Here is a 144,179-nt window from a genome sequence, read left to right as displayed (position 1 = left end):
TGGAGGATAAACTAGAACTCATGATAAATTGGGCCCCCAACCCCCCAGATCCTCTAAAAAATCATAAGCTAATAATTTCCCTGGAAGATTGGGATGGAGATATTTGGGAGGACCCCAACCAAAAACTTAGTGATGACATTGAATTAGATTAATCCGAATTTGAGGTAGCCCCTATTATTAAAACTGAGGTATCTGCCAGACCTCAAGGGGGCAACCAGATAAATACCATAAAGACGATTCCATGGGGCCCTCTTCAACCGGCCAATCTGCATGAAAAATATGGGTGGAAGCCTGGTGAAAACAAGACTGAATATCTGTGGCGTGTCTCCTTAACTGGAGGAGATCGTATTATGTTAGATCAAGGTGAAGCAGATGGCTTTTGGGGACCAGGAGTGTTCTTGAATGAGGGACCAGCCCCTAACACTGAACCACGCTCTATTACGTGCCGAGTAGCATATTGGGCAGGGGGCATAGACCCTCGGGATAGAGGGGAGCCTACTGCTATACCAATAAGATCATTAAGCGTACTTTCTACTGATGTTACAAAACCAGCCTGCCTTCAGGCTATGAACGACAGGGGTGCACATGGTGATCGCCTTATCTCTGCCCCTGTCATGAGACCACTGATAAGGGGAGCCCCTGCTGTTTTAAAATCATACCTCATTGCAAAAAGGGATGAAATAAGACAGAACATAGAACATAATGCTCAGGAGGGTCAGAATGGCCAATCCCGCCTCCAACCCATCCCAACCTGGGCAGACTTGATGCATAACATCGTAAATCATAGTCGAGAAATGGGGTGGGACAAACTGACACCAGCAGGGTGATCCCGAGCTGATGCAGACAGCAGACAGATCTGTCAAGTAAGACAGACTCCCCAGAAGCCCTTGACACTTTTCCCGATCTCATAAACCCCCTGATGGAAGCTTATCAATGGGATAACCCAGACAGCCCTCACATTTATGTTCCAATCGGCCCCCAAAGAAAACTAATAAATTTTTTAATTGACAAAGGAGCTCAAATTTCAATAATTTAAAATTTGGATGCCTAAAGAATTAATGTTAAACTCGGCTGACAAAGGGTTAAAAGAACTGGATTTACCGGCAAAAGTGAAATATGCCCCATAGCTAAAGTAAACTTGTTATTGCCAGGGGAGACGAGGATATCAAGGCACCAATTGACAGTAGTTTCGGTGAAGGAAAATGTTTTGGGCTTTGATGTATTACAAGGACGAGTTTAGAAATTGCTGGACAGTAACGTTTGGTCTTTTGGCCACCCTTGGTTAGCTGAGAGAAAATTAGCAGCTACCCCTGGGCATCAGTTAACTGGTGTAGTTCGCTTGCTGTGAGCTGCACCCACACCGCCTGACTCAAAAATAACTAATGTCCCTCAGTATCCTATCTCTGTCACTGACCAGGTGGGTATTGTGGAAGTTATAGCTGGATGACTTAGAAAAAAGACACATTATCTCCCGAACACACTCCCCTTACAACTCTCCGGTGTGGCTAGTTAAAAACCCAGACGGGAGATGGCGCCTAATCATAGACTATAGAATGTTAAATGCAAACACCGCTCCTCTTACTGCTGTCGTCCCCTTCAAGCTGCCACTCACCCCTGGATGGCGGTACTGGATGTAAAAGATATATTCTTTATGGTGCCGCTGCAGGAGGAGGATAAAAGAAAATTTGCTTTTGCCTGGGATGGGATGCAATTTACTTTTAACAGATTTCCTCAAGGCTATAAGCATTCACTCGCTATAGCTCAGTGGAGCTAAACATCACATTAGTGCTAGATGGATATATCCTAGCTATTAACTAAAAGAGGTAACCAGTCCGGAGTCACCCTGTCGAGACTTGTGTTGTTTTCTCTCTTTCCAGGAATGGTACGGGGAATGATATTGGAATGCCTCCCTTGGAGATTGGATTGATCATCGGAAGAATATTCATCCTTCTTGCAGGAGCAACCATTGCCAACATAAACCAGATCTGGTTTATACCTTGACGAGCCCAATGAACAGGGTGGAGGCCCTCACTTCTTTTATTTGTGTTAATCAATATGCTAACTGTAGTACATTCTGCACCTGTGGTGGGTTGACCTTGGCTGGATGCCAGGTGCCCACCAAGCTCTTCTATCACTCCCCTCCTCAGCAGGACGGGGAGCAAGAAAATAAGATGGAAAAAAAAACTTGTGGGTCAAGATAAAGGCAGTTTAATAAAGCAAAAGCAAAGGCCACGTATGGAAGCAAAGGAAAACAAAAGATCTATTTTCTACTTTGCATCAGCAGGCCTGCATCAGAAATAGTGTGGCCAGCAGGAGAAGGGAAGTGATCGTGCCCCTGTGCTTGGCACTGGTGAGGCCGCACCTCGAATCCTGTGTTCAGTTTTGGGCCCCTCACTACAAGAAGGACGTTGAGGTGCTGCAGTGTGTCCAGAGAAGGGCAACGAAGCTGGTGAGGGGCCTGGAGCACAAGTCTTATGAGGAGCGGCTGAGGGAACTGGGGTTGTTCAGCCTGGAGAAGAGGCTGAGGGGAGACTGTCACTCTCTACAACTACCTGAAAGGGGGTTGTGGTGAGGTGGGTGATGGTCTCTTCCCCCAAGTAACTAGCAACAGAACGAGTGGAAATGGCCTCAGGCTGCACCAGGGGAGTTTTAGACTAGATATTAGGAAAAACTTCTTTACTGAGAGAGTGGTCAAGCATTGGAACAGGCTGCCCAGGGAGGTGGTGGAGTCACCATCAGTGGAAGTATTCAAAAAACATGTAGACGTGGCACTTTAGGACATGGTTTAGTGGGCATGGTGGTGTTGGGTTGATGGTTGGACTTGATGATCTTGAAGGTCCTTTCCAACCTTCTGTGATTCTGTGATTCTGTGATGTCCGTCCACTTCCCAGGAAGTAGGGCTTCAGTACGCGTAGCGGTTGCCACAGTATTGACTTGTAACAATATGATTGGTGCTGCTGCAAGTGTATATAAGGAATCGGCTGGTGTCACATCTTTGCAGACTCCTTGTAGAACCACTTATGGCATTAGGGCTCTATCCAATGCATTGTTCATTAAATTGCTTTATACTTAAGTACAAACTTGTGTTTCATTTGCCTCAAGGGATACAATAAATATTCCCCAGCACATGGGTTCCTCCACCAGCTACAATCCCTTCAGAGTTATACCTCCTCCTCTCTGTTCCTGCCTGGGCAGCTCTTTTCCTTTGCTGTTTTTCCTGCTATACTGCCCTACCTGCCCTGGCACCTCACTTGTGTCTCCTGTCTAGCAGCTACCACCCTTTCTTAGATATGTTTTTGCAGAGGCGCCATAAACTCATCTGATTGGTTCTGTTTCGGCGAACAGTGGGCCTGTTTTGTCCATTGCCAAGCCATCTGGAACTGGCTGTGACTGACACAGGACAGTCCATGATCTCCTCCTACATAGATCACCCCTGCAGCCACACAAACACCCCCAAAACTGCCTGCCAATTATGCCCAATACACATATGAAAGGCCCTTTTGTCTGTTTTCCCCTGTTTAAAAAATTATTCAAGTGTATTTAAGTGGGTTGTTTGGAGGTACAAGGAGAAAGTGTCTAAAGGAATTTTGCAAAATACTTTACTGCAAGCCAGGCACACCTGAAGTCTCTGAAGTAAACATGGCAAAAGAAACCCAACATACCATTCTAGTATAGTAAAGGCTCTCATTTCTTCCATTAAGCTCTCATCACCTTCATGAATTCATTAAAAATATTTCTAACTTTTAAAGAATAATCCAAATACTTAAAATATGGAGAGCTCATATTTTGACTATGATGCAACTATTTCCATTTACCTCAACCCTTCCATGTAACACAGTGGTCAGAGGCAGGAATGGGAACCATCCATTTCAACATTCAGCTCTTAATTTTGCGTTGTATCTCATCTGCACTGTAAGTCTCTGAGTCCCTGCAGCCTTCCGACCAGAATTATTTTCCACTGACCAAGAGGAACTACTTCTCATTCACTTCTGAGTATTCATTCCAAATGGTTCAAAGCCCTTTGTGAATTTTAGGCCAAATCTTGTGAGTTCCTACCCCAGCAGTACCAGTGAAATATCAGTAGGTTCTCAACCAAGCATAGACAAGAGGGTGAGATAAACACATTAACAGTATCTTCCACACAGGCAGCAAATAAATTATACTTTAACAAAATTTTAATTACATCACAGGTTGTATTGGGTTTGCGTGGACAGGTTTAGGTAGCAGGGGGGCTACAGGGGTGGCTTCTGTGAGAAGCTGCTAGAAGCTTCCCCTATGTCCGATAGAGCCAGTGCCAGCTGGCTCCAAGATGGAACCACCGCTGGCCAAGGCCAAGCCAATCAGCAACAGTGGTAGCGCTTCTGGGATAACATATTTAAGAAGGGGAAAAGGAAAAACTGCGCAATTGCAGCTGGAGAGAGGAGTGAGAATATGTGAGTGCAACAACTCTGCAGACACTATGGTCAGTGAAGAAGGAGGGGAGGACGTGCTCCAAGCACCGGAGCAGAGATTCCCCTGCAGCCCGTGGTAAAGACCATGGTGAGGCAGGCTGTCCCCCTGCAGCCCATGGAGGTTAACGGTGGAGCAGATATCCACCTGCAGCCTGTGGAGGAACCCATGCCAGAGCAGGTGGATGTGACCAAAGGAGGCTGTGACCCCGTGGGAAGCCCGCACTGGAGCAGATTTCTGGCAGGACCTGTGGACCCATGGAGAGAGGAGCCCACGCTGGAGCAGGTTTGCTGGCAGGACTTGTGACCCCATGGGGGACCCATGCTGGAGCAGTCTGTTCCTGAAGGACTGCACCCCACAGGAGGGAACCACGCTGGAGCAGTTCGTGAAGAATTGCAGTCCGTGAGAAGGACTCATGTCGGAGAAGTTTACGGAGAACTGTCTCCTGTGGGAGGCACCCCACGCTGGAGCAGGGGAGGAGTGTGAGTCCTTCCCTTGAGGAAGAAGGAGCGTCAGAAAGCAACGTGTGATGAACTGACCGCAACCCCCATTCCCTGTCCCCCTGCACCACTCGGGGGGAGGAGGGAGAGAAATCAGAAGCAAAGTTGAGCCCGGGAAGAAAAGAGGGGTGGGGGGAAGGTGTTTTTTAAGATTTGGTCTTATTTCTCATTATCCTACTCTGATTTTGATTGTCAATAAATTAAACTAACTTCCCCAAATTGAGTCTGTATTGCCCGTGATGATAACCACTGACTGATCTCTCCCTGTCCTTATCTCAACCCATAAGCTTCTCACTATATTTTCTCTCCCCTTGTCCAGCTGCGGAAGGCAGTCATAGAGGGGCTTTAGTGGGCACCTGGCGTCCAACCAGGGTCAACCCGCCACAGAGGTCAAGGGTACCTATGTGGTTGTCCTGGTTTCAGGACAGTGGTTTAAACCCAGCCAGCAACTAAGCACCATGCAGCCGCTCGCTCACTCCCCCCACGGTGGGACGGGGGAGAGAATTGGAAGGGTAAAACTGAGAAAACGCATGGGTTGAGATAAAGACAGTTTAATAGGGAAAGCAAAAGCCACGCACGCAAGCAGGGCAAAACAAGGAATTCATTCACTACTTCCCATCGGCAGGCAGGTGTTCATCCATCTCCAGGAAAGCAGGGCTCCATCACACATGACGGTTACTTGGTGTCCTGGTTTCAGCCAGGATAGAGCTGGTTTTCTTCACAGAAGCTAGTGTGAGACTGTGTTTTGGATTTGGGATGAGGAACTGTTGATAACGTGCTGATGTTTTGGGTTGTTGCTAAGCAGTCAAGGACAGCCCAGCTTCTTGTGCTGGCCTGCTAGCAAGGAGGCTGGGGATGCACGGGAAGCTGGGAGGGGACACAGCCGGGACAGCTGACCCAGACTGGCCAAAGAGATATTCCCTACCATACGACGTCATGCCCAGTACATAAACTGGAGTTAGCCGGGGGGCGGGCTATCGATCGCCGGGTGGTGAGCAATTGCTGTATTGGGCATCACTTGTTCTTGTACATTCCTTTGTTGGCATTATCATTGTTGTTTCCTTCTCTCTTTCTGTCCTATTAAACCGTGTTTATCTCAACCCACGAGGTTTTTTCCTAATTCTCTCCCCCGTCCCACTGTGGGAGGGGAGTGAGTGAGCGGCTGTGTGGTGCCTAGTTGCTGACTGGGGCTAAACCACGACAGTCCCTTTTTGGCGCCCAACGTGGGGCTTGAGGCTTAAGATAATAACGGTTGCAGGTCACAATATAAGTTTATTTGATTTGCATCATGCTCTCATCTTTGCCGTACATGTTAAGGTTCAGTGTTGGTTTCTGCGGGCTGCTGTACTCTGCAATGATTAGGAATGTCTCGCCTGCGAGATTTGTTTTTAGGACACTGACCTTGAGCTTAATGTGGTATCATCTGAGCTCTATACTGAAGCCGTTACTGTATTTTGGCTACTATCTTGTGGAGACGATTAGCAATTATACTTCTGCCTCTGAAAGGTTTTTTATGGAGGTAATGCAGAATGGTACCTTTGCTACCCTCTATCATAACGTTTCCTCCTTCATCACAATAATTTTTCAGTATTTTGAACACCCTTGGGTAGTTAAAATACCTCTATTGCTACTTCTGGGGAACACTGTTTTGGTTTTGTCTAAGGTTGGCAAGCAATTTAAGAATATAACCTAGAGATCTGCCCCAAGGCTGGATAGTTATGAATGGCAGGGCATGTGGAACAGCATGGGCAAATGCCTAGGGAAGTGGGCACCTCCAGAGTTTTGGAACTTCACTCCCGAACAAGTGCAGAATCCTGATAAACTAGCAGACTTTTTGGAAGAAGTATGCTGTCGGCCTGGCAGTTCCAAGGAGACACAAATCATTGCAATGTGCTGGGGCCTGGCCCATGCCTACCGAGCTCTATTTAACACTATGCAAAGGGGAGAGAGGCTCTCTGGATCTGATGGCAATGTGACAGGCACTGTGACTACTCCAACCCCTGCGGCGGGCACTGTGACTACTCCAACCCCCACGGCGGGCACTGTAGCTACTCAGACTGTTGCAGCTGAACCAGAGAACCAGCCCATCCCTGTATCAGTTGCCCCTATACAAAAGAAGAAATCTTGGAAGCGGAAGTCAGCTCGTTTAGTAAGGGATGAGGAAGATTCTGCTAAGAAGGAGGCAGAGGAAGAGAGTGAGGAGGCAGAGTGCTCTGATGCAGGGCCATCACAAGGACGGAAGAGGGAAGAGAGCGAGTCATCGCTTGAAGAGGAGGAAGAGGAAGAACTCATAAAAGAGACGGTAACTACCCGATCACTATCTCTGAGAGAATTGCGAGATATGCGAAAGGATTTCAGCCGTTGTCCAGGTGAGCAAATCGTCACCCGGCTGCTCCGATGCTGGGATAATGGGGCCAGTAGCCTGGAATTAGAGGGTAGGGAAGCCAAGCAGCTGGGATACCTTTCTAGAGAAGGCGGCATTGACAAAGCAATTGGAAAAGGTGCACGAGTCCTCAGCCTCTGGAGAAGACTCCTGTCGGGTGTGAAGGAAAGGTACCCCTTCAAGGAAGATGTTCTATGTCGCCCAGGCAAGTGGACCACCATGGAGAAAGGTATCCAGTACCTGAGGGAGCTAACTGTGCTGGAAGTGGTTTATGGTGACTTGGACAATGGACAATCATCCAAAGATCCAGATGAAGTCAATTGCACGCGACCTATGTGGCGGAAGTTTGTACGGAGTGCACCATCATCATATGCCAACTCATTAGCAGTAATGGCCTGGAAGGACGGAGAGAGACCAACGGTGGATGAATTGGCTGGCCAACTCCGGCAATACGAAGAAAGTCTCTCTTCCTCCCTACGGGCCTGCGTCTCTGCTGTAGAGAAAATGTCCCTGGAGTTCCGGCAATTCAAAGAGGATATGCCCTACCCTCCACCCGTACGGACCAGTGTCTCATCCATTAGGAGTAAGCGCTCTTCTGTTCAAGAGAGAGGATATAGAGGATACACACCGCGAGCCACCCTGTGGTTTCAATTGCGTGACTACGGAGAGGACATGAGGAGGTGGGATGGAAAACCTACCTCGACCCTAGAGGCACGAGTATGCGAGCTGCAAGGAAAAACAATTACAAAAGGGGGTTCAGGTTCCTCCAGAAAAATCGTCGCTCCACTTTCCAGTGGGCAGTTCCCCAGAAAGAATAGAAGAGCTGATCTCCCCTCTGATCCTCTTGAAGGGACTTCTGATTCCTATTTACAAGAAGTGGGTAACGAGTACTATGACCAGGTCTAGAGGGGCCCTGCCTCCAGCCAGGCGGAGGAGAGGGACAACTGAGTTTATTGGACTGTGCGGATTCGATGGCCTGGCACATCAGACCCACAGGTATATAAGGCTTTAGTGGACACCAGTGCACAATGTACTCTAATGCCATCAAGGCATATAGGGGCAGAACCCATCTGTATTTCTGGAGTGACAGGGGGATCCCAACAGCTGAGTGTGCTGGAGGCTGAAGTGAGCCTAACTGGGAAGGAGTGGCAGAAGCACCCCATTGTGACTGGCCCAGAGGCTCCGTGCATCCTGGGCATAGACTACCTCAGCAGAGGGTATTTCAAGGACCCAAAATGGTACTGGTGGGCTTTTGGTATAGCTGCCTTGGGGATGGAAGAAATTAAACAGCTGTCCCCCTTGCCTGGTCTCTCAGAGGACCCTTCTGTGGTGGGGTTGCTCAGGGTCGAAGAACAACAGGTGCCGATCGCTACCACAACAGTGCACCGGCGGCAATATCGCACCAACAGAGACTCCCTGATCCCCATCCATGAGCTGATTCGTCGGCTGGAGAGCCAAGGAGTGATCAGCAAGACTCACTCACCCTTTAACAGTCCCATATGGCCAGTGGCATTGAGTGGGTGTATCACATCCCCTATCATGCACCAGCTTCCGGAAAAATTGAACGATACAACGGACTGTTAAAGACTACACTGAAAGCAATGGGTGATGGGATATTCAAACATTGGGATAAACATTTAGCCAAAGCCACCTGGTTAGTCAACACTAGGGGATCTACTAATAGAGCCGGCCCTGCCCAATCACAACTTTTACGTACTGTAGAAGGGGATAAAGTCCCTGTGGTGCGTGTGAGAAATATGCTGGGGAAGACAGTCTGGGTTACTCCTACCTCAGGCAAAGGCAAACTCTTTCGTGGGGTTGCCTTTGCCCAGGGTCCTGGGTGCACTTGGTGGGTAATGCGGAAGGATGGGGAAGTCCGATGTGTACCTCAGGGAGACTTGATTTTGGGTGAAAATAGTCAATGATTTGAATTGTATTATGCTAATTGTTACACAATACAGTATGACATTACTACTATGGCTGCTATCTACCATATCAATGGCATTATAGTAAGAATCACTCAGACTGATGAAGAATGAGCTTCACTGAAACCAAGCAACGTGCAGCAGTGATGGAACCAGAACTGGCTTCAGCAGCTTGCGCCCAACAATTCCCTCGAGACCGACATCTTCGACCTGCAGATCATGGACATGGACCGTGCCAGATGACAAACCATCACCACATACCATCTCCCCTGCCCTGAGAGACTGCTATGATGGATGAAGCCCAGAGTCATGGACGGAATGAACTCCACAGACATTTTAAAGTAATGGCCCATGGACTAAGAAAGTGATATCTTTGTGTATATATTAAAAGACAGGAAGAGTAATAATGAATAATTGGAATGTATTGAAAAGTACAGGACCCGGGCATGACGTAAATGGTATGGAATAAGGGGTGGATACTGTCCTGGTTTCAGCCAGGATAGAGCTGGTTTTCTTCACAGAAGCTAGTGTGAGACTGTGTTTTGGATTTGGGATGAGGAACTGTTGATAATGTGCTGATGTTTTGGGTTGTTGCTAAGCAGTCAAGGACAGTCCAGCTGCTTGTGCTGGCCTGCTAGCAAGGAGGCTGGGGGTGCACGGGGAGCTGGGAGGGGACACAGCCGGGACAGCTGACCCGGACTGGCCAAAGAGATATTCCCTACCATATGACGTCATGCCCAGTACATGAAATGGAGTTGGCCGGGGGGCGGAAATCGCTGCTCGGGGACAGGCTGTCGATCGCCAGGTGGTGAGCAATTGCTGTATTGGGCATCACTTGTTCTTGTACATTCCTTTGTTGGTATTTGTTGGGATCACTCTGCACGGCTCGACCTTAAGGAAAAGGAGCTGCAGCATTGAGAAGCTGGTAAACAGCTAGATATCTGCACGGCTCGGCCTTGAGAAGAGGGAGCTGTGGCACTGAGAAGCTGGTAAACAGCTGGATATCTGCACGGCTCGGCCTTGAGGAGAAGGAGCTGTGATAAACAACTAAGAAGCAGCGAGGAAAACAGGAACACCTGCAAGCAACAATCCTGACTGTGTGAGGGGCGCGTGGACAGCGCGTGATATTTTGTATATAGCCAATTGCAATAGTGTGTGTAACAAGTTGTAACCAATCATGAGTGTGTGCGCAGTGACTAAGCGAAAATTATGATATATATTGGAGTCAGACAAGACAATAAACGGCTTCGGAATATAACTCTCATAGAGTTGTGAAGTCCATCCTTCTCCCGCAGGTATTATCATTGTTGTTTCCTTCTCTCTTTCTGTCCTATTAAACCGTGTTTATCTCAACCCACGAGGTTTTTTTCCTAATTCTCTCCCCCGTCCCACTGTGGGAGGGGGAGTGAGTGAGCGGCTGCGTGGTGCTTTGTTGCTGGCTGGGGCTAAACCATGACACTTGGGAAGACAAACATTCATCACTCTGAACATCCCCCCTGTTGGGATCACCCTGCAAGGGCTCAACCTTAAGGAGAAGGAGCTGTGGCATTGAGAAGCTGGGAAACAGCTGGATATCTGCACGGCTCGGCCTTGAGGAGAAGGAGCTGTGGTAAACAACTAAGAAGAAGCAAAGGAGTACAGGAACATCTGCAAGCAGCGAATCCTGACTGTGTGAGAGGCGCGTGGACAGCGCGTGATATTTTGTATATAGCCAATTGCAATAATGTGTGTAACAAACTGTAACCAATCATGAGTGTGTGTGCAGTGACTAAGCGAAAATTATGATATATATTGGAGTCAGGCAAGACAATAAACGGCTTCGCAATATAACTCTCATAGAGTTGTGAAGTCCATCCTTCTCCCGCACCCTCCACCCCTTCCTTCTTCTTCCCCCTGTTGAAGGCATGCAAGGAATTAAGATGGGGGTATTGTTTAGTCTCTGTGAGCAGTTAACAAGGTGCAACCTTGAGGGAAGGGACAAGATAATCACAAAAGAAACACAGCTACTCAACCTTGAGTGAACTAACCATATTCACATCTAATTAACATATAATATGCATAATAGAAACCTGCCCCTGGGCAGGGAAAGTCCCCTCCTCACAAAAGCCCCCTCCTCACAAAAGCCCCTTCCTCACTGAGCATGCCTAGGAAAAAAGAAGGATGCTGTGACTTTAAGTGGAGACGAGGCTTGCAAGAACCAATGGGAACAAGGGTAACGGAGCCAACTTTTAAAAAATACTGATAACTGTTGCTCGAAGCATATAAATTTTTTCTGTGTGTTAACTGAGACGTGCTAGCTTTGTGGGCCTACCACCTAGCACCCAATTCTGCGCAGATTTGGAATAAAAGCAAATACCTCGGCTCTGTGTGTTTTTTGGCTCTCTGCACACCGGGTGGAAGAACCCATATTTGGGACAACAGAAGTAGTTTTGAAATTTTCTTTTTCTAGACTCCAAATTTTGATTGAATAGCTATATACTAAGCTATATTTAGGGAGTTTGCACACTCGCAAGTTCAGCAGCTACAGATTTAAACGTCCAAGTCATCCAGGAAACATTTGACAAATAAATGTTTTGCAAGATCTTTATATAGACATTTGCCTGAACAATTTAACTAATATCACATACATACTTCAGAGCATTAGATCGTGTGCTGTTGCTACCTCTTGCATGACAAAAATCTTACTCCCCTGAAAAACATGTAGACTCTAATTTATAAATAAGAACCACCTCCTAAGAACTGTTCTTCATTCCTTAAATCTATTTTTCTTTAAGCATGTGGTCAAAAGAAAAGCTAGCTCTAACTGTTGGAATTCTATCTTTTGTAGAAAGTACTGTTTTGCATGTGGAAGTCTCTGAAGCACAATATAGACTAGTTTTGTGTAACCAAGACAGCTATCGCATCTACTGTATAGATACTTATTAAAACAAGACTACAATGGCATTTTCAATTAGTTTAATACATATAAATATATAAAAAAATCTCTAGGAAAAAACCTAACTCATTTCCCTTAGCTTAAACCTGAATTTGAACAAGAAACAAGAGTCCAAGAACAAGGCCAGTCCCTGCCTTATTAGGGATTTTTAAATTCGGAGTACACCTGTGACTGATTTAAATTACTATACTACTACACTGCATACTGGGATTTCTTCTAAACTGACCAAATCAGTGTGCAGCCTGTAGACAGGAAGGGTACTGGAAAAACAAATGTCCAGACTGAAAGGGGCCAGAGGAACAAGATCACGCAGGAAACGCTAATCTTATTATGGTAGAAGGTTCAGACAATGAATGAAGAGGATCAGGGAAAACATTAAAGTCTCCCCAGCCAATGCCCTGATTTCTGGTTTCAGATAAGCTGGGAAACGAGACCATGGATTTTTAAATAGATAGTTGAGCCACTCATTTGGTAGTCACTAGTTGTAAAGGGCCCCTAAGCAAAACTACTATACAGATTGTTGGGACAACAGGAAAGAGAACATTAAGGTCACTTTTACCACCTGTGGAATGTACAATTGGAAATACTAAACTAACCCATGAGTTTCTGTATATGCCAGAATGCCCTCTTCCACTGCTAGGATGGGACTTGTTATGTAAATTGAATGCACAAGTAACCTTTCCTGAAAACTCTGCACAGCTTCACATCCCACCTGAAATGGCATGGAAGGCACAAATCTGCCTACTGACAGATAAAAACCTGGAAAAGACTGGAAACAAAAACCTGGACACGATATTGGATGCGGTAATTCCTTCACCATGGGCCTCAAAGAGACCAGGTAAAGCGACAAATGTAACTCAGATTAAAATAGAACTAAAGCTGGGGGCAAAGCTGGTAAGGGTAAATCAGTACCCTATAAGATTTGAAGCACGCAAGGGTCTGAAGCCCTTGACAAATACTTTTCTGCAATACGGACTGCTTAGAGAATGCCAATCTGAATTTAATACTCCTATTTTACCAGTAGAGAAGCCTCGTGCTGAAGAATACAGACTCGTACAAGACTGGACATACACCGCACCGTATTGAAACCTTACACCGTACAACTTTGGTACCTGAAACAAATGCCTATTTTACTGTTTTGAACTTAAAAGATGCTTTCTGTATCCCAGTGGACGAACAAAGCCAAACAGTCTTTACCTTCGAATGGGAAAACCCCACGATGGGAAGAAAGGTGCAGTTGTGTTGGACTTTGCTCCCGCAAGGATTTAAAAAAAAACAAAACAAAAAACCCAAACAAACAAACAGCCCTACCCCGTCTGGTAGCGTATTGACAAAAGACTTAGAACAATGGTGGGGTGAGAATGATGATGCAACTCCGTTACAATACATAGCAGGAAAGGGAGAATCAATTGGTGGAGATACCGAAATGTTCAAGAGAGACAGAAGGATGGTGGGTAACCCCAGATCAGCAAGTTCTTACTACAGCCAAAATGATGGAAGCTCTCCTCAAGAAACTACATGAAGAAACTCAGCTGGGAGCTGATCAGCAGTGTTAAGAGATACACTATCAGTTAACGCTATATGCTATACGTTATGATCAGCAGTGTTAAGAGATACGCTATAAGGCCAAAAATGCAATCAAGTGCGGACCTAATAGTAAGAAGATGTCAGACCTGCTGCGCAAACAACCCTAAGATTCAAAGAAAGCTACCAAGGGGTGAAGCAAAAAGGGGAACAGCCCCCGGGGAGCACTGGCAAATAGATTCCTCTGAGTTACCAAAGTGTGAGCAGTATAAATATCTACTTGTTTTAGTAGACACATTCTCTGGGTGGTCCGAAGCTTTCCCTTGCCATAACAATCAAGATAGGGAAGTCATTAAAATTTTATAAGAAGAAATAATTCCCCAATTTGGAATCCCTGAGTGCTTATTCTCTGATAATGGACCTCATTTTATTTTAGAAATAATCCAAGGGGTGTCGAGATTCCTCCAATTGAAATAGGATCTACATACCCCTTGGAGACCACAGTCTAGTGGGAAGGTAGAAAGAATCAATCAGACCCTTAAAACACAAATTTCCAAAGTATGTCAAGAAACCCAGCTTAAATGGGTAGATATCCTATCAGTTGCCCTGATGAGGATTAGGATCACTCCATGAGTGAGAGAAGGGATAAGCCCCTTTGAAATATTATATGGAAAAATATAACCCCTCAATGAGGTGGGTAGCTGGAGTGATCAGGTACACATTAAAGGTGAAGGAATTTTGAAAGATTATTTGTTATCCCTCTCATGGGTATTATCCTCTTTACACAGGTATCATCTCAACCAGTGGGCTCCGCTTCCTTTGAACTCTTTGGTACATAACTTCATGCCTGGAGATTGGGTTTACATCTGGACCTGGAAGGATGAACCACTAAAAGAAAAGTAGAAGCGATCAGCTCCTGGATCCACTACATGAGAGTGAAGGGAGCTCCACCAGAGGAACAGTGGACATCTGTACCAAAAGGAGCGCTAAAGCTAAGACTTTCTAAAAAAACTCTATGGGCTAACAAACTGTTTATAGTTATAATATGGTTTATGGTAACACTGATCTTTTCAAACTAAATCACAATGACAATAAGAATATTAATGAAGATACTCTTGCTTTCACTGCTAATCAGACACGCTATACCATATGTGATCAGAGTTGATGGAAACACAGGAACAATGGGAAAGCCAATACAGAACCTTTCACTAACAATCACTGGTAATCCTATAATGACAAAAACAAATAGGTACCTTATTTCTGTTACACCAGCCACGTGATAGAATCTCTATTGAATGTAATGTGACAAACTATCTAAAGGGACATGCCTCTATAGTCATCAAAATGACGAATCAAACTCAATCAAAGGAAAGGGAAAGCTGCTTTTCAGGCCCCTACTGTAACATTAGCTTCTTCAACAACACACCTCTGGCAGTAGTATGCTTATGGGTAGATACAGGGAAAGATAATGGAAATGGACTGTTCTTAAAGGTCATGCTAACACCTACCCCTAAACCTCATACTACTACTTATACAACTACCCAAACTATATGCCCATTGATCTCTGAAATTGGATCATATGGAATCAGATATGTAGGATGACAGCAAGTGATGTTGAACCCATCATGGTCCCTCAAACGAGTAGAACTATTAATGCAAATTAATCTCTCTGCAGTTAAAACAACCTGTTCATCATTCCTAAGTACATCTTATACAGGGTGGTTAGCATGGTTACGTGAGCCTTACCCTTCAAAACGAGCAGAGAGAGATGTAACTAGTACCTTAGGGACAGGATTGGGAGTCTTAAACAGCATAAATGCTGAAATACTTGCAAACAAACTTAGTACAGCCATATATGATCTAAACAAACTTGAACATCCATTACAGTCCTCCCTATCAGCTTTAGGAAATCATCAGTGGCTTTTGTCTAAAGTATTACCTCAATGGGAAAGAGTTACTGAAAAGGATCACCAATTAATCCTAGATGCACTTGATGCAGCTCAAAGTAATATTTCTCTAGCTCTTAGTGGCATCCAAGCTCAACTGTGGGTGCAATCTACAATAGCAGCAATTGTAAGAGAAGGAGAAGATGGCACCTTACCCACTGAAATTTGAAAAATAGTCTGGGAAAACACAGCCAAATTTGAAAGAAAATTCCAGTCGTGGTGGTATCTAGTTAATTTCACTCATGATCCTATTAATAATAAAGTCACGGCTTTTGTTTTAACCGTACAGAATGCATCAGTAAAAACCATCCACCCGATCATTGTGTTAGGATTAAATCACAACAGTACTATACTCTATCCATTAGAGTATAGGCCCAAAGAGGCAATAACAAATGGCAGACTGTTGAAATTGATGCATGTGTAGTATGGGAACAATAGGGAAGTAACACCATTGAAGCGCAGGACATTTGCCTTGACACGGAGCAAAATGTTTGTCACTTTGAGATACATCCAGAAGAGATCCCTGGAACTGTACTTATATATATTCGGAAGGGATGTGTATGTATAAGAACTCTTTGTAATTTTTTAGTTGTAGATAATATCACTGTTCGTGTAAGTAATCACTCAAATACTTGTGTTTGTAACTATTAACATTATAGGATGTGAGTTTAACTATTGTCATGGTTTAGCCCCAGCCGGCAACTAAGCACCATGCAGCCGCTCGCTCACTCCCCCCTCCCACAGTGGAACGGGGGAGAGAAATGGGAAAAAAGCTCATGGGTTGAGATAAAAACAGTTTAATAGGACAGAAAGAGAGAAGGAAACAACAATGATAACAACAATAATAATACCAACAAAGAAATGTACAAGAACAAGTGATGTCCAATACAGCAATTGCTCACCACCAGGTGATCTATAGCCCGTCCCCGAGCAGCGATTTCCGCCCCCCAGCTAACTCCAGTTTATGTACTGGGCATGATGTCATATGGTATGGAATATCTCTTTGGCCAGTTTGGGTCAGCTGTCCTGGCTGTGTCCCCTCCCAGCTTCCCGTGCACCCCCAGCCTGCTTGCTGGCAGGCCAGCACGAGAAGCTGGACTGTCCTTGACTACTTAGTAACAACCCAAAACATCAGCACCTTATCAACAGTTTTCTCATCCCAAATCCAAAACATAGCCTCACACTAGTTTCTGTGAAGAAAAACAGCTCTATCCTGGCTGAAACCAGGACAACTCTGCAGCTTCTATTGAGTCTTATCAGCTGTTACAATTCAATTATACTTCAGTTAAAAATCTATTGCCTGCTCTCCTTTTTTCCCAGAGTTCCAGCCAAAGCTCTCTGTTCAGCCAGGCCAGTCGTCTTCCCTGACGGCTCGTCTTTCGGAACATGGGGATGGCCTACTCCTGTGCCTTTAAGATTTCCTTCTTGAAAAATGTCCAGCCTTCCTTGGACTCCTTTGCCCTTCAGGACTGCCTCCCAAGGGACTCTGTCAACCAGTTTCTGTGGTGGTGTATTCCCCCCCCGGAACTCTCGTCAAGCCTTGGCCTTGGTACAATGACTTTGGCGGTTGAGCCCCTTGACCATTCCAAGCAATCTTGCGTAGCTAAGGTGGGAAATGGTACTGACCGTCCCAGGACTATCAGTTGTGAGAGTAACTAATCCTCCCCTGATAGCCCCAGAACATATTTTACGAAATTGTGACTTGGGTGGATCAGTAACATCAACACTGGTATTTCGAGAATTCGAGTAATTATCAGCAAATGACTGTGGCAAGGATGGAAATTTACTGATGCCTAAAGTCAGTCATCTCCTGACCTTATAAACAGCGGTTCTCAGTGAGACCCTCTGAGCTCTCCTGGACTGCAGCAGGCTGCGACCAGCATCTCCCTCTGAGGGGGACGCCTCTCAGCGTTCATGAACTCTCAAGTTTGTGAAAAGTAGAGGACCGTCACCGAAGACAGATGACAGGACCTGGGCTGAAACCCCCACTCCTTGAGGTTCAACCCTCGCCTGCTGAGAAATGCAAAGGCATTCAACACGGGTATTTCACTGAACTGAGGGGGAATTTTTAACAGGTATAGCTTTATATATCCCTATATCTCTGTATGTGTGTATGCAATTTGCCCTTTAGATATAAACTGTTCACAGAATCACAGAAGCACAGAATCATTAAGATTGGAAAAGACATTTAAGATCATCAAGTCCAACCACCAACAGCACCGTGCCCACTAAAACATGTCCCAAAGTGCCACGTCTACATGTTTTTTGAACACTTCCAGGGATGGTGACTCCACCACCTCCCTGGGCAGCCTGTTCCAATGCTTGACCACTCTCTCAGTGAAGAAATTTCTCCTAACATCCAATCTAAACCTTCCCTGGTGCAACTTGAGGCCATTTCCTCTTGTCCTATTGCTAGTTATTTGGGAGAAGAGACCAACACCCACCTCACCACAACCCCCTTTCAGGTAGTTTTAGAGAGTGATGAGGTCTCCCCTCAGCCTCCTCTTCTTCAGACTAAACAACCCCAGCTCCCTCAGCCGCTCCTCATAAGACTTGTTCTCCAGACACCTCACCAGCCTCATTGCCCTTCTTTGGATACGCTCCAGCACCTCAGCATCCTTCTTGTAGTGAGGGGCCCAAAATGGAACACAGGATTCGAGGTGCGGCCTCACCAGAGCCGAGTACAGGGGCACAATCACTTCCCTACTCCTGCTGGCCACACGATTTCTGATACAGGCCAGGATGCTGTTGGTCTTCTTGGCCACCTGGGCACACTGCTGGCTCATGTTCAGCCGGCTGTCAACCAGCATCCCCAGGTCATTTTCTGCCAGGCAGCTCTCCAGCCACTCCTCCCCAAGCCTGTAGCATTGCATGGGGTTGTTCTGACCCAAATGCAGGACCCGGCACTTGGCCTTATTAAACCTCATACAGTTGGCCTCTGCCCATTGATCCAGCCTGTCCAGATCCCTCTGCAGAGCCCTCCTATCCTCCAGCAGATCAAAACTCCGACCCAACTTGGTGTCATCTGCAAACTTACTGAGGGAGCACTCGATCCCCTCATCCAGGTCATCAATAACGATAATGAATAAGACTGGCCCCAGAACCAAGCCCTGGGGAACACCGCTTGTGACCGGCCGCCAAACTGGATTTAACTCCATTCACCAAAACTCTTTGGGCCTGGCCATCCAGCCAGTTCTTTACCCAGCGGATAGTACACCTGTCTAAGCCACAAGCCACCAGTTTCTCCAGGAGAATGCTGTGGGAGACGCTGTCAAAGGCTTTACTAAAGACCAGGTAGGAAAACATCCCCAGCCTTTCCCTCATCCACTAGGCAGGTCACCTGGTCATAAGAGATCAGGTTGGTCAAGCAGGACCTGCCTTTCATGAACCCATGCTAGCTGGGCCTGATCCCTTGGTTATCCTGCACATGCCCTGTGAGCACTCTCAAGACCAACCACTCCATAATCTTCCCCGGTACGGAGGCCAGGCTGACAGGCCTGTAGTTCCCAGGATCCTCCTTCCGGCCTTTCCTGTAGATGGGTGTCACATTGGCAAGCCTCCAGTCTTCTGGGACCTCCCCTGTGAACCAGGACTGTTGATAAACGATGGAGAGTGGCTTGGCAAGCTCCTCCGCCAGCTCCTTCAGCTCCTTCCACTCTTGGGTGGATCCCATCAGGCCCCATAGACTTGTGGGTATCCAGGTGACATAGCAGGTCCTTAACTGTTTCCGACTGGATTATGAGGAGTTTATTGCACCCTCCATCCCTCTCTTCCAGCTGAGGGGGCTGAATACCCTGCGGATACCTGGACTGGCCGTTTAAGACTGAGGCAAAGAAGGCATTAAGTACCTCAACCTTTTCCTCATCCTTGGTGACAATGTTACCCCTCCCCATATCCAATAAGGGATGGAGATTCTCCTTGCCTCTCTTTTTGTTGTTAATATATTTGTAAAAACATTTTTTGTTAACCTTTATGACCGTGGCCAGGTTGAGTTCTAGCTGGGCTTTTGCCTTTCTAATTTTGTCTCTGCTTGACCTAACAAGGTCCTTGTACTCTTCTTGAGTTGCCTGCCCCTTCTTCCAGAGGTCATAAACTCTCTTTTTTTCCCTGAGTCCCATAAAATCTCCCTGTTCAGCCAGGCCGGTCATCTTCCCCGACAGCTCGTCTTACGGCACATGGGGACTGCCTGCCCCTGCACCTTTAAGATTTCCTTCTTGAAGACTCTCCAGCCTTCCTGGACTCCTTTGCCCTTCAGGATTGTCTCCCAAGGGACTCAACCAGCGACCTGAACAGGCTGAAGTCTGCCCTCTGGAACTCCATGGTAGCAGTTTTGCTGACCCCTCTCCTTACTTCACTCAGAATTGAGAATTCTATCATTTCATGGTTGCTAAGCCCAAGACGGCCTCCGACCACCACATCTCCCATCAGTCCTTCTCTGTTTGTAAACAGCAGGTCAAGCGAGGCACCTCCCCTGGTAGGCTCACTTACCAGCTGTGTCAGGAAGTTATCTTCCACACACTCCAGGAACCTCCTAGACTGTTTCCTCTCTGCTGTGTTATACTGCCAGCCAATGTCCAGTAACTTGAAGTCCCCTACAAGAACAAGGGATGGCGATTGCGAGACTTCTGCCAGTCGCTTGTAGAATGCTTCATCTGCCTCTTCATCTGGTTGCATGGTCTATAACAGACTCCCAGCAGGATATCTGCTGCCTCCTTTCTCTTAGCTTTTATTGCTGAGCTGACGTCATATGGTATGGAGTATCCCTTTGGCCAGTTTGGGTCAGCTGTCCTCCCTGTGTCCCCTCCCAAGATCTTGCCCACCCCCAGCCTACCGGTGGTATTGGGGGGAATGTTGGAGAGACAGCCTTGATGCTGTGTGAGCATTGCTTAGCAGTAGCCAAAATACTGGTATGTTATCAACACCTTTCTAGCTACCAGTACAAAGCACAGCACTATGAGGGCTGCTATGGGAAAATTAACTCTCAGCCAGACCCAATACAAAAGGGAACCGCAGGCACACTGAGTGCTACCCTGTGGTTCTATCTGTGCAGCCACAGGAAGGACATGAGAAAATGGGACAGTGTACCTACCTTGAACCTAGAAGTCCATGTACATGAACTGTGAGGAAAAACAGTGGCCAAAATGGGTCCATCCAGGAAGATGATTGCTCTGGTTGCTGTTAAGACACAACAGAATGGCTGATATTACTTCTCATTCTGATGAAGGGACTTCTGGTTTGCAACTGCAGGAGTCAGGTAATGAATGCTGTGACCAGGGATAGAGGGGCCCTGCCTTCAGCCAGGCAGAAAGAAGGGACAATTGGGTTTACTGGACTATGTGGATCTGATGGCCTGGTACATAAGACCCACAGAAGTATAAGGCTTTGGTAGACACTGGTGCACAGTGTACCCTAATGCCATCAGGGTACAAGGTATAAGGGGGCGGAAACCATCTGGATTTCTGGAGTGATGGGGGGATCCCAGCAGTTGTCTGTGCTGGAGGCTGAGGTGAGCCTGACAGAGAATGAGTGACAGAAGCATCCAATAGTGCCCATCCCAGAGGCTCCGTGCATCCTTGGCATAGATTACCTCAGGAGAGGGTACTTCAAGGTCCCAAGAGGGTAGCAGTGGGCCTTTGGTGTATCCACAGTGGATATAGAGAAGATTAAATGTTGAGATCACCCTGCAAGGGCTCGACCTTGAGGAGAAGGAGCTGTGGCATTGAGAAGATGGTAAACAACTAAGAGGACACCTGCAGGGCTCAACCTTGAGGGGAAGGAGCTGTGGCATTGAGAAGATGGTAAACAACTAAGAGGAAGCAAAGGAGTGCATGGACACCTGGAGGCGACCAATCCTGACTGTGTGAGAAGCGCATGGACTGTGTGTAGTAACCAATCAGGACGCATTTTGTGGCTCGTGAGAGAGCTGTAACTGTATAAAAAGCAAGTGCCTGTAGCAATAAACGCCTTTGGCTTGAATCCCCGCCAGAGTCTGTGCCTTAATACTCCGCAAATGGCGCCCGAACAGGGATTTGAATTGTGGTAAGAGAACGACCGGTGGAGTAGCCCAACTGAACGGAGACAGAAGCAGTGGAACAGAGAGCTGCAGTCCGGATGAATTATCACCAAAGAGGTGAGCAGCTGGGGATGTGAAGTAATGGGGTCGCAAATGTCCTTGGAAGAAAAAGCAATCCTTTGTATTATAGTAAAGATTTTGAAGAAGAGGGGGATTACTTATGATGAAACAACGTTACGATTATTGTTAGCATTTTTGAAGAGCCAGGGGCTAGCAGCAGACTCTGCAATAGCTTTTGAGTTATCTACTTGGGAGAAAGCAGGGAAATTGGTGTTTGAGGCAGCCTCTAAAGGGGATCATACGACTGCGAAAGTATTAACAACCTGGCGATTAGTCAGAGACTCTATAAAGGCAATAAAATCAGAGTGGACAGCGGCAGCAGCAACTGCCGCTGCCACAGCCCCGGAAGAGAAGGGAGGCCGAGCTGGGGATGATGAGAACAAACGGCCTGAGCCCAGTGCCCCCCCGCTAACACAACCAATGGAGGTGGCGATTCCTCCTTGGCCCCCGCCTCCTGACCTGGAGCAGGAAGGGTGATCGCCCACGCCGCGACAAGAGGAGACAGCCTGGAGTGATCCTTCTTCCAGGTCACAGTGTAACCCTGCCCAACATTGGCCATCTTTTGTTGTATTTTGTTAATTGTTCCTTGTTTGCTTTCATGTCTGCGCACCATGCTTCAGCGAATGATCCATCAGGTTTTGTTTATAGACAAACAAAAAGGGGGAGATGTTGGGATCACCCTGCAAGGGGTCGACCTTGAGGAGAAGGAGCTGTGGCATTGAGAAGATGGTAAACAACTAAGAGGAAGCAAAGGAGCGCATGGACACCTGGAGGCGACCAATCCTGACTGTGTGAGAAGCGCATGGACTGTGTGTAGTAACCAATCAGGACACATTTTGTGGCTCATGAGAGAGCTGTAACTGTATAAAAAGCAAGTGCCTGTAGCAATAAACATCTTTGGCTTGAATCCCCGCCAGAGTCCGTGCCTTAATACTCCGCAATTAAACAGCTATATACCTTGCCTTGCCTCTCAGAGGACCCTTCTGTTGTGAGCTTGCTGAGGGTTGAAGAACAACAGGTTCCAATTACTACCATGATAGTGCACCAATGGCAATATTGCACCAACCAAGACTCCCTGGTTCCTATCCAGCACCTGTTTTGTTGACTTGAGTGATCAGCAAGACTTGCTCACCCTTTAATACTCCCAAATGTCCAGTGCGAAAGTCTGACAGAGGGTGGAAGCTGACAGTGGACTATCATGGCCTGAATGAAGTCACGCCACCACTGAGTGCTGCCACACCGGATATGTTAGAACTCCAATATGAACTGGAGTCAAAGATAGCCAAGTGGTATGCCACACTTGATATTGCCAATGTGTTTTTCTCGATCCCTTTGGCAGAAGTGTGCAGGCTGCAGTTTGCTTTTATGTGGAGGGGTGTCCAAGACACCTGCAACCGATTGCCCCAAGGGTAGAAGCACAGCCCTAACATTTGCCATGGGCTGATCCAGACTGCACTGCAACAGGGTGAAGCACCTGAACATCCACGATACATCGATGACATCATCGTGTGGGGCAACACAGTAGAGGAAGAGTTTGAGAAAGGGAAAAGAATGCTTCCAGATGCAAGATGGACATCATCACATCCCTATGGAACTGATGAATAAGATAACAGCCATGTCCTTACCAGCTATCAAAAAAGTAACACAAGCTTTTTCTAGGCCTTGAGGGATCCTGAGAACGCATATTCAGCATTATAGTCAGCTTATGAGTCCTCTCTACTGAGTGACCTGAAAGAATGATTTTGAATGGGCCCCTAAGGATCAGCAGGCGTTTAGAAACATAGAATCAAAGAATTGTTTCGGTTGGAAAAGACCTTTAAGATCATCAAGTCCAACTGTTAACCTAACACTGCCAAGTCCACCACTAAACCATGGCCCTAAGCAACACATCTATACATCTTTTAAATACCTCCAGGGATGGTGACGCAAGCACTTCCCTGGGAAGCCTGTTCCAATGCTTGACAACCCTCTCGGTGAAGAAATTTTTACCAATATCAAATCTAAACCTTCCCTGGTGCAACCTGAGGCTGTTTCCTCTTGTCTTATCACTTGTTGCTTGGGAAGACTGAAACCCACCTCACTACAACCTCCTTTCAGGTAGTTGTAGAGAGCAATAATGTCTCCCCTCAGCCCCCTCTTCTCCAGACTAAACAATCCCAGTTCCCTCAGCCGCTCCGCATAGGACTTGCTCTCTAGACCTTTCACCAGCTTAATTGCCCTTCTTTGGACATGCTCCAGCACTTCTCTAGTAGTGCGGGGCCCAAAACTGAACACAGTATTTGAGGTGCAGCCTCACCATTGCCAAGTACAAAGGGACGATCACTTCCCTACTCCTGCTGGACACACTATTTCTGATACAGGCCAGGATGCTGTTGGTCTTCTTGGCCACCTGGGCACACTGCTGGCTCATGTTCAGCCGGCTGTCAACCAGCACCCCCAGGTCCTTTTCTGCCAGGCAGCTCTCCAGCCACTCCTCCCCAAGCCTGTAGCATTGCATGGGGTTGTTCTGACCCAAATGCAGGACCTGGCACTTGGCCTTATTAAACTTCATACAGTTGACCTTGGCCCATCAATCCAGCCTGTCCAGATCCCTCTGCAAAGCCCTCCTACCCTCCAGCAGATCAACACTCCGACCCAACTTGGTGTCATCTGCAAACTTACTGAGGGAGCACTCGATCCCCTCATCCAGGTCATCAATAAAGACATTGAACAAGACTGGCCCCAGAACCAAGCCCTGGGGAACACCGCTTGTGACCGGCCGCCAAACTGGATTTAACTCCATTCACCAAAACTCTTTGGGCCTGGCCATCCAGCCAGTTCTTTACCCAGCGGATAGTACACCTGTCTAAGCCACGAGCCGCCAGTTTCTCCAGGAGAATGCTGTGGGAGACGCTGTCAAAGGCTTTACTAAAGACCAGGTAGGAAAACATCCCCAGCCTTTCCCTCATCCACTAGGCAGGTCACCTGGTCATAGAAGGAGATCAGGTTGGTCAAGCAGGACCTGCCTTTCATAAATCCATGCCGAATGGGCCTGATCCCTTGGTTGTCCTGCACATGCCCTGTGAGCACTCTCAAGACCAACCGCTCCATAATCTTCCCCAGTACAGAGGTCAGGCTGACAGGCCTGTAGTTCCCAGGATCCTCCTTCCGGCCTTTCTTGTAGACGGGCGTCACATTGGCAATCCTCCAGTCTTCTGGGACCTCCCCTGTTAACCAGGACTGCTGATAAATGATGGAGAGTGGCTTGGCAAGCTCCTCCGCCAGCTCTCTCAGTACTCTCGGGTGGATCCCATCAGGCCCCATAGACTTGTGGGTGTCCAGGTGGCTTAGCATGTCCTTGACTGCTTCCTCCTGGATTATGAGGAGTATATTGTGCTCTCCATCCCCAACTTCCAGCTCAGGGGGCTGAATACCCTGTGGATACCTGGACTGGCTATTAAAGACTGAGGCAAAGAAGGCATTAAGTACCTCAGCCTTGTCCTCGTCCTTGGAGACAATGTTCCCCGCCATATCCAGTAGGGGATGGAGATTCTCCTTGCCTCTCTTTTTGTTGTTAATATATTTGTAAAAACTTTTTTTATTACCCTTTACGACTGTAGCCAGACTGAGCTCTAGCTGGGCTTTTGCCTTTCTAATTTTGTCCCTGCTTGACCTAATGAGATCCTTGTACTCTTCTTGAGTTGCCTGCCCCTTCTTCCAGAGGTGATAAACTCTCCTCTTTTCCCTGAGTCCCAGCAAAATCTCCCTGTTCAGCCAGGCCGGTCGCCTTCCCCGCCAGCTCTTCTTACAGCACATGGGGACCGTCTGCTCCTGCGCCTTTACGATTTCCTTCTTGAAGACTGTCCAGCCTTCCTGGACCCCTTTGTCCTTCAGGACTGTCTCCCAAGGGACTCTCTCAACCAGTGACCTGAACAGGCCAAAGTCTGCCCTCCGGGCAGGGGGTTTGAGATGCTTCAGAAGTTGTCAGTTCAGAAGCACATCTCATCTTGGCTCCACGATTACCTCTATTGCAGTGGATGTTCAAAGGGAGAGTCCCCTTCGATACCTCTTGAACATTTCAGCATTTCTGCCAATCAATTCTCCTTTCCTGCTACGCATTGTAACAGAGTTACATTACCATTCTCATCTTCCCATTGTTCTAAGTCTTTTGCCAATACGTTACCGAACAGTGTAGGGCTATTTTTAAATCCTTAGGGGAGCACAGTCCAACACAACTGCACCTTTCTTCCCATTATGAGGTTTTCCCATTCAAAGGCAAAGATTGTTTGGCTTTGTTTGTCCATTGGAATGCAAAAGAAAGAATCTTTTAAGTCCAAAACAGTAAAACAGGCATTTGTTTCAGGTACTGAAGCTAATAAGTTGTAAGGGTTCAATGCAATGTGGTGTATGTCCAGTTCTCTACTAGTCTAGATTATTCAGCACGAGGCTTCTTTATTGGTAAAATAGGAGTATTAAATTCAGATTGACATTCTCTAAGCAGTCCGTATTGCAGAAAAGTATTTGTCAAGGGCTTCAGACCCTTGTGTGCTTCCAATCTAATAGGGTACCGATTTACCTTTACCAGCTTTACCCCTAGCTTTAGTTCTATTTTAATCCAAGTTACATTTTTCACTTTACCTGGTTTCTTTGAGGCCCATGGTGAAGGAATTACCGCATCCAACATCGTGCCCGGGATGTTGTTTCCAGGCTTTTCCAGGGTTTTATCTGTCAGTAGGCAGATTTGAGCCTTCTATGCTCTCTCTCTAGGAATATGTAACTGCACAGAATTCTCAGGAAAGGTTACTTGTTGTCCTGGTTTTGCTGGGATAGAATCATAAAATCAGTTTTCTGTTTAGGAAAGCTGCATTTCTGAGAAGACTGCAGCACCCGTTACTGTGAGAACAAATGGTCAGCTATGGTATGCGGGTTTCCATAGTGATCAAGGCCTCTAGCAGTCTTGAGACAGCCAGGTGCTAAAGCTAGGGGGAATGGAGGCCAAGACACCTGACCCAGGCTGGTCAACAGAAGTATTCCATACCATAAATGTCATGCTCACTATAAATTGGTGAATCTGCTGGGAATGTTGCTCTCTCCCTCAATGGCTGCCATCCCTGGAGGGTCTCACCCATCACTCTGCTTCCTGAGGCCTGCTCTCCCTGTGCTGGAGCTGTGCTGCTCGCAGTGTCCGACAACCAGTGTTCACTGCTGGGAGCGCGCAGCTCGCAACCACTATCTGGGATGAATATAAATCTGTGTACTTTATATTGCTTTAGTATTAATACTAGTTTTATTGTTTTATTATATCTGTTTCTATTTCAACCCATTTGAACCCACAAGTTTCCTTTTTTCCCCAATTTCCCTTTCTTGGCTGAGAGGGGGTTTTCGGGGGATAGAGCAAGTGCTAGTGTTTAGTCCGAAGGTGGGTTAAACCAAGACACTTGTGCATTCAGTTTACATAACAAGTCCCATCCTAGCAGTGGAAGGGGTCATTCTGGCATATATAGAAATGACGCGGAAGTCTCGGACATGACGCATACGACCAATATGATCAGGTCAATGCCGTTTATTGTCTTGTCTGACTCCAATATATATCATAATTTTCGCTTAGTCACTGCGCACACACTCATGATTGGTTACAGCTTGTTACACATATTATTGCAATTGGCTATATACAAAATATCACGTGCTGTCCACGCGCCTCTCACACAGTCAGGATTCGCTGCTTGCAGGTGTTCCTGTTTTCCTTGCTGCTTCTTAGCTGTTTACCACAGCTCCTTCTCCTCAAGGCCAAGCCCTGCAGGTGTCCAGCTGTTTACCAGCTTCTCAATGCCACAGCTCCTTCTCCTTAAGGTCAAGCCGTGCAGGGTGATCCCAACATCTCCCCCTTTTTGTTTTTGTATAAACAAAACCTGATGGATCTTTTGCAACCCGAGGACTGTGAAGAAGATGGACCATCTGTACATTCTTGTATCGTCCTGTGCCGCGAACTCAGCCCAGCAGTCGGTAGGTGCCAGCTTTACGTGGGCGTCCCCACGGAGGCAACGGTGGCCTTGCCGTACACCAGCCCACTGCCCTTCGGGAAATCCCGGTATTACACATTTGCAGAGGAACGAGTTTCGACACACGTGGCCAGTGAGTGTCGGAACTCACCTCGGTTGTCACCTTTTAACACAGGGAGCCTATGGCGCATGTGCCCGCTGGCCAGATGTGCTGCACGCGCCATAGCCATCCCGTCTATTGGTTCGTAGGCTTTGTTCACACGGCATCTTACCATAATCCAGCAGTCAAATATCAACTTATGCTTAGGTCAATAGCAGAATGTTACAAGGCAACCAATTCTAGCTGTACTACTTCTAGCGATAGAAACTACTCCTAGTGATAGAAAAAGTGCTTGTATAAGGCTATGAAGACCAATATTATATCTTACCAAAGCATTTGTAGTTATAGAACACTTTGCCTTAAAAGCTTTCCATGTTCATCTCATGATACCGCAAATTTCAGTGTGATTTACCCCTACATTTTCTTTTGGCTGAGGTGGCATCCAGATTGCGATGACACCTGATAGTGTCAAGATGTGTCCGACAATGACGATGGTGACTGTTTCACCCATGGTTTTACCCATTTTGTGGGTACCTAACGAGTTCCAGAATCTGTAATGACACAAGCATAACCTCATACCCAGGTTAGCAGTTGAAAAGGTCCTTCCCACACATTCTTTTCCAAATTTTTAACTTTTACTTGCACATGTTGTGTTAACTCAGACTTCCTGTCATTCCTTTTTCATGTTTCTCCTTCCGCAAATAATTTAACACATATAAGGCTTTATTCAAGTGTTCTTGGGGTAATGTGGTAGCCTCTCCCCCTTTTTGTTTTGAGTGTGTTTATCTAAGAGGTTTACCTAACAAAGCTCATTCATTGGGTGTGTAAGACACTCGTTCAATTATTAGCTAGCCAAACATTCCTTACTACCTTTTGAACCATTCCTTGTAGACGGTGTAATAAACACGGTACAATAAGCGTTATTATTAAGATAACGAGTAATATAACAACTGCCCCTTTAACTAAGTCTTGTAACCATCTGCTTAGGCCCAAACTTGACAGCCATGATTCAAGGCCCAGCGAACTTGTCTTTAACTTGTCCGTTAACTCCTTCAGTTTTCACAATTGTTGAGTTACCGTCTGTGAGGTATCTGTTAAATTCATACAACACATGCCATCAAACTCCTCACACCCGTGCCCTTGGGCCAAAAGTAGGAAGTCGATGGCCGCCCTATTTTGCAATGTCGCATGCCTTATTGAGTCAGTTTCCATTAACAAAGCACTGAGTGCTGCAGAAGTAGCATTGGTTTGTTTCGCTAGCCAACATCCCAATCTATTTAAGGTGGTTAAGCCTTGGGCAGCAGCGACCCCAGGGGCAAGGAAAGAGGCTAGTATGGTTTTGTCCGCGGTCCAAAAATCCAATTGGTCATTGCACCCTTCCTGATATTTTTGAATCTGTCGTTTTATTCTATGCCGTCGGGTAAGGTTCAATATCATAGAAGTGTTGGGAGTTAACAATGTCAGGCGCCCCAATGTGCAAGGACCACTTCTCAAACGGGAGGGAATGCCTTGCCATGCACGATCACCACAAATTAAACATATTCCTTTAGGGAGTCTTATTGGGACAATACTAGAGCGCGAGGTGTTGCTCGTCGTATAATTACACCAATTGGTAGCATTCTGAAAAACGGCCAACGTGGGGCTTACATCCTGTGATCTGGTATCGTCCTGTCCTGTATAATTAAAATATAAACAGGTAGGGGCCGTAATGCATCCTAAAATATCCAACTCCTGTGGTTCCAACAACTCCTGTGGTCCGTGTGCCATCCATCCGTCCCACTTATCCATAGCTGCAGAGGTGTTTGTTATGTTTAAAAACAAGGCTAGATCAGGGGCGGTCTTATTTACTACCATTGCCAAATCATAGTCCCCTAATGGCAGACCAACCAAGCATGTTGTAAACGGATTCTCAGCAGTGGATATAGATAAGCAAAGGTGGCCTTGGCCCGTTTGATTAGCTAGTGTAACCCAGATATTTTTTCTTGGTTGAACAGAAAACCATGCCTGACCCTGGCATATCAAACACATGACTATCAGACTCACGAACAATTTTCTTCCGCTTGTGGAGAGAGGTGCGCTCGCCATGGTCGAAGCCATCGACTTGGAACCCATCTCACTCCGCTATCTGTAAGAATACAAGCATAGCCTCGACCAGTCATTTTTAACTCCGCAGGTCCTTTCCATTCTCCAGTGACCACATCTTTGTACTGTACTAAAATTCTTTTCCCAGTCTGGGATACCCCAGATTGTAGACTTGAAGCATGAATCACCATTGGAGGGTCTTCCCTGTCTCCCGTAAAATGCAAATAATTTAGCACATACACCGCCTTTGCAAGTCGTTCTGTCGTGTCCAGCACGCTTCCCCCTTTTTGTTTTTGCAAAAGCGCTTTCAACTTTTGATGCGCCCGCTCCACGATAGCTTGCCCTGTAGGGGAATGAGGAATCCCTGTAATATGTCGAATGCCCCAAAGCTGACAGAAATGGGAAAATTTTCGAGACACATACGCAGGCCCATTATCCGTTTTTACCTGTAAAGGTACTCCTAAGGCCATAATAGCAGCATGCATATGCTTGATAACATGTCGCGCTGTTTCTCCGCCTTGTGCGGTAGCCCAAATGGCATGCGAAAAGGTGTCTATCGAGACATGGACATATTTCATTCTTCCAAATTCCGGAACATGTGTTACATCCATCTGCCATAACTGTAACGACTGGAGCCCTCTGGGATTAACCCCTATACCAATGCCCATCCCTGCTTTCTGGCAGCTGGGACAAGACAGAACAGTGCCCCTAGCATCTGTTACGGGAATATGGAACTGTTTTGCCAACGCCTTTGCTGACTGATGGAAAAACTCATGTGATAGCCTAGCTTGTTCAAATGTCTTTACCGCAGGTGCGGTCCAGGCTGGAGCTACGAGGTGATCAGCGTGGGCATTTCCTATGGCTAAGCCCCCACACTGCTGATGGCTACGAACGTGCGTAATAAAATATGGTTGCTGTCGTTGGTTTAAATATCTCAACAGCTGCAGCAGTAAGGAATATAATACCGGATTTTTGACTGCTTTAACCATGCCATGTTCAAGTCACTGTACCGTGCCCACCACATATTGCGAATCCGACACAACGTTAACAGCCTTTTGAGACCATTTTTTGAATACCCAAAGGACTGCACGAAGTTCCATAGTTTGTAAAGAATCTCCACGCACCCCAGGTAACAATTGATGTTTCCATTCGTCATTTTCCTGCCAAGTGACAGCCGCTCTACGGGATTTGCATCTTGCGTCGGTAAAGACTGTCGCCCCGTTCACTGGGGTCTCCGATCGCATAGGCATTTCTTCAAACTGTTGACTAGCCAACAGTGACAATAATCTATCGGACGGATAGCTATTTGTAACGCGTTCTAAAAAATCAGAGATTGCTATCTGAAACTCCAGAGAACTGGCCAACAACCAATCTAAGTACTTTTGAGATACAGGAACATAAATTATTACAGGGTCTAACCCAGATATTTCGACAATTGTCTTCCCTTAATAATGAGTTGTGCAAATAATTCATATCTAGTGACTACTGTTTTTCTGGGTTGATAGGAGAGGAAAACCCATTCCAACACTTTCAAACTGTCTGCCATATTTCCTAACTGCACAATCAGTCCTAGTGGATGTTTCTGTTCCCCTCCTGAATTAACTATCATAAGCGAGATACTCTCAGTAGGTGAACATCTGTGAGCATAGGCTGTTGCTATCTTCTCAGTAATTTTCTGCAATGCTTGCTGTTGATCCTCGTCAGTTGACGGCGCTCTGGAGCCTCCACTGAAGACCCCAGGAGCGGCATCAACGGCCTCGGATCATCATTAGTAATTCCGCAAATATTTCGAACCCACTGTATATCCCCCATTAATTTTTGGACATCAGAAAGATTTTCTATTTTCGAATTAATCTTTATCTTTTGTGGGCGGACCGCTCCACTGGTAATAATCCAGCCCAAATATTGTCATGGTCCCTTCTTTTGAATTTTTTCCGGCGCTATTTTTAAACCCCGTTTTCCTAAATCATGCCCTAAGTGCTGTAAAATGTGGTCTGCATTCAATTGTGTCCCTGCTATTAATATATCATCCATATAATGATACATTATTAAATCTGGATACTTTCTCCGCACCGGCTCTAGAGCCCATGCCACAAATGTCTGACACATCATAGGTGAATTTTTCATTCCTTGCGGTAACACTACCCAATGATACCTCTTTGCTGGCTCTCCTTTATTTACCGATGGTACCGTAAAGGCAAACTTCTCTGCATCCTCAGCTGCTAAGGGAATGGTAAAAAAGCAATCCTTTAGATCAATTATCAACAAATCCCAATCCTCTGGTAACATAACCGGAGAGGGTAGTCCAGGCTGTAATGTCCCCATGTCACACATTACCGCGTTGATTGCCCGCAAGTTGTGTAGCAGCCGCCATTTGCCAGATTTTTTCGGTATAGTAAATACGGGTGTATTCCACGGACTGGTCGACGGCACAATGTGCCCAGCTTCCAATTGTTCTTTCACCAAGCTTTTAATAATTTGCAGCCGTTCTTGCTTCAGCGGCCACTGATCTATCCATACCGGTTTAGTTGTTTTCCAACTCAGCTTTAGGATTGGCTGCTGCTCAGTGACCGCCCCTAAAAAGGTGGTGTAACTAGTCGAGCCCCTATTTGACTAAGTAGGTCCCTGCCTACCAAGGCAACAGGCAAATGCATCACGTACGGTCGCGTAGAAACCGTTCTTCCATCTGGGAACGTAAAAGCAATTACGTCTTTGCTCACCAATGTAACTTGTGTCCCTCCTATTCCCATAATTCCTGTATTGGCCGGCATCAAGGGCCAGTGCTTAGGCCACTTATGATAGGAGACAATGGTGACATCTGCCCCTGTATCAATAACCATATCTAATCTAGTGAGTTGCCCATTGGGATGTCTTAATTCCATTTGTTCTTCAGGTTTTCCCCTACTAATATCTAAAGCAAATAAAACATCTGGCTGCCCTGTAGATCCAAAACCTTGATCCCCCCTTATTCTTGTGCTAGCATTGGGCACTATCGATTTAAATGGAATCAGTTGAGCGATTTTTGACCCTGCTAAGATTGTCAACGGAGGAACAGGGGTATGTACCATAATTTTAATTACCCCATGATAATCAGCATCAATCAGTCCTGGGATTACAAAAATACCTCGCCTAGACGCCGAGGATCGTCCTATTAACAGAGCACTTAAATCGTGACCTAAAGGTCCCCTGAGAGTTGATTCTATCACCTGCACCTCAGTGTTGTCAAGAGTGACAGCTACTGCTGTTGCCAGGTCCACTCCGGCGCTTCCGGAGGTGGCTGCGGAGCAGCTGTCCAAGCACCCTGATTTTGTATCGTTGCGCGAGGGCGAGGCGCGCTCCGCGTTCCATTTCCCTTTCTACGACATTCATTGGTGTTACGGGTGGATTTTTGGCATTGCTCACACCACTTTCGTAAGCCCTGCAACTGCGTTCTGGCCTCTGAATTAGTTGGAGGGTTTCTACATTGTGCCTTAAGGTGTCCAAATCTCCCACAATTAAAACACCTTTTGTCTGATTTTCTTTGCCCCCCTTTTCCTTGTACAATTGGTTTAACTACAGCCCCCACTGCAGCAGCCATAAAAGCAGCCCTCTCCTGTTCAAATACTTGATCGGCTGCTTCCAACAGCTGCGCTGCTGATGACCCACTAGGTAAATGGCTTAGGGCTTTCTTTGTCTTTTCATTTGCATTATCAAAAGCGAGCATATCCAAAAATTTCGCTTTCATATCGTTAGACAAATCTGGGTTGCCATTGATAGCCACATGTAGCCGGTCAATAAATTTTGCATAAGACTCTGATGGCCCCTGCTTGACTGTCGTAAAGGCGGGTGTCAATTTTTCATCATGCAGTGTCAATAAAATAATTAGTGCTAGTTCCTGACTCTTCCGTAACACTTCGGCCCGAAACCTTACCTGCCAATCAGGATTCGCATAGGGCCCTGCCCCAGTTAACATTTGAGCCTGTACCCCATATAAAGGATCTCCTTGTTGTCGTATCGTTGCCGCTACCTCGTCACATGCCATCTGCCATCGTTGAAAAAACTGCAGTTGCTGTGACGGGGTACATAACGTCTTTACTATCATTTTTATATCATATGGACACATTAGATTAGAAGCAAAGATGTGTTGTAACACGGAACTAGTATAAGGCAACTTCAGCCCATACTGGGAGATTGCTATCTTAGCCTCCTTAATCAGCTTCCATTCTACCGATTCCCATATATTATCACCCTGTTGAGTAGTCACCACTGGGAAAGCCATTGGTTTTACCAACTCCCCATCACCAATAGCTTCTCTCACCACCTTCTTCCATCGTTGCACGGGCCCCCCTTCACCATACGTACCAATACCTCCCACTGCCCCTTCCAGCGCCGGCGCAGAGGGTAGCAGTGGGTCAAACACTGATATTCCTTCCTGACCTCCCGCCCCCACCCCACCCCGCAGAAACAGACTTGTGGGTGGCGGCGGTGTTCTGGAGACGGGTAGCACCGTATGGTCCAACCGAGTCTCCAACTGCTTCAGCCTTTCTGTCAGCTCCTGCAACTGTTGTTCCATTCGGCCACGGAGCTCCCCTTCATTTACTAGCCGCAGTGATGGTGAAGATTGTTCCGGCGACTCACTCCGGGGACTCGTAAGTGGGAACTCCGGCTGTTCCTGGCTATCTTGTTCTGGTGCCGCGACTACGGTCAGAACGGCCTTGCTTCTTTTCGGGGGCACCCGAGGAACTACCGGACCCTCAAACATCATAGAGGTAGCGGTGCCTCTCGGATCCCCAAATTCAGCTGACAGAGCTGCAAAGGCAGAAGCAGTAGCAACGCGTTCTGCCTTTAGTTCTTTTAATGTCTCTAGGATCAACCTCCAGAGCGTTGGAAACTTTATACTGTCTTTGTTGCCTGTGCTGACTTCCTCCCACAGTGCTGCGCCAATTCCTTCCCAAATCGGGATCTCAAAAGCCGCACTTACTGAGGGGATTAGTCCTTTTTGCCGTGCCCATACCAATAATCTTTTTAGGCCGGCTTCCTCATACTGTACACCTCTCTTAGAGAGGATATGTTGGAGGAGCTTAACCACTGCTTCTGCCTCTTTTGTTAGCGTGGACCCCATCTCCTCCCCAGCCGCTCACCTGATCAGGGCGAGATTCCAACAGTTTCTTCAGTTGCGCTAGCGACTTCCAGGCACCGGGGCAGTGCCTGCTACGGCTGGCTTCCGCACCCCCTTTGCTGTCTCTTCTGCTCCAGGAAGCATCGACTAGAGGGTCCCTGTTCGGGCACCACCTGACATGGAAGTCTCAGACACGACGCATACGACCAATATGATCAGGTCAATGCCGTTTATTGTTTTGTCTGACTCCAATATATATCATAATTTTCGCTTAGTCACTGCGCACACACTCATGATTGGTTACAGCTTGTTACACATATTATTGCAATTGGCTATATACAAAATATCACACGCTGTCCACGTGCCTCTCACACAGTCAGGATTCGTTGCTTGCAGGTGTTCCTGTTTTCCTTGCTTCTTCTTAGTTGTTTACCACAGTTCCTTCTCCTCAAGGCCGAGCCCTGCAGGTGTCCAGCTGTTTACCAGCTTCCCAATGCCACAGCTCCCTCTCCTCAAGGCCAAGCCGTGCAGATGTCCAGCTGTTTACCAGCTTCTCAATGCCACAGCTCCTTCTCCTTAAGGTCGAGCCGTGCAGAGTGATCCCAACATAGAAACTCGTGAGTTAGTTTAGTATTTCCAATTGTACATTCCATAGGTTGTAAAAAATGCCGCAAAGTTCTCTTTCCCATTGTCCCAACAATCGGTATTGTAGTTTTGTTTAGGGGCCCTTTACAGCTAGTGACTACTGAATGAGTGGCTCCACTACTTATCAAAAAATCTATTGTTTCGTTCCTCAGCTTTATTGGAACCAGGGAATCTACTGGGGAGGCTTTAATATTTCCCCTGGTTCCCTTCACTTGTTTCCTAAATCTTCTAAATCATAACATTGATGTCCTCTAACTGGCTCTTCTTTTTCCTGTCAGGGCATTCATTTTTCCAATGTCCTTCCCATCTGCAGATAGCACACTGATTTGGACCCTAAGGGGGGACTCTGTGCTCCAGGACCTCTGACTCTTTTGCCATGACTTCCTCTTCCCTTTTCTCTTCCGTCACTTCTTCTATCCACAATTGCTGTGGCTAAAAGAGAGGCCTGCAACTTCATTGTTGCTTGCTCCTTTTTCTTTTCTTCCTTATAATTAATTCAAAAATAGACATTTCCCCGCTCTGTCCACGTTTTGCAACTTATAATCCCTTGGTTTTTTCTCTTTTTCTTTGATACATGTCATTAACATATCTCCCCTAATTTACATTTTTTTTAATATTAGGATTTCTGTACAGAGTCATAAAAGCATCAACATACAAAACAGCCATTAAGATGTGTGCATGTAACTCACTAGCAAACTGCAAGCTGGACCAGCTGCTGAGTAGGGGGATCCGTGCAGGTGTATCAGGCAGACAGAGGGGCTGTGCTGGTACTCAAGGGAACGCTGGAGGTGGTGGCCATTCCTAACAGAAGGAGAGGACCTAAGAGATGAAGGGAAATGGAAGCAGGTCCCTCCTCGGAGAGGTCGGCGAATCCCCTCCCGGCCTCCCTCACCGTCCCAGCTGCCCTTACACAACAGGTATGGGGCTCTGGAACATGAGGGACAGGAACATGAGGACCCTGACGATGGTCCGTCCAAGGGGGTGCCTAGGGTGAGTCAACCAGCCCCACGCATCAAGACGTCCTGTGTTAAGAAAAAAAGGAGGGTGATTGTCGTAGGCGACTCCCTTCTGAGGGGTACAGAGGGCCCAATATGTCGACCAGACCCAACTCACAGGGAAGTCTGCTGCCTCCCTGGGGCCTGGGTGAGAGACGTCACCAGGAAACTCCCTGGTCTGGTTCGGCCCACTGATTACTACCCGCTGTTGGTCATGCAGGTTGGCAACGACAAGGTTGCACTAAGAAGCCCAAAGGCAGTCAAAAAGGACTTGAGAGCACGGGGGCGACTGGTCGATGGAGCAGGAGCACAGGTAGTGTTTTCATCAAACCCTTCAGTGACAGGGAAGAATGCTGAAAGGAACAGGAAAGCACACCTGATCAACACATGGCTCAGGGGCTGGTGCCGTCGTCAGAATTTTGGGTTTTTTGACCATGGGGCGGTTTACACGGCACCGGGCCTGCTCGCAGCTGATGGAGTGCAACTGACGCCAAGGGGCAAAAGGATTCTTGCTCATGAGCTGGCAGGCCTCACTGAGAGGGCTTTAAACTAGATTTGGAGGGGGGAGGGGATAAAACCGGGCTCACTAGAGTTGAACCGAGGGGTAGGTTCAACGTGCCAGAGTTGAAATCGATAGCCCAGCTCAGGTGCATCTACACCAATGCACGCAGCATGGGCACCAAACAGGAGGAGCTGGAAGCCATTGTGCAGCGGGACAGCTATGATGTAGTTGCCATCACAGAAACATGGTGGGATGCTTCTCATGACTGGAGTGCTGCAATGGATGGGTATAAGCTCTTCCGAAGGGATAGGCAGGGAAGGAGAGGCGGTGGGGTGGCTCTGTATGTTAGGGAGTGTTTTGATTGCATAGAAATCAATGATTGTGAAGACCAAGTAGAGTGCTTGTGGGTAAGGATGAGGGGGAAGGCCAATGAGGCAGATATCCTGCTGGGAGTCTGTTACAGACCACCCAACCAGGATGACGAGACAGATGAGACATTCTATAAGCGACTGGCAGAAGTCTCGCATTCGCTGGCCCTTGTTCTTGTGGGGGACTTCAACCTACTGGATATCTGCTGGAAGTATAACACGGCAGAGAGGAAACAATCTGGGAGGTTCCTGGAGTGTGTGGAGGATAACTTCCTGACGCAGCTGGTGAGTGAGCCCAGCAGGGGAGGTGCCTTGCTGGACCTGCTGTTTACAAACAGAGAAGGACTGCTGGGAGATGTGGTGGTCGGAGGCCATCTTGGGCTTAGCGACCACGACATGATAGAATTCTCAGTTGTGAGTGAAGTAAGGAGAGGGGTCAGCAAAACTGCTATCATGGACTTCCGGAGGGCAGACTTTGGCCTGTTCAGGTCACTGGTTGAGAGGGTCCCTTGGGAGACAGTCCTGAAGGACAAAGGGGTCCAGGAAGGCTGGACAGTCTTCAAGAAGGAAATCGTAAAGGCGCAGGAGCAGACGGTCCCCATGTGCTGTAAGAAAAGCTGGCGGGGAAGGCGACTGGCCTGGCTGAACAGGGAGATTTTGCTGGGACTCAGGGAAAAGAGGAGAGTTTATCACCTCTGGAAGAATGGGCAGGCAACTCATGAAGAGTACAAGGATCTCATTAGGTCAAGCAGGGACAAAATTAGAAAGGCAAAAGCCCAGCTAGAGCTCAGTCTGGCTACAGTCGTAAAGGGTAATAAAAAATGTTTTTACAAATATATTAACAACAAAAAGAGAGGCAAGGAGAATCTCCATCCCCTACTGGATATGGCAAGGAACATTGTCTCCAAGGACGAGGACAAGGCTGAGGTACTTAATGCCTTCTTTGCCTCAGTCTTTAATAGCCAGTCCAGGTATCCTTAGGGTATTCAGCCCCCTGAGCTGGAAGATGGGGATGGAGAGCACAATGTACTCCTCATAATCCAGGAGGAAGCACTTAACGACCTGCTATGTCACCTGGACACCCACAAGTCTATGGGGCCTGATGGGATCCACCCGAGAGTACTGAGAGAGCTGGTGGAGGAGCTTGCCAAGCCACTCTCCATCATTTATCAGCAGTCCTGGTTAACAGGGGAGGTCCCAGAAGACTGGAGGCTTGCCAATGTGACGCCCGTCTACAAGAAAGGCCGGAAGGAGGATCCTGGGAACTACAGGCCTGTCAGCCTGGCCTCCGTACCGGGGAAGATTATGGAGCGGTTGGTCTTGAGAGTGCTCACAGGGCATGTGCAGAACAACCAAGGGATCAGGCCCAGCTAGCATGGGTTCATGAAAGGCAGGTCCTGCTTGACCAACCTGATCTCCTTCTATGACCAGGTGACCCGCCCAGTGGATGAAGGAAAGACTGTGGACGTTGTCTACCTGGACTTTAGTAAAGCCTTTGACAGCGTCTCCCACAGCATTCTCCTGGAGAAACTGGCAGCTCATGGCTTTGACAGGTTTACTCTTCGCTGGGTGAGGAACTGGCTGGATGGCCGAGCCCAGAGAGTTGTGGTGAACAGAGTTAAATCCGGCTGGCGGCCGGTCACAAGCAGTGTTCCCCAGGGCTTGGTTCTGGGGCCGGTCTTGTTCAATATCTTTATTGATGACCTGGATGAGGGAATCGAGTGCTCCCTCAGTAAGTTTGCAGATGACACCAAGTTGGGTGGGAGCGTTGATCTGCTGGAGGGTAGGAGGGCTCTGCAGAGGGATCTGGACAGGCTGGATCGATGGGCAGAGGTCAACTGTATGAGGTTTAACAAGGCCAAGTGCCGGGTCCTGCACTTCGGCCACAACAACCCCATGCAACGCTACAGGCTTGGGGAGGAGTGGCTGGAGAGCAGCCCGGCGGAAAGGGACCTGGGGGTGCTGGTTGACAGCCAGCTGAACATGAGCCGGCCGTGTGCCCAGGTGGCCAAGAAGGCCAACAGCGTCCTGGCCTGTATCAGGAATAGTGTGGCCAGCAGGAGTAGGGAAGTGATTGTGCCCCTGTACTCGGCACTGGTGAGGCCACACCTTGAATACTGTGTTCCGTTTTGGGCCCCTCACTACAAGAAGGATGCTGAGGTGCTGGAGCGTGTCCAGAGAAGGGCAACGAAGCTGGTGAGGGGTCTGGAGCACAAGTCTTATGAGGAGCGGCTGAGGGAACTGGAGTTGTTTAGTCTGGAGAAGAGGAGGCTGAGGGGAGACCTTATCGCTCTCTACAACTACCTGAAAGGGGGTTGTGGCGACGAGGGTGTTGGTCTCCTCTCCCAAGTAACTAGTGATAGGACAAGAGGAAATGGCCTCAAGTTGCGCCAGGGGAGGTTTAGATTTGATATTAGGAGAAATTTCTTCACTGAGAGGGTGGTCAGGCATTGGAACAGGCTGCCCAGGGAGGTGGTGGAGTCGCCATCTCTGGATGTGTTCAAAAAACATGTAGATGTGGCGCTTCAGGACATGGTTTAGGGGACATGGTGGCGCTGGATTAATGGTTGGACTTGATGATCTTGAAGGTCCTTTCCAACCTAGTGATTCTGTGATTCTGTGATACCTGAACAATGGTCTTGAGCAAGAAGGATACAATAACATAAAAACTGTGAAAAACATTCAGTAGCCACTTTTGTATCTTTTCTTAAGAATGATAGAGAAGAGTTACAAAAGCTTGTGCAAGAAAAAGAAGTGATGACTGGTTACAGGCAAACCCCGCAGTCATTATAGAGTTAAAACTCCCACTGGAAGTTTGTCTGAGGACAGACAGTAGAATTGTGCCCAGTAATTCAGGTAGCTAGAATGAAAAATGTCAATGTGCATAATATTGCCATTAAATCTAGCTGATTCATTCCATCTACAGCACTGACATAAATGAACAAAATCTCTGAAGCAGTGAAACAAATTTTACTGAATCAATGGGAGTGAGGGGGAAAAACATCCTCAGTTGATTGAAAAGTCAAATGCAGTATCTATCTTGGTATGGTGGGTTAAACTTGTCTGGCCGCTAGGTGCCCACAAAGCTGCTCTATCACTCCCCTTCCTCAGCAGGACAAGGGGAGAAAATAAGATGAAAAAACTCATGGGTCAAGATAAGGACAGGGAGATCACTCACCAGTTACCGTCACAGGCAAAACAGACTTGACCTGGGGAAGATTAATTTAATTTATTGCCAGTTCATAACAGAGTAGGATAGTGAGAAATGAGAACGAATCTAAAAACACCTTCCCCCCACCTCCACCTTCTCAGGCTCAACTTCACTCCAAACTCTTCTAACTCCTCCCACTCTGAGCAGCGCAGGGGGGGATGGGGAATGCGGGTTGCGGTCAGTACATAATGCTTCCTGTCTGCCGCTCCTTCCTCCTCACACTTTTCCCCTGCTCCAGCGTGGGGTCCTGTCGTGGTTTAGCCCCAGCCGGCAACTAAGCACCACGCAGCCGCTCGCTCACTCTCCCTCCCACAGCGGGACGGGGGAGAGAATTAGGAAAAACCTCGTGGGTTGAGATAAACACGGTTTAATAGGACAGAAAGAAAGAAGGGAACAATAATGATAATACCAACAAAGGAATGTATAAGAACAAGTGAGGCCCAATACAGAAATTGCTCACCACCCCGTGATCGACAGCCCGTCCCCGAGCAGCGATTTCCGCCCCCCCGGCCAACTCCAGTTTATGTACTGGGCATGACGTCGTATGGTAGGGAATATCTCTTTGGCCAGTCTGGGTCAGCTGTGCCGGCTGTGTCCCCTCCCAGTTCCCCGTGCACCCCCAGCCTGCTCGCTGGCAGGCCAGCACAAGAAGCTGGACTGTCCTTGACGGCTCAGCAACAACCCAAAACATCAGCACATTATCAACAGTTTCTCATCCCAAATCCAAAACACAGTCTCACACTGGCTTCTGTGAGGAAAACCAGCTCTATCCTGGCTGAAACCAGGACAGTATCCACCCCTTATTCCATACCATTTACGTCATGCCCAGGTCCTATACTTTTCAGTACATTCCAATTATTCATTATTACTCTTCCTGTCCTTTAATATATACACACAGATATCACTCTCTTAGTCCATGGGCCATCACTTAAAATGTCTATGGAGTTCAGTCAGTCCATGACTCTGGGCTTCATCCATCATAGCAGTCTCTCAGGGCAGGGGAGATGGTATGTGATGTTGGATTGTCATCTGGCACGGTCCATGTCCATGATCTGCAGGTCGAAGATGTCGATCTCGAGGGATTTGTTGGGCGCAAGCTGCTGAAGCCAGTTCTGGTTTCATCACTGCTGCACGTTGCTTGGTTTCAGTGAAGCTCATTCTTCATCAGTCTGGGTGATTCTTACTATAATACCATTGATATGGTAGATAGCAGCCATAGTAGTAATGTCATTCTGAACAATTAACATAATACAATTCAAATCATTGACTGTTTTCACCCAAAATCAAGTCTCCTTGAGGTACACATCGGACTTCCCCATCCTTCCGCATTACCCACCAAGTGCACCCAGGTCCCTGGGCAAAGGCAATCCCACGAATGGGTTTGCCTTTTCCTAATGCAGGAGTAACCCAGACTGTCTTCCCCAGCATGTTTCTCACATGCACCACAGGGACTTTATCCCCTTCTACAGTACGTAGAAGTTTTGATTGGGCAGGGCCGGCTCTATTAGTAGATCCCCTAGTGTTGACTAACCAGGTGGCTTTGGCTAAATGTTTATCCCAATTTTTGAATGTCCCATCACCCATTGCTCTCAGTGTAGTCTTTAACAGTCCGTTGTATCGTTCAATTTTTCCGGAAGCTGGTGCATGATAGGGGATATGATACACCCACTCAATGCCGTGCTCTTTGGCCCAGGTGTCTATGAGGTTGTTTCGGAAATGAGTCCCATTGTCTGACTCAATTCTTTCGGGGGTACCATGTCGCCATAAGACTTGCTTTTCAAGGCCCAGGATAGTGTTCCGGGCGGTGGCATGGGGCACAGGGTATGTTTCCAGCCATCCGGTGGTTGCTTCCACCATGGTAAGCACATAGCGCTTGCCTTGGCGAGTTTGTGGAAGTGTGATATAGTCAATCTGCCAGGCCTCCCCATATTTATATTTCAACCATCGTCCTTCATACCAGAGAGGCTTTAACCGCTTGGCTTGTTTGATCGCAGCACACGTTTCACATTCATGGATAACCTGTGCAATAGCATCCATGGTCAGGTCCACCCCTCGATCCCGAGCCCATCTATATGTTGCATCTCTTCCCTGATGGCCTGAGGTGTCATGGGCCCACCGAGCTATAAATAATTCACCCTTATGTTGCCAGTCCAGATCCACCTGAGCCACTTCAATCTTAGCAGCCTGATCCACCTGATGGTTGTTTTGATGTTCTTCGGTGGCCCGACTCTTGGGTACGTGAGCATCTACGTGACGTACTTTTATGACGAGATTCTCTAGTCGGGCAGCAATATCTTGCCACAATTCAGCAGCCCAGATGGGCTTGCCTCTGCGTTGCCAGTTGCTCTGCTTCCATTGCTGCAGCCACCCCCATAGAGCATTTGCCACCATCCATGAGTCAGTATAAAGATAGAGTACTGGCCATTTTTCTCGTTCAGCAATATCTAAAGCCAGCTGGATGGCTTTCACCTCCGCAAACTGACTTGATTCACCTTGTCCTTCAGCCACTTCTGCAACTCGTCGTATAGGGCTCCATACAGCAGCTTTCCACCTTCGATGTTTGCCTACAATACGACAGGACCCATCAGTAAACAGGGCATATTGCCTTTCGTTCTCTGGCAGTTCATTATATGGTGGAGCCTCTTCAGCACGCGCCACCTCCTCTTCTGGTGATATTCCAAAATCTTTGCCTTCTGGCCAGTCCATGATCACTTCCAAGATTCCTGGGCGATTAAGATTTCCTATTCGAGCCCGCTGTGTAATAAGCGCGACCCACTTACTCCACGTAGCATCAGTCGCATGATGCGTAGAGGGGACCCTCCCTTTGAACATCCAGCCCAGCACCGGCAGTCGGGGTGCCAGGAGGAGCTGTGCTTCAGTACCAAGCACTTCTGAGGCAGCTCGAACTCCTTCATATGCCGCCAATATCTCCTTTTCAGTTGGAGTATAGCGGGACTCAGATCCCCTATATCCTCGACTCCAAAACCCTAGAGGTCGACCTCGAGTCTCTCCTGGTGCCTTCTGCCAGAGACTCCAGGTAGGGCCATTCTCCCCGGCTGCCGTGTAGAGCACATTTTTAACATCTTGTCCTGCCCGTACTGGCCCGAGGGCTACGGCATGAACTATCTCCTGTTTGATTTGTTCGAAGGCTTGTCGTTGCTCAGGGCCCCATTTAAAATCATGCTTCTTCCGGGTCACTTGATAAAGAGGGCTTACAATCAGACTGTAATTTGGAATATGCATTCTCCAGAAACCCACAACACCCAGAAACGCTTGTGTTTCCATTTTGCTAGTTGGTGGAGACATAGCTGTTATTTTGTTGATCACATCCGTTGGGATCTGTCGACGTCCATCTTGCCATTTTATTCCTAAAAACTGGATCTCTTGTGCAGGTCCCTTGACTTTACTTTGCTTTATAGCAAAACCAGCTTTCAGAAGGACTTGAATTATTTTCTTCCCTTTCTCGAAAACTTCTTCTGCTGTGTTGCCCCATACGATGATGTCATCAATGTATTGCAGATGCTCTGGAGCTTCACCCTGTTCCAGTGCAGTTTGTATCAGCCCATGGCAAATGGTAGGGCTGTGTTTCCACCCCTGGGGAAGTCGATTCCAGGTGTATTGGACACCTCTCCAAGTGAAAGCAAACTGTGGCCTGCACTCTGCCGCCAAAGGGATCGAGAAAAACGCGTTAGCAATATCAGTGGTGGCGTACCACTTGGCTGCCTTTGACTCCAGTTCATATTGAAGTTCTAGCATGTCCGGCACAGCAGCGCTCAGTGGCGGCGTGACTTCATTCAGGCCACGATAGTCTACTGTCAGTCTCCACTCTCCATTAGACTTTCGCACTGGCCATATGGGGCTGTTGAAGGGTGAGTGAGTCTTGCTGATCACTCCTTGGCTCTCCAGCCGACGAATCAGCTCATGGATGGGGATCAGGGAGTCTCTGTTGGTGCGATATTGCCGCCGGTGCACTGTTGTGGTAGCGATCGGCACCTGTTGTTCTTTGACCCTGAGCAACCCCACCACAGAAGGGTCCTCTGAGAGACCAGGCAAGGTGGACAGCTGTTTAATTTCTTCCGTCTCCAAGGCAGCTATACCAAAAGCCCACCGGTACCCTTTTGGGTCCTTGAAATACCCTCTGCTGAGGTAGTCTATGCCCAGGATGCACGGAGCCTCTGGGCCAGTCACAATGGGGTGCTTCTGCCACTCATTCCCAGTTAGGCTCACTTCAGCCTCCAGTACAGTCAGCTGTTGGGATCCCCCTGTCACTCCAGAAATACAGATGGGTTCTGCCCCTATATGGCTTGATGGCATCAGGGTACATTGTGCACCGGTGTCCACTAAAGCCTTATATTCCTGTGGGTCTGACGTGCCAGGCCATCTAATCCACACAGTCCAATAAACTCGGTTGTCCCTCTCCTCCGCCTGGCTGGAGGCAGGGCCCCTCTAATCCTGCTCATAGTACTCGTTACCCACTTCTTGTAAATAGGAATCAGAAGTCCCTTCAAGAGGATCAGAGGTGAGATCAGCTCTTCTATTCTTTCTGGGAAGCTGCCCACTGGAAAGTGGAGCGACGATTTTCCTCGAGGAACCTGAACCCCCTTTTGTAATTGTTTTTCCTTGCAGCTCGCGTACTCGTGCCTCTAGGGTCGAGGTAGGTTTTCCATCCCACCTCCTCATGTCCTCTCCGTAGTCACGCAATTGAAACCACAGGGTGGCTCGGGGTGTGTATCCTCTATATCTTCTCTCTTGAACAGAAGAGCGCTTACTCCTAATGGCTGAGACACTGGTCCGTGTGGGTGGAGGGTAGGGCATATCCTCTTTGAATTGCCGGAACTCTCGGGACAGTTTCTCTATAGCAGAGACGCAGGCCCGCAGGGAGGAAGAGAGACTTTCTTCGTATTGCCGGAGTTGGCCAGCCAATTCATCCACCGTTGGTCTCTCTCCGTCCTTCCAGGCCATTACTGCTAATGAGTTGGCATATGATGATGGTGCACTCCGTACAAACTTCCGCCACATAGGTCGCGTGCAATTGACTTCATCTGGATCTTTGCATGATTGTCCATTGTCCAAGCCACCATAAACCACTTCCAGCACAGCTAGCTCCATCAGGTACTGGATACCTTTCTCCATGGTGGTCCGCTTGCCTGGGTGACATAGAACATCTTCCTTGAAGGGATACCTTTCCTTCACACCCGACAGGAGTCGTCTCCAGAGGCTGAGGACTTGTGCACCTTTTCCAATTGCTTTGTCAATGCCCCCTTCCCTAGAAAGGGATCCCAGCTGCTTGGCTTCCCTACCCTCTAATTCCAGGCTACTGGCCCCATTATCCCAGCATCGGAGCAGCCAGGTGACAATGTGCTCACCTGGACGACGGCTGAAATCCTTTCGCATATCTCGCAATTCACTCAGGGATAGAGATCGGGTAGTTACCGTCTCTTTTATAAGTTCTTCCTCTTCCTCCTCTTCAAGCGATGATTCGCTCTCTTCCCTCTTCCGTGCTTGTGATGGCCCTGCTTCAGAGCACTCTGCCTCCTCACTCTCTTCCTCTGGCTCCTTCTTAGCAGGATCTTCCTCCTCCCTTACTAAACGAGCTGACTTCCGCTTCCAAGATTTCTTCTTTTGTACAGGGGCAACTGATACCGGGATGGGCTGGTTCTCTGGTTCAGCTGCAACAGTCTGAGTAGCTACAGTGCCCGCCGTGGGGGTTGGAGTAGTGGCAGTGCCTGTTGTGGGGGTTGGAGTAGTGACAGTGCCTGCTACAGACGTTGGAGTAGTCACAGTGCCTGCCACATTGCCATCAGACCCAGAGAGCCTCTCTCCCCTTTGCACAGTGTTAAATAGGGTTCGGTAGGCATGGGCCAGGCCCCAGCACATGGCAATGATTTGTGTCTCCTTGGAGCTGCCAGGCTGACAGCATACTTCTTCCAGATATTCTGCTAGTTTATCAGGATTCTGCACTTGTTCGGGAGTGAAGCTCCAAAACACCGGAGGTGCCCACCGCCCCAGGCATTTGCCCATGCTGTTCCACACACCCTGCCATTCATAACTATCCAGCCTTGGGGCAGATCTCCAGGTGATATTCTTAAATTGCTTGCCAACCTTAGACAAAACTGAAACCATGTTCCCCAGAAGTAGCAATAGAGGTATTTTAACCAGCCAAGGGTGTTCAAAATACTGAAAAATTATTGTGATGAAGGAGGAAATGTTATGATAGAGGGTATCAAAGGTACCATTCTGCATTTCCTCCATAAAAAACCTTTCAGAGGCAGAAGTATAATTGCTAATCGTCTCCACAAGACTGTAGCCAAAATACAGTAACGGCTTTAGTACAGAGCTCAGATGATACCACATTAAGCTCAAGGTCAGTGCTCTAAAAACAAAATTCACAGGCGAGACATTCCTAATCATTGCAGAGTACAGCAGCCCGCAGAAACCAACACCGATCCTTAACATGTACAGCAAAGACGAGAGCATGATGCAAATCAAACTGATATTGTGACCTGCAACCGTTATTATCTCAAGCCTCGGGCCCCACGTTGGGCGCCAAAAAGGACTGTCGTGGTTTAGCCCCAGCCGGCAACTAAGCACCACGCAGCCGCTCGCTCACTCTCCCTCCCACAGCGGGACGGGGGAGAGAATTAGGAAAAACCTCGTGGGTTGAGATAAACACGGTTTAATAGGACAGAAAGAAAGAAGGGAACAATAATGATAATACCAACAAAGGAATGTATAAGAACAAGTGAGGCCCAATACAGAAATTGCTCACCACCCCGTGATCGACAGCCCGTCCCCGAGCAGCGATTTCCGCCCCCCCGGCCAACTCCAGTTTATGTACTGGGCATGACGTCGTATGGTAGGGAATATCTCTTTGGCCAGTCTGGGTCAGCTGTGCCGGCTGTGTCCCCTCCCAGTTCCCCGTGCACCCCCAGCCTGCTCGCTGGCAGGCCAGCACAAGAAGCTGGACTGTCCTTGACGGCTCAGCAACAACCCAAAACATCAGCACATTATCAACAGTTTCTCATCCCAAATCCAAAACACAGTCTCACACTGGCTTCTGTGAGGAAAACCAGCTCTATCCTGGCTGAAACCAGGACAGGTCCCTCCCACGGGATACAGTCCTTCACAAACTGCTCCCAACGTGAGTCCTTCCCACATTCTGCAATTCTTCAAGCATGGGTCCTTTCCAGGGAGTACAGTCCTTCAGGAATGGACTGCTCCAGTATGGGTCTCCCAAAGGCTACATTTCCTGACAGGAGCCTGCTCCAGTATGGGCTCTCCACAGGCTGCAGTGTGGATATCTGCTCCACCGTGGACCTCCATGGGCTGCAGGGGGACAGCCTGCCTCACCATGGTCTTCACCACGGGCTGCAGGGGAATCTCTGCTCTGGCACCTGGAGCACCTCCTCCCCCTCCTTCTTCACCGACCTTGGTGTCTTCATATATGTTTCTCTCACATTTTCTCACTCCTGTCTCTCAGAGCTGCTGCGCAGTGATTTTTATCCTTTCTTAAATATGTTTTCACAGAGGTGCCACCAACTTCACTGATTGGCTCAGCTTTGGACAGCAGTAGGTCTGTTTTGAAGCTGGCTAGAATTGGCCTCTTCTCACAGAGGCCACCCCTGCAGCACTCCCCCTGCTGGGAGTGGAGCTATTTTTAAACCCCTGTGGTAACACAGTCCATGTTAATTGTGTCTTTCTCCCAGAGTCGGGGTTTTCCCACTCAAATGCAAACAGCAACTGGCTCTCTGGACTCAAAGGTAGGCAAAAGAAGGCATCTTTCACGTCCAATACGGTAAACCAGGCTAATTCAGGTGTCAATTTAGTTAATAATGTATATGGGTTTGCTACGACAGGATGCAGATCTGCAACAATTCTATTAATGGCTCTGAGATCCTGTACTATTCGGTAATTACCATCCAGCTTTTTGACAGGTAAAATGGGAGTGTTATATTCCGATTCACATTCTATTAGTAGCTCATATTTGATAAACTGGTTAATTATCGGTCGGATTCCTTCCCTATCTTCGGTTCTGAGGGGATATTGCTTAATTCTTACAGGCCATGCCCCTGATTTGAGTCTGACCATTATTGGGGAGGCGTTTTTCGCTTTTCCTGGTATTTCTGAGGCCCATACCCCTGGATATACTTGGCTCTGTATTTCCTCAGGTACTTCTGAGCTAACAGGAGTATCTATGAGGGCCAGACTCAGAAGTTCAATTAGCTGGTCATCCCTCACTCGAAGTTCTACTTTCCCTTTCTCAAATTTTATCTCTGCTTTTAGTTGTTCCAATAAGTCTTGCCCCAATAGAGGTTTTGGTGAGTTAGGCATATATAAGAATTTGTGTATTCCCAATTGTTTTCCCAATCTAAATTTAAGAGGTTTTAAAAAGTACGCCTTTTCACTTTGGCCAGTAGCTCCCTTTACCGTTACAAAATCATCATCCGTAGGTGTTAAAGCTTGGTTTAAAACTGAAAATGGTGCTCCAGTATCAACTAAAAATTCTATACTCTGTTGTTGTTTCCCTAGCTTCAGTATAACCAGTGGATCTGCTAGGGGAGATTCCCCAGGTCCCCGTCAATCTTCTTTGACATGGGCCTGTATTCCCCTTTTCCCTTTCCGTCTCTCTGGACATTAATTTCTCCAATGTCCCCTTTGTTTACACCACGCACACTGGTCCTTTTCCAAAAGTCTCGGTCTCCCAGGTCCCATACCTCTAAATCCCTTACTCTCTTGCAGCGCTGCTACCAGTGCCCATTTGTCCTTCCTCTGATCCTCCTCTTCTCTATTGCTAAACACTCTCCAAGCTTCATCTAATAGCGTCTCCAAATTTCTGCTTTCTGTCTGTCTCAGTTTCTGCAGCTTTCTCCAGATATCACTTGCTGACTGCCCTATGAATAGAGACACTAACCGCTGTATCCCTATTTCCGATCCTGGGTCCAGAGGAGTGTGCCGCCTCATAGTGTCTCATAGCTTGTCCAAGAATTCTGAGGGCGTCTCCTTCGGGCCCTGCCGAATGGCATATAAAGCTGACCAGTTAATTGTTTTTGAGATTGCTTGTTCCATACCTCTTGTGACCCAATCCCTGTATTTATTCAATAATTCCACATGGGCACTTCTGTTAGGGTCCCAATGTGGGTCTTGTAGGGGAAAGTGATCCTTTATATCCTCTCCCGTGTTCTTAAGTTGGTCACTAGCTAAATCATGGGCTGTTTTTAGTATCAGCTGTTTTTCAGTTTCCGTCATGTGGTCCAATAACAATTGAATATCATTCCAATTGGGGTTATGTTGCTTTATTAGAAATTGGAAATGTTTAGTGACCCCTACAGAATCACTTAGGTAACTTTTTGCTACCGCTTTCCATGTTTCAAGATCAAATGAGGAGAAGGGGACCTTTATTATGACAGGGCCTCCCTCTGGTCCCACCACCTCCCTGAGGGGTGCTTGCACCACTGTCTGCTCTTTCCTACTTCGGGTGCGAGAGGATACTGGACTATCTAAAGAGGCTTCCAAATCTGAACTTTCACTTTTTCCTTGTTGTACTCCTACCAGTGATTTATAATGCTCGGGCAGATCTCCCATCCCGGGGTCCCTTATTTTCCCTATCTTTGTACATCTCTGCCCTATGCTGCACGCCGAGCAACACCTCTGCAGGAGAAAGATGGACTTCACAACTCTATGAGAGTTATACTCTGAAGCCGTTTATTGTCTTGTCTGACTCCAATATATATCATAATTTTTGTTTAGTCACTGTGCACACACTCATGATTGGTTACAGCTTGTTACACACATTATTGCAATTGGCTATATACAAAATATCACGCGCTGTCCACGCGCCTCTCACACAGTCAGGATTTACTGCCTGCAGGTGTCCATGCGCTCCTTTGCTTTCTCTTAGTTGTTTACCACAGCTCCTTCTCCTCAAGGCCGAGCCGTGCAGATGTCCAGCTGTTTACCAGCTTCTCAATGCCACAGCTCCTTCTCCTTAAGGTCGAGCCATGCAGAGTGATCCCAATACACGTCCTCATCTTTCCTTTTCCCTTTCTCTTATTTTCCTTCTCCAAAGCCATTACCATTGGGTCCTGTGGGGGTATCAATCCACAGTCCTTTTGATATTCGGGATGATTTTGGAGAGTAAAAAAAAAAACATGTCTGCGTATAAGACCTCATTCCATTTCCCTTCTCTCCTCAAAAACAACATCAGTTGCAGCAAGGTATTATAATTCAAGGTTCCATTGAAGGGCCATTTCTCCCCATCGTCCAATTTATACAAGGGCCACCATTGATTACAATATTTTATCAAAGTTTTCCTGTTCATGGTTCCTCCTGGCGGCTCTCCTATCTCCTTCCAGTGAGCTAAAATACATCCCAGAGGGCTTCTTTTCAATATTCTGCCACTTTGTTTACCTCCCATAATGAACACCCTGCCCGCAGGGGTTTATTCCTCAGCCTAAGAATACAACTTGATTGAATTGACAACAATAATACCTTATCCAAGGCGAAAGATGCAAGGGTGTACTTGCCCCACAGCGAATGCACCTAAACTCAAGACAATTGTCGAGACGAAACTCCTGTCTTCCGTTAAAAGAAATAATGTACTTATGACACTCCAAACAGTGTGAACAAACAGGCAACACCGATGGCAAAGCGGACAGGCACTCGTCCATGCTCCACACCAAATAAACACGTCACTACTCTGTTCCTCATTTCCCCCCATATACCAGCGGTGTTCTTACGGATTCCTTACACCTTCTAAGTTTCCACAAAATACCTGCTTAAGCTGGCCTGAACGCTCAATCCTATCCCAGTTAGACCAGTTTCCTCAACATTCACCACACCAAAAATCGTCCCCAAACCACACCCAAACGTTCTGTTTACAACCAGAGCATTCAAAAATGTATATTGGGTTGCATGAAAAATCTTGATGTCCGTGTATAGGACAGTAAGTGTTAACAATCGGTTCGACTAACACAGTTCCAAAGTCTGTCATACGCTTTGTCCGTCTCTGGCCGCTCTCCTCGCGGAGAACACGGAACCGCGGATCAGGACTCTGCACTCGCCCCGCAGTCAGACTGCATCTCACTTACTCAAACACTCACCCAACTTGCAACAACATTACTTGTACAATGAAGCACTTTCATAGAATACACGGTACCAGGCACAAAACTTCTTAAGTATTCAGATTGTAATGACTATCATCAAAATCCCAATTATAGCCACAATAATATAAATTTCAATTCCCATGGGTTACAATAGTTGGTCCAAACGATAGCTATCCCGTCCCATACTCCCGCAATTTCAGCGAAGAGCACCCATCGCGTACTTCCCTTTATCAGGGATTCCCGCGTTCGCGTACTTCCCTTAGTCAGGGATTCCCACGCCACTACTGGATTCGAATCTTAACCACCCAGGGGCGAGCACCAATGCTCTTTACCTCGCGTAGGACGTCTCCTCATGACTTACAGGTTCCCCTCCCAAATTAATATACCTGGTCCGCTGATGGTCCTTGTCTGTCCCTGCAGTGATCGGGTGAGCGAGGGAGGTCCTCCGAGAAATCTTGGGGCGCGCCAAGGACATCCCACTCTCAGCCAGTCCTGCAGCTGGGCAGAGAGGGTCCCATCTGGGTCGCCAAATTGACGTGCAGAAACAAACTTCACAACAGAAGTTTACAGAGTTGTAAAGCAGGTATGTTTATTACGGCGCCGGGTGCAAGGGGGATCGCTCCTCCTAACTTGCACACTGTTTCGGCGAGCTGGCAAATATTTATTACACAAAAGCATACATATTCATATGATTACGCAATACAAAACATACATATGAAGTGAGGCAGAGTAGTTCAAAAGGTTTGCGTCAGCAGTTTATGTTATCAGTGATCTGTCTCTGGTGGTTGTTTACTTCTTCAGGGGTCTTATCTTCCTCTTTTGTCTTTTAGATGAACTTTAGTCATTTACACATGCTCTCTTCTTACTTGATGGTTTCAACAGTTGTTAACAAGTTCTAGCTGGTTCTGTGATAAGACTAACATTGTAGTTCCTGTTTATCACTTCCTTGTTTAGCAAGTCAGTCCTTGACAAATATCAATATCTAAGTGTTTAAAAGCAAATAGTTATGTCTCTATATCACCCCCCCCCCACCACCCCCACCACCCCCCCCCCGTAAACCAAATACACTTGGAGAAAAAAAGAGTTGGGAAACTATGAGATAAGAAGCATCAGGACATTTTACCCTGGCAGCTGCAGAGAAGTGTATGTATATGGGGAGGTACCTTCCTTTCATTTCATCTGAACAAGGAAGACTGGCTTTGTACTTGCAGAACACTGAATTTCTTTTGCTTTAAATAGCATCAGCTCTGGGAAAGAGGTCTGATATGCAAGTCTGTTAGCTGAGTTAGAATACTCTGTGAAGTTTTGTTCCAACCTTTGACAATATAGAAAAGTAAAAAATAACTACAAAAAGAAGGAAAAAATGATATGAAGTTTGGAAAAGTGACAAAGGACACAAAGCATCAATGGCACAGTTCATCCTGCACCAGGGGATACAGACAAAAATTTCTATGTAGTTAAGCTGCAAGTGACTGACAACAACATTCAGCATTCAAGAAGCCAGAACAAGAAGCCAAAGCCTGTAGATTAAAAAAAATATTAAAAAATCACACTCTACATTAGAAAAAAGGTCCTGGGAAATTGAACACCAAGAGAAGGGGAAATGATACAGATAATTCTGAAGATACTCCAGCCAAGCTAGAAAATATATCTTCCAGTGTCAGTAGTGCAACTGAGTAACTTCAGAGGTAACCACAATGGTTAAGTTTAGCCTAGGGAGACCATTCTCCTACTATCAGCACAGAGAAAGACAGACTCCTTTGGGAAGGCAATTCAAAGAAGTTTAATTTTCTGCTCAGATTTTCCCTCTAGAGGAGTCTTTCCCCACTGACTGTACAGGGAGCCTAATAAATCTGGCCAACTGACCTCCTTGGCTCTAGTCTCTGAGGAATTAAGAGAACAAAGATATTATGCAGTAATGAGCAGTGCTATTCCTATGATTTGATCTACGTTGTCAGCTATTTTGCTCTTTTCATGCCTGACAATACAGATTACAATTTCACTCTCCATATAACACATTATCCTGCACTAAGCAAAGACAAATCTCTGTAAAGAAAGTAACTGCTGCTGCTTAAAACATTACCTTACCAGTGAGATGCAGGTGTTGGCACTGAGCCTTTTGCCAAACAGAGAGCTTTCCTGGGTCCTTCACCTCACAGTAACAGTAACAGTAACATAGCAGTACTTCTCCTACCTTGTTGCCCATAACATGACAAATTAGAACAGACAGAAAGAGGATTTGGTAGCACAAAAAAATATGTTTTTAGGATTAACCCCTCAAAAAGCAGCCAATTTTCTCCAAAGAGATGTGAAAAAACTTGGTGGAGCTAGCACATCTGTGTTTCATTTAGTCCCAAGAGAGAAATATACATTAAAGTTAGGACATCTCCCACATTCATAGTTCTTTGGAAACCTGACAAAATAAATTAACATGTGCTATACAGTACATCTCTGTCAGTAGCTTACAGCATATTGTGATCAGTTTTCTTTTAACACACTGGACACAAGAACTCCTGTTTTCTGGACACATTAGTGTCTCATTAAAAGCTAAATTTGAAAAATTTTATCCTAAGAATCCAGTTACTTGTATTATCTAAATAAAGAAAAATTGTTCAAATGGATAGTTTTTGGATGCATTCTGAGCAGCACAAGCTAGACTCCCTCATGTGCAGTTAGATTCTTCTGCACCTACTTATTCATATCTGAGCCCTTAACATACCTGCAAGGGAGGAGAAAATGGATCTATGAAGAGCGTGACCTACTTATTCCTACTCCCTCCTGTTGCTGGCTTTCCTTGCCACGTGTCTGTTTATAGACATGAGGTGTTGATTAACATTAGCACAGGTCTGCTTTGGCACTGCAGGAAAAACAGTTTGGGGAGGGTGGAAGTGTTGATCCTATAAAGTCCCCATCTTTACTTTCACCATCACTGGAAGCATTCAAAAAACGTGTAGACATGGCACTTCAGGACATGGTTTAGTGAGCATGGTGGTGTTGGGTTGATGGCTGAACTTAAAGGTCTTTTCCAACCTTAATAATGATTCTGTGATTCTGTGATTATACCAGTGTAAAATGGAGGCAAATGCTTCTGTATCAGCACAGCAGTAACACTTTGTGCAGCTGTAAGCAGCTGTGAAAGGTGCACAAAATTGGGAATGAGTTCAAGGAAACTGGATGAATCGTAGAGGGGATCTAAACCAGTTGAGTAAAGGAAGATCAAAAGCTAAGGTCTTTTCTGTACCTCAAAGTTTCACTTGTCTAAATTTCTTTTTAAAAAAAGAGAAATTTGAACTTGTGCTAGATGATGTGAGGTGTGAGTCAGATGCAAATCTGCTTATAGCAAGTAACTTTTTCAAATTGTCAAGGGATTTTTTTACCTTGTCAGATCATCAAAGCTAATGTGGCTTGCATATGGGAGCCTACCAGAAGCCTTGGGATGTCACCAGATGCCAGTAAGGTATCCCAGGGGTGGGGCCCACAGAGTGCAATTCACGTGCGCAGTGGGCAAAATATAAGCCTTCAAAAGAGACCAGGCATAAGTGAAAGTAAATAAAACTTTTTCATTTAATGTAAAGTTCACTAACTCAGTGTCTACTCCTTCCCCCATCTCAGAAATCATCCGAGTTCTTTGGACTGTAGATAAACAGGTAGAATAGCACTAATTCCCAGAGAGTCGCGGGAAGTCACGGAAAAGGTGGTAGCTTTTCCTATTGCTCTTTTACCCCGGAAGAAGATTGAGACGAACAGGAAGTAGGGAGGGAGCAAGCGGAGGAAAATATTCTGATCGCTGTTGTATGGTCTTTACATAGTGCTCTTCCCTCTCCTACTGTGGGTATAGCATTCCTGCTTTTTCCTCTTTCACACGCAGATTTCTCGCAGGGGCGGTGCTAGTATGTCGCGGCGGCGGCGGCACAGCGACGAGAGCGATGGTAAGCATGGATGGAGTGAGTGTGTTCCAGGGTCTGGACTCCGCATGCCCTGTGCTTGGGGCCGTGTCATCCTTAGGGCTGGGGGAGGTGCAGGTCTCGGCTAAGGTGACTCCCCGCGGCGCTGCCTCGCCTTTGGCTCGGGGTGGTGGCGGCTCACCCTGTTCCTCTGTCAGGACTTGTAGGGCGCTCTGGTGCAAGGAATCGGGTTATGTAACTGGGGCTAAAGACTGTCCTGAGCTGTTGCTTCGGTCTGCCTCAAATACAGGGAGCGCCCTGGGTGAAAGTAAACTGATCACTCAGTTCTGCGTACGTGTAGTCAGAAGGATGTCTTCTCGCATCTTGTAGAGTCTTAATGGAAAACGTTCAGAAAACATTGAGAGTGGAGAACGACCGACTTCAGAAACTGAAGCAAATGCTGTTTCTCTTAATAACGTAAATCTGTGTGAGTGGAGAGTTGGACAGTTTTGCGACTAGCTTTTTCAGCTTTTGATTGCAAGGATATACGGGTTTTTAATCACGCTTTTATTTTTGAATTGCTTTTATGTGCATGTTTTTCTAAGCTTATAAAAACCCTAAAAATATAAGCAAGGATTCTTAATAACTTTTTTTAAAGTATGCTGAAGAAGGTGTTACAAAGCACTAACAAAATATACAGTAACCAGTAACTCTGTAAAGTATGTTTAGTTTCTCTCACATATACTGTCTCATACTGTAGCAGAAATGCAGAATTATTTCTAAATAAAATTTGAGACAGCTATGATGCTAACTGTTTCTACTTCGTGGATTCAGTCATCAGTAATATGGCTATACTTTTGGTTTTTTTATTGGGTCCATTTTGAATGCTTTGTCAGTACTACTTTTCTTAGAAGTGTCACTGAAATCGGGAATAAACTTCTTAGCACCAATGTAGCATTAAGAAGCAGGCATTCTTTATTGCAGCACTGGATGCACGGGGGATCGCTCCACCTAACGTGCGTACCCTGGTACAGAGCTTACTCATTATAAACCTTACAAACATAAATATTCATACAATTTCCAGGAAATCTCCGCCTTACTACATTAACATAATTACTGACGTTGCAAAACTAAATTACGCATACGTGGGGGTCTCGGATGGTTGTCGGTGGTTGTTTGGGGAGTTAGCCCCTTACTCCTTTTGTACTTTTATGGTCTTGAGTCAGCTAAGGACAACCTGTCTTCTTGGCTCCCGTCCCAGTCTTTGTGAAACTTGAGATTTCTGATGCAAGAGGTCTTAGGTTACATTAAGACAATCCTTATTGTTTTAGGTCCTTCAACCAGTGAGTCTTGTGACAGAAGTATGTTGCTGGAATGGTAAAAGTATCTAGAGAGTTCTTTTAGAATAAGCAGGTGTACTGGGTCAGACTGGGATGGAATTAACTTTCTTCATAGCAGCCCATATGGTGCTGTACTTTGAATTTGTGACCGAAACAGTGCTGATAACACACCAACGTTTTAGCTATTGCTGATCACTGCTTGCACAGCATCAGGGCATTTTCTTTTTCCCACTTTGCCCCTCCAGTGAGTAGGCTGGGAGTGGATGAGATGTTGGGAGGGGACACAGTTGAGACAGCTGACCCCCAACTGACCAAAGGGATATTCCATGCCATATAATGTCATGCTCAGCAATAAAACTAGGAGGTAGTCTTTTCAAGGTGGTTGTCACTCAGAGACTGGATAAGCATTGGTCTGCTGGTGGGAGGTGGTGAGTGACTGCCTTTGTATCACTTGTGTCCCTCCTGCCTCCCTTCTTCACTTATTAAACTGCCTTTTATCTCAGTCCATGAGTTATCTCACTGTTGCTCTTCCTGTTATCTCCCCCATCATGCTGGGGGAGGGGGGAGTGAGAAAGTGGCTGCGTGCGTGCTTGGCCGCTGGCCGGGGTCAACCCACCACACCAGGCAAATAACATATTTAATGTATTGAAACAGGGCAACCTCACAAAAGGAGGAGAACATCTGAGCCATCTGAAATTGAAGAGAGACTTGAATCTTTAATATGCAGAGTGGGAGAGAAGGTAAAAATACTATTTCCATATCGTTTTGTGACTTAGGGTCCTTAAACATAATACATTGTTTTCTTTGTTTTATATGTTTTTATGTGTTAATAGAACATTAGTGGTCCAAAAAAAGAAAATCCATTGGAAACTTCCTAGATTGAAAATTGTTAACTTGGTTTTTAAAAAGAAAATTCTTAAATGCTAACCCTGTGATACAGTGCTGAAGTATAACTAGTGAAGAGGTATCATTCCAAATATGACCTTTATCACTGCTTCCATTTTTTTCAAGGATTAGAGGAAAACTAATGAGATGTGAACCAAAAAAACCCAAACAAACAAACAAGGAAAGACCCCACCAATGTCACCACTGATCTTGGGACTTGGCTGGGTTTGGAGCTTGTAACAGGCGTAGAAAAAAGGGTGACAACAAATATGATGGGTCTTATACATTACTTTAAGCCACATACAAGCTATGTAGTTGTTTCACTTCCCCTGATGTCATTAATATCATGTTTAATTCAGTTACTAAGAGACCTCTGAAGCTATCTTAACTCTTACTTCTTAGGAAAACACTAGAGCTCCTTGCTCTGGAGAAGTCACAATTTAGGCTCTTAGTCATTTTTGCTTCTTATTTCTGGCAAATAAGAGAAATTGTGAATTCCTAATGGAATTTGAATCATTACTTCTAACAGGAAGAAAATCATAGAATCATAGAATAGTTTGGGTTGGAAGGGACTTTTAAAGGTCATCTAGCCCAACCCCCTTGCAATGAGCAAGGACATCTTCAACTAGATCAGGTTGCTCAGAGCCCCATCCAACCTGACCTGGAATGTTTCCAGGGATGGGGCATCTATCACCTCTCTGGGCAACCTGTCCCAGTGTTTCACCACCCTCACTGTGAAAAAATTCTTCATTATGTCTAGTTGAAATCTACCCTCTTGTGGTTTAAAACTATTGCCCTTTGTCCTATCACAACAGGCCCTGCTAAAACTTTCATCCCTGTCTTTCTTATAAGCCCCCTTTAAGTACTGAAAGGCTGCAATACGGTCTCCCTGGAGCCTTCTCTTCTCCAGGCTGAACAACCCCAACTCTCTCAGCCTGTCCTCATAGGAGAGGTGTTCCATCCCTCTGATCATTTTTGTGGCTCTCCTGGACCCCCTCCAACAGGTCCATGTCTTTCCTGTGCTGAGGGCTCCGGAGCTGGATGCAGGACTCCAGGGGGGGTCTCACCAGAGCGGAGTAGAGGGTCAGAATCACCTCCCTCGCCCTGCTGGCCACACTGCTTTGGATGCAGTCCAGGATACGGTTGGCTGCCTGGGCTGCGAGCGCACATTGCCAGCTCATGTTCAGCTTTTCCTCCACCAGTACCCCTAAGTCCTTCTCGGCAGGGCTGCTCTCAATCCCTTCATCCCCCAGCCTGTATTGATACTGGGGGTTGCCCCGACCCAGGTGCAGGACCCTGCACTTGGCCTTGTTGAACCTCCTGAGGTTCACATGGGCCCATTCCTCGAGCTTCTCCAGGTCTCTCTGGATGGCATCCTGTCCCTCGGGCGTGTCAACTGCACCACTCAACTTGGTGTCATCTGCAAACTTGCTGAGGGTGCACTCAATCCCACTATGTCATTGATGGAGATATTAAAGAGCTCTGGTCCCAATACAAAATATTATTATAATGCAAAGTAATATTTTGTTTTATTCTGTTTGCTTGTTACTGTGGGGACAGCTGATATACGTGATTGATGAGAAGACACTCTTTTCTTTCTTAGAGTACTTCCTCTCTGGAGAGCAACTTGGAGGGTCTAGCTGGTGTCTTGGAAGCTGATCTACCAAACTATAAAAGCAAGATATTAAGAATTCTTTGTACTGTGTACGTATGCAGAAGATTTGGGACATGCTCTGTTATCTATGCTAAATAGAAAAGTTTAAGTATTTGAAGTACTTCAAATGCTGTGAACAGCTTTTAATTCTTGAATGCTGTTATTGCTTAGGGTTTATCTTACTCCAGGCAAAAGAAATCTGAGGAGAAGCTTAGTCTGTTGATTTAGGCATAAATCAAGGAAAATATCCATCCAGTACTCTCACTTGAAACATGAGTGCAAGGTCATAAGCAGAGTAGATCCCAGAGCTGCTTTCTCATTGCCATGGGGAATATGCTGGGTAGTATCTTGTTTCTGAATTGAATGGTCACTAAAGAATAAAAAAATCTGTTGGGTGCCAATTCTTATCTGTATATTTCTACTTTTCCTGTTCCCCTTTTTAGGGGCTGAGGTGCTCCTCTCTCCATGAACCTACCCTCTGGTAGTAGAGAGATGAAGGGACCAGAGGTAGGCTAGCAGCACTCCTTCCTCTCTGTAGCAAAGCACTGGAACAGAGTTGCTTTGTCTGTTAGGCCACTGGGGATGTGCCCCAGGAGATTGTGTGGGGTCTGCAATAGCATACCACATTTTGGGGGGTGGTGGGGGGTGGGGTGGTGTTTCACTGCTGGCTTGTGCTATAGCTGTAAGGAAACTTTAAATCTATTTTTTAGCACTGTTCATAAGCATAAGTAAAACAGTACATCTGTTTCCCACAACAGCTGAATGCCTTTGAAGGCATGGAGTTAGCTTACACATTTACAAAACATTTGAAGAAAAGAAGTGGTTGCAGTAGGACCTAACCTGTCTATTTCTTTAAGACCTTAGACTGAAAATTGCTTACTTAAGTTTGAGATACTTACAATCAAATTTAACTTTTAAGTGATGTAAACATTTTACATCTCTTCTGTAATCTTGCTGTTCTAGTATAATAGAATGGCTAACATGCTACACTGAACAAGTTGTCTTAAATGGTATTATTTGGCCATATTCCCATAGAGTATGTAAAACACTGGAAAATAAGGCAGAATAATCAGAATGTTTTCTAATATATATTTAGTTGACATATGTTTTTTTTTAAAATGACTGATAATTTCAAAACTTTCTGTTAAATTATATATTTTGGCAGTACTTAAAATTATATTACTAGAAGCTTTTGTCAAATGTCATTCCAGTCTGATACCTTATGCCCTTTGCTTCAATAACAGCTTTTGTCCAGATTGAAAGTTTTGCTGAGTTGGGGAATGCAGCTGAAAATGTCTTAAAGTGTAGTTGCTATAGGTTTTAGAACCTACTATAATCCCAAATGCTTATGAGTTAAAAATAATTAAAGAGGAAATACATTGAAATGTAGTTAAAAGTAGTGTATATATTCCTAAAGGGTTATAGTCCTAAAAAGGATGTTCTGTAATCTTTTGTCCACAGGACATATAACTAACATCAGGTTAGCAGTTTACCTTACTTAAACACAAGAGGAGCGTAACCTATACAAAGCAGGTTCAAAGATGCTATGTAAATGCAGCGGTTGGCATGTGATAAATGAACATCTAACAAAATGCTTGGTTTTCTTCATTTAAATCAGTGCACGTCTATTACCAGAGAAGCTTACCATTTACACAACGTTAGTTGGGCTGCTGAATGCCAGGAACTACAACTTTGGTGGGGAATTTGTAGAAGCCATGATTCGTCAGCTCAAAGAATGTTTGAAAGTCAACATGTATAATGAAGCTCTGTACACAGTAAGTGGAATGTTTCACATCTCTTTTTCCCCTAGTCTTCCTCTCCCCATCCCCGTTGTCGTGGTTTAGCCCCAGCCGGCAACTAAGCACCACGCAGCCGCTCGCTCACTCCCCCTCCCACAGTGGGGCGGGGGAGAGAATTAGGAAAAAAACCTCGTGGGTTGAGATAAACACGGTTTAATAGGACAGAAAGAAAGAAGGAAACAACAATGATAATACCAACAAAGGAATGTACAAGAACAAGTGATGCCCAATACAGCAATTGCTCACCACCCAGTGATCGACAGCCCGTCACCGAGCAGCGATTTCCACCCCCCGGCCAACTCCAGTTTATGTACTGGGCATGATGTCGTATGGTAGGGAATATCTCTTTGGCCAGTCTGGGTCAGCTGTCCCGGCTGCGTCCCCTCCCAGCTCCCCGTGCACCCCCAGCCTCCTTGCTGGCAGGCCAGCACGAGAAGCTGGACTGTCCTTGACTGCTCAGCAACAACCCAAAACATCAGCACATTATCAACAGTTTCTCATCCCAAATCCAAAACACAGTCTCACACTAGCTTCTGTGAGGAAAACCAGCTCTATCCTGGCTGAAACCAGGACAGTATCCACCCCTTATTCCATACCATTTACGTCATGCCCGGGTCCTATACTTTTCAATACATTCCAATTATTCATTATTACTCTTCCTGTCTTTTAATATATACACGCAGATATCACTTTCTTAGTCCATGGGCCATCACTTTAAAATGCCTGTGGAGTTCAGTCAGTCCATGGCTCTGGGCTTCATCCATCATAGCAGTCTCTCAGGGCAGGGGAGATGGTATGTGGTGTTGGATTGTTATCTGGCGCGGTCCATGTCCATGATGTGCAGGTCGAAGATGTCGGTCTCGAGGGAATTGTTGGGTGCAAGCTGCTGAAGCCAGTTCTGGTTCCATCACTGCTGCATGTTGCTTGGTTTCAGTGAAGCTCATTCTTCATCAGTCTGGGTGATTCTTACTATAATGCCATTGATATGGTAGATAGCAGCCATAGCAGTAATGTCATACTGTATTGTGTAACAATTAACATAATACAATTCAAATCATTGGCTGTTCTCACCCAAAATCAAGTCTCCTTGAGGTACACATCGGACTTCCCCATCCTTCCGCATTACCCACCAAGTGCACCCAGGTCCCTGGGCAAAGGCAATCCCGTGAACGGGTTTGCCTTTGCCTAAGGCAGGAGTAACCCAGACTGTCTTCCCCGGCATATTTCTCACATGCACCACAGGGACTTTATCCCCTTCTACAGTACGTAGAAGTTTTGATTGGGCAGGGCCGGCTCTATTAGTAGATCCCCTAGAGTTGACTAACCAGGTGGCTTTGGCTAAATGTTTATCCCAATGTTTGAATGTCCCATCATCCATTGCTCTCAGTGTAGTCTTTAACAGTCCGTTGTATCGTTCAATTTTTCCGGAAGCTGGTGCATGATAGGGGATATGATACACCCACTCAATGCCGTGCTCTTTGGCCCAGGTGTCTATGAGGTTGTTTCGGAAATGAGTCCCATTGTCTGACTCAATTCTTTCGGGGGTGCCATGTCACCATAAGACTTGCTTTTCAAGGCCCAGGATAGTGTTCCGGGCGGTGGCATGGGGCACAGGGTATGTTTCCAGCCATCCGGTGGTTGCTTCCACCATGGTAAGCACATAGCGCTTGCCTTGGCGAGTTTGTGGAAGTGTGATATAGTCAATCTGCCAGGCCTCCCCATATTTATATTTCAACCATCGTCCTTCATACCAGAGGGGCTTTAACCGCTTGGCTTGTTTGATCGCAGCACACGTTTCACGTTCATGGATAACCTGTGCAATAGCGTCCATGGTCAGGTCCACCCCTCGATCCCGAGCCCATCTATATGTTGCATCTCTTCCCTGATGGCCTGAGGTGTCATGGGCCCACCGAGCTATAAATAATTCACCCTTATGTTGCCAGTCCAGATCCACCTGAGCCACTTCAATCTTAGCAGCCTGATCCACCTGATGGTTGTTTTGATGTTCTTCAGTGGCCCGACTCTTGGGTACATGAGCATCTACATGGCGTACTTTTATGACCAGATTCTCTAGTCGGGCAGCAATATCTTGCCACAATTCAGCAGCCCAGATGGGCTTGCGTCTGCGTTGCCAGTTGCTCTGCTTCCATTGCTGTAGCCACCCCCATAGAGCATTTGCCACCATCCATGGGTCAGTATAAAGATAGAGTACTGGCCATTTTTCTTGTTCAGCAATATCTAAAGCCAGCTGGATGGCTTTCACCTCTGCAATCTGACTTGACTCACCTTGTCCTTCATCAGCTTCTGCGACTCGTCGTATAGGGCTCCATACAGCAGCTTTCCACCTTCGATGTTTGCCTACAATACGACAGGACCCATCAGTAAACAGGGCATATTGCCTTTCATTCTCTGGCAGTTCATTATATGGTGGAGCCTCTTCAGCACGCGCCACCTCCTCTTCTGGTGATATTCCAAAATCTTTGCCTTCTGGCCAGTCCATGATCACTTCCAAGATTCCCAGGCGATTAAGGTTTCCTATTCGAGCCCGCTGTGTAATAAGCGCGACCCACTTACTCCACGTAGCATCAGTCGCATGATGTGTAGAGGGGACCCTCCCTTTGAACATCCAGCCCAGCACTGGCAGTCGGGGTGCCAGGAGGAGCTGTGCTTCAGTACCAACCACTTCTGAGGCAGCTCGAACTCCTTCATATGCTGCCAATATCTCCTTTTCAGTTGGAGTATAGCGGGACTCAGATCCCCTATATCCTCGACTCCAAAACCCTAGAGGTCGACCTCGAGTCTCTCCTGGTGCCTTCTGCCAGAGACTCCAGGTAGGGCCATTCTCCCCGGCTGCCATGTAGAGCACATTTTTAACATCTTGTCCTGCCCGGACTGGCCCGAGGGCTACGGCATGAACTATCTCCTGTTTGATTTGTTCAAAGGCTTGTCGTTGCTCAGGGCCCCATTTAAAATCGTTCTTCTTCCGGGTCACTTGATAAAGAGGGCTTACAATCAGACTGTAATTTGGAATATGCATTCTCCAGAAACCCACAACGCCCAGAAATGCTTGTGTTTCTTTTTTGCTAGTTGGTGGAGACATAGCTGTTATTTTGTTGATCACATCCGTTGGGATCTGTCGACGTCCATCTTGCCATTTTATTCCTAAAAACTGGATCTCTTGTGCAGGTCCTTTGACCTTACTTTGTTTTATAGCAAAACCAGCTTTCAGAAGCATTTGAATTATTTTCTTCCCTTTCTCAAAGACTTCTTCTGCTGTGTTGCCCCATACGATGATGTCATCAATGTATTGCAGATGCTCTGGAGCTTCACCCTGTTCCAGTGCAGTTTGTATCAGCCCATGGCAAATGGTAGGGCTGTGTTTCCACCCCTGGGGCAGTCGATTCCAGGTGTATTGGACACCCCTCCAAGTGAAAGCAAACTGTGGCCTGCATTCTGCCGCCAAAGGGATCGAGAAAAACGCGTTAGCAATATCAATGGTGGCGTACCACTTGGCTGCCTTTGACTCCAGTTCATATTGAAGTTCTAGCATGTCCGGCATGGCAGCGCTCAGTGGCGGCGTGACTTCATTCAGGCCACGATAGTCTACTGTCAGTCTCCACTCTCCATTAGACTTTCGCACTGGCCATATGGGGCTGTTAAAGGGTGAGCGAGTCTTGCTGATCACTCCTTGGCTCTCCAGCCGAAGAATGAGCTCATGGATGGGGATCAGGGAGTCTCTGTTGGTGCGATATTGCCGCCGGTGCACTGTTGTGGTAGCGATCGGCACCTGTTGTTCTTTGACCCTGAGCAACCCCACCACAGAAGGGTCCTCTGAGAGACCAGGCAAGGTGGACAGCTGTTTAATTTCTTCCGTCTCCAAGGCAGCTATACCAAAAGCCCACCGGTACCCTTTTGGGTCCTTGAAATACCCTCTGCTGAGGTAGTCTATGCCCAGGATGCACGGAGCCTCTGGGCCAGTCACAATGGGGTGCTTCTGCCACTCATTCCCAGTTAGGCTCACTTCGGCCTCCAGCACAGTCAGCTGTTGGGATCCCTCTGTCACTCCAGAAATACAGATGGGTTCTGCCCCTATATGGCTTGATGGCATTAGGGTACATTGTGCACCAGTGTCCACTAAAGCCTTATATTCCTGTGGGTCTGATGTGCCAGGCCATCGAATCCACACAGTCCAATAAACTTGGCTGTCCCTCTCCTCCGCCTGGCTGGAGGCAGGGCCCCTCTAGTCCTGGTCATAGTACTCGTTACCCACTTCTTGTAAATAGGAATCAGAAATCCCTTCAAGAGGATCAGAGGTGAGATCAGCTCTTCTATTCTTTCTGGGGAACTGCCCACTGGAAAGTGGAGCGACGATTTTTCTGGAGGAACCTGAACCCCCCTTCGTAATTGTTTTTCCTTGCAGCTCGCGTACTCGTGCCTCTAGGGTCGAGGTAGGTTTTCCATCCCACCTCCTCATGTCCTCTCCGTAGTCACGCAATTGAAACCACAGGGTGGCTCGTGGTGTGTATCCTCTATATCCTCTCTCTTGAACAGAAGAGCGCTTACTCCTAATGGATGAGACACTGGTCCGTACGGGTGGAGGGTAGGACATATCCTCTTTGAATTGCCGGAACTCCCGGGACATTTTCTCTACAGCAGAGACGCAGGCCCGTAGGGAGGAAGAGACACTTTCTTCATATTGCCGGAGTTGGCCAGCCAATTCATCCACCGTTGGTCTCTCTCCGTCTTTCCAGGCCATTACTGCTAATTAGTTGGCATATGATGATGGTGCACTCCGTACAAACTTCCGCCACATAGGTCGCGTGCAATTGACTTCATCTGGATCTTTGGATGATTGTCCATTGTCCGAGTCACCATAAATCACTTCCAGCACCGCTAGCTCCCTCAGGTACTGGATACCTTTCTCCATGGTGGTCCGCTTGCCTGGGTGACATAGAACATCTTCCTTGAAGGGGTACCTTTCCTTCACACCCGACAGGAGTCGTCTCCAGAGGCTGAGGACTCGTGCACCTTTTCCAATTGCTTTGTCAATGCCCCCTTCTCTAGAAAGGGATCCCAGCTGCTTGGCTTCCCTACCCTCTAATTCCAGGCTACTGGCCCCATTATCCCAGCATCGGAGCAGCCAGGTGACAATGTGCTCACCTGGACGACGGCTGAAATCATTTCGCATATCTCGCAATTCACTCAGGGATAGAGATCGGGTAGTTACCATCTCTTTTATGAGTTCTTCCTCTTCCTCCTCTTCAAGCGATGACTCTCTGTCTTCCCTCTTCCGTCCTTGTGATGGCCCTGCTTCAGAGCACTCTGCCTCCTCACTCTCTTCCTCTGCCTCCTTCTTAGCAGAATCTTCCTCATCCCTTACTAAACGAGCTGACTTCCGCTTCCAAGATTTCTTCTTTTGTATAGGGGCAACTGATACTGGGACGGGCTGGTTCTCTGGTTCAGCTGCAACAGTCTGAGTAGCTACAGTGCCCGCCGTGGGGGTTGGAGTAGTCACAGTGCCTGCCACAGGGGTTGGAGTCGTCACAGTGCCTGCCACATTGCCATCAGATCCAGAGAGCCTCTCTCCCCTTTGCATAGTGTTAAATAGAGCTCGGTAGGCATGGGCCAGGCCCCAGCACATTGCAATGATTTGTGTCTCCTTGGAACTGCCAGGCTGACAGCATACTTCTTCCAGATATTCTGCTAGTTTATCAGGATTCTGCACTTGTTCGGGAGTGAAGTTCCAAAACACCGGAGGTGCCCACCGCCCCAGGCATTTGCCCATGCTGTTCCACACACCCTGCCATTCATAACTATCCAGCCTTGGGGCAGATCTCCGGGTGATATTCTTAAATTGCTTGCCAACCTTAGACAAAACCGAAACAATGTTCCCCAGAAGTAGCAATAGAGGTATTTTAACTACCCAAGGGTGTTCAAAATACGGAAAAATTATTGTGATGAAGGAGGAAACGTTATGATAGAGGGTAGCAAAGGTACCATTCTGCATTTCCTCCATAGAAAGCCTTTCAGAGGCATAAGTATAGTTGCTAATCGTCTCCACAAGACTGTAGCCAAAATACAGTAACGGCTTTAGTACAGAGCTCAGATGATACCACATTAAGCTCAAGGTCAGTGCTCTAAAAACAAATCTCGCAGGCGAGTACAGCAGCCCGCAGAAACCAACACCCATCCTTAACACGTACAACAAAGACGAGAGCATCATGCAAATCAAATAAACTGATATTGTGACCTGCAACTGTTATTATGTCAAGCCTCAAGCCCCACGTTGGGCGCCAAAAAGGACTGTCGTGGTTTAGCCCCAGCTGGCGACTAAGCCCCACGCAGCCGCTCACTCACTCCCCCACGGTGGGACGGGGGAGAGAATCGGAAGAGTAAAAGTGAGGAAACCCATGGTCTGAGATAAAGACAGTTTAATGGGTAAAGCAAAAGCCGCGCACGCAAGCAAAGTAAAACAAGGAATTTGTTCACTACTCCCCATGGGCAGGCAGGTGTTCAGCCATCTCCAGGGAAGCAGGGCTCCATCACGCGTAATGGTTTCTTGGGAAGACAGACGCCATAACTCCGAACGTCCCTCCACCCCTTCCTTCTTCTTTGTCCCAGCTTTATATACTGAGCATGACGTTATATGGTAGGGAATATCTCTTTGGCCAGCCTGGGTCATCTGTCCTGGCTGTGTCCCCTCCCAGCTTCCCGTGCACCCCTAGCCTCCTTGCTAGCAGGCCAGCATGAGAAGCTGGGCTGTCCTTGACTACTTAGCAACAACTCAAAACATCAGCACCTTATCAACATTTTCTCATCCCAAATCCAAAACATAGCCTCTCGCTAGCTTCTATGAAGAAAATTAACTCTACCTTGGCTGAAACCTAGTGATTCTGTGATTCTGTGATTCTGTAATATTACTTGCTCTTCTTTTTGACATCCAGAGGGGCTGGAGGTTTTCTGTAGGCAACATGGTCTTTTCTGGCATCCCCATGTAGTGCTCCATAGACATTCCAGGAGAAAAGTGCGTGGTATTCCTTCCTAAGGATATGAAAAATTAGGTTATGATTGCAAAACTGACCTCCAAACTATGTGTGAAATTTCCCACAGCCAAATTAACTCTCAGGAAATCATAGGTTTTCTTTCTTCCCCCCCTCCCCCCCCCCCGTTTGTTCTACAGGAGAGTCTAGGTGAATGAAAGCTATTCATTTCTACTGTGCTCAGAGACGTACTGTTCCTGTTGGGTTCCTTCATTTATTTATTTAAAAGGCAACTTATTCCCAAGTGGATAGGTTATACTGGATGGCTGTAATCAGTCCTGTATGCTCATCCTGCTTGTGAGTAATGAAAACCAAGTGGGTAATTTTCAGATAATCACAGAATCACTAAGGTTGGAAAGGACCTTCAAGATCATCAAGTCCAACCATTAATCCAGCACCACCATGTCCCCTAAACTATGTCCTGAAGCGCCACATCCACACGTTTTTTGAACACATCCAGAGATGGCGACTCCACCACCTCCCTGGGCAGCCTTTTCCAATGCCTGACCACCCTCTCAGTGAAGAAATTTTTCCTAATATCCAATCTAAATGTTCCCTGGTGCAACTTGAGGCCATTTCCTCTCGTCCTATCGCTAGTTATTTGGGAGAAGAGACCAACACCCACCTCACCACAACCCCCTTTCAGGTAGTTTTAGAGAGTGATGAGGTCTCCCCTCAGCCTCCTCTTCTCCAGACTAGACACCCCCAGTTCCCTCAGCCGCTCCTCATAAGACTTGTTCTCCAGACCCCTCACCAGCTTCGTTGCCCTTCTCTGGACACGCTCCAGCACCTCAGCATCCTACTTGTAGTGAGGAGCCCAAAAGTGAACACAGGACTCAAGGTGCGGCCTCACCAGTGCTGAGTACAGGGACACAATCACTTCCCTACTCCTGCTGGCCACACTATTTCTGATACAGGCCAGGACGCTGTTGGCCTTCTTGGCCACCTGGGCACACTGCTGGCTCATATTCAGCCGACTGTCAACCAGCACCCCCAGGTCCTTTTCTGCCGGGCAGCTCTCCAGCTGGATCCTTTTGAAACCACTTCAATTTGATTAGCAGCATACCGTTGGTTTGGTGCCTTGTTAAAACCTGACAATAGCAGTGGTTTTAAGGGTCTGTCTGTATGAAACTAGTTCAAGTTATGGGATAAGTGACCATAGAAATGTATTTTTTATTTAAGTTGTGTATGAGCAGCATACTGGTTTAACACTGATGTGTACTGTTATTCTGCTGGATACATGCAAAGAGTGAATTTCCCTCTTCAGTCTTGCATACTGTGTGTGTGTTACTCTGTCTCTCGCCCCCAACAGCTCCTCTGCCCCACCCCTTGCCCACTCCCCATGTCTCTATCCCTCTGATTCTCACCCCTGCCCCATGTCACGCTCTGTCGCTCGCAGGACCCTGCCGTGTGTCTCATGCATGCTCTTTCCAGCCCCTGCCCCGTGTCTTGCTGGCTATTTATTTCTCTGGCTTGTGTCCTGTGTCTTGCTCTCTCGCTTGTTCTTTCTCCAGCTACCACCCTGTAATGCACTCTGGCTCATGCCTTGTCCCTCACTCATCCTTAGGCTTGCGCTCTCTGGCTCGCTCTCTTGCTCCTGCTTTCTCCTGTTCCCTCCCTGTGATGTTCTCTATCTATCATGCACTGGATTGCATTCTCTGTGTCTCACTCATTCGTTCTTCAGCTGTCAACCATTGGTGCCCTCTGGCTTGTTCTTTCTTGAGCTCCCACCCTGTCATGCACTCTAGCTCATGTGTTTTGGCTTGCGTGTTCTTGCTGCTGCTTTTCATGCTCCCACCCTGTGACACATTCTGGCTTGTGCCCTGTGCCTCTCTCTCACTTCTTTCTCCAGCTGTCACCGTGTGTCCCATCCATTTCCCTCCCTGCTCTGTTGTGCCCTCTTCCTCCTTTCCCCCTCCCACTGTGTATCCATCCCTCTCCCCCCCACCTCCTTTTGAAGTTGAATTAATGCTTATTTCTTTTTGTGTAGTTAAATGCAAGAGTATTCATTTAAAAATTAATAAAATAACATTTTTTGTTGTTGTTCAATAGGTTCATTTTCTATCTGATCTTGTGAATTGTCATGTAATAGCTGCACCTTCAATGGTAGCCATGTTTGAGAACTTTGTGAGTGTGACACAGGAGGAAGATATACCACAAGTAAGCATAGTAACTGTTGTCTCAAGTGTGCTGTTTTTACACAATTTCACTTTATTATGAATAAAACATTCACTTAACATGGATAAAAGGATCCTGTGAGTTAGACAATACATGCATACAGTGAAATAGTTAAGTCTTCTGTAGTGAGGTAACTCAAGTAAATTTATTTTCCTTTGCTTCTGGCAAGTATATACTACTTAGTGAGTTTTGCCAAGTTTATTGAACAGTTGTAATATATAGTTAGTTTGCAGAAAGATTCCAAAAGTAATATTTGTTCCCTTATGTTGTGCATGTCATGTTCCAAATACAATATAACATTTTTCAGGTAAGAATATGTTTTTTTCCTTGTCTGCCAATCCAGCTAATACACTGTGGACTATGGTAATTGGGTTTAGCTCTTTCTTTGCTGATGAGTGCATTGCAGTAGCAAAGAATTCATAGATCACGTTAAGGTCACTGTAACAGTGATGCACTTTATGGGTTGCATATGCCTACTTTATGGAAGGGTCAATTATTAAATCATTCTGTGATAGCTTAGTTCAATTTCACTTTTTTTTTTTGTTAAGAGTTTTAAAAGAAATTCTTCAGGAAACTTGGAATTGGTAACTTTGAATGATTTAAGTAAAGAGGCTCTGTAGAAGGGTTTTTGTGTGGGTCTCCAAATATACCGTATGTCTAAATGTCTGCCTCTTGAATTATACATTCCTGTTTTCAAACAGCCTCTTGAAATGTCTTCAGGAGCTTGAACTGACACATAGTTGTAATCCCAAGTATTGATTGCTGATTTAACTGGAGATGATTTCTACATCCACTTAAATACTCCTGGGTTTGCAACCATTTACACTGAGACAAATTCGATAAGTTTGACAAAGAAATCTTTTTTAAATTTATTTCCTGTAGGTACGATGTGATTGGTATGTGTTTGCATTTCTGTCATCTTTGCCTTGGGTTGGAAAGGAGTTGTATGAGAAGAAAGATGCTGAAATAGATCGCCTCTTGTCCCACACAGAAAGCTATCTGAAGTAAGCTATAACCAGTAAAAATATACTCTTTCTGGTACCTATTCAAGTATGGATCAATAGCTTTGATTATTGTTAATTTAGAAATACTCTAATTCTTAGACCCAAACAACTGTGAGGAAAAGACCTAGAAAAATAAAATAGATGGAGAGGTTTATGAATCTAAACAACTTAAGTATCACTCTCAACTTTTGTGTGTGTTGAAGGTAATATTTTCTTGATGTCTGCACTGTTATGACTAGGCTGCTGGTCACCTGTGTCTGTCTGTTTGTGTGTGTCTTTTTCTCTAAGTGATTTGAGTTAATACTGCCATTGAGACTAGGTGTTAGCGATAATTTAAATGTTCCCAAACCTGTTTTTATACTACTGCAGACCTCATCAGCTCAATAGACCAAATAGTAGTACACTCACAATAAGAAAACCTTGCTTTCTTAGATCAGCTTTTTAAGTGTTAGGTTTTCTTTCCTGTATAAACAGGCGTCGCCAGAAGATTCATGTACCCATGTTAAAAGTTTGGACTGCTGATAAACCACATCCACAAGAAGAGGCAAGTAGGCTTTATTTATTTTGTACTGTTTAAAAGATGCTTGAAAAGAATTATTTGGCTGAAGTGTTGTCGTGGTTTAACCCCAGCTGGCAACTAAGCACCACGCAGCCGCTCGCTCCCTCCTCAGTGGGATGGGGGAGAGAATCAGAAGGGTAAAACTGAGAAAACTCATGGATTTAGATAAAGACAGTTTAATAGGTAAAGCAAAAGCTGCCCATGCAAGCTAAGCAAAACAAGGAATTAATTCACTACTCCCCATGGGCAGGCAGGTGTTCAGCCATCTCCAGGGAAGCAGGGCTCCATCACGCATAATGGTTACTTGGGAAGACAAAACACCATAACTCCGAACGTCCCCCTCTTCCTTCTTCTTCCCCCAGCTGTTATTGCTAAGCAGACGTCATATGGTATGGAATATCCCTTTGGCCAGTTTGGGTCAGCTGTCCTGGCTGTGTCCCCTCCCAGCTTCCCATGCACCCCCAGCCTTCTCGCTAGCAGGCCAGCATGAGAAGCTGGACAGTCCTTGACTGTTCAGCAACAACTGAAAACATCAGCATGTTATCAACATTGTTTTCATCCCAAATCCAAAACACAGCACTATACCAGCTATCAGGAAGAAAATTAACTATCCAAGCCAAAACCAGGACAAGTGTTCTTCAAAAATTTAAAATTAAAGGTGCTTTAAGAAAAAAAATTGCCCTCCCATGTGTCTTTATTCCAAATGGATTCTAGGTAAGACGTTCTCTTCCAAGTCTTGGGCTAAAACTTAGAGCTGCATTGGGTGAGTGGGAGAGCATTTTGTTGTTTGGTGACAATCCCCTTTAGGAAATGCTGCTAAACAAGGAATGGTCACTGAACATAATATTCTTGGGAAATGGGGTTACAAGGCTCTGTACTGAAAATACCTTTTGGAGAATGAAGATGTAATTTACCCATTAAAATGTTTCCTTTCTGCAAAAAGAAAACCTTTAGAGTGTTCTTCCTGCAGTGGCTTTGCCTTTTACAGCTCTGGAAAGTGCTAAACAGATACATGCAAATGCTACACAGCACTAATTGCACCGTCTTTCATAATTAAACCAAAAGTATTAGAGGGGAGAGGTGGCTGATATGGGGTGGTTTTTATTTTTATTGAGCTTTTACTTTTTCCTCCGTTGGTATATATCAATGTCCGCCTTGTACTGAGGAGCCCAATACTGGACACAGCACTTCAGATGTGGTCTTAGAAGTACTGAATAGAGGGGAAGGTTCACTTCCCTTGACCTGCTGGCTACACTCTTGCTGATAGAGCCCAGAATGTGATTGGCTTGCTTTGCTGCGAGAGCACACTGCTGGCTCACGTTTAACTTTTTCACCAGGACCCCCATGTCCTTTTCTGCAAAGCTGCTTTCTGGCTAGTCAGACCCCAGCATATACTGGTGCCTGGGGTTGTTCCTCCCCAGGTGTAGGGTTTGGCATTTGCCTTTGTTGAACTGTATGAGGTTCATGTCAGCACATTTCTCCAGCCTGTCCAGGTCCCTCTGAACATCAGTCCTGCTCTCCTTGTATTAATCACTCCCCCCCAATTTGGTATCTCTTAGACTGTATTTAAATCTTTAATTGTAATATTGAAATAATGTGGGTGTTTTTGTAGGTGGAATGAATGTTGACTGAATTAATATTGATGCAGTGAATTTGTGTATCACAGTTGGACTCCTGGACTGCACTCTGGTGTTTATTTTACTAGTAAAATGGTAGATGCCTTTAATGTGTAAAATTAGGAGCAAGATTGCTGTTCAGAGTTGTTAAGTTGTCTCTTGGTTTACTGAATTATTATATGGATTCTAATAAGCAATTTAAGTAGCTGCTTGGTTTTTTTTCTGAATGCAATAAGGAATTTACCTAAATGTTTGATAGTCCATACATCACAGGGAGCTACAAGTTCAGTTATAAAATTCAGCATATCTGATATTTTGTGTCTTTTCCTTCAGTACTTGGACTGCCTTTGGGCCCAGATTCAGAAGTTGAAAAAAGACCATTGGCAAGAAAGACACATTCTGAGGCCTTACCTTGCCTTTGACAGTGTTCTTTGCGAAGCACTGCAGCATAACCTGCCTCCATTCACTCCTCCACCTCACACTGAAGATTCAGTGTACCCGATGCCAAGGGTTATTTTTCGGATGTTTGACTACACAGATGACCCAGAGGTATGTATTTGCTAGGGTGGAACTGCATGTGCAATGGGGGGGGTGTGCAAGGCGGTGCTGGTCAAGATGCAGTATTGTGTCTCCCAGAATGGTTGTCAGTGTGAAAGTCAGCAGTAATTACATTTGGATACTGCTAGGGAGATTAACTAGATGACAGAGTTAATGCTGACAGATAGATTATTGAAGTTTAAAATTTAATAAGTGATTTTCAGATGTTTTCATTAAGGATACGTCTCGCATGGATTCTCTGATGTCTAATAATATAACTGTGTTTGGGTAGCAGCCTCTCCTTCTGTGAGGATGGTGGTTTGGGTTTCCTCAGCCTAGCTGCTTATAGGAAGTTTATACATTGAAGACTGTCCTCTACCCATCTGTTCAAATTGGTTGATATAGATGATGGAACATAGTGGTTGACCTGGGTTAGATCAAAAGCTCATCTCACCTGGTTTCTGTCTCCAGCAGTGGCCAAGAGCAGATGTTTTGACAAGAGAATTTAGGCACAGGGAAAGAAAATGCTTTCCCCGAGCACTTTTCTACCTATTAGCTTCATTTGATGGCCCTCAGTTCTTGCATTGGAAGACACAACAAACATTTGTTCTCTCCAACCTCTCTAGGCAATTCATCATTTATAAAATCTCTAGCATATCCTGGCTCAACTGTCTTTTCTAGGTTGAATGATAGTAGCCTGTCACCGCCATCACCTTTTTCTGAAACTTTTCCAGCTCTGCTATACTGCTATATCCTGTTGGGGGAGGGTGGCAAGTATGACTAGAACTGCATATGGAACGAAAGACGTGGATGCACCATGAACCTATACAGTGGCATAATGTTCAGTGTTGTTCCCTATTCCTTTTCTGATAAGTCCAGTCTGTTATTGAATACTGAGATAAGGTTTGTATAGAACTATATCACAACCAAGTTTGCATTCCTGAACAATAGAGGACAGTTCAGTGCTCACCACTTTATATGTGAAGCTGGTCTATTTTTCCCATCTGTACGCAAAAGTCAACCAGTCACTTTATGGTTATCTTCTGCTTTAACACCCAGACACCAATTTTCTCAAGGTTTTTTTTTATCTGCAATTTTTCATGGATGGCACTTGTTGTTACCAAGTTATTTAAATGTAACATCTGCAAGCTTTTTCATATCCAGTGCCCTCTTCCTTTCCAGATAATTTATGGATCTGCTGAACAGCACAGGTCCCTGGGTAGATTCCTGTGGGATTCTGCTGGTGACCCTTCTCTGCTGTGAGAACTGATCACTTACTTATCATTTAACCAGTTCTTTATCTGTGTAAGGACTTCCCCTCTTATACTGTGGTTGCTTAGTTTACATGAAAGCCTTTTGAAGATCCAGCTAGGCTGTCAGCCATGTTTCTCATATCTACACACAATTGACTTTGTCAGAGAGCTCCAATAAGCTTGAGAGGCCTGACTTTTTACAAAAGCTGTGCTGCCTCTTCCCCAAACAGCATTTATGCTTATGCCTCCTAATGCTTTTTCTTAAATAGTTTTCAATAATTTGCCCAATATGGAAGTCAGCCTTGATGGTTTGCAATTTCCTGGAAGACCTTTACAATTTATATCATCTTAGTTGATTAGATATCAGGTTGATTTTGAATGAGAAGATATGCACCCCAATTAATAGGTCAGCTATTTCATTCTCAAGTTCCTTGAACTCTTCGGTGGGTAATCACTTGTTGGCATGTCTTGATCTAGACACAACTTCAGCTTTCAGGATTCCTTTTGCTTTCTCTTGTACTACTGTTTAGCATATCTGATTTCTTTTTTGCCTCTTTGTAAGTCTCTCTCAGTAAATAGTATGCATTTGCTGCACGGTAACTTTAAATAGTCTCTGTGCCACCCTCAGAAATGGAACTTTTTAGCTGCCCCTTTCAGCTTCTGTTCATAACACCCTTTTTGAAGCTAAGTATGTAAAATGAAAAAATGCAGTAGTGTATTTTGTACTCAGCACATTATAGCATGTGTTGTTGTCACAATCAGTCATGTAGTCAAATACTACGTCTTTTCCCTGTTTAGGCCTGGAATTTTAATCCATCAGGATTCTGTTACTTATTTACATGCTTAGCTTGTTGATCTAATTTGCATCTGTGCTCCCTTTAACATGCAACACCACTTCTTTACCAGTATGGCCTATACGTGCTCCTGTGTGCATTATAGTTTTTTTAGTTTTACACTGAGAATGCCCTTGCCTAATCAAAATTTCCACCTTTCTGTGAACAGAGCTGTTATAGCCACAATGGGAAGAGCAAATAGATACAGTAATCTCAGTGCCATTTAGTTATATTTTCTGGAACATTGATACATAACTGTGAGCACATTACAAAGAATTAACAATGTGCTTATGAAATCATTCTATCCTACTTTTTAGGATGTTTCTGGGACTATTTCTTTTGGGTTTTTGGAAGATAATTCTCAGAGCTGATTAAATTGTTATCTTTTGCAAGGATTGCACTTGCTATAAATGTAGGTTTGTGATGCTTTGGGTCTAGTTTTGCAAGGCTGTGAAGGATAATAGGGTACTGGTGTGCAATCAAGTTCTTGCAGCTTGAGTTCTTGCATCAGCTGATGCATAGTAACAGACAGTGAATATACAACTAAGCCACACTGTGGCCTAATTATGAAGTAAAATATGTTTGTTAAGCTAGCCATTAAACTATGCTTTTATAATCAGCATAAAGACAGAACACTGAGATGATTAAAGCTGCAATGTTTTCACTTTGCAACTAGAGCAGGCTGCATTGTCAGTTCCCAGATGACTCTGATCATCTGTAACTGGAAAAGTTGAAGTGTGTATTAATACACTCCTGATGTATAATAATTTTATAATAATAGGTTGGCAACGATGAGGTTGCGCTAAGAAGCCCAAAGGCAATTAAAAGGGACTTCAGAGCGCTGGGGCAACTGATCAATGGAGCGGGAGCACAGGTAGTGTTTTCGTCAATCCCTTCAGTGACAGGGAGGAACGCTGAAAGGAATAGGAAAGCACACTTGGTCAACACGTGGCTCAGGGGCTGGTGCTGCCAGCAGAATTTTGGGTTTTTTGACCATGGGGCAGTTTACAAGGCACCGAGCCTCCTGGCAGCAGACAGAATGCAAATGTCTCCAAGGGGAAAAAGGATTCTAGCTTATGAGCTGACAGGCTTCATCGAGAGGGCTTTAAACTAGATGTGAAGGGGGAGGGGATAAAACCAGGCTCACTAGAGATGAGCCTAGGGGTGGCATGCCGGAGTTGGGGGTGAAATCAAAAGCACAACTCAAGTGCCTCTATACCAATTCATGCAGCATGGGCAGCAAACAGGAGGAGCTGGAAGCCATTGTGCAGCGGGACAGCTATGACCTAGTTGCCATCACAGAAACATGGTGGCATGACTCACATGACTGGAGTGGTACAGTGGATGGCTATAAGCTCTTCCAAAGGGATAGGCATGGAAGGAGAGGTGGTGGGGTGGCTCTGTATGTTAGGGAGTGTTTTGACTGTATAGAAATCAACAATTGTGAAGACCAAGTCGCGTGCTTATGGGTAAGGATGAGGGGGAAGGCCAACAAGGCAGATATCCTGCTGGGAGTCTGTTATAGACCCACCTAACCAGGATGAAGAAGCAGATGAAACATTCTATAAGCGACTGGCAGAAGTCTCGCATTCGCTGGCCCTTGTTCTTGTGGGGGACTTCAACCTACTGGACATCTGTTGGAAGTATAACACGGCAGAGAGGAAACAATCTGGGAGGTTCCTGGAGTGTGTGGAGGATAACTTCCTGACACAGCTGGTAAGTGAGCCTACCAGGGGAGGTGCCTCGCTTGACCTGCTGTTTACAAACAGAGAAGGACTGGTGAGAGATGTGGTGGTCGGAGGCCGTCTTGGGCTTAGTGACCATGAAATGATAGAATTCTCGATTCTGAGTGAAGTAAGGAGGGGGGTCAGCAAAACTGCTACCATGGACTTCCGGAGGGCAGACTTTGGCCTGTTCAGGTCACTGGTTGAGAGAGTCCCTTGGGAGACAGTCCTGAAGGACAAAAGGTTCCAGGAAGGCTGGACAGTCTTCAAGAAGGAAATCTTAAAGGCGCAGGAGCAGGCGATCCCCATGTGCCGCAAGACGAGCTGGTGGGGAAGACGACCAGCCTGGCTGAACAGGGAGATTTTGCTGGGACTCAGGGAAAAGAGGAGAGTTTATGACCTCTGGAAGAAGGGGCAGGCAACTCACGAAGAGTACAAGGACCTTGTTAGGTCAAGCAGAGACAAAATTAGAAAGGCAAAAGCCCAGCTAGAGCTCAATCTGGCCACAGTTGTAAAGGACAGTAAAAAATGCTTCTACAAATATATTAACAACAAAAAGAGAGCCAAGGAGAATCTCCATCCCTTATTGGATGTGGGGGGGAACATTGTCTCCAAGGACGAGGAAAAGGCTGAGGTACTTAATGCCTTCTTTGCCTCAGTCTTAAACGGCCAGTCCAGGTATCCTTAGGGTATTCAGCCCCCTGAGCTGGAAGATGGGGATGGAGAGCACAATAAACTCCCCATAATCCAGCCGAAAACAGTTAAGGACCTGCTAAGCCACCTGGATACCCACAAGTCTATGGGGCCTGATGGGACCCACCCAAGAGTACTGAGGGAACTGGCGGAGGAGCTTGCCAAGCCACTCTCCATCTTTTATCAGCAGTCCTGTTTAACAGGGGAGGTCCCAGATGACTAGAGGCTTGCCAATGTGACACCCATCTACAAGAAAGGTCGGAAGGAGGATCCCGGGAACTACAGGCTTGTTCAGCCTCACCTTGGTACCAGGGAAGATTATGGAGCGGTTCATCTTGAGGGCGCTCACAGGGCTTGTGAAGGACAACCAAGGGATCAGGCCCAGCTAGCATGGGTTCATGAAAGGCAGGTCCTGCTTGACCAACCTGATCTCCTTCTATGACCAGGTGACCCGCCTAGTGGATGAAGGAAAGACTGTGGACGTTATCTACCTGGACTTTAGTAAAGCCTTTGACAGCATCTCCCACAGCATTCTCCTGGAGAAGCTGGCGGCTTGTGGCTTAGACAGGTGTACTCTTCGCTGGGTGAAGAACTGGCTGGACAGGTGAGCTCAGAGAGTCATGGTGAATGGAGTTACATCCAGTTGGTGGCCGGTCACAAGCGGTGTTCCCCAGGGCTCAGTTCTGGGGCCAGTCTTATTCATTATCTTTATTGATGACCTGGATGAGGGGATTGAGTGCTCCCTCAGTAAGTTTGCAGATGATTCCATATTGGGTGGGAGTGTTGATCTGCTGGAGGGTAGGAGGACTCTGCAGAGGGATCTGGACGGGCTGGATCGATGGGCGGAGGTCAACTGTATGAGGTTTAATAAGGCCAAGTGCAGGGTCCTGCACTTTGGCCACAACAACCCCATGCAATGCTACAGGCTTGGGGAGGAGTGGCTGGAGAGATGCCTGGTGGAAAAGGACCTGGGGGTGCTGGTTGACGGCCGGCTGAACATGAGCCGGCAGTGTGCCCAGGTGGCCAAGAAGGCCAACAGCATCCTGGCCTGTATCAGGAATAGTGTGGCCAGCAGGAGTAGGGAAGTGTTTGTGCCCCTGTACTCGGCACTGGTGAGGCCACACCTTGAATACTGTGTTCCGTTTTGGGCCACTCACTACAAGAAGGATGCTGAGGTGCTGGAGCATGTCCAGAGAAGGGCAACGAAGCTGGTGAGGGGGCTGGAGCACAAGTCTTATGAGGAGCGTCTGAGGGAACTGGGGTTGTTTAGTCTGGAGAAGAGGAGGCTGAGGGGAGACCTTATCGCTCTCTACAACTACCTGAAAGGGGGTTGTGGCGACGAGGGCGCTGGTCTCTTCTCCCAAGTAACCAGCGATAGAACAAGAGGAAATGGCCTCAAGTTGCGCCAGGGGAGGTTTAGATTGGATATTAGGAAAAATTTCTTTACTGAGAGAATGGTCAAGCATTGGAACAGGCTGCCCAGGGAGATGGTGGAGTCGCCATCTCTGGAAGTGTTCAAAAAACGTGTGGATGTGGCGCTTCAGGACATGGTTTAGGGGACATGGTGGCGCTGGGTTAATGGTTGGACTTGATGATCTTGAAGGTTCTTTCCAACCTTAATCATTCTGTGATTCTGTAATTTTGTGTTACTTGAAGAAACAAAAGGTGCAAAACATGAATTGTTTAGCATGGTTCTAGCTGCCTAAATATAGACGTACTTAAATCTTGTATGTGAAATAACCAACTGTAAATGGCACCAAAACTGTTTCATTGTAAATATGGGTGCAGTTGAAATCATAGCTGGCTATTTGTTTATAAGACTTTTACATGATTCATGTACGAATCTGGTACAAAAATCAAAAATATTTTCTTATGATAATGGTGTATTTGGTAACTCTGTACTGAAGTTTGAAGCCTGTCTTTTAGCTGTTGCCTCTAAAACTTGCTGATGTTAAATCTCTATGTGTGCCTAATTCAGTCTGTCAAGTTTTATTTATATATGTTTGTGTGCGTATTAAGAAATTTTGTTTCTCTACAGTGATCTTTCATCAATCTTGATTCCATTTTAATAGGGCCCTGTCATGCCCGGCAGTCATTCTGTTGAAAGATTTTTAATAGAAGAAAACCTTCACTGCATCATCAAATCCCACTGGAAAGAGAGAAAGGCCTGGTAAGATGCTGCTTATTGTTATGGGTTCCCAGCACTGTTCATATACAATCATGGCTTCCCCTAACAACAGGGACCTTCAAAGCCCAAAAACATTTAAGTAAAAGTTTGAAATTCAGCATTTCCTTAAGTGTTCAGTGAACTATGGTTGACACTGTTACCTGGAATAGTGTGAGGCTGGTGTACCTTGATCATGGATTGTTCATGTAATTCAGTAGGTCTGAGGCACCCTCATGATTGCATCCAGGATTTCTCTACAGAGGATGGCATAGACCCACTCTTTGCAGTGCTGCAGAGACTCTCAGTGTGTTTGTACTGTGCTTTCCAGCACATGCGCAACGAGTGTTGAACTGGCTCTGTCTGGAAGTTTCCTGTTGCTCCTGCTTCTTCTTCATCCCATTCATTTTTTCCCTTTTGTAATTATATGGAAGAGATAATTGAGGTAGGTCTGCATGGGAGCCAGTACAGTGTCAACAAAGTTTTATTATTTAAAGTTCTATGCAGCTATAGGAAATGATGTTGCAACAATGTAGCAAATATCAATGAGAGACCTTATAGGGAGGGAGGATGGTTTAGTTTCAAAATAAAACTGAAGTAAAGCTCATTTACACTCACCCTCTCAGGCATCAAAACATGAGCGAGTCTCAAGTGGTCTGTCCAGCAGTCAGGCACCAAGATGGCTGTATCTGGGTAATCTGTTCAAGGTTACTTGAATTGACAAGGACAAGGGATTCCCACCAGCTACTGAGTCCTCCTCATGTCTCCTGGGTTGTTTTTTATTTGTCAGCTGTGTGCTGGTTTGGGGCCTTTTTGTATGCTTAAGGAGTTGACAAGTGGTTGCAGTATTTTGTCTTTCCATCCTGTGTCAGACACCTCTGAGAGTCAGTAGGATTTGCTCACTGTTTCTGTTCTGTATCTCCTTATCTGGGCGTCTTATGGCTCTTACCCTCTTACTTCCTGACGCAGCTGGTGAGTGAGCCCAGCAGGGGAGGTGCCTTCCTTGACCTGCTGTTTACAAACAGAGAAGGACTGGTGAGAGATGTGGTGGTCGGAGGCCGTCTTGGGCTTAGCGACCACGACATGATAGAATTCTCGGTTGTGAGTGAAGTAAGGAGAGGGGTCAGCAAAACTGCTACCATGGACTTCCGGAGGGCAGACTTTGGCCTGTTCAGGTCACGGGTTGAGGGAGTCCCTTGGGAGACAGCCCTGAAGGACAAAGGGGTCCAGGAAGGTTGGACAGTCTTCAAGAAGGAAATCTTAAAGGCGCAGGAGCAGACGGTCCCCATGTGCTGTAAGAAGAGCTGGCGGGGAAGGCGACCGGCCTGGCTGAACAGGGAGATTTTATGGGACTCAGGGAAAAGAGGAGAGTTTATGACCTCTGGAAGAAGGGGCAGGCAACTCACGAAGAGTACAAGGATCTCGTTAGGTCAAGCAGGGTCAAAATTAGAAAGGCAAAAGCCCAGCTAGAGCTCAGTCTGGCTACAGTCGTAAAGGATAATAAAAAAAGTTTTTACAAATATATTAACAACAAAAAGAGAGGCAAGGAGAATCTCCATCCCCTACTGGATATGGCAGGGAACATTGTCTCCAAGGATGAGGACAAGGCTGAGGTACTTAATGCCTTCTTTGCCTCAGTCTTTAATAGCCAGACCAGGTATCCTTAGGGTATTCAGCCCCCTGAGCTGGAAGATGGGGATGGAGAGCACAATGTACTCCTCATAATCCAGGAGGAAGCAGTCAAGGACATGCTAAACCACCTGGACACCCACAAGTCTATGGGGCCTGATGGGATCCACCCGAGAGTACTGAGAGCGCTGGCGGAGGAGCTTGCCAAGCCACTCTCCATCATTTATCAGCAGTCGAGGTTAACAGGGGAGGTCCCAGAAGACTGGAGGCTTGCCAATGTGACGCCCGTCTACAAGAAAGGCCGGAAGGAGGATCCTGGGAACTACAGGCCTGTCAGCCTGACCTCTGTACTGGGGAAGATTATGGAGCGGTTGGTCTTGAGAGTGCTCACAGGGCATGTGCAGGATAACCAAGGGATCAGGCCCAGCCAGCATGGGTTCATGAAAGGCAGGACCTGCTTGACCAACCTGATCTCCTTCTATGACCAGGTGACCCACCTAGTGGATGAAGGAAAGACTGTGGACGTTGTCTACCTGGACTTTAGTAAAGCCTTTGACAGCGTCTCTCACAGCATTCTCCTGTAGAAACTGGCAGCTCATGGCTTTGACAGGTTTACTCTTCGCTGGGTGAGGAACTGGCTGGATGGCCGAGCCCAGAGAGCTGTGGTGAACGGTGTTAAATCTGGCTGGCGGCCGGTCACAAGCGGTGTTCCCCAGGGCTCTGTTCTGGGGCCGGTCTTGTTCAATATCTTTATAGATGATCTGGATGAGGGGATCGAGTGCTCCCTCAGTAAGTTTGCAGATGACACCAAGTTGGGTGGGAGTGTTGATCTGCTGGAGGGTAGGAGGGCTCTGCAGAGGGATCTGGACAGGCTGGATCGATGGGCAGAGGTCAACTGTATGAGGTTTAATAAGGCCAAGTGCAGGGTCCTGCACTTTGGCCACAACAACCCCATGCAATGCTACAGGCTTGGGGAGGAGTGGCTGGAGAGCAGCCCGGCGGAAAGGGACCTGGGGGTGCTGGTTGACAGCCGGCTGAACATGAGCCGGCAGTGTGCCCAGGTGGCCAAGAAGGCCAACAGCGTCCTGGCCTGTATCAGAAATAGTCTGACCAGCAGGAGTAGGGAAGTGATTGTGCCCCTGTACTCGGCACTGGTGAGGCTGCACCTTGAATACTGTGTTCAGTGTTGGGCCCCTCACTACAAGAAGGATGTTGAGTTGCTGGAGCGTGTCCAGAGAAGGGCAACAAAGCTGGTGAGGGGTCTGGAGCACAAGTCTTCTGAGGAGCGGCTGAGGGAACTGGGGTTGTTTAGTCTGGAGAAGAGGAGGCTGAGAGGAGACCTTATCGCTCTCTACAACTACCTGAAAGGGGGTTGTGGCGACGAGGGTGTTGGCCCCTTCTCCCAAGTAACTCTTCACTGAGAGAGTGGTCAGGCATTGGAACAGGCTGCCCAGCCCAGGGAGGTGGTGGAGTCGCCATCTCTGGAAGTGTTCAAAAAACGTGTGGATGTGGCGCTTCAGGACATGGTTTAGGGGACATGGTGGCGCTGGATTAATGGTTGGACTTGATGATCTTGAAGGTCCTTTCCAACCTAGTGATTCTGTGATTCTGTGATTCTGTCTTCTCACCATTATCTCTTAATGGCTTGAACCGTTTAGTCTCTATGTGGGCTATCACTTCTTTTAGGCTGTCCTTCCTTTCCCCAAGTTGGGTATCCTGAGAAGCTGCAGGTAGAGATGTGCTAGGATCTTGATGACCTGTAAATCTAGGTGACATTAAGATATGCTTTTATAGCCTGTCAGGGAGCGACAAGGGTAGGGTGCTATGCAAGGAGAGGGGAGCCAAGGGTGACTCCAGCACAGGCAGGGCAGTTGGCCTCACTGACAGGTACAGTGCCTCGGGACCCAGTCAAGAGCAGAGCCAGTCCATGATCATAACCAGGGTCAAGCACAGTCTGGTGATCGCCAGGCAAGTTTGTAGTGATGAGGCAGGGCTGAGGTCGAGTCAGTGGGTCAGAATCAGGGAGGTAAAAGCTCAGGTGTAGGCATAGCTGCAACACAACTGCAGTGTAGATCATGCAAGACCAGGTGCAAGAACCTCAGCTTAAAAGCAGCTCTCAAGGAAAAAGGGTTGGGGGGAACATCTGCTGAGCATTCTTCGAAGTCATTATGTTAAGGCTACATAATGGGTCTGCCTGGGATGGAGTTAATTTTCTTCATAGCAGTCCATATGGTGCTGTGCTTTGGATTTGTGACCAAAACAGTGTTGATAACACTGTTTTATGTTTTATATAAAATTATTTTATCAACACTGTTGATATTTTAACTATTGCTGAGCAGTGCTTACACAAAGTCAGGGCCTTCTCTGTTACCTACTGCCCTCTCAGCAAGGAGGCTGGGGGTAGGCAAGAAGCTGGGAGGGGACACAGCCAGGACAGCTGACCCCAACTGACCGAAGGGATAGTCTGTACATTGTGCTCAGCAATAAAAGTTTGGGAAAAGGAGGAAGAAGGGGGAAACATTCATGGTTATGGTGTTTGTTTTCCCAAGCAGCCGTTATATATGCTACGGCCCCGCTTTCCAGGAAGCGGCTGGACATCCTCCTGCCAATGGGAAGTAGTGAATGAAATCCTTATTTTGCGTTGCTTGCATGTGCAGCTTTTGCTCTTCCTATTAAACAGTCATTATCTTGATCCATGAGTCTTTTCATCTTCCTTTGGTTTTCTTCCCATCTTGTGGGAGAGGGGAGTAAATGAGCAGCTGGGGGTGGGGTGTGTGTTGTTGGCTGTTAGCCAAGGCTAACCCACCACAGTCCAGCAGCAAAACCTTGGTGGGGGGATGTACTCGGGGCCTTCCTTCCCTCTTCTGGTGCTTTCACACCCAGACATTCCTATTAATTTTCCATTGAGGCCAATCTTAACACTTCTCTTGCAATTCTTTTTGCTTCCAGGCAAATCCAGTTAGATTTCTTCATTTCTACTGAAATAATATCTGATATGGGTAATTGGTAGCCCAGATAATTTACCACAGATATTTAGCTCTCTTGTGTTGCCAAATAAGAGCCAGAAAACTTGGTATACTGTGCAAAAATTAGGCAGGAATAGTGTTTTTGGTGCAGATATGTGTTGTAGGCTTTTGGTTACAGCTTCTTGACTTGGCAGAGACTAAAATCCAATGCTGTTGAAGTTAATGGAGGACACTTCTTTATTTCCCCGAAGAAAGTAAGACTAGAGGGAGGTTATAAGAAGTGCTAGAGCTCTAAAATTTGAAAAATAGCATTTTTTTGCTTTTTATAAATAATGGGTGATACTGTATCTTTTAAATAATTAATTTGTAACACTAATATGTCTTCTGTAGCCCATTAGTTTGATGGGTTGAGAATGACTGGAAAGCAAATCTATTGTTTGGATTTTTTTATTTTTCCTGATATACCAATGTAGTTTGTCCTTTAGTGGACAGATGATAGCATCACAGGTCACCATGAGGGTTTATGTAAAACTGCGTTTTGTTTAGCAGTCTGTGTTCAAGCATTGCTTGGGTATGGAGATGAAATGTGTCTCTCTCAACCATGGTTCAGGTACTGCTGTTAAGAGCTTGTGCCAGGTGTTTTGTATGTGTTCTGTGGATAAATAGACAATTTCAGTCTTTGAGGTCTGCTTATTTTATCTGCTTCATAAGGATAAACTCTTGCAAAGAATTAAGTATTTCATGTTTGTTTACTATCTACATCTTTTTTGCTGTGTTTCAGTTGAAACTAAATGCATCTGTTAATTTGCAGTGCTGCACAGTTGTTGAGCTATCCAGGAAATAATAAGATCCCCTTGAACTACCACATAGTAGAGGTATGTGTTTTACAGATAACCTCTTTATTTCCAAAGTAACAAACCTCGATTAACTCCATGATGGATCTATTAAATTACAGTATGATTTAGGAGTCTGCAGCCTTATCCCATTGACTTAAAGTGCAATGGCTTTGAACAGGTTAGATAAAAATAATAATTCAACTATTATTATTACTATTGTTATTAATTTATTTGTGTGATGTTTAAGAGCCTTGTTCAGGAATCAGGATCTTACGGTGCAACAGTATTCCACGTCGTGGTATTTCTCAAGCTGTTCTTGAACATTTCTCTGTGTTAATCACTCTGATGTGCTAGACTGTCTTGGAGATGACTGCACTTAAAAGATCTTGTGAATAAAAGTTACTTAAGTTAGTCTTTTTTTAGTGTTCTTCTAAGTCACTTAGATGGATTGTATACCAATTGTATGCCAATGCCCCTGAAAGGCATTTGTTGTGAAATAGTGGTATGTTTTCTCCTTCAAGTTGGAGAATTTTAAAAAACCATGAATATATATTGGAATTCCTCTTGCTGCCTCCTTTCAGTGGACTGCTAACAAGATGCAGAGCTGTATAAAACTTGCTTCAAAAACTCCTGTCTAAAGTTAAAAGATAAAAAGAGATTGCAGTAATAACAGCAAATTGTCGTGTGAAAAACTTAAAAAGAGGTAACTAGAAATGAAATTCAGAGATAATTGCAAGAAGTCATAAGATGGTGGAATGCTTACCTTAATCAAGATGGGATTAACAGTTCAACTTTGCACCAGAACTCCAAATGTTCTTAATGCCCTGAAACGTAGTTTTGGTCAGCTTGAGACACTTTCCATACTCCCAAGTTCAGTCAAGAGAAATCTGAGAGTTAGTAAAGTTTTTCTGCCGTTAACATCTAAGTACTTTCAGGGACCTTAAAACCTCAGTTATTTGGTACAACTGCTTTACAGAATATTACTTTATGCTCAGTTACGCATTACTTCCAAAACCAGTTATCACAGATCGTGATTAAACAGACTACTTAAAGGCCTTGAAAAATTATTTGATTCAGAAACTCATCAAATCTGAAAACAACCAGTTTGTATAGATTAAATTCTTAGAATCATAGAATGGTTTGAGTTGGACGGGACCTTTAAAGATCATCTAGTCCAACCTGACCTGGAACACTTTCAGGGTGGGGCATCCACAACTTTTCTTGGCAACCTGTTCCAGTGTCTCACCACCCACATCGTAAAGAATTTCTTCTTAATATCTAATCTAAACCTAACCTCTTTCAGTTTAAAACCATTGCCTCTTGTCCTGTCACTGTAGGCCTTGGTAAAAAGTCTCTCTCCATAAGTCTCTCTTATAAGCCCCCTTTATCTATTGAAAGGCCACAATAAGGTCTCCCCAGAGCCTTCTCCAGGCTGTACAACCTGCCTTTCAGGTTGTTCAGCCTTTCTTCACAGGAGAGGTGTTCCAGTCCTTTCATCATTTTTGTGGCCCTCCTCTGGACCTGCTTCAACAGGTCCATGTCTTTCCTGTGCTGAGGGCTCCAGAGCTGGACGCAGTACTCCAGGTGGGGACTCACCAGAGCGGAGTTCATCACCTCTCTCGACCTGCTGGCCACGTTTCTTTTGATGCAGCCCAGGATACGGTTTGCCTTCTGGGCTGCGAGCGCACATTGCTCGCTCATGTCCAATTTTTCATCCACCGGTATCCCCAAGTCCTTCATGGCAGGGCTGCTCTCAATCTTTTCATCCCCCAGTCTGTACTGATTTTGGGGACTGCACCTGACCCAGGTGCAGGACCCTGCACTTGGCCTTGTTGAACCTCATGAGGATTGCACGGGCCTATTCCTCAATCTTGTCAAGCTCCCTCTGGATGGCATCCCTTCCCTCTAGCATATCAGCTGCACCACTCAGATTGTTGTCATCCGCAAACTTGCTGAGGATGCACTCAATCCCACTATCTATGTCATTAATGAAGATATTAAACAGTAGTGGTCCCAGTACAGACTCTTGAGGGACACCACTCATTACTGCTTTCCATTTGGACAATGAGCCACTGACTGTGACTCTGGATGTAGCCATCCAGTCAGTTCCTTGTCCATCTAACAGTCTATCCATCAAATCCATGTCTCTCCAATTTAGAGAGAAGGATGTTGTGGAGGACCATGTCAAAGGCCTTACAGAAGTTTAAGGTAGAGGGCATCAATTGCTCTTCCCTTGTGCACTGATGCAGTCACTCCATTGTAGAAGGCCACTAGAGTAGTCAGGAACGATTTGCCCTTGGTGAAGCCATGTTGGCTGCCTCCAGTTACCTCCCTGTCTTCCATATGCTTCAACATGTCTTCCTTATGCTTCAACATGTCTTCCAGGAGGATCTGCTCCATGATCTTACCGGGCAGAGAGGTGAGGCTGACTCCCAGGTTGCCAGGGTCGTCCTTATTACCCTTTTAAAAAAATGGGTGTGATATTCCCTTTTCTCCAGTCATTGGGGACTTTGCTTGGCTGCCATGACTTTTCAAATATGATGGAGAGTGGCTTAGCAACTACACCTGCCAGTTCCCTCAGGACCATGGACTTGTGTATGTTCAGGTTGCTCAGGTGGTCTCAAACCAGATAATTTCCTATGATGGGAGGGACTTTGTTCCCCCAGTCCCTGGCCTGAGGTTCAGAGTCTTGAGAGATGTGGGAACAGTGATTGCCAGTGAAAATGGAGGAAAAAAAAACAGTTGAGTACCTCAGCCTTCTCCATGTTGGTTGTCAATAGATCTCCTGTCTTATTTATTGGGGGAGGGGTGTGTGTGTATATACATTCTCTTTAGTCTTCCTTTTCTGGCCAATGTACCTGTAGAAGCCCTTCTTATGATTCTTCACATCCCTTGCCAAATTCAGCACCAGATCTGCCTTAGCTTTCCTGATCCCATCCCTACACACCCAGGCAGCATCCCTATATTCTTCCCAGGATGTGTGTCCCTGCTTCCACTGCCTGTGCATTTCCTTCCTGCACTTCAGCTTGACCGGAAGGTCCTTACTCAGCCATGCTAGTCTCCTGCCTTCCTTGCCTGATTTCTTATGCATGGGAATCAAGAGCTCTTGTGCTCTAAGAAAAATGTCCCTAAAGAGCTGCCAGCTCCCTTCTGCTCCTTTATCCCTGAGGGCAGTTTCCATGGGGGTCCCATCCACTAGTACTTTCAACACCTGAAAGTTCGCTCTCCTAAAGTTCAGGGTCTTGACTTTACTCTTCGCCTGCGAGTGCGATGCTTCCGGTAGTTGAAGTAAGAAGGCTTCGTCAACATCCTCCCCTCGATCGGGCGGCCTGTAGTAGACATGAACCACAAGGTTTCCTTTGTTGGCTTGGCCTCTAATTTTCACCCATAAGCTCTCAACCTGTTCATCACTGTCTTTCAAAGACAGCTCTGACAGCTCTGTGTGATGAATCCCTTTTTTTTTTTTTTTTTTTTTTTTTTTTTTACACAGATGGCAACCCCCCCTGCCCCTCCTTCCTTGCCTGTCCCTTTACTGAGAAGAAATGGAAAGCTGGTATACAAACTGTTTGAGCATAACTGCTGATTTCCTTGGTTTCCCTCTCAAGTATTTATTTTGGAATACTAACCTTATTTCTTGTCTACAAATATTTTCAACAGAGCTGCGGTATTTTAAACTTCAGTGATAATTCTGCAGCCTTGTATTCTGTTTGCTTATTGCTATTTCCTTGTAAGGCCTGTCAAGTTGATAATACAGTGCCTTCAACTACAATATAATAAACATCTCTAAAAGATTTTCCATGCTTTGCAGATGGACATAGAGCAATAGATATAATTTAGCCTAACTAATATTTTCTAAATGTTAAAACAGCACTTTTCTTTATTTGCAAGGCAGAAGTAAATATAAACTGAAAGCACTCTGTCCCTTTTCAAATCAACTCACTTGTTGTCGTGACTGAAAGGGTTTAATCACTTGCGGGACCTCATGTCCTTAAAGTTCATAAGCCCAATCCCAGAATTCTCCATACTACTCTGTAGTCTATGTGAAACGCTCTGAAGTGTGGCCCCTTTTTTATTAAGTTCCACATAGATGTATATGTTGGTATTATTGGTGTCTGCCAAACCAAAGCGTCAAAAAAACATAAGAATTTAAAACTTAACTTAGAACTTAAGCTTTACAGAGTCTGGGTATGTCATCAGTTGCCTGAACTTGATGAATTTAAAAAACCATGGTCCTCTGTAATGTCTCAAATAGATCAGTCCTTATCTTTTTTTTTCCTCACTGTTTTGTATCCTGAGGATAGGAGCAGGTTTTTTGCCTAACAGACATGCAAATACCCTTATATAATTTTTTAGGTGGGAGTAAAGTAAACACAGTGCTATAAGAAAGGCACAGATGTCACTTTCATGCAACTGTTTTTTTCATGTTAAATGCTTATCTTTCATTTAATACTTTTCTAGGTCAGGAGCAGATGAATTCAGCTTGCTTGCTCCCTTCCTCGGATTCTGCTATAATATTACGTTAGCTCATGCTGTAACTCAGTGCACATTTCTACACTGTTCATTGTGTTTACTAGACTTAACAGAATTGTTGCATAATGCTAGTCTTATGCATGGTATTAATCTAAAATGATTAGGGTAATTAAGGAGGCTTATATTACTATGGTGAAGAGTTTGCACTATCTATCTTTTAAAGTTCCTCTCTTATTCCCAGAACATGAAATGGGTCTTGTTTTGGTATATGATATGCATATACACACAACACTACAGGCTTGGGGAAGAGTGGCTAGAAAGCTGCCCGGCAGAAAAGGACCTGGGGGTGCTGGTTGACAGCCGGCTGAACATGAGCCGGCAGTGTGCCCAGGTGGCCAAGAAGGCCAACAGCATCTTGGCCTGTATCAGAAATAGTGTGGCCAGCAGGAGTAGGGAAGTGATTGTGCCCCTGTACTCGGCACTGGTGAGGCCGCACCTTGAACACTGTGTTCAGTGTTGGGCCCCTCACTACAAGGAGGATGTTGAGGTGCTGGAACATGTCCAGAGAAGGGCAACAAAGCTGGTGAGGGGTCTGGAGAACAAGTCTTATGAGGAGCGGCTGAGGGAACTGGGGTTGTTTAGTCTGGAGAAGAGGAGGCTGAGGGGAGACCTTATTGCTCTCTACAACTACCTGAAAGGGGGTTGTGGTGAGGTGGGTATTGGTCTCTTCTCCCAAGTAACTAGTGATAGGACGAGAGGAAATGGCCTCAAGTTGCACCAGAGGAGGTTTAGACTGGATATTAGGAAAAATTTCTTTACTGAAAGAGTGGTCAAGCATTGGAACAGTCTGCCCAGGGAGGTGGTGGAGTCACCATCACTGGAAGTGTTCAAAAAACATGTAGACGTGGCACTTTGGGACATGGTTTAGTGGGCATGGTGATGTTGGGTTAATGGTTGGACTTGATGATCTTAAAGGTCTTTTCCAACCTTAATGATTCTGTGATTCTGTGTGTGATTCTGTGATATAATTGCTGAATGTGTGCATTGCTGTTCTCAAGTTCAGGACTGTGCAGGCTGAACCTGACTGTGCTCTGATTCTGTGCTCTAATTCTGCTTTCCTCCCATGTAGGTAATATTTGCAGAATTGTTTCAGCTTCCATCTCCACCACATATTGAAGTTATGTACACAGCACTCCTCATTGAACTGTGCAAACTTCAGCCTGGCTCTTTACCACAAGTTGTATCCTTTTCATGGTGCTGAAGAGCCTTTTTAAAATGGAGTATTTTTTTCTTTTGGGATGGAATAAATAACTTGCATGATTCTGAGCCCTGTTTTTACATCAGGGCATCTTGTGGCATGATTATAGTCAAATTAAAACCTGGAAAAGGAAAGGAAATTATTAATTTCTTAAATCTTTTGTTGTAACAGATATGAGTGTTTCTAGTCCATTTCACTGCAAAGTGTAGTAGGTAATTTAAATTAACCTGTTCGAGTTTGCACTGAAATAACTAGGAGTATTCATAAAGTCACTAATAATCTTTCAGGTCAGAGAGTAGCTAATGGTGAGGAAGGAAGTATCAGCTCCTAGCTAATTGAGTGTTGCATTGGCCCCTTTTCATTGTAGTTTTAGACTGTGGCTCATGAGCTACAGTCACTGAGAATGGAGGACTAACAGACATACCTACTGGTAATTCCATTCCCAAATTTTTATTCTACTGCTTGAAATCACCCAGTGATTGTAACCATATAGCCTAAACTCTCACTGAGACTATCCCTAAAATTGTGGGGACCTGCTTGCAGTATCAGCAGGGATACAGCAGCAAAGGATCAGGGTTGGCTGGCCATGGTCTTTGGGTCAGGCCAGTGTGGATGTACTTTCTTGAGCTGTTAATGATGAGCAAAGATTGTCTATTGATTAGGAAGCAACAGGAACATGTGAAGCTAAAACTGTGAGATCATAAAAATGTGGTCCGTAACGAGGTTGATGTCCATTCATATTATTAGTGTGCACTTTTTGTTGTCTCATGGTGGGGATTCTGGCTTCCAGTCAAAGCAGCTAATGGTCTCACTGTAATTAATGGAAGAAAATCAGACTTGGATTAGAGAATAGATGTTACTTACTGGAGAAAACTGCATGTTTCACTATTTATTTATTCCTGTGGCCTTTTCAAAATGGGATAACTCACGATATAGAGACAGGGAGCTGTCAGTAGAGAGTTGATGAAATCACCTCTGAAAAATTGAGAGAGTAACTTATGATTTCAGATGCTTCTCTGTTAACTTTAATAAGAAACTTTCAGCTTGCACAAGCTACAGAAATGCTTTACATGCGTTTGGATACAATGAATACTACATGTATAGACAGGTAAGTATATATTTTGGGGACAACAGAAAATGTTTCTCATTTTTCTTGTGCATTGGATATTGATGCATTTTTGAAAAGGATCATCTGAAATCCTTGATAAACAGTTTGGTTCTGTACAAAATGTTTTTGGAGCTCTAGACTTCAGCCATCTGAAGAGAAGGTAAGGGACAGACTGACCACTTGCCTTTCTTCCCCCAGAAACTCTTTCCTGCAAGTCACTAGTCTGATTAGCTATACGGTGCAGCTATAAAAGCTATGACAACTCTTCCACATCCATACCCCCTTCTGTTATGTACTACTTTCTCCTCCCTATTGGCCTGAGGAAGGAAAGGTTTGGAAGTGGGTTTATGGGAAGATTGGCTAGCTGGAAAGGAGCAGTGGTGTTTCTGTGGTTTGAGTGGTCTGCATTGTGTAGAACTAAAATTACTGTGCAAAAATATGAAAACCTGTAGACTTGCACTAAGGTTTTTTTCAGTGCTTATTTTAGTAAGTCATTAGTCTCGTATATGCACCAGAACAAGAGAGACTGCACATTCATCCATAAAGGCTGGCTTTTGACTTTCAATTCAGTTTTTTTTGTATGAGCCAACATCGATCTCTATTTAATGCATTAATGACTACAGATTGAAGAGTTTGGGCTTATCTTTGAGATTTTCTTATAGATGGATTCTACTTGTTAATTAGGAGGTTGGGGGGGGTGTTTGTTGTTTTTCTTTGCAGTTCTGGTATTTAATAGAGCTTTCTTCTTTTAAAAAAAGGTTTATTAACTGGTTTTCCCACCACCTGAGTAACTTTCAGTTCCGTTGGAGCTGGGAAGATTGGTAAGTCAGTCTCTGTCTCCCGTCAGAACTTAAACCTTCAAACTTATCCAGCAAATGTCACAACATAGTGGTTCTGTTAACTGCTTTCCACTAACACTTTTGACCCCTCCCCCCCACCTGTTTATTACCATTCCTTGGTAGACAAGGTTGGTAACCTTCAGTCACTATAAAAACAATCCCAGTTTTCTGTAATGAATATCCAAGCAGTACTGTGTTCTGTAAACAGTGGAAACCTGATTTGCTTGTAGATATCACCTCAGTCAGTTGTTTGCAAGCTTTTCAGAAGGGTTCTCCTACTTATCAGTAATTTGCTTTGACTCTCCTTCTTTTTGGCTCCCTGCATTCATATATGCAACCTCACTTTCTGAGTGCCATCCTAACATGACACCCCCCCACACTCCCCCTGAATCTTGATCTTTTGGCTTCTAGCAGGAGCTCCCTGCACCCCCTCAGTGCCTAACCATAGCTTTCCCAAAGCCTTGTATTCCAGGTACCATGCCTTCTGTTTACTCCCATCCTGTCCTGCTCCCACATATAAAGAAAGATTACTTGGGGGCTTAGTCCTCCCTACAGTCTAACTTCTGCAGCCTGCTACCATACCTGCATCCCATAGTCAATGTGCCTAGGTGTCCCTGGGAAGAGGGGTGCAGCCCTGTATGCAATGCATTACTTCAGATTTACTTATGTCCCCTGTGCTGTGCCAATTGGGAGTTGGTGTTTACTGCTTATCAAGTTTATTCATGTTGACTGACCAAGTGGGAGCCTCCAAATAGCTGGTTTTTCATTGCCTGAATTCCCCTTGTTGGGAACTCCTTATCTTCAAATTGTATACACTGTAAAACATGAAAGTCTAAAACAGTCTGCTGACTAGGGAGTAATCTGCTGGTCAGCTGCTGTGGGTGATGCCTGTTTAGCTGGTAAGCAGAAATGCAGCTCCCAGAGTACAGAAAACAGGAGCAGTTAGCAGGGCAGTCAGCACACCAGGGAGCTCCAGACAGTATGGGGCTGTATAGCAATGGTGGTGATGTGCCACAGGACTCTGTCCCCAGCACTAATTGGAAACAACACCCCTGGTAAATTAAAAGCCTTGTTCCAGATGGAGCTTTAGAGGAAGAATGTAGCTGTTGAGGTCTTGGGCTGCAGGAATTGCCTGAAGCAGGAGGTAGTTGTGGTTTTGCTTGTGGGAGGTGTGCTCTGATCAAAGAGCAGAGTCACCAGGTAAAGGAGCTGCATAAGGAGGTGAGCAGGCTGTTGTAGCATTAGGGAAGGCAAATGGATCAACAGGGTCTGCGCAGAGACCTTGCAAAGATGAGAGCCTGAGCCACATAGTGCAAGAAAGAAGGGACAGCAAGAAGCTACACTTAAACCAGTGGTAGATGGAGATAACCAAGATGGGGGAGGCCAGAGACTTGTAACTTCTGGAGCAGGAGAAAGGTTCCTTCTCTGCCCTTAGATCTGAACTTACAGGATCAGTACAGTCCTGTAATAGCTAATGCAGGGGAATAGGCTCTGTAAGGGAGGCTTCAGAGCCAGCTGGGCATAAATTGTGCATTAGCACCAGGAGGAAGCAGTGGATGATAATGGTTGGGGATCCCTTTCTGCAGGGGATGGAGGCACCCATCTGCTGACCAGATGTGCTGTCATGGAAGGATTGTTTCTTGCTAAGGGCCCATATCCAGGATGGTTGTGGAGAGACTGTTAAGACTTGTCTGGCCCTTGGACTATTACCTCTTGCTGCTCATCAATGTGGGCACCAATAACACTGCCAGGGGAGACCTGGAATATATCAAGCTCTGGGAACAAAGGTGAGGGACATGGGTGATATTCTCAAACCTACATGAGGAGTGTATGCATTCTGTGAGTTAACAGCTAGTTGCATGGCTGGTGTTGCAGGCAGCACTTTGGCTTTTATGACTGTGGGTCCCTCTGAGGAATAAGGATTGCTAGGGAGAGCCAGGATCCATCTGACAAGGTGAGGCAAGAGCATCTTTGCCAACAGGCTTGCCAGCCTGGTGAGAATGACTTTCAACTAGGCATGTTGGGTGATGGAGTTCATACCATGAAGTGACATGAGGGAATGGAAAATGGGGTGGAAAGTACATGGGGTGGGGTAATGTGAGCGAGAAAGCACTTGGAAGGATAAAGCAGGACAAAAGGGCCCCCTTCAAGTGCCTGTGCACAAATGCACGCAGCCTGGGAAACAAAATACTAGAGCTCTGTTTGCAGATGAAGAACTCTGATGAGTAGCTGAGCTGTGGTGGGAGAGCTCATATAACCATAGTTCTGTAATGGATGGATTCAGACTCTTCAGAAAAGACAGGCAGGGAAGAAGAGGAGGGGAGTTGCCCTCTATGTGAAAGACCAGATTGAACACATGGACCTCTTCTATGGAATGGGCAACAGGCTGATTGAGAGCTTGGTCAAGATGGAAGGAGAGGCCAGTGAAGGTGACACCATGGTGGAAGTTACAGACTACTTGATCAGGATTATAAAGCGGTCAGTCATCTTTAAACAACTGGAGGAATTCTTTGGATCACAGACCCTGTTCTCTGTGGAGGACTTAAACCTCATTGACATTTACTGGAAGGGCAACACAGAGGGATGCAGGTAGTCAGGGAGATTTCTGGAAGGTGTCAGGAATAACTTCTTGACACAGGTACTGGATGGGCCAACCAGGAGTGACACACAGCTGAATCTGCTATTCACTAACAAGAACTGGTTGAGGATGTGATAATCAATGGCAGCCTTGGCTGTAGAGACCATGAAATAGTGGAGCTCAGGGTCCTGAGGAGAGTGAGGAAGGAGAGTAGCAGAGTACAGACCTTGGACTTCAGGAAAGCAGATGTGGTCTTATTCAGGAGATTGGTGGGGAAGATCCCATTAGAGACAGCTCTGAAAGGCAAAGGAACTCCAAAGACCTGCCAGGTCTTTAAGGACACCCTCCTCCAAGTATATGAATGGCCTATTGTATTGGGTTTGCATGGCAAGGTTTTGGTAGCAATGGGGGTTGCAGGGGTGGCTTCTGTGAGATGCTGCTAGAAGCTTCCCCTGTGTCCAAGAGAGCCAGTGCCAGCCAGCTCCAAGATGGACCCGCTGCTGGCCAAGCCCAAGCCCATCAGCAACAGTGGTAGTGCCTCTGGGGGAACATATTTAAGAAGGGGGGGAAGAAAAAAAAAAAGGCACACAGCATTTGCACCCAGAGAGAGGAGTGAGAACATGTGAAAACAACAGTGGAGAAGGAGGGGGAGGAGGTGCTGGAGCAGGGGAAGAGTGTGAGTCCTTCCCTTGAGGAGGAAGGAGCGTCAGAAAACAATGTGTGATGAACTGACCGCAACCCCCATTCCCTGTCCCCCTGTGCCACTTGGGGGGAGGAGGTAGAGAAATCAGAAGCAAAGTTGAGCCCGGGAAGAAGAGAGGGGTGGGGGGAAGGTGGTTTTTAAGATTTGGTCTTATTTCTCATTATCCTACTCTGATTTTGATTGGCAATAAATTAATTTCCCCAAGTCGAGTCTGTTTTGCCCATGACGATAACTGCTGACTGATCTCTCCCTGTCCTTATCTCAACCCATAAGCTTCTCACTATATTTTTCTCTCCCCTGTCCATCTGAGGAGGGGGAAATGATAGAGCAGCTTTGGTGGGCACCTGGAATCTAGTCAAGGTCAACCCACCACATCTATCCTGATACTCAGGAAAACAAGTAGGCCAGCTTGGCTAATCGGGGAGATAATAACTGAGATCCAATGCAAAAGGATGTGCACAGGAGGTGAAAGCAAGGACAGTCTACAAAGGAGGAATTTAGAAACATTGCCTGGGCGTGCAGGGATGATATTAGGAAAGCCAAAGCTCGACTTGAATCGAGATTTGTAAAGAAGATAAAGGGCAATGAGAGCTTCTGCTGCTACATTATCAGTAAAAGAATAAACAAGGAAAATGCAGGCCTGCAGCTGAATGGGGCAAGTGATTTAGTGACAGCAGAGATAACTAAGGTACTCAATGCCTTTTTTTTCCTCAGTCTTCACAAACATGGTCTTCCGAGTCTCTGCGCTTAGAGATAGTGTTCAAGGAGGGGAAGAATTACCAGTAGTGGAAGAGGATCAAGTTGGGAATCTCTTGAGAAATCTCAATCCATACAATTTCATGGGACCAAATAGGATGCACCTGAGGGTGCTGGGAGAGCTGGCTGATTTCATTGTAAAGCTGCTCTCTATTGTCTTTGAAAGGCTGTGTAGATCAGGAGAGGTCCCTGATAATTGGAGAAAGGCAAATGTTGCACCCATTTTCAAAAAAGGCCAACAGAACAATCTGTGGAACTATAAGCCTGTCAGTCTCACTTTGGTCCCTGGGAAAATCATGAAGCGAGTCCTCTTGGAACACATTTCTGAGCACAAAGGATAAGAAGGTGACTGGGAACAGTCAGTATGGATTTACCAAGGGTAATTCATGACTGACCAACCTCATTGCCTTGTATAACGAAAGGGCTAAATTTGTGGATGAGGGGAGAGCAGTGAATGTCATCCACCTTGACTTTAGAAAAGCTTTTTATGTGGTCTCCTATGCAATCCTTGTATCCAAATTGGATTGTCATCATCTAGATGGATGAAAATCTGTCTGGTTTGTCGGGCTCAGAGGGTAGTAGTTAATGGTTTGTACTTTACGTGGAGCCTGGTTACAAGTGGAGTACTACAGGGGTCAATCCTGGGACCTGTCCTGTTTAAGATCTTTATCAATTACCTGGAGGAGACAGAACGCACCCTCATCAAGCTTGCAGACAACACTACATTTGGGGGTGCAGTTGATATGCTGTTGTTCAGAGGGACCTATTCAGGCTGGAGAAATGGCCTGAGAGGAACCTCCCAAAATTCTACAAGGACAAATGCAGAGTCCTGTACTTTGAATGAACTAACCCCCTGCAATGGTGCAAAGGTTGTGGCATCTCCATCCTTGGAGGTTTTCAGAACTGATTGGACAAAACCCTGAGTGACTGTGTTTGAATTCATTGTTGACCATGCTTTGAGCAGGAAGTTGGAGTATGAAGCCTCCTGAGATTCTTTTCAACCTGAATAATTTTGAATTGTGATTATCCAGTGAATGTTCCCTACCTGTTGTATCAGACCAAAACAGATTAGAACACATATATATTTGTTAGAAATTATCGTGTGGGGGGTTTTTGGGTTGGTCTTTTTTGTTTGTTTGGTTGGGTTTGTTTTTCTTTGATAGGTCAGACTGTCTTATTCAGGACCTTGAGAAGCCCAAATCCAAATTTGTGAGAGAGGTTTTGGAAAAATGTATGAGGTAAGTAAGACTTACAAACATCTTGCTTTTGTAGTTACATTAAATTGAAGTTTGGCAAATGCTTTCAGGTAATGATGCATTCCTTTTAATGTGGCTCTTGTCTTAAGCATACGTATTTTCTCAGTTAACTTTTTTAGCTAAAGTCTGTTCTGTTGTCTTGCTCATTTTTGTTCTAGTGTATCTGTTGTAGGGCACCGCTTTTCCTAGCGGACTGGGGGACAAATAGGTGGAGCAAGTGGAGGTGACATCTTTCTAGGTACAAATTAAGAAGTCTTTACTTTTTCTTCTTGGGGATAGGTAAAAAGAGTTGATAACAGAGCAGGCAGGGAAAGAAAAAGAGTTCAGGTAATTTGCTGGAAAACAGTGGTTATTCACAGAAATAGGAGGGTTTATTATATCCCTAGTTTAAGATAAATAAGTATCTTGATTGTTCTGGGCATCTCCAATTCTCATTGACCTTAAAAAGAAGCTGCAAAAGCCCAATAGCTGTCAGGATTGGGCTAACGATTGTGGAAACGGGGGTTACAGGAGAGTACAAGAGCAAAATGTTCAAAGAACCTATGTAATTCAGTATTTTACATGGGAAAAGCTTATATGTTGTTTTGCGAGAGTTTAATATACGAAGTGTGAAATTGTTGTATTGCAAAAAGATTTCATTTTGTTTGTATCTCCCTTTGATTTTACTGTGAATTTAGTAGAGGAATTCAGTGTTTGTAAGGTAAAATGAAGCAATTAAGCCATTTGGTTTAATCTTCCCCCCCTGCTTTTAATACCAGTATTTTACCAGATGTCCCTGTAGCATCTTAGACTTGTGTGAGGATGAAATTCTAGTATTAAGCATCTACTAGAAAGTTTTGTTTAAGTTAGCTCTTGCTATCTGTCAGGAACTACCATTGCATTGAGTAAATGTTTTGATTTTTCTTTTTTTTTTTTTTGCACAGTCCAAATTAAACAATGAGGAAAAATACTTTAAATCAGTAAGTTGAGTCAGCCCTGATGATGATATACCATTATAATTCTACTGCTGTGAAACTTACTTTTGTAGGCTTTCCTACCATCAGCGAATAATAGACATTGTTCCTCCAAGCTTTTCTGTCCTCAGTCCTGCAAACCCAGTGTGTATTTACAAATATGGAGATGAAAGCAATAGTAAGTATTTAAGTTACTGAAACTTCAGTTCCAAGCAGATTGTTTCAAAGCAAGGGAATGTCCTAGCTCGTGTGTCAGGTCACTTAACTTCATGAAGGAGAACTCAGTTGAAATAAATATGCTTGATTTTGATCTAGTGCTGTGTCTGGATCTTTCTAATCTAAACCTTTTTTAAAAAATAAAAAAAAGTTAGCCGGATTAAGTTAAATCATGCTAAGGTGACTGCAGTCTAGGTGCTACGGCATTGCTTTGGTTTGCCAGGAGTCTAAAAAAAGAAAATTTAATTTATTTCCATCATTCAGGCAGAATACTGTGCAGAAATAAACGTAGCAAAAGATCACATGGACTTGTTTTTGAATGAATGGGGCACTTAACAATAAAAGATTTTACTAAACAAATTTGGTTTAATGACGCAAGCAGAGAGGCAGCAAATGATGTGAAGGATCTGTCATTATCATAAGTGAGAAAATGCAGGTAAGTATTGTATTTTCAAGAAGATGATGGAAATTAGAATGGAGTTTTAATCAGGGGAGTTATTCCCCCCTCAATTCTGAAGGTGCTAGAAAAGGGGCTTGAATTTGTGAAGAATAAGAAAACCATTGATTAATTTTATGGAATGGTCATGTGGACAGTGGTATTGGGAGCAGCAAGTTTTGAGGGTAGCTGGGAAGTATACATGCTTCTCTGAGAAAGACGCTGATGTAAAAATATTCATTCCATTCTAGACTTGAAAAAGATTATATGAACTTTCTGTTTTCATATAGGGTCTCTTCCTGGGTATACTGTAGCACTCTGTTTAACGATTGCAATTAAAAATAAGGCCAGTAACGATGAAATCTTCAACATTTTAAAAGATGTGCCTAATCCAAATAAGGATGACGATGATGGTAAGGACATCTGATATTAGGCATTGCAAGGTTGTCATTAGTTTTGCATCTAAACCATTTTGCTGTCCTGTAGTTATGTTTTCTGCTGCTAATTGAACTGTATGCTTTCCTTTCTAATAGTTGGTTTCAGTTTAACAATAAATGGAAGTAACATACAATTGTGTTTCTTCTGTTCTTGTCATATACAGAGATAGGTCTGTTCTAGTTAATAGAAGCAACCTAGCCTTTGATGTGGGTTCTGCTAATTATCCACAGAGGTGGCATGAAGGATTTTTAACGTTTTCCTTTGCCTTCAGCATTAGAGCTCATTTCATGGTGTCAGCTTTGTCTCAAAGATCCAGTGCCTTTGCCCTACTTAAGAGCTTGCCTCCTGTTGATATTGTCCCATAGCAGTTAAAGCTAGCACCCTGGCTATCTTAGCTTTCTCTAGATCTAAATGAAACTGGCATTCTCACAATAGGACTTTGTTCAAGTTCTTTCCAACTTTGCTGTTGGTCCAGCCACACCTAATGCTCAATTTCCAAAGCCAGTGTGCTCTTGGGGTCTGAAAGGAGTGTGAGCTACAGGTTTGAGGAGTGACCTTTAAAACATAGGGACAGTTTGGGTAATATTGTAATACTTGCAAGTGTTCTGTTATGCAGGCACAGAGCAGCAGTGAGCCTTTTTTTGCTTGAGAGCCAGTATTGTTGTCCTTGATTTGCTATAAAGACCACATAGTAATCAATGTTCCTTTTGTTACCCATTGTTGCCAGCAGGTCTACAGCAGTGTCCAGGGGATTCAGAACCATTCACCTCAAGTGTCCCACATCCCCTATGCACAATTGGTGCCCCCCTTCCCCAACCATTACAAATACCCAATCTCTGTATTATAATCATCTGCAGCTTCTTCTCTTCTCATCCATTTCCCCTTTCCCATGCTCTATGGCCTGCCTTGTCTCCAACCCAGTGCAGATTTCTACAGCGTCTTCAGCTGTTGTTCCCTGCTTCTCTTTATCAGTGCTGTTAGATGCCACTAGCATAGCTGTCTCTGCTGCTTTCTCGTTAACCTGGAACTATTTCTACATGTTTTCTCCATGATAGAGGGAAGTCCCAAGATCTGTACCTTTTAGAAGTTATTTACTAGCTCCCTGTTCAGCCTTGCAAAATCCAGTCGCTGAAACTTAATTTATTGTTTTAATTCATTTTACAAAAATTATCTCTAAAGATTTTGGAGCAACTTAAAACCTCTACTTGAAGTACTTATTGTTTTAACTTTAAATAACTTGCAGATGAAGGATTTACCTTCAATCCTTTGAAAATAGAAGTTTTTGTACAGACTCTGCTCCATCTAGCTGCGAAGTCTTTCAGCCACTCCTTCAGTGCTTTAGCTAAGTAAGTATGGTATGTGCGTTATTTTGGGGCTTACAGAACCATTTCATTCTGACAGTGAAGTGCCTGATAAAATAACTCATCTACAGGCTTCAGTAACATTTTAGATGCTACACAATGTGATGTGATGGTGTGTTTTGGGCAGAAGCAGTAACACTACTAAAAGGAAGGCAATGTGAAAACTAGGTTACATAGCTGAATGGAGTTATTAACAAGACCATACATATCTTAAGCATGTTGATTGCATTAGGGTGAAGGTTCTGTCTGCTTTAAGTCTCTTGCAGGTATAAAGGTACATATCAATTTGGGAGTTTCCTGTTGTCACGTCTGGGCATATCGGTGTTCTTCACCTGAGCATGACATGAGTACATCCTTGGATGTCTGTGATTCTACCAGTAGCCCTGTAGAGGTTCTAAAATAGAGACTGTTCGGTACTCAGTCACTGCACAGAAGCAATTAGATCTTTCCCTGGAGTTTAATGTTGGCAGAAAGTGTGAGAGGAAACATACGTCTGTGCAGTGGAGAATGTTGTAAATGTCTGTTATTGAAATAAATAAAAAAATAATTTTTTTTCTCAGATGCAAATGTTACTCCTGAAATTGAGCTGAAATAAATCCCCTTGTACCCTTCATTGTAGCCTACAAAGATGTCTTTCAACCCAGCTCTCACCTTGCTTTTGTTACTAGCAAAAGGTATTGTGCTATGAGTTAGTTGCCTGCACAAGCATACTGCTGTTGGGTTGTACTGTTGTGTTTAAATCAATCAATAACAGGCAGGTTAGTCAGTTTAAAAAAAACAAACGGGGAGGTAATTTGTGTGGCAGTTAATCAACTTATTAAGCGTGTAGATATTTCTGTATGTAACTCCTGATTATGAAAACTTAATCTACCTAAAATATAAAGAGGAATATAAATAGGAAGACTTAAGTAATCTTTCGAACAAGTGTGGTGTGTTATGATTCTTTATGCATACTATTGCAAAGTCTTGAGAAACACCCACTGTGTAATGAAAAATATCCTAGCTAGTGTCTGGATTAGCTGCTTGCAAATCTATTACATCCTCTTAATGTTAGTTTCTAAATCAAACAAATGAGGCACTCTGTCTATACTTTCCTTTGAAAGAGGAAAGTTATTGCTCAAGCCATGGGTTCTCTTTTTTTGGGATTTCATTTGCATTACTGAACTTTATTTGGACTTACAAAGTCCATGAGACAAAGAGCTGTTACCTGACTGGAAATTGGAGCTGAAAATGGTCACAGTGCAGCAGATAGCTTATTGCCTATCCTGGAGGTGCTTGCAAGCGCTTGACTGCTTTGTGATGCTAATGAATTTTATGTTTAGAAGACCCCAAAGAATAATGGGAGAGGAGTACTGCTGCAGCTGGCTTTAAAATGTACTTACTTTAGTTTGCCCTATTCTTCCTTAACTGTCCAGCAGCACATTATGCTACTAGTATCTGAAGTGCTGGGAAGCCACCATAGAGTGGATCAGGTGGTTTGTTTCTTTGCTGTGTATTCTGTATTCCAAAGACTGATGTGTATTTAAATGTACAAAGCCATATAGTGTATGCATGGGGGGAACCTTTCCTAAACCCTTTTGGCTGGCTCCATCTGGAGCATCACAGAGAAGGAACAGCTGGTAGACTAGGTCATTTTAAAATTAATCATTTGCTGAGTGTCCTGAGGGACAAGTGATATTGCTTCATATTGAGTGACTGCATACCTCCCATGACAGTATCATGTCCTCTACAGTGTATTGCAACCAGTATGACTCAAAATCAATTAAGTTGGTGGGTTTAAAAAAAAAAATATCAACCCACAACTTCTTAAATATACCTAAGCAATATAAAATTTATTCTAGAATATTTTTGGAGTGCGTGCTCTTAAACACATGCTTTAACTTCTAGAGGATTGACTGCAACTGTTTAATCAAAATGAGATGAAAATAACTTATTTTTGACACTGCATACTTGATGCCGTTAAACTGTCTCAGTATGAAAGAGGTGGTCGTGTCTTACTGAATTATTTTTCTATTTATACAACTTTATATACTTTACAAACATAAAAGCTTGATTTTTGTCTGCACATGGAAGATTTATGACAATGGTTTATAACAACCGATGGTCACTAGCCTACAGTCAGTAACATAAGCACAAGTCTTATGAGGAGTGGCTGAGGGAACTGGGCTTGTTCAGTCTGGAGAAGAGGAGGCTGAGGGGAGACCTTATCGCTCTCTACAACTACCTGAAAGGGGGTTGTGGTGAGGTGGGTGTTGGTCTCTTCTCCCAAGTAACTAGTGATAGGACGAGAGGAAATGGCCTCAAGTTGCGCCAGGGGAGGTTTAGATTGGATATTAGGAAAAATTTCTTCACCGAGTGGTCAAGCATTGGAACAGGCTGCCCAGGGTGGTGGTGGAGTCGCCATCTCTGGAGGTGTTCAAAAAACGTGTGGATGTGGCGCTTCGGGACATGGTTTAGGGGACATGGTGGCGTTGGGTTAATGGTTGGACTTGATCTTGAAAGTCCTTTCCAACCTTAATGATTCTGTGATAAGGAACAGGACTGTTTATTCAGAGCTATAGTGGTTTCACTGCTGCATATCAACAAGGTCAAAAAGAGCCATTTAAACTTTATAGCTACATTACATAAACTGGGCTGTGAATACTGACATAGGAGTCAGCTTAATTCTACTAGTAGATGCTCTCAGTGCTTTCCTCAGTAGAGGGGAGATTGAATAATGGTCTATGGTTATGGAAACACCTATCAGTAGTCAAAGTCCAAGGCACAAAAAGCAGCAAATTTCACTCTGCCTGCATATAGATAAGCACACCAAGCAGCAGAGTTCTCTCCTGCATTTAAAAGCATGAGAACTGTAGCCTAGCTTTGAGGAGTAAGTTTGCCCCCGAGGCAGGGTTACATTGCTTTTAGGAGTTGTCTTGTCTCTGCAACCTTTTAAACTCAGGACAGTTCTATTTGTCAGGGGGCAGCCTTTCCAGAATTGTTGCAGATTGTCCAAAAGAAAATGTTGGGGCCATCTAAACCACTTACTATGTGTCTCCTGCTTCATTACCCTGATCCTAACTCCTCCATTGACTACTTATATTTCTTTAAAGGTTTCACGAAGTCTTCAAAGTACTTGCTGAAAGTGATGAGGGGAAACTCCATGTCCTGAGAGTTGTGTACGAGGTTTGGAAGAATCATCCACAGGTAAGAGCATCAATGACAGATATTTGTTGAAGTTTCTACTCACAGAAAGTCACATTAAAATATAAAGCATTACAATTTCCTTTGTTTACTTAAAAAGACTGTCTATTGTCTATTTGTATTTAAAATAATTGAAGTTGTGTTTACAACTGTTAAGTGTCTTAAACCGGACATCAAATTTATTCTCTATCAGTGAGACTTTCACATTAAAAGTTCAGTGTAGAAGACTTTCATCTTTGTGCTATGCTCTGGTTTACAAGAGAATAACTTAAAACTCAAACAAACCCAACCCAACCTTGTTTTTCTTCCAAATTTCAATTCTAGAACAGCATTCTCATGCTTTATGCTTTTTAAGATGTAGATCTTGTAACACAGAAGTAGGCTGAAGAGAGAACCTGGTTAGTAAGTTAGTAGGCAAAAAGAGAGAACCTGGTTATTTAGCACTTGTGTGGTTTTTCACTAGCAATCACAATGAGCCACAAAGACCAGGTTGGAAACAGTGTTATGCACAGACAGAGAAAGTAAATCTGCTCTCAACCAACGTTCAGAACAGATTTGTCTGTGACACTACCATGGTTAAAGTTCATTCCTGTATCTGATGAAATAATGTGCTGAAAGAACTATGAAAAATACCTCAGTTGTTTAAAACATGCAATTTCTTCACAGCAGTTGTTGTTTCCCCATGTTGTCATTGTTTTATAAATGGAGATCAGTAAGAAACTTGCATTCAATTTTTCTACATTAGTTATTTGGACATTTCTCCCTGGTGTGTTTGTAATATATGATCTTATGTCTGGAAGCAATTGGTGCCTCAGTTGCATGAGCCAGACTTCCAAAAGTAATCTCATTGAGTGCTGGAGAATCCTTGCATCGGCTGCTGGGCCTAAGGCCCATTTTTTTAGGGTTACTAAAAGATTACTTTTAATAGTCTTAAAAGTCAGGTCCTGAAAGAGAGATAAGATATTGTAAAATAGCTTCTTAAATAAAAGGAACAAAACAAGCAGAGATTAAATATATATGTATATATAACAATTCCTACCTGAAATATCAACCTTTAAATTATGGATGGTCACAGCCTCAACTATTTTCTGGAGGCACAAAGGCTTTGATGTCGTAAAGGGAAACTTTAACATCAAGACTGAATACTTTCACAAATTCCTATGTCTGTGTTACATGAAGGCTCAAACTAGGTAATCTGGATAATGCCAGGATTAATTTTTTTAAGACAAATGCATATAGGAAGCAATCTTGGAAATTGAGAAATGAGTTCTGAGTTCTCTGATTCATTCCATTAATTTAGTTTTCTACCTTAAATTGAGCTTTGTTACGCTTCCCTATTCTATTTGAGAATGGATGATTATGAGAATAAATATGTTGCAGGTTGAGTTTCTTAGGTATTGTGGTATGGAGTACATGAATAATTAAGATGGGCCCTTTCTTCTGAACGGCACAAAGCTGTTCTAATCACAAGATAGTTTTTGTAGCTACCTGCTTGATTTTCCCATAAGCCTCATCAAGGTAGGGTCCTGTAGTAAATACTTTCATACAGTGTTGGTTTCATTCCAAAATGAAGAGGTCCTGTAGGAAAGAGCATATGGTTGTGTTTGGGGACTGTTGCAGTCCAAGGAGAGTAGGCTAGCAGTTGCTGTTACCTTATGGTTATGTAACAGGAACGTGTCTTCTGGTTGGATACTCCAATGTTGACTATTAGGACTTGCATCTCTGATGCCTTGTCTCAAAATTAAGTTCTTGTATTTTTGCTCTTGGGAATAGCAGAAGTACTCACTTGAATGAAAAGTGACATCATCACTCTCATGAGGAGTAAAGATGACTTGTTAAAATGTGAATGCATACTTGGCATGATTGATGCAGCTCCCCTAGTCTGAGCATTTTTAGGTTCAGCAAATGAGATGTCTGCTTTAAGCAGTACTAGCTTCCTAAAGTGTTTGAAATCACCTATTAGTTTGACTAATGTATTTGCAAAGTTGCAAACTTGACTCTAATAGCTTTTCATACAACCCAGCACTGGTTGTACCTTAGCCCACAGTAATTTCACAGACTCCATGTTGCAGCAGGTAAACTTGACCATTTTTTGTGGTAGGAATGACCATCTTGTCTTTCCCAAAATGTAGATGATTGCTGTTCTTGTGGATAAGATGATTCGAACACAGATTGTTGATTGCGCTGCAGTAGCAAACTGGATCTTCTCTTCAGAACTTGCACATGATTTTACTAGGTAACAAGTGTGGAATTTCTGTCTTCAGTTGGTTTTTACCTGAATTTTTATTTTAAATGGTTAGAATCCATTTTTTTAAAACTTAAAATAATTGTAGTTTTTACTTTCATTGTTTTGATTTAAACTCTACATAAAATGGTGTTGCTTCCCTAAAACACAAACTTTAGTATTTTCCTCTGAGCTGCAGTGTGCATTTCTATATCCTGCAAAAAGCTATGCTAGCAAGATTCATGCAAGTAGCCTGTAAGTTTGCCAAAGTGGAAGGAGAAGCTCTAGGACCATTTCTGGACAAGAACCATTAACCTTATTGTATAACTGCTAGCCTGGTGGAGTCTTGGCTTGCACCTAGGGCATGTATCCTGCATCACCCTCAGATATATTGTTTATTGAGAGTGGGAAAAATGCTCAGACCTGGCAGTTTGATGCTAGTAGTGTTACAGAATGATTCTGAAATAAAGTGCTGGTTTGGTAATTCAGTGCAAAGTACAGGTAAGAAATGAGTGATATGCTTTCTTAATATTGAGTGTTTGCTCACTCCAGTAGATGTCCTAGGTAATAATGATGAAGTGTTTGTAAATTTCCCCCAGATCAGTGTTGTGCGCTTCTCTATTTGTTTATTCGTTTAACTTGCTCTGTAACAATAGAAAGTTGCCCTGTTTCTGATGGTTTGAGTAAGAAGAGTTGAGAGTTATAGCAACCTGTGCATTTTCTGTCTTGGAACAGTGTGCAATTTACTGTTTTGGGTTCTGCATCTTTCATAGGTTCTATGTCTGGGAAATCTTACATTCCACAATTCGTAAAATGAACAAGCACGTACTGAAGATTCACAAAGAACTGGAGGAGACTAAGGCAAGATTGGCAAGACAGCACAAAAGAGTAATTTTTAAATTTTTTTTTATACATATATTTGACACTAAGTAACCTGCAGGCTGTCACGTTTCAGACCGACACTCAATTGGTTCTTGGAGAGGCTGAATAAAAATACTGTCAGGAGGCATATCTACACATGTTGCCATCTATAGTTCTAGGACGCTAAAGTTGACACACTTTTCGTATGTTTTTTTAAAGGCTGTTAGAGCCTGAGAGTTCAGTGAAGTCTTTAAAGAAGTTCATGTGCATTTGCACCATTCAAGGTTTTTCTCCAAGTTTTTTCTCTAAGTTTTTGTTCCAACGTGAGCTTCTTTCGCTCTGTTTTTTGAATCTTGGTTCATATTACATTATTGGGTAGCAATAGGAACAGTCAAATTCATATTCAAGTTTACTGTAGGTTCTGTTACTTTCAATTTTTACTAGTAAGTAGTCATTTAGGACCTCGTATATTGTGTGGAGAAGTGCATGGAAACAGCTAACTCATTGAGAAGCAGAGATAGTTGTTGCTGTTCTTTTAACAGATGCTGCTGGATTCAGACAGTTGCATCTGCCTTTTGCTTCTCTTGGATTTTATTTTTTAATGTCCTTGTATAACCTAGACTACTATTTACAGTGAGATGACTATCAAATATTTTTAGACGCACTGTGTGGACTCTTAAGTCCTAAGTGATAGTAGAAGCTTGTTATTCCTGGACAAGCAGCTGGGTTACTGGGATTTTGTAATGCACTTGGGAAAAGAAGGTGCTTTCTGTGCCTTCCCCATCTGACTCTTTTATGGCACCAAATACTTTCAATGTCCCTAGCCAGCCACTCCAGTCTAATTAGTCCTTTTTTAAATTCACTTTTGGCTATTTTGGGGCTTCAGCTCTAAGTAATGATGCTGTAAAGTACAGTGAGAGTGGTATCTCCTGTAGCAGCCCCAGAGGGCAGGACCCAAGACAGTTTGGTTGACTACAATATTTAATCCTGATATCAAATGAAGCCAATTTATAGAAATTATCTTAGTTTCAAAGAGAGTATTTCCTTGTTGATCTATGGTCTTCTAGTACCTGCACAAAACACTAGGCTACTTCTAAATCTTTGGCCTAGGCTAACATCAGAACTTTGCACAACATGGAACAGATGCAGGATCATGCAAAAAATGTCACCAGCACAAGTAATTTCCTATGAGCATCAGATGAGAGATCACTAGGACCTCCATGGTTTGCTGATGTCAGTTCATCCCAACTCTTTCAGCTCTTTTCCTTGCTCATTCCCAGCAACAGCCACAGTAGCTGCTTACCTCCTCAATTTATGTTCATCAGCAATTAACAAATGTTTGTGCATATTGAAGAGCTATTCATTGATTTCACTGTGAGGCAAAGAGATTGTCTGGTATCATTCAATGGATATGCCTATGTTTTTGTTTCTGTACTGTCTTCTAGCTGCAGCTCTTGAGCACTGAGTGCTTTAAAGGGCAGTGTTATGCCATAAGATAACTTTTGTAAGTAAATGTATTGGGTCTGGCTGGGGTGGAGTTAACTTTCCCCATAGCAGCCCTCATAGTGCTGTGCTTTGTAGCTAGAAGGGTGTTGATAACATGCCAGTGTTTTGGCTACTGCTGAACAGTGCTCCCACAGCATCAAGGCTGTCTCTCCAACCCCCCCACCCCAAAGTCCAGTAGGCTGGGGGTGGGCAAGATCTTGGGAGGAGACAGAGCCAGGACAGCTGACCCAAAGTGACAAAAGGGATAAAAAGGGATAAAAAGGGATATTCCATACTATATGACACTGTGCTCAGCAATAACAGCTAAGCTGAGGGGGGGGGAATTCGTTATTAAGGCATTTGTCTTCCAAAGCAACCGCTATGCGCACTGAGGCCCTACTTCCCAGGAAGTGGCTGGATATTGCCTGCTGATGGGAAGTAGAGAACAAATTTTTTTGTTTGTTTCCTTTGATTCTTCCCACAGACTTTGCTTTTCTTTATTAAACTGCCTTTATCTCGACCCACAAGCTTTTAATCTTATTTTCTTCCCCTGTCCTGCTGAGGAGGGAAAGTGATAGAATGGCTTGGTGGGCACCTGGCAGCTAGACAACGTTAACCCACCACAGTAAAGTAGACAAAATATGAATAGTTCTGTAAGCAGATGCTTTACCAGATTGCATTTCCTCATTGAGGATATAAAATGTCAAATATTGATGGCCCCAGTGCTAAGTTATGGGATGAGACCAAGGCCTGCCTGCCCCTAGGGCAGTTAACAGTGTCCACTGGTCCTTGAGCATTTAGTCAGGGGAGGGGGTATGATCCTGTGGTGAAGAAAATGTCAAAATTCTCAATTACTACAAATTCTCAAGTCCTCCTGCTTTAAATATTGCGGTAATTCAGAGTTGTCAGAGTATCTTTCAAGTTACTAGCTTGCATTCAAAAATATAAATTGCAAGTGTGATTTGCATACAGTAGGTGAGTTAGCACATGGTCCTATTTTTGTCTTAAGTTGCACATAGTCTTTTTAGAAAAAAAATTATGTTTATAGCTGTTAATTTATGGTTATTATCACAGAGAAACAACCCTGTGAGACTGAAGCGATATCTGTAACTGAATGTATTGAATGTGCCTTACTCTATCAGATTCCCCCTTTCTTGCTATACATCATTTAATTACAGAATGACTGAGGTTGGAAGGGACCTCTGGAGGTCATATTGTCCAATCCCCCTGCTCAAGTAGGGCCACCTAGAGCTGGTTGTCCAGGAACATATCCAGATGGTGTTTGAATATATCCAAAGAGGAAGACTCCACAAGCTCTCTGGGCAACCTATTGCAGTGCTCAGGCACCCTCACAGTAAAAAAAGTGTTTCCTTATGTTCAGATGCCACCTTCTGTGTTTCAGTTAGTGCCCATTGCCTCTTGTTCTGTCACTAGACACCAATGGAAAGAGCCTGGCTCCATCTTCTTTGCACCCTCCCTTCAGGTATTTATATATATTGATAAGATCCCCTCTGAGCGTTCTGTTCTCTAGGCTAAACAGTCCCAGCTGTCTCAGCCTTTCCTCATTGGAGAGATGCTCCAGTCCCTTAATCATCCTTATGGCCCTTCACTGGACTCTACTATGTCCATCTCTCTCTTGTACTGAGGAGCCCAGAACTGGACACAGCACTCCAGGTGTGGCCTCACCAGTGCTGAGCAGAGGGGAATAATCACCTCCCTCAACCTGCTGACAATACTTTGCCTAATGTAGCCCAGGATACCATTATCCTTCTTTGCGGCAAGGGCACATTGCTGGCTCATGTTCAGCTTGGTGTCCGTCAGGACCCCCAATTTCTTTTCTGCAAAGCTTCTTTCCAACTGATCAGCTCGCAGCACGTACTGATGCATGGGGTTGTTCCTCCCCAGGTGCAGAACTGGACACTTCCCCTTGTTGAACTGCATGAGGTTCCTGTCAGCCCATTTCTGCAACCTGTCAAGGTCCCTGGGGATGGTAGCACAACCCTCTGGTGTATCAGCCACTCCTTCTAGTTTTGTGTCATCAGCAAACTTGCCGAGGGTACACTCTGCCCCATGATCCAGGTCATTACTGTTGAACAGGACTGGAACCAGTACTGACCCCTGGGGTACACCACTAGTTACTGGCCTCCAACTAGATTTCATACCCTCTGGGCATGGCTATTCAGCCAGTTTTCAGTCCACCTCAATGTCTGCTTATCCAGTCCATACCTCAACAGCTTCTCTATGAGATCTGATGGGAGACAGCGTCAAAGGCCTTGTGAAATTAAGGTAGACAATATCTGCTGCTCTCCCCATGCCTACTAAGCCAGTCATTTCACCATAGAAGGTTATCATAGAATCATTAAGGTTGGAAAAGACCTTTAAGATTATCAAGTCCAACCATCAACCCAACACCACCATTCCCACTAAACCATGTCCTAAAGTGCCACGTCTACAAGTTTTCTGAACACCTCCAGTGATGGTGACTCCACCACTTCCCTGGGCAGTCTGTTCCAATGCTTGACCACTCTTTCAGTAAAGAAATTTTTCCTAATAGCCAATCTAAACCTCCTCTGGCGCAACTTGAGGCCATTTCCTCTCATTCTGTCGATAGTTACTTGGGAGAAGAAACCAACACCCACCTCACCACAACCCCCTTTCAGGTAGTTGTAGAGAGCGATAAGATCTCCCCTCAGCCTCCTCTTCTCCAGACTGAACAACCCCAGTTCCCTCAGCCGGTCCTCAGAAGACTTGTTCCCCAGACCCCTCACCAGCTTTGTTGCCCTTCTCTGGACATGGTCCAGCACCTCAGCATCCTTCTTGTAGTGAGGGGCCCAAAACTGAACACAGTATTTGAGGTGTGGCCTCACCAGTGCTGAGTACAGGGGTACAATCACTTCCCTACTCCTGCTGGCCACACTATTCCTGATATAGGCCAGGACGCTGTTGGCCTTCTTGGCCACCTGGGCACACTGCCGGCTCATGTTCAGCCGGCTGTCAACCAACACCCCTAGGTCCTTTTCTGCCGGGCAGCTCTCCAGCCACTCCTCCCCAAGCCTGTAGCATTGCATGGGGTTGTTGTGGCCGAAATACAGGACCTGGCACTTGGCCTTATTAAACCTCATACAATTGGCCTCTGCCCATCGATCCAGCCTGTCCAGATCCCTCTGCAGAGCCCTCCTACCCTCCAGCAGATCAACACTCCCACCCAACTTGGTGTCATCTGCAAACTTACTGAGGCACCACTCAATCCCCTCATCTAGATCATCGATAAAGATATTAAACAAGACCGGCCCCAGAACCAAGCCCTGGGGAACACCACTTTTGACTGGCCGCCAGCTGGATTGAACGCCATTCACCACAACTCTCTGGGCTCAGCTGCCCAGCCGGTTCTTCACCCAGCGAAGAGTACACCTGTCTAAGCCACAAGCCGCCAGCTTCTCCAGGAGAATGCTGTGGGAGACGCTGTCAAAGGTTTTACTAAAGTCCAGGTAGACAACATCCACAGCCTTTCCCTCATCCACTAGGTGGGTCACCTGGTCATAGAAGGAGATCAGGTTGGTCAAGCAGGACCTGCCTTTCATGAACCCATGCTGGCTGGGTCTGAGCCCTTGGTTGTCCTGCACATGCCCTGTGAGTGCCCTCAAGATGAACCTCTCCATAATATTCCCCGGTACCAAGGCCAGACTGACAGGCCTGTATTTCCCTATATCCTCCTTCCGGCCTTTCTTGTAGACGGGCGTCACATTGGCAATCCTCCAGTCTTCTGGGACCTCCCCTGTTAACCAGGACTGCTGATAAATGATGGAGAGTGGCTTGGCAAGCTCCTTCACCAGCTCTCTCAGTACTCTTGGGTGGATCCCATCAGGCCCCATAGACTTGTGGGTGTCCAGGTGGCTTAACAGGTCCTTCACTATTTCCTACTGGATTATGGGGAGTTTATTGTGCTCTCCATCCCTGGCTTCCAGCTGAGGGGGCTGAATACCCTGAGGATACCTGGTCTGGCTATTAAAGACTGAGAGAAAGGCGGCATTAAGTGCCTCAGCCTTTTCCTCATCCTTGGTGATAATGTTCCCCCCCTGCATCCAATAAAGGATGGAGATTCTCCTTGGCTCTCTCTTTGTTGTTAATATATTTGTAAAAGCATTTTTTGTTATCCTTTACGACCGTGGCCAGATTGAGTTCCAGCTGGGCTTTTGCCTTTCTAATTTTCTCTTTCCATGACCTAACGAGATCCTTGTACTCTTCTTGAGTTGCCTGCCTCCACAACCTCTCTGGGCAGCCTGTTCCAGTGCTCCGTCACCCTCACAGTAAAGAACTTCTTCCTCATGCTGAGGTGGAACTTCCTGTGCTGCAGTTTGTGCCCATTGCCCCTCGTCCTGTCACTGGGCGCTACTGAAAAGAGACTGGCCCCAGCCTCCTGACAGCCATCCTTCAGATATTTATAGACATTGATAAGATCCCCTCTCAGCCTTCTCTTCTCCAGACTAAACACCTCCAGGTCTCTCAGCCTTCCCTCATACGAGAGATGTTCCAGTCCCTTAATCATCCTCGTAGCCCTCCATTGGACTCTCTCCAGAAGTTCCCTGTCTCTGTTGAACTGGGGAGCCCAGAACTGGGCACAATACTCCAGATGAGGCCTCACCAGCGCAGAGTAGAGGGGGAGGATAACCTCTCTCCACCTGCTGGTCACACTCTTCTTAATGCACCCCAGGGGATACCATTGGCCCTCGGCCACCAGGGCACATTGCTGTCCCATGGATAACTTATTGTCTACCAGGACTCCAAGGACCTTCTCCATGGAGCTGCTTTCCAGGAGGTCAACCCCTAACCTGTACTGGTGCATGGGGTTGTTCCTCCCCAGGTGCAGAACTCTACACTTGTCCTTGTTAAATTTCATGAGCTCCCCCTCCGCCCAACTCTCCAGTCTGTCCATATCCTGTTGAATGGCAGCACAGCCTTCTGGTGTATCATCCACTCAATAGGTTCATCAATGACACAGACAGTGGGATCGAGTGCACCCTCAGCAAGTTTGCAGACGGCACCAAGCTGACTGGTGCAGTTGACGCGCCTGGGGGATGGGATGCCATCTGGAGGGACCTGGACAGGCTCGAGGAATGGGCCCATGTGAACCATATGAGGTTCAACAAGGCCAAGTGCAGGGTCCTGCACCTGGGTTGGGGCAACCCCCCAGTACCAATACAGGCTGGGGGATGGAGGGATCGAGAGCAGCCCTGCCGAGAAGGACTTGGGGGTACTGGGGGATGAAAAGCTGCACATGAGCCGGCAATGTGCACTCACAGCCTGGAAGGCCAACCGTATCCTGGACTGCATCCAAAGCAGCGTGGCCAGCAGGGCGAGGGAGGTGATTCTGCCCCTCTACTCCGCTCTGGTGAGAGCCCGCCTGGAGTCCTGCGTCCAGCTCTGGAGCCCTCCGCACTGGAAAGACATGGACCTGTTAGAGGGGGTCCAGAGGAGGGCCACAAAAATGATCAGAGGGGTGGAACACCTCTCTTATGAGGACAGGCTGAGAGAGTTGGGGTTGTTCAGCCTGGAGAAGAGAAGGCTCCAGGGAGACCTTATTGCAGCCTTCCAGTACTGAAAGGGGGCTTCTAAGAAAGATGGGGACAGACTTTTTAGCAAGGCCTGTTGCGATAGGACAAGGGGCAATGGTTTTAAACTACAAGAGGGTAGATCTAGATGAGATATGAGGAAGAATTTTTTCACAATGAGGGTGGTGAAACACTGGAACAGGTTGCCCAGATGGGTGGTAGATGCCTCATCCCTGGAAACATTCCAGGTCAGGTTGGACAAGGCTCTGAGCAACCTGATCATTTGAAGATGTCCCTGCTCATTGCAGGGGGGTTGGGCTAGATGACCTTTAAAGGTCCCTTCCAACCCAAACTATTCTATGATTCTAAAAAAGTGTTTCCTGGTGTTCAGAGGGAACCTCCTGTGTTTCAGGCCCGTTGCCTCTTGTCACTAGACACCACTGTAGCATGGGCTGCAGTTGATCACATCCTTGTGGAATTCAGAGTCTTGTGGGATATGGGCCAGACGAAGAGTAGAGTCAGGACCCTGAATTTTAGGAGATCAAGCTTTCAGTTGTTTAAGGAATTAGTGGATGGGCCTCTGTCCTAGGGTGGTTTCGAGGATTCCCGAGAAGGGTAGACACATATACACAGACTACAAGGGGAAAAGCAATAAGCGTTTATTAACTACAAGCATGCATTACACTAAGGGTATCTTGCAAAGCAATTGTCTTACCGACCCGAGGACTGTGAGGAAGATGGCCCATCCGTACATTCTTGCTCAGTCCAGCAGTCGGTAGGTGCCAGCTTTACGTGGGCATCCCCACAGAGGCAACGGTGGCCTCGCCGTACACCGATCCCCCTGCTCTTTGGGAAATCCCGGTATTTATACATTTGCAGAGGAGCGGGTTTGGTTCGTAGACTCTGTACACACGGCATATTATCAATCATGCTTAAGCCAATAGCAAGATGTTGCAAGGATTCCTCCCTCCACGTCCTCCCCTAGTATTGTTCAACTTTTTTATCTCTGTGGGAAACCATCTGGTTTCTCTCACCTGGCCTGTTATCTACTTCTCACCCAGCTATCTGTTTTTCTCACTGTGCTAACTGCGGTGTTCTCACGGACCGAAAGTCCATCTTTTTAACCCCTCTGCTGTGGTTTTCTCGGCTATCTACTTCTTACCCAGAGTCCAACTACGGACCAAAAACCCATCTTTTAACCCCTCTGTATACAGCCTCCTTGGGAAACTGCCCTCGAGGATAAAGGAGATGAACAGAGCTTGCAGCTCTTTAGGGACATTTTTGTTAGAGCAGAAGAGCTCTAAATTCCCATGTGTAAGAAATCAGGCAAGGAAGGCAGGAGTCCAGCATGGCTGAGTAAGGACCTTCTGGTCGAGCTGAAGCGCAAGACGGAAATGTATAGGCAGTGGAAGCAGGAACAGTGTTGTAGTTTAGCCCCAGCCGGCAACTAAGCGACACGCAGCCGCTCACTCACTCCCCCTCCCACAGTGGGACAGGGGAGAGAATTAGGAAAAAAACCTCGTGGGTTGAGAAAAACACGGTTTAATAGGACAGAAAGAAAGAAGGGAACAATAATGATAATACCAACAAAGGAATGTACAAGAACAAGTGAGGCCCAATACAGCGATTGCTCACCACCCAGTGATCGACAGCCCGTCCCCGAGCAGCGATTTCTGCCCCCCGGCCAACTCCAGTTTATGTACTGGGCATGACGTCGGATGGTAGGGAATATCTCTTTGGCCAGTCTGGGTCAGCTGTCCCGGCTGTGTCCCCTCCCAGCTTCCCGTGCACCCCCAGCCTGCTCGCTGGCAGGCCAGCACAAGAAGCTGGACTGTCCTTGACTGCTCAGCAACAACCCAAAACATCAGCACATTATCAACAGTTTCTCATCCCAAATCCAAAACACAGTCTCACACTAGCTTCTGTGAAGAAAAACAGCTCTATCCTGGCTGAAACCAGGACAGTATCCACCCCTTATTCCATACCTTTTACGTCATGCCCGGGTCCTACACTTCTCAATACATTCCAATTATTCATTATTACTCTTCCTGTCTTTTAATATATACACAGAGATATCACTTTCTTAGTCCATGGGCCATCACTTTAAAATGTCTGTGGAGTTCATTCAGTCCATGACTCTGGGCTTCATCCATCATAGCAGTCTCTCAGGGCAGGGGAAATGGTATGTGGTGTTGGATTGTCATCTGGCACGGTCCATGTCCATGATCTGCAGGTCGAAGATGTCGGTCTCGAGGGAATTGTTGGGCGCAAGCTGCTGAAGCCAGTTCTGGTTCCATCACTGCTGCATGTTGCTTAGTTTCGGTGAAGCTCATTCTTCATCAGTCTGGGTGATTCTTACTGTAATACCATTGATATGGTAGATAGCAGCCATAGTAGTAATGTCATACTGTATTGTGTAACAATTAACATAATACAATTCAAATCATTGACTGTTTTCACCCAAAATCAATTTTCCTTGAGGTACACATCGGACTTCCCCATCCTTCCGCATTACCCACCAAGTGCACCCAGGTCCCTGGGCAAAGGCAATCTCGTGAACGGGTTTGCCTTTGCCTGAGGCAGGAGTAACCCAGACTGTCTTCCCCAGCATATTTCTCACATGCACCACAGGGACTTTATCCCCTTCTACAGTACGTAAAAGTTTTGATTGGGCAGGGCCGGCTCTATTAGTAGATCCCCTAGAGTTGACTAACCAGGTGGCTTTGGCTAAATGTTTATCCCAATGTTTGAATGTCCCGTCACCCATTGCTTTCAGTGTAGGCTTTAACAGTCCGTTGTATCGTTCAATTTTTCCGGAAGCTGGTGCATGATAGGGGATGTGATACACCCACTCAATGCCGTGCTCTTTGGCCCAGGTGTCTATGAGGTTGTTTCGGAAATGAGTCCCATTGTCTGACTCAATTCTTTCGGGGGTGCCATGTTGCCATAAGACTTGCTTTTCAAGGCCCAGGAGAGTGTTCCGGGCAGTGGCATGGGGCACAGGATATGTTTCCAGCCATCTGGTGGTTGCTTCCACCATGGTAAGCACATAGCGCTTGCCTTGGTGAGTTTGTGGAAGTGTGATATAGTCAATCTGCCAGGCCTCCCCATATTTATATTTCAACCATCATCCTTCATACCAGAGGGGCTTTAACCGCTTGGCTTGTTTGATCGCAGCACACGTCTCACATTCATGGATAACTTGTGCAATAGCGTCCATGGTCAGGTCCACCCCTCGATCCCGAGCCCATCTATATGTTGCATCTCTTCCCTGATGGCCTGAGGTGTCATGGGCCCACCGAGCTATAAATAATTCACCCTTATGTTGCCAGTCCAGATCCACCTGAGCCACTTCAATCTTAGCAGCCTGATCCACCTGATGGTTGTTTTGATGTTCTTCGGTGGCCCAACTCTTGGGTACGTGAGCATCTACATGGCGTACTTTTATGACTAGATTCTCTAGTCGGGCAGCAATATCTTGCCACAATTCAGCAGCCCAGATGGGCTTGCCTCTGCGTTGCCAGTTGCTCTGCTTCCATTGCTGTAGCCACCCCCATAGAGCATTTGCCACCATCCATGAGTCAGTATAAAGATAGAGTATTAGCCATTTTTCTTGTTCAGCAATATCTAAAGCCAGCTGGATGGCTTTCACCTCTGCAATCTGACTTGACTCACCTTGTCCTTCAGCAGCTTCTGCGACTCGTCGTATAGGGCTCCATACAGCAGCTTTCCACCTTCGATGTTTGCCTACAATACGACAGGACCCATCAGTAAACAGGGCATATTGCCTTTCATTCTCTGGCAGTTCATTATATGGTGGAGCCTCTTCAGCACGCGCCACCTCCTCTTCTGGTGATATTCCAAAATCTTGGCCTTCTGGCCAGTCCATGATCACTTCCAAGATTCCTGGGCAATTAAGGTTTCCTATTCAAGCCCGCTGTGTAATAAGCGCAACCCACTCACTCCACGTAGCATCAGTCGTATGATTTGTAGAGGGGACCCTCCCTTTGAACATCCAGCCCAGCACTGGCAGTCGGGGTGCCAGGAGGAGCTGTGCTTCAGTACCAACCACTTCTGAGGCAGTTCAAACTCCTTCATATGCTGCCAATATCTCCTTTTCAGTTGGAGTATAGCGGGACTCAGATCCCCTATATCCTCGACTCCAAAACCCTAGAGGTCGACCTCGAGTCTCTCCTGGTGCCTTCTGCCAGAGACTCCAGGTAGGGCCATTCTCCCCGGCTGCCGTGTAGAGCACATTTTTAACATCTTGTCCTGCTCGGACTGGCCTGAGGGCTACGGCATGAACTATCTCCTGTTTGATTTGTTCGAAGGCTTGTCGTTGCTCAGGGCCCCATTTAAAATCATGCTTCTTCTGGGTCACTTGATAAAGAGGGCTTACAATCAGACTGTAATTTGGAATATGCATTCTCCAGAAACCCACAACGCCCAGAAATACTTGTGTTTCTTTTTTGCTAGTTGGTGGAGACATAGCTGTTATTTTGTTGATCACATCCGTTGGGATCTGTCGACGTCCATCTTGCCATTTTATTCCTAAAAACTGGATCTCTTGTGCAGGTCCTTTGACCTTACTTTGTTTTATAGCAAAACTAGCTTTCAGAAGGACTTGAATTATTTTCTTCCCTTTCTCAAAGACTTCTTCTGCTGTGTTGCCCCATACGATGATGTCATCAATGTATTGCAGATGCTCTGGAGCTTCACCCTGTTCCAGTGCAGTTTGTATCAGCCCATGGCAAATGGTAGGGCTGTGTTTCCACCCCTGGGGCAGTCGATTCCAGGTGTATTGGACACCCCTCCAAGTGAAAGCAAACTGTGGCCTGCACTCTGCTGCCAAAGGGATTGAGAAAAACGCGTTAGCAATATCAATGGTGGCGTACCACTTGGCTGCCTTTGACTCCAGTTCATATTGAAGTTCTAGCATGTCCGGCACGGCAGCGCTCAGTGGCGGCGTGACTTCATTCAGGCCACGATAGTCTACTGTCAGTCTCCACTCTCCATTAGACTTTCACACTGGCCATATGGGGCTGTTAAAGGGTGAGCGAGTCTTGCTGATCACTCCTTGGCTCTCCAGCCGACGAATCAGCTCATGGATGGGGATCAGGGAGTCTCTGTTGGTGCGATATTGCCGCCGGTGCACTGTTGTGGTAGCGATCGGCACCTGTTGTTCTTTGACCCTGAGCAACCCCACCACAGAAGGGTCCTCTGAGAGACCAGGCAAGGTGGACAGCTGTTTAATTTCTTCCGTCTCCAAGGCAGCTATACCAAAAGCCCACCGGTACCCTTTTGGGTCCTTGAGATACCCTCTGCTGAGGTAGTCTATGCCCAGGATGCACGGAGCCTCTGGGCCAGTCACAAGGGGGTGCTTCTGCCACTCATTCCCAGTTAGGCTCACTTCGGCCTCCAGTACAGTCAGCTGTTGGGATTCCCCTGTCACTCCGGAAATACAGATGGATTCTGCCCCTATATGGCTTGATGGCATTAGAGTACATTGTGCACCAGTGTCCACTAAAGCCTTATATTCCTGTGGGTCTGATGTGCCAGGCCATCTAATCCACACAGTCTAATAAACTCGGTTCTCCCTCTCCTCCGCCTGGCTGGAGGCAGGGCCCCTCTAGTCCTGGTCATAGTACTCGTTACCCACTTCTTGTAAATAGGAATCAGAAGTCCCTTCAAGAGGATCAGAGGTGAGATCAGCTCTTCTATTCTTTCTGGGGAACTGCCCACTGGAAAGTGGAGCAACGATTTTTCTGGAGGAACCTGAACCCCCCTTTGTAATTGTTTTTCCTTGCAGCTCGCGTACTCATGCCTCTAGGGTCGAGGTAGGTTTTCCATCCCACCTCCTCATGTCCTCTCCGTAGTCACGCAATTGAAACCACAGGGTGGCTCGCGGTGTGTATCCTCTATATCCTCTCTCTTGAACAGAAGAGCGCTTACTCCTAATGGATGAGACACTGGTCCGTACGGGTGGAGGGTAGGGCATATCCTCTTTGAATTGCCGGAACTCCCGGGACAGTTTCTCTACAGCAGAGACGCAGGCCCGTAGGGAGGAAGAGAGACTTTCTTTGTATTGCCGGAGTTGGCCAGCCAATTCATCCACCGTTGGTCTCTCACCGTCTTTCCAGGCCATTACTGCTAATGAGTTGGCATATGATGGTGGCGCTCCATACAAACTTCCGCCACATAGGTCGCGTGCAATTGACTTCATCTGGATCTTTGGATGATTGTCCATTGTCCAAGTCACCATAAATCACTTCCAGCACAGCTAGCTCCCTCAGGTACTGGATACCTTTCTCCATGGTGGTCCACTTGCCTGGGCGACATAGAACATCTTCCTTGAAGGGGTACCTTTCCTTCACACCCGACAGGAGTCGTCTCCAGAGGCTGAGGACTCGTGCACCTTTTCCAATTGCTTTGTCAATGCCCCCTTCCCTAGAAAGGGATCCCAGCTGCTTGGCTTCCCTACCCTCTAATTCCAGGCTACTGGCCCCATTATCCCAGCATCGGAGCAGCCAGGTGACAATGTGCTCACCTGGACGACGGCTGAAATCCTTCCGCATATCTCGCAATTCACTCAGGGATAGAGATCGGGTAGTTACCGTCTCTTTTATGAGTTCTTCCTCTTCCTCCTCTTCAAGCGATGACTCGCTCTCTTCCCTCTTCCGTCCTCGTGATGGCCCTGCATCAGAGCACTCTGCCTCCTCACTCTCTTCCTCTGGCTCCTTCTTAGCAGAATCTTCCTCATCCCTTACTAAACGAGCTGACTTCCGCTTCCAAGATTTCTTCTTTTGTATAGGGGCAACTGATACTGGGATGGGCTGGTTCTCTGGTTCAGCTGCAACAATCCGAGTAGCTACAGTGCCTGCCACAGGGGTTGGAGTAGTCACAGTGCCTGCCACCGGGATTGGAGTAGTCACAGTGCCTGTCACATTGCCATCAGGTCCAGAGAGCCTCTCTCCCCTTTGCACAGTGTTAAATAGAGCTCGGTAGGCATGGGCCAGGCCCCAGCACATTGCAATGATTTGTGTCTCCTTGGAACTGCCAGGCTGACAGCATACTTCTTCCAAATATTCTGCCAGTTTATCAGGATTCTGCACTTGTTCGGGAGTGAAGTTCCAAAACACCGGAGGTGCCCACCGCCCCAGGCATTTGCCCATGCTGTTCCACACGCCCTGCCATTCATAACTATCCAGCCTTGGGGCAGATCTCCGGGTGATATTCTTAAATTGCTTGCCAACCTTAGACAAAACCGAAACAATGTTCCCCAGAAGTAGCAATAGAGGTATTTTAACTACCCAAGGGTGTTCAAAATACGGAAAAATTATTGTGATGAAGGAGGAAACGTTATGATAGAGGGTAGCAAAGGTACCATTCTGCATTTCCTCCATAGAAAGCCTTTCAGAGGCATAAGTATAATTGCTAATCGTCTCCACAAGACAGTAGCCAAAATACAGTAACGGCTTTAGTACAGAGCTCAGATGATACTACATTAAGTTCCAGGTCAGTGCTCTAAAAACAAAACTCGCAGGCGAGACATTACTAATCACCGCAGAGTACAGCAGTCCGCAGAAACCAACACCGATCCTTAACATGTACAACAAAGACGAGAGCACGATGCAAATCAAATAAACTGATATTGTGACCTGCAACCGTTATTATCTCAAGCCTCGAGCCCCACGTTGGGCGCCAAAAAGGACTGTCGTAGTTTAGCCCCAGCCGGCAACTAAGCACCACGCAGCCGCTCACTCACTGCCCCTCCCACAGTAGGGTGGGGGAGAGAATTAGGAAGAAAAAACCTCGTGGGTTGAGATAAGCACGGTTTAATAGGGCAGAAAGAGAGAAGGAAACAACAATGATAATACCAACAAAGGAATGTACAAGAACAAGTGATGCCCAATACAGCGATTGCTCACCACCCGACGATCGACAGCCCATCCCCGAGCAGCGATTTCCGCCCCCCGGCCAGCTCCAGTTTATGTACTGGGCATGACGTCGTATGGTAGCGAATATCTCTTTGGCCAGTCTGGGTCAGCTGTCCCGGCTGTGTCCCCTCCCAGCTTCCCGTGCACCCCCAGCCTCCTTGCTGGCAGGCCAGCACAAGAAGCTGGACTGTCCTTGACTGCTCAGTAACAACCCAAAACATCAGCACATTATCAACAGTTTCTCATCCCAAATCCAAAACACAGTCTCACACTAGCTTCTGTGAAGAAAACCAGCTCTATCCTGGCTGAAACCAGGACAAATAGGCATCCTGAGAAGAATATAGAGACGCTGCCTGGGTGTGTAGGGAGGGGATCAGGAAAGCTAAGGCAGATCTGGTGCTGAATTTGGCAAGGGGTGCGAAGAATCATAAGAAGGGCTTCTTCAGGTATGTTGGCCAGAAAAGGAAGACTAAAGAAAATGTTCCCCCCGTGATAAATAAGACAGGAGATCTAGTGACAAGCGACATGGACAAGGCTGAGGTACTCAAGAATTTTTTTGCCTCCATTTTCACTGTTCCCACACCTCTCAAGTCTCTGAACCTCAGGCCAGGTACTGGGGGAATGCAGTCCCTCCCATCGTAAGAGAAGATCAGGTTTGAGACCACCTGAGGAACCTGAACATACACAAGTCCATGGGACCCAATGAGATGCATCCCAGGCTACTGAGGGGACTGACAGACAGTTGCTAAGCCACTCTCCATCATATTTGAAAAGTCATGGCAGCCAAGCAAAGTCCCCAGTGACTGGAGAAAAGGGAATATCACACCCATTTTTTTAAAAGGGTAATAAGGAGGACCCTGGCAACCTGGGAGTCAGCCTCACCTCTCTGCAGATCCTCCTGGAAGACATGTGGAAGACAGGGAGGTAACTGGAGGCAGCCAACATGGCTTCACCAAGGGCAAATCGTGCCTGACTACTCACTCTAGTGGCCTTCTACAATGGAGTAACTGCATCAGTGGACAAGGGAAGAGCTATGAATGTCATCTACCTGGACTTCTGTAAGCGTGGTCCAACTTGATACTTCCTACAAGCATGCAGCACTCACACTCGTCTCACAGGCACTCCACACATGGATTCCCCTTCCTCCCCACCTGATACCCATTCCTGGACCCAGGGTCTCCTAGTCTCCAGCTAGTCCAGCTCCAGCCACTGTTGCTGAGCCTCTCACTCGCCTCACTCCAGTCCCTCCCAGTAGCTGGTTTTGGGGACACACACTGTTCCCACCAGTGCTGGCAGCTGAAAACCCCACCCACTCCAATAGCTGGCACTGGGACCCCACTCGCTCCAGTAGCTGACACCACAGGCCGCAGGGCACCTATACTCCTGGTCTGATTCCAGTTGCTGGCACCCACTCCACTCACACAGAGGTCTCACCAGGAGCTGGTACTTACTCCTTGCAGCACACATACACATGGGATAGAGAGTGAGATTATGCAGGGAGATAGTTAAGAAACAATTTAATAAAAAGATAGGACAGACTGGTGATCAGGCACAGGGCTCAGTCAGACAAATGTGCTTTTATCCCCTTCCCCCTTCGAATCTAGTTTAAAGCCCTGTCGATGAGCCCTGCCAACTCATAAGCGAGAATCCTTTTCCCCCTTGGAGACAGCTGATCTCCATCTGCTGCCAGGAGGCCTGGTGCTGTGTAAACCTCCCCATGATCAAAAAACCCCAAATTCCACCGATGGCACTAGCCTCTGAGCCACGTGTTAACCAGGTGTGTTTTCCCGTTCCTTTCAGTGTTCCTCCCCGCCACTGGAGGGACTGAGGAAAATACTACCTGTGCTCCTGATCCTTCAACCAATCGCCCCAGTGCCCTGAAGTCCCTTTTGATCGCTTTTGGACTTCTCTCCGCAACTTCATCACTGACAGCCTGCATAACGAACAGCGGGTAATAATCAGTGGGCCGTACCAGACCAGGGAGTTTCCTAGTAACATCTCTCACCCGGGCCCCAGGGAGGCAGCAGACTTCCCTGTGGGTTGGGTCTGGTCAGCGTATTGGGCCCTCTGTTCCCCTCAGAAGGGAATCGCCTATGACAGTTACCCTCCTTTTTTTCTTAACAGAGGCAGTCGTAATGCGTGGGGCTGACCGATTTCATCCTAGGCAACCCCCTGGATGGGCCTTCATCTACATCCTCACCAGCCTGGCCCTCAAGTTCCAGAGCCCCATACCTGTTGTGTAAGGGCAGCTGGGACCGTGAGGGATGCCAGGAGAGGACTCGCCTGCCGCCTCGAGCAGGGATCCATTTCCATTCCCCCTCGTCTCTTAGGTCCCCTCCTTCTGCCTGGTGGCAAGAGGGTAGGGGATCCTCTGCTGCTTGCGGAGCCTCCATCTGCTGCCTTTGCCTCAGGGATGGTAGGGTGTGGCTCCACCAATCTATCTCCCTCTCACACTCCCTGATACTCCTTAGCCTCTCCACTTCCTCTGTCAGCTCTGCCCCCAGGCTGAGCAGATCGTTCACCTGGTCACACCGCACACAGGTGTTGTCTCTGCTGCCCTCTGGCACAAGTGACAGGCTCAGGCACTCCTTGCAGCCGGAGACCTGGACAGCCATGTGTTTGAGTGGGAGCTCCGTCTGGGTCGCCTCATTCCTTCTGGCGATGGCTTTCGGCCGAGTGGAGACCATAGCTGGGTCCTCTTCTGGGAGGGCGATGACCACTCGTTGAGAGAGTGAGCCTCTAGAGCCAGGAGGGGGGACTGCACCCCTCCCTGCACACCTTCCCTGCACGCCGTGCCGCACCTTGCCCGGTTTGCCCACCCTGTTCACTGTGCTCCTGGTCGCTTGCGCTCCCTGAGGGCTGCTCTTGTATGTGAGGGGCTTTGGCTGCCGTCACTCTTGTCCCCGTCCACGCCGTCAGAACTGCCGCTCGTCAGAAGCTCACTCTGCCGGCTCGGGGGGATGGGGGGGCTGAGGTCCCCTCTCCCTGCGCTTTTGCCTTTGTGGTTTTGCCACTTTCAGAAGGGTCCCCCGGCACAATCCTCCGCTACAGAGCCCTTCGCCTCGGTGGCTTTCAGGTCGGTCAAACGTGACTCTCCCTTGGTGAATCCATGTTGACTACTCCCGATGACCGTCTTGTCCTTCATGTGCCTGGAAGTTGTTACCAGTATTACTGGTGCCCTCTGCCATTTCACAGCATTAGCTTGAGCAACCTTTCTCACTTGCATGAATCTTATTGGTCTTTCTGGGACTGGTTGTCCCTGGAGTTTTTGAGGAAGGCCACCAGCTTGTGCTTACATCTTCATGTGGTTGCAGAGGCTTGCCACAGCCTAGTGGATGTTTTCCCATCAAAGGGTTCCTTGCCCATCAGTGGGCCTTGCTGGAGCCAACCTTGGTGGTACAACAACCATCTTTTGTTGCCCTTAGGTGAAGCATGTGGAATGGTACTGTTGGGTAGTATTGGGCAAATTAGCAATTACGTCCGGTAATGGAGATCAGACTGATCTCATGATTGAACCATATATTGCAATTGCTATATTTTGCTCAGTGTAGCTCACATTTGTACTGTGATTTCAGTATATTTTGTATCACTGTTTCAGTATATTTTTGTATCACACAGTTATTAGGCTAAAGAATTCTATACTGAAGTCAAACTAATCATGTAATCAATATCCTTCCATATATTAAGAAATTTGCAAAACTTACAGTTGATTAGTGACACGTGCTAAAACCTTATAATTGTTTTAGATCCTTGTTTCAGAGGGGAAAATATTAAAGCACTTGACTGGAAAGATTTATGGAGTTTATTCACTGTGGGGAATATTTTAGCCATTAAATCATTTTTGTTTATATCTAAGTTTTATGCATCGCATTTTCCTCCTTGTTTGTTTCTCTGGAAGTTAATGGACCCAAGGACTAACAGCACCTTACACTGTGGACAACTGAAAAAGGTTCGGGCTGCTCTCCACATGCCAGCCTCTTGTTAATTCCATTCAGCTACTCCTGTGCTGTCAGTGCTGGCTGGACCCATGTAGCCAGGGGGTAGATGTCTCCCTGGTATTGATACGGAAAAGTCGGCAAGAAAACCCTCTAACACTTGGTTTGAAGTTTTAGAAGGCAGGCATTCTTTATTGCAGCGCTGGGCAGCACTGGGGATCGCTCCACCACGAGTGTTCCAACGGATTAACAAAGCACATCAGTTCATGTACAGAAAAATCATACATATTCATCAGATTCCCTGAGAAGGGCAGTCTTATGGTGATGAGTTCCTGGAATTCATTTACATAGTCTGAGCATGCGCAGTAAAATTAGGGTTAGGGTCTTTTCACCCTCAGGTGGTCGTCCATAGTCTTCCTCACGCTGTCCGCTAGTTGAACTTTGGGCTTCCTTTGTCCATATATAGTCATTGAATTAGCTCATCAGTCTTTCGGCCTCAGAATGGTACAAGGGGGTCATTTTAAACTAGTTCTTTGGTGCTTATCTCAGCATAAATGTCCTGAGTTCCTGTTATCAGGAAGCCTAATGAGCTTACTCAAGGTCAGTTTAATCTTGTCAGGCAAGAAGTTACATGTTTAAGGTCTTAGCCAGTGATTGTCAGGTATTTAACCCTTTCAGTATGATTCAGTATGACTGCAAACAAATAGGAAATCCAGTCACATCAGACACTAGTTACAGTTAGGTTTGGCACCATTCTTAGGAGCATGGCAGAGGAAGTAGTTTTTTTAATCTTGGTTTGAGATGTGCACCACAAACATTTACCAGCACTGACACAAAATTTTCTCACCTGCCCTGAGCTTTCCTCCTCCTGATCTAAATCATTGCTTGGAAGAAGAGAATTTTGAAGGTCTATTTTAATTCATTTCAGTAAGGCTTTTACACATCCAGACAACATATTGGGAGGTGAGTAACGTGGCCCTTGTTAACACAATGGATACAAAGGATTGGCACAAGCCACAAATCATCAGCCAGTCTGAGATTAATTGGTACAAGGAATAATGTTTGAGGAACACAGGCTGTGCAGCCTGCTCACTTCTTACCATAACTCTTCCTGTGGGCAACACAGCTCCTCCAAGACAGCACACCTGCAGAACAGAGGACCTTCTCTCCTGGTGTCTGAGAGAGGCCCCAGGCACTCCCTTGCAGCTTGAGACTTGGGGAGGTGCTTTTACCATCCAAAGCTCTGTCTGTGTCGAAGCCTCTGCCCTGGCAGGGGCAGCTGCTCCAACAACTGCTGGGGAATCTGCCCTGTGGCATGTTACCACCATACCTGAGACTGTTCTGCTGGTACAAATTCAGCTTAGGCACCCTTATGCACAAACCACTGCACCTGTTGACTGTGTCAGTTAGCTGCCCTCTACGAGCTGCTGCTTAGGCATGGCTCTTATACTGGCCTCTCCCAAGCACCAGCTAAAAGGGTGCTTGACTCCCTAATCATGGGACAGCTGCAACAAAGGCTCCATGCACCTTGGAGCCTTTTATAGGACTTTCCTTGTGTAGAACTTTTCCTTATCCAATTCCTAGATAGCAGATCTGATATAATGTACTCTTTTTTTAAAGGGGAATTAGCATAGTATTTTTATTGTTATGAGGTTGGCTGCCTTTCTGGCCCTTTTTAATTGGAGAGCATCCACTTAAGTTTCATATGTAGTCTTCTCACTTGAACACCCTGGGCTCCAGTCCCTTTCCTCTAGCTGTGCTAACCCATCAGCTCCATCTGAGTTCTGGCACAAAAGTTATTTGTTTTTTGGCAGTCCTGTGACATCAGTGAGGTTCTTGAATGAAATCTGAGTTCTGGAACAGTGTTTAGACAAGTTTTTAAGAAGGTCTGCCACGGATATGTTACTGAGCTGGTATTTGTCTGTTGATGATAGTCAGCCTACTGTCTTTTTGTGGCTCCACTAGAAAATGATCTTGCAAGTCTTTAAACCTGTGTGGTGGGTTGATCCCAGCTAGCAGCCAAGCACCACACAGCTGCTCGCTCACTTTCCCCTGCAGTGAGATGGGGGAGAGAATAGGAAGAGCAAAAGCAAGAAAACTGGGATGTGATAAAGACAATTTAATAAGTGAAGGAAAGAGGAAAAAAAACAAGTGATAGAAAGGCAGTCACCCACCACCTCCCACCAGCAGACCAATGCCCAGGCACTCTCTGACCAAACCTCCATTTTTTTATTGCTGAGCATGATGTCATATTGTCACCGAAATCGGGAATAAACCTCGTAACACCAATGTAGTGTTAAAAGGCAGGCATTCTTTATTCACGGCGCCGGGAACACGGGGGATAGCTCCTCCTAAATCGTGTTCCCTCGATCAGTTCAAAAATCAAACATTTATAGGCAAGATTAATACATATTCATCAAGTGTCCATACAATGATTGGTTAAGTATTCCTCGCCTACCATGTAAATGACCACGCATGCTCACTATGATTTCTTGGGATTTTACTTCCTTAATCTTTTGAGTCGGAGGGTTTCTTGAGTGGGTGGTCTCTGAGTCGGTGGTCTCCCCCTGCCGGAATTATATGGATTAGCCACTACTGGGTGTATATCTTGGACTATCTGATTTAAAACTCTTAAATCCTGAACCAATCGGTATTCCTTACCTCCGGATTTCCTTACTGGTAATATGGGAGTGTTATATTCTGATTCACACTCTACCAATAGTCCACATTCTAAAAATTTTGTAATCAACCCCTCTAATCCTTTTTGAGCCTCCCACTTAATAGGATATTGTTTTTGTCTTACCGGTTTGGCTCCAGGTTTTAAAATCACCTTTACCAGCTCTGCCAATTTAGATCGTCTCAGAATTCCACTCGCCCAGACCAAAGGAATAACTGCATTTTCCACTTCTTCTGGAATCTGTTCTTCCCTGTAGGAATCCTGTAACATAAACACTCTTGCCTCTATGGCTTTTGATTCTGGTATTAACAATTTAATCTCTCCGTCTTTGAAAGTTATTTGTTCATCTAATTTACTCAATAGATCTCGTCCCAACAAAGACAGTGGACATCCAGACATATACAGAAACTGGTGAGTTACCCATTGTTTTCCCAATTTAAACTTTAATGGCTCTAAAAATGGCCAATTTTCCTTCTGCCCTGTCGCACCAACAACATCTACTGATTTGTGACTAAATCTCCCTTTACATGTATTCAATACTGAGTAAGTAGCCCCAGAAACTCTATTTCTTCATTCCCTAGCTTCAATGTAACCAGAGGTTCAGCTAGGGTTGATTGCCCCGTTCCCCTTCATAGTTCTTCATCCAGAGTCATTAATTTAATTGCCTGGAGAGCCGGATCTAATTCTCCTGCCTTAGGACATTCTCTTTTCCAGTGCCCACGCTTCTTGCAAACAGCACATTGATCTTCTGCTAATTGGGGCTTATTTTCCTTCTCTCTCCGATATTCATTCCTCGTCCTCTCCCTCTGCCTATCCTGTTATTCCCTGCCAAAACTGCTAGTAGCTTTCCACCCCTTCGGGCTTGCCTCACCTCTTTTTCTTTTTCTCTATTGTTATATACAGCCCAAGCAATTTCAAGCATTTTACCTTAGCCACCCTTTCGGGATCCTCCCGATAGGTACCTGCAGTCTCTTTCCATGATCTTAAATCAGTAATTGAAAAAGGAACTTTCACCACCACTGAACCATCATTCCGCACTGCTTCTCGGAGAGGGGCTTGGAGGGAAGTTAGTCTTACTTCCTCCCTCCTTCCCCGTGTTCTTCCTGAAATTGGACTAAATCCCACTTCTTCCCCTTCCTTGGGAGAAGTAGGAGGACTATCATCCTCCGAATTTTGGACCTCTCTTCCCCTTTCCCACCTTTGGTGAGGAGCAACCATTAATTTAATATCTTCCTCCTCAGTTCCATTTTTCCAACAATTTTCTTTAGTATTATAAGTAGAACAACCCCTTTTCGAGTTATCATCACATTTTCCCTTTTTCACAATCTTTACCATGGGATCATACAGATGTATTCCACACTGTCTGCCATTCTGGATGATTTTGTAGTGTGAAGAATAAATCAACATAAGCCATTTCTTCCCATTTACCCTCCTTTTTACAAAACAACATTAATTGCAAAATGGTGTTATATTGCAATGTCCCATTTTCTGGCCATTTCTCCCCACTGTCCAACCTTGGACATACATTGGCCACCAATGATTGCAATATTCAGTTAATTGCTTCCGAGTCAGAGGATCACCTCCCAGATTTTTCCAATGCCTCAAAATACATCCCAAAGGTGTTTTTTTTGTGGGATAGATCTTTTACTCGGAAATGTTCCCATCTTCCCAAGACTAGTGGGTGTGATTGTGCACTATCACAGGCACTAGTCGGAGGGACCCCTACTCTCCTCGAGGGTCCCTCTGGATCTTCTAGCCCCCTGCTAGAAATCCCCCAACATCCTTATCTGGGCCCCTAGCCCAACCTTGCGAGGCTTTGGCCGCGTCTTATAGGCAGGCATTCCTTGTGAGGGTCTCGTACGTTCACCCTTTCCAGAGGTACCTTTCAGCCCTACTCTGCGTAGCTTTCGCCGCGCCTTACGAGCGAGCTAGTGGGACTCGAACCCACGTTACTTCAATCCTTTAAAGAATGCCTTATTACCTTTCCAGGGGACTTGCTCAGAATTCTTCGGTCCGGGGATCAGAGGTTCTCCCCGAGAATCCCTCGGTGCCAGCTGGAGGTCCCGTGATCCCACGGATCCGTTGAGATTCACAAGCAGGGTCCCATCTGGGTCGCCAAAACTGTCACCGAAATCGGGAATAAACCTCGTAACACCAATGTAGTGTTAAAAGGCAGGCATTCTTTATTCACGGCGCCGGGAACACGGGGGATAGCTCCTCCTAAATCGTGTTCCCTCGATCAGTTCAAAAATCAAACATTTATAGGCAAGATTAATACATATTCATCAAGTGTCCATACAATGATTGGTTAAGTATTCCTCGCCTACCATGTAAATGACCACGCATGCTCACTATGATTTCTTGGGATTTTACTTCCTTAATCTTTTGAGTCGGAGGGTTTCTTGAGTGGGTGGTCTCTGAGTCGGTGGTCGCGATCTCCCCCTGCCGGAATTACCTTTCCTACAAAGTTCACTTAAGCTTGGCAACACTCCACTCAATAGATCTTCACGGGCTGTCGGTCCAATATGCAATCATTCACCCCACAGTCCTTTGTTTTAAGACAAGACTATAGAATGAATAATTACCTACCCACCGGACCGTAGAACTGACCAAGGTGTTCCTTCTTTCTAGCTACTTGTTATTAGAACAAAACATAATACCATGATCACAAAGTTACACTTAACTCCTTGATAATTAAATCAAGATGGGAAGGGTTAGGTGGGTTCTCGAGCAGCATTGCTGGTGCATAATGTTCTTATAGTTACAACTTGCTACAAATTCACAAACCTATTTTCTAACCCTATTTTATTTTAATTCTCTACCACCTTGGTTACATTTCCCCCCTTTGGAAGTTTTGAAATAATTTCTTTTCAATACTTCCATTACAAATTAATTTCCTTATTAACATTCAATCACTTTATTGTATGATGGTAGGAGCATTATTAGTTAGCCCATTTAAATTTTGGTGTTTTGTAGTCAATGCAAGTGTAATTCTGCTATCAATGGTAGCTCTTTTTGTAAATTCCTTTTTCAAACAATGATAAATGAATAATATTCCCAAAGATATTATTAATAATAATAACACAGTACCAATTAAGGACTTAACCCAAGAACTCAAGTTTCATCCCAATCCACTGAAAATTTTATCAAACCAATTTTCTTGCATGTCTTGTTGCATTTCCTGAGTATCCTTTTCTATTTTTCTCAATAAGTCCAAATCATATTCAACATCCTGGGTAACATTTGGGATATGTATGCAACAATGATCTATCCTATCCCTCAGGTATCCATAAACTCCATGTTCTTTTAGTAAGAGCATATCTAGAGCCATCCTATTTTGTAGGGTCATCTTCAAAGTCGCTTGTAACTGTAAATTCAGTTGTTTAAATCCTTTCCTCGTTATTTTGGCTAATCTTTTCACTTGACCTGTCAACTTATATAACCAATCCCTATTCCTGTAAGTTGCCAAGGGAGTCAATAAGGATTCTAAGGCCCATCCAAGTTTCACTCCTGTCGAGGGTTCATTCCAATCATCATTATCAATTTGTGATCTTTTTGTCCATATTAACTTTAAATTTTCAGAATCTCCCCTAAAGGGAGCTTTCTTTCAGATTGGACATAATGTTGGCATTCCTAAAGTAATTTTACTTTCCCGTCCACTGGTAAATGGGTGGTCCAAGTTCCATCACTCATTGTCCAAACTAAATGTCCCGGGCTCTGAACTGTAGACCTTCTACAACTAAATATTGATCCCTTTCTAATTTTATATACACTAGTCAAATTTAAATCGTTCTTGAGTCCTCTGCACCAACACCCATATTTCAATGCAGCTGCTAAGGGAGGAACTTCTTGGACTGCTTTATCAACTGTACTGCAATTATATATCTTTTTACAATTCCACCAGGGTACTATGTCTTCCTTTTCCCTGGATGTGGTTCCCCTGTCATTAACTGATGGGAAAACTGTAAAGACTGTTCCGTCCCAGGCAAAACACCATGAAGTATTAGCCATATATTGAAATTGAGATAAAATAGCCATAGACCACACTGAATCCCATGCAACCTCTGCCTCTCGCTTAGTTTGATTTTCACAATTATGGACTACACGTCCAGCTTCCTTGGGATCATGTACAGGGAGGCCTCTACTTATTTCTTTGCATAATTGTTTATCCCTTGTGATTACTGCGCTCAAATTTGTTGTTAAGATTCCCCACAGAATTGATTCACCTACTGCTCTTGGAATTGGAAGACATGCAGTTATTTGGATTACATTTTGCAGATCAGCAAATTCCTTTATCAATCCTATCATTAAGTTCTCCTCTGGGGTTCTTTTTGGGACGTGTATTAGTTGTCCTACTTCGCCTCCAACTTTCCCTTCCAATTGGTCTATTATTACCCCAAACAATGCTCCCAACATCATCAATTTCCAAATCAAAACCTGTTTTTCCATATTTCCAAAGATAATTTCTTAAACATGTTTTGAAGTCAACTTTGTAGTCTCTGAATCCCTATTGATGACCTTCCATGATGGGGCCTTCTTCACTCGGGTGTAGTGTATCCCCGGTTCCACTCCTCCAACCTTGATTGCAGTATAAGTTGTTAACAGTACCTAGAATGGTCCCCTCCACTTTTCCTGCAGTGGTTCAGAGTTCCAAGTTTAAAGATCACCTGGCTGATATTGATGTACAGGCGTATCCAAGGCAAGTGACCTAGTCAGCACAATATATCTCCAAAGTGCTCCAAGGACTTTTCCTAAAGAAATTAGATACACTTTCAAATCAGTTTCCCCAGCTACCTTCACATCCCCTGGGATTAAAGGAGTCTGGTACAGTTTACCATACAGGACTTCATATGGACTTATACCATCTCTTGATCTTGGTTGGATCCTGATTCTCAAGAGAGCTAGTGGTAAAGCCTGTGGCCACTTCAAAGATGTTTCCTGACAAATTTTACTTATTTGTCTTTTCAACATTTGATTCAATCTCTCAATTTTTCCACTCGATTGTGGCCTCCAAGGGGTATATAAGTCCCATTTTATACCCAAAATTTTGCTGATCTTTTGAACTACATCTGCCACAAAGTGTGGTCCCCTATCAGAAGACATTCCTATTGGCACCCCAAATCTTGGTATTATTTCCTTCAACAACACTTTAACTACCTCTCTAGCTTTGTTGGTGCGGCAAGGGAAGGCCTCCGGCCATCCAGAAAATGTATCAATTAGTACTAATAAATACCTGTATCCATTCCGACTGGGTAACTCAGAGAAATCAATTTGCCAGTAATCTCCTGAAGAATTTCCTTGTTTTATCATTCCTAGAGGTGGCCTCTTTTGGTTCATGGGGTTATTTTTAAGGCAGATTGGACATTTAGCTGTTATTGATTTAACTATTCCTGTCCTTCCTACACATACTACAGATGTTTTTAAACTTGAAACCATTGCATCTACTGCCCAGTGTGTTTGTTCATGTTTTTCCTTTGCGAGTTCTGTCATAATTTGTGGGGTTACTATCACCTGATTTTTTGTTTTACTGGTACTAGTGCAAGGATACCTCGTTCTGCGGCCTCTTTTGCAGCTTTGTCTGCCAATCGATTACCTATATTTACAGCCATCTGACCAAATTGATGAGCTTTACAATGCGTTACCGCCACTTCTTTCGGTCTCTGCACATCTTCCAGGAGTTGGAGAATTTCTTCTTTATACTTTATTGATGTTCCTTGGGCTGACAGCAGTCCCCTTTCTTGCCAGAGGGCCCCATGAGCATGGATCACACCAAATGCATATTTAGAATCAGTCTAAATATTAACCCTTTTTCCTTCTGCTATTTGTAGAGCCCGCCTCAACGCCACCAATTCTGCTTTCTGTGCTGAGGTACTTACAGGTAGTGTCCTTGATTCCAATACCTCAGAGGTGGTGACAACAGCATATCCAGCCATTCGTTTTCCTTCTCGTACAAAACTGCTTCCATCTGTGTATAACTCCAGATCAGGCTTTTCCAGAGGTTCATCTCTCAGGTCTGGTCTACTGGAATAAACTTGTTCAATAGTTAACAAACAATCATGTTCTAAATTTCCTGTTGGATTCTCTGTTGACAAAAATATTGCTGGATTAACAATCGGTGTGGTTTTCAATGCCACATCATCTTGTTCCAATAGGACAACCTGATACTTCAGCATTCTGCTGGGGGATAGCCAGTGACCCCCCCCTTTTGCTCTAGAACAGTTATTACCATATGCGGTACGTATACCACCATCTTTTGACCCATGGTCAATTTTCGAGCTTCTTGGATCAGCAATACTGTTGCTGCCACAGCACGTAAACATCCTGGCCATCCTTTACTCACGTTGTCAAGTTGTTTAGAGAAGTACCTCACTGGTCGTCTCCAGGGTCCCAGCCATTGTGTCAGCACTCCAAGAGCCAGATGTTGCCTTTCATGTGCAAACAACTCAAAAGGTTTGGTCACATCAGGTAATCCCAGAGCAGGTGCCATCATTAATGCCTTTTTCAGTTCTTTGAATGATTTCTGACATTGAGGTGTCCAAGTCAGATACTGATCCTTGGATTCCTTTAAAGCCTCATACGGTGGCTTTACATGCAATCCATAATCCAAAATCCAAAGTCGGCACCACTCAATCATTCCCAGAAAAGTTCTCAATGCTTTCGGGCTACTTGGTTCAGGAATTTGACAGATAGCTTCTTTTCTTTCATTTCCCAATTGTCTCTGTCCTTGGGATATTTCAAATCCCAAATTAATTACTGTTTCTTTTCCTATTTGGGCCTTATTTCTGGAGACTCTATATCCTCCTTGGCCTAGGAAATTTAGTAAACTGATAGCAGAACACTTCCCTTTTGGTCCTGTCTCTTCCATATCTCTAATTCCTTGGCCAATTGATTCCCAAATATCGTAGGGCTACTTTTGAATCTTTGTGGAAGTACAGTCCATGTCAATTGGGTCTTTCATCCTGTGGCCGGACTTTCCCACTCAAAAGCAAATACGTTTTGGCTGCCTATATCTAGAGGTATGCAGAAGAAGGCATCCTTTAAATCTAGTACAGTAAACCATTTATGTTCCTCTTTCAAAGAAGGCAGTAAAATATATGGATTAGCCACTACTGGGTGTATATCTTGGACTATCTGATTTAAAACTCTTAAATCCTGAACCAATCGGTATTCCTTACCTCCGGATTTCCTTACTGGTAATATGGGAGTGTTATATTCTGATTCACACTCTACCAATAGTCCACATTCTAAAAATTTTGTAATCAACCCCTCTAATCCTTTTTGAGCCTCCCACTTAATAGGATATTGTTTTTGTCTTACCGGTTTGGCTCCAGGTTTTAAAATCACCTTTACCAGCTCTGCCAATTTAGATCGTCTCAGAATTCCACTCGCCCAGACCAAAGGAATAACTGCATTTTCCACTTCTTCTGGAATCTGTTCTTCCCTGTAGGAATCCTGTAACATAAACACTCTTGCCTCTATGGCTTTTGATTCTGGTATTAACAATTTAATCTCTCCGTCTTTGAAAGTTATTTGTTCATCTAATTTACTCAATAGATCTTGTCCCAACAAAGACAGTGGACATCCAGGCATATACAGAAACTGGTGAGTTACCCATTGTTTTCCCAATTTAAACTTTAATGGCTCTAAAAATGGCCAATTTTCCTTCCGCCCTGTCGCACCAACAACATCTACTGATTTGTGACTAAATCTCCCTTTACATGTATTCAATACTGAGTAAGTAGCCCCAGAAACTCTATTTCTTCATTCCCTAGCTTCAATGTAACCAGAGGTTCAGCTAGGGTTGATTGCCCCGTTCCCCTTCATAGTTCTTCATCCAGAGTCATTAATTTAATTGCCTGGAGAGCCGGATCTAATTCTCCTGCCTTAGGACATTCTCTTTTCCAGTGCCCACGCTTCTTGCAAACAGCACATTGATCTTCTGCTAATTGGGGCTTATTTTCCTTCTCTCTCCGATATTCATTCCTCGTCCTCTCCCTCTGCCTATCCTGTTATTCCCTGCCAAAACTGCTAGTAGCTTTCCACCCCTTCGGGCTTGCCTCACCTCTTTTTCTTTTTCTCTATTGTTATATACAGCCCAAGCAATTTCAAGCATTTTACCTTAGCCACCCTTTCGGGATCCTCCCGATAGGTACCTGCAGTCTCTTTCCATGATCTTAAATCAGTAATTGAAAAAGGAACTTTCACCACCACTGAACCATCATTCCGCACTGCTTCTCGGAGAGGGGCTTGGAGGGAAGTTAGTCTTACTTCCTCCCTCCTTCCCCGTGTTCTTCCTGAAATTGGACTAAATCCCACTTCTTCCCCTTCCTTGGGAGAAGTAGGAGGACTATCATCCTCCGAATTTTGGACCTCTCTTCCCCTTTCCCACCTTTGGTGAGGAGCAACCATTAATTTAATATCTTCCTCCTCAGTTCCATTTTTCCAACAATTTTCTTTAGTATTATAAGTAGAACAACCCCTTTTCGAGTTATCATCACATTTTCCCTTTTTCACAATCTTTACCATGGGATCATACAGATGTATTCCACACTGTCTGCCATTCTGGATGATTTTGTAGTGTGAAGAATAAATCAACATAAGCCATTTCTTCCCATTTACCCTCCTTTTTACAAAACAACATTAATTGCAAAATGGTGTTATATTGCAATGTCCCATTTTCTGGCCATTTCTCCCCACTGTCCAACCTTGGACATACATTGGCCACCAATGATTGCAATATTCAGTTAATTGCTTCCGAGTCAGAGGATCACCTCCCAGATTTTTCCAATGCCTCAAAATACATCCCAAAGGTGTTTTTTTTGTGGGATAGATCTTTTACTCGGAAATGTTCCCATCTTCCCAAGACTAGTGGGTGTGATTGTGCACTATCAATCACAGGCACTAGTCGGAGGGACCCCTACTCTCCTCGAGGGTCCCTCTGGATCTTCTAGCCCCCTGCTAGAAATCCCCCAACATCCTTACCTGGGCCCCTAGCCCAACCTTGCGAGGCTTTGGCCGCGTCTTATAGGCAGGCATTCCTTGTGAGGGTCTCGTACGCTCACCCTTTCCAGAGGTACCTTTCAGCCCTACTCTGCGTAGCTTTCGCCGCGCCTTACGAGCGAGCTAGTGGGACTCGAACCCACGTTACTTCAATCCTTTAAAGAATGCCTTATTACCTTTCCAGGGGACTTGCTCAGAATTCTTCGGTCCGGGGATCAGAGGTTCTCCCCGAGAATCCCTCGGTGCCAGCTGGAGGTCCCGTGATCCCACGGATCCGTTGAGATTCACAAGCAGGGTCCCATCTGGGTCGCCAAAACTGTCACCGAAATCGGGAATAAACCTCGTAACACCAATGTAGTGTTAAAAGGCAGGCATTCTTTATTCATGGCGCCGGGAACACGGGGGATAGCTCCTCCTAAATCGTGTTCCCTCGATCAGTTCAAAAATCAAACATTTATAGGCAAGATTAATACATATTCATCAAGTGTCCATACAATGATTGGTTAAGTATTCCTCGCCTACCATGTAAATGACCACGCATGCTCACTATGATTTCTTGGGATTTTACTTCCTTAATCTTTTGAGTCGGAGGGTTTCTTGAGTGGGTGGTCTCTGAGTCGGTGGTCGCGATCTCCCCCTGCCGGAATTACCTTTCCTACAAAGTTCACTTAAGCTTGGCAACACTCCACTCAATAGATCTTCACGGGCTGTCGGTCCAATATGCAATCACTCACCCCACAGTCCTTTGTTTTAAGACAAGACTATAGAATGAATAATTACCTACCCACCGGACCGTAGAACTGACCAAGGTGTTCCTTCTTTCTAGCTACTTGTTATTAGAACAAAACATAATACCATGATCACAATGTTACACTTAACTCCTTGATAATTAAATCAAGATGGGAAGGGTTAGGTGGGTTCTCGAGCAGCATTGCTGGTGCATAATGTTCTTATAGTTACAACTTGCTACAAATTCACAAACCTATTTTCTAACCCTATTTTATTTTAATTCTCTACCACCTTGGTTACAATATGGCATGGAATATGGTTAGTTTGGGTCAGCTGTCCCAGCTGTGTCCCCTCCCAGCCTCTTGCCCACCCCCAGCCTATTCACTAGAGGGGCAAAGTGGGAAAAAGAAAAGGCCTTGATACTGTGAGAGCACTGTTCAGCAATAGCTAAAACATTAGTGTGTTTTTTTGGTGGGTTGACCTTGGCTGGCAGCCAGATGCCCACCCAGCCACTCTCTCACTCTCCCTCCTAAACAGGACAGGAGGATAAAAGAGATGGAAAATGTCATGGGTCAAGATAAAGACAGGGAGATCACTTACCAGTTACCATTATGGGCACAAAAAGACTCGACTTGGGTAAAAATTGAATTTATTGCCAATTAAAATAGATTTGGGTAGTGAGAAATAAAGATAAAATTAAAACAACACCTTCTCCCCAACATTTATCCAAGGCTCAACTTCACTCCTTCATTCCTGACGACTCTACCTCCTCCCCCTCAGCACTGCAGGAGGGATGGGGAATGGGGGGTTGTGGTCAGTTCATAACAGTTCCTCTCTGCTCCTCCTTCTTCCTCACACTTTTTCTCTACTCCGGCATGGGTTCTCTCCATAGGCTGCAGTCCTTCAGGGAATATCCTCCTGCTCCACTGTGATCTCTCCACAGGCTGAAGGGGAATCTCTGCTCCAGTGCCTGGAGCACCTCCACCCCTCCTTCTTCTCTTACCTTGGTGTCTGCAAGATTGTTTCTCATACTTTTTTCCCCTCAGTTCTCTCTGCTGTGCAGCGTTTTGCCCTTTCTTAAATATGTTTCACAGAGGTGCCACCAGCTTCTCTGATGGGCTCAGCATTGTCTAATGGTGGGTCTGTTTTGGAGCTGGCTAGCACCAGCTGTGTCCAGCACAGGGCGGCTCCGGTCTCTTCTCACAGAGACCACCCTTGCAGCCCCCCCCCCACTGCCAAAACCCTGCCACATAAACCCAATAGAGTTTTCAACACTGTTTTAGTCACAAATCCAAAACACAGCACCATATGGGCTGCTATGAAGAAAATTAACTCCACCCGAACCAGACCCAGTACAACCTGCCATGGTTCTTCTCTTTAGTTTTTTTGTTTGTTTATTTCCAGGCCTTTTCCATCCTGGCATTGTCTCACGATGATTCAGTTTAAGCTTCTCATTCTCCTTCCTTCCAAATTTCCTCCTTGAATTGTATTTATAAAGTAAGCAGTCCTCAACATATAGCACTTGAAAGGTACAGAGCAGCTTCAGTTGTGCTGCAGACTTTGTATTTGGTCAATCAAGAGGCCTGTTTATCATTCCAATGAATACTAGCAGAATCCACAGGTAGTCACATTTCCAGTTAGTTGTGTTTCGTTTTTACTTACAGCGAGAAAGTGATGAAGATGATGACAACGATGACCGAAGTAGCGATAGGGAAGACAGACCTCTAGAAGAGCAAATAGAACGCTTGCAGGAGAGAGTAGAATCAGCCCAGAGTGAACAGAAGAATCTCTTCCTTGTTATATTCCAGGTAATGATGGGTGCTGTCTTTGAAGCATCATTTGTATCTTAATCATTTTCTTGGGGTGAGTACATGGGAAGGGGTAGATGAGCTTATTCTGGATAAGAATCAAAGAACTGCCTAACTCCCCTAAACAAGAATTGTTTCAGCATCAAGAGCCTGAGAAAACGAGTTCTTTTGATAGCATGCAATTTCCTAAACAAACAAAAGGTATTTTCAATAGAAGTAGTTACTCTACTTAGTGTCTTCTAAGTGGAATATTCATTCTGACATTGCTGTTCAAAGCTTCTGTCTGTCAAATGTCCCATGGATTATCTCATCTGAGGCTAGTAACCTATTTTCATCTGAAAAGATTTGCTGAACCAACATTCTATTTGTGTTCTTCTACAGCGTTTCATTATGTTGTTAACTGAACACTTAGTGCGCTGTGAAACTGGTGGGATTGACATATTTACACCTTGGTACAAAAGCTGTATAGAGAGGTTGCAGCAAATCTTCCTACAGGTAAGTTTCACTTATTGGTTTGGAAGGCTTTGGGCAGCTGCCGGAAAGAAAAGCTTACATGATTTGAGAGCTGAGCTTGGTCACTTATTTTTACCGGGTCCATTAGAACAGACATAGCTGGTATCACCAGTCTTTTTCAGGGACTAGTGTGAGTTTTGGCTGTGTCTGCCTCTGGTTTTGACCCCATCTTTGCTACAGACTTGCTAAATGACTGGAGGGTGAGCTCCTTGAATTGTTTCTTGCACTGTGAATATAGTACAAAACAATATTGAGATGTGGTTGTAAATGTAGCTGAGTTTTTCTTACCACATGTTATAGGGTAGAGTCTTGAGAGAACAAGTATACCAAAATAAGTGCTGAAGTGGATGAAAATTTATGTATCCGATTACAACGAATAGCTATTTTAAAATATACTTTGGAACTCTTGGCTCTATGTTAAATCTGGCAACAGATGTAAAAAGCCAGTTAAGTAACTGCCTGAAAGCAACAGCCAGAGTAATAGAAAATTATTTGTGTTTACATGAACATAAATTGTGTTAGAGGATGGGAAGCTGCAAGGGATTAATGGCATAATTCCCCCTATGGGTTAGTCTCTACCCTGATCATAAAAATTACTTAACGCTAAAGCAAAAGTCCTGAGTCCTAGCGTATCTGTGCAGTTGCCTCTACACGCTATTCAGAATCAGGATTAGAACTGAGTAGCTGCAGGGAACCCAGTACTTCTCAAAATGGGATTTCAATGTACGCTCCATTCTTGCAGTCGACAGTGATTAATGTGTTGTGGAAATTAGATGTGCTTGTTAGTTCTAGTAAAAACATTTGATCTGTGATTCAATATGTCTTGAACCTTCTGCCTGTTCTTGCGTATGAAGATTAATGAAAACAACAAAGGTTTATCTTTTTATCTGCAGCATCACCAGATAATTCAGCAGTACATGGTGACCCTGGAGAACCTCCTGTTTACAGCTGAACTGGACCATCACATACTGGCTGTATTTCAGCAATTTTGTGCTCTGCAGGCCTGAGGATTTTCTTGTGTTGTTTTATCTGCAAGACTTAAAACCATTTTTCTTTAATGAGAGAAGCTCACCATGGGGAAAGAGGAAACTCTTTAATTCAGAACAGCTTTCATGTGTTCCTATGTAAAGCAATACAGTACTCTAATAGTAACTGGTTTAGCATCATAAGTTTTATTAGCTATGACTGATAGAGGATTGGTGTGGGATAATGTATGTACTCTTTTAATTTGTCTTTTAATTTGGTTTGAATCTTTACTTTATGATAGTATTTTTGCTTCTTCCCTCTGTGATTTATATGAAAATAACAAATAGGTCAAAAAATTACAGAACTGGTTACCTCTGACTGTTAAAGTAAATAAATTGCAGAAATGTGAAACAGGATTTGTGGATGTGGCAGAAATGCACCTCTTCAGTGAGCAGTTTGATAAAATCTTG

At 45.5% G+C, this 144,179-nt stretch overlaps 1 protein-coding gene across 1 annotated transcript; it reads left to right on the top strand.

Moving 5' to 3' along the window:
- Positions 1-55,768: 55,768 nt before the first annotated feature.
- Positions 55,769-143,750, top strand: LOC309415208 (nuclear cap-binding protein subunit 1-like; the record flags this gene model as incomplete). The annotated part of the gene is made up of 23 exons (XM_082012659.1): positions 55,769-55,805; positions 57,755-57,840; positions 59,589-59,689; positions 61,258-61,414; positions 70,531-70,638; positions 71,539-71,660; positions 72,135-72,204; positions 74,169-74,384; positions 80,948-81,045; positions 86,446-86,509; positions 92,070-92,180; positions 93,242-93,306; positions 94,065-94,127; positions 99,346-99,420; positions 100,466-100,569; positions 101,334-101,456; positions 102,725-102,827; positions 105,935-106,028; positions 108,158-108,261; positions 109,023-109,137; positions 142,087-142,230; positions 142,612-142,725; positions 143,637-143,750. 23 exons carry the CDS (start codon positions 55,769-55,771, stop codon positions 143,748-143,750), a joined length of 2,388 nt encoding a protein of 795 aa, XP_081868785.1.
- Between the last annotated feature and the right edge of the window lie 429 nt (positions 143,751-144,179).

Source organism: Phaethon aethereus, assembly GCF_964289735.1.
Source record: "Phaethon aethereus genome assembly, chromosome: W".
NCBI lineage: Eukaryota > Metazoa > Chordata > Aves > Phaethontiformes > Phaethontidae > Phaethon > Phaethon aethereus.
Note: the sequence above shows the minus strand (reverse complement) of the source record. Positions and strands in the feature narration are given on the sequence as shown.